This window comes from Aythya fuligula, chromosome Z (genome assembly GCF_009819795.1).
Source record: "Aythya fuligula isolate bAytFul2 chromosome Z, bAytFul2.pri, whole genome shotgun sequence".
Taxonomy (NCBI): domain Eukaryota; kingdom Metazoa; phylum Chordata; class Aves; order Anseriformes; family Anatidae; genus Aythya; species Aythya fuligula.
The window spans coordinates 29,453,711-29,597,889 of record NC_045593.1 but is presented as its reverse complement, the minus strand read 5'-3'; the positions used below and the strand labels follow the sequence as shown (position 1 = coordinate 29,597,889).

Genomic DNA, 144,179 nt, shown 5'->3' with positions numbered 1-144,179 from the left:
GATAATTTTATTCTCAGAAAGAGTAGTCAGGAATTGGAATGGGTTGCCCAGAGATATGGTGGAGTCACTGTCCCTGAGGGTGTTTAAGGAAAGGTTGGACGTATGCTTAGGGAGACATGGTTTAGAGGGTGATGTCAGTGGTAGGTGGATGGTTGGACTAGATGATCTTGGAGGTCTTTTCCAACCATAACGATCCTATGATTCTATACTGAAAAGCTTTGGAGAAATTTTATCAGAGAATCATAGAATAACCCAGGTAAGAAAGGACCCACAAGAATCAAATGAGGTTTCAATTTCAATTGACTAGGTAAACTACATTTATATAGAAGCCTAGTCTCCTAATTTATTGTTATCTGATTATATCACACTTACTATATCACACAGACCTGTTATCTATGAACGTTCTAAGATTACTCCTTTATGTACTGTGCAGTATGTTTGTTAGCTTTACTATTACAAAAGCATAAAAGGTTTCAATATCTGTAAGCATCACCTTTTTTCAAAGAGGTATGAGAATAAGGCATGAGAAACAGAAAAAAAAAATCAGAACAGATTTTTAAACAGACACATTCTTATTTAATCCTATAGATTTAAATGTTCCTTGCTTTAAAGACTACACTTTAGAAATAAAATCTGTCTTAGTATATAGGAGGTCACCACTTACCTTTAGATTTTTGTTTCAAAGCTCAGAAGTACTATAATATCCTACACAAGAATCAAAATTCACATGAATGACTATACAAGCACTATGACTTTTAAACATACAGGTATCTGCTTTTTTTAAGCATACAGGTAGCTAAACTTTTTTTTTTTTTTTTTTTCTTTTTTATTTCTGACTTGCGTGTGTCTCTGTTGTGGGTTACTAGTGTGCCAGGTTTCCATACTTAGTCTTGCTTGGGAATGGTTGTGTAAATTTGAAATAAATTTTAGCAGTGTGCTGTGAACACTTCTCATAAATGTGATACTACAAATTTAGAGTTGAAGATTATTATAAATACTTTGAGGATACTTTGAGGATAATTCTAGAATCAATTACAGATGTCCAGAAATGAAAGGAATTTTACTGGATTCGTTTACTGACTGAAGCTAAAACACAATCCGATTTTATGGTTTTACATGGGAGGGTCAGAACTTGCTTCACTACAAATAAACTAATAATCCTGAGAGAAAGAAAACGTGCTGTCAGGACAAAAAAGAGGGCTAGCAAAGGTTAAAGGGCAATTTCCTTTATTTAAATGTGAAAGGAAGGCCAAATAATTTTTGAATTTGACCTAAATAAAGATTTTTCTATTTTTCATTCCAAAAATTGAATAATTTATTCAACCAAAAGTTGCAAAGGCTAAGATCTGCAGCTGTGATTTTATTTTATTTTATTTTATTTTATTTTATTTTATTTTATTTTATTTTATTTTATTTTATTTTACTTTATTTTTACTTGAAACACCATAACTATTCCCCTGTGCTCAGCTCTTCATGTTCTTTAAATTATGCACGTCTGAGTCTTAGCAGAATTGATGGCAGTTTTGTCATGAAGCTCCTCTGCGATGTAAGCCCACTGGGTGTAATGCTAGCAAGCTCACAGATCTCCATGGAAGACTGCAGAGGTCAGGCTCCCTGGTGAAGGCTAGTGCTTAGTTCAACTACTTTGCTTCTCACCATTTTAATATCACATCATGGCCTTTACCCTCAAATACTGGTCTACCATTCACTTTAATACCGTGAAGGAAACGAAAGCATGTCTCTGCTAATTGTTTCATTACTGATTTCACATCTGTGGCCAAACAGTTTCCCACTACAAAAAAAAAAAAAAAAAAAAAAAAAAAAGTAACAGAGGAGTAATTGGAAAAGATCAGATTCAGGCTGCAGGGGAAACAGTAGGAACAAGGTGAAGGATGGGGTTTTGCTTGCACCTTGAAAGCTTTTCTGTTCCTTCTGCTCAGTCAGGACCAGCCCAGACTGACCATGAAGGCTGCAAAATACACCTTCTCATGCCCCCTCCTCACTGCCCTGCCAGGCCTCCACCAGAGTCCCATGCTATGAAAAACTGAAAGATCCATGTGGGTAAATGGTCCTCACCATTTACCTAACTCTGATGTGCTGAGCTTTTGATGGTTGTAGTAAGACCTTTTCTACCTCTCCCCACTTCTCTTCACTCTTTCAGTCATTTCATATCATTTTATCCTCTACTGTCATTGTAGGAGGGAAAAAAAATAAAAATAAAAATAAAAAAAAAAATAAAAATAAAATTTAGGGGAAGAAAATGTCTGATTATATTTCTGTATTGGAAGGGTAATAAAATGACAATATTCCTACTCTTACCTGATTTTGCTTTGTCTACCTTTCTAATCTTTTGGTAGTGATTTGGCTTTTCATATGGGCTAATGGAAGGCTCTTAAGTCCTATGAAAGAAGAGTGGTTCAACAGTAACAACAATAGTAACAGCTTTTGTTCCACTAACACACACAAAAAAAAAAAACAAAAAACAAAAAAACAAACAAAAAAAAAAAAAAACCTGATTCATTTCATGGAAGCTATTTGCATTTGAACTGGTTAGGACTGGGCAGTAGGCTCCAAAGCAGCCTGTCAGGCCATGAGCTGTTCCTTTAAGAATCACAGCTGAAAATGGGTGACATAAATCAAGTGCTGAGGTAACCAGTTAAATCACAGCAAGCCGTAGCAGGACTTCCTCCAACCTATGTTAATGTTGTTTTGTAGCATGTAGAAAACCATTGTAATTTTTTCTGTTCAGAACTATTTTAACTCTCAGTGCTTTCCTAAGACCTACATGAATGCTGTCATTTCATAAAATCATAGAATATCCTGAGCTGGAAGGGGCCTACAAGGATCATTGAGTTCAACTGCTGGCTACACACAGGACTACTTAAAAATTAAACCATAAATCTGAGAGCATTGTCTAAATGTTTCTTGAATTCCAGCAGGTGTGGTGCCATAAACACTTCCCTGTGGAGTTTGTTCCAGTGTCTAACCACACCCTCAGTGAGAAGACTACTCCTAACATCCAACTTGAACCTCCCCTGATGCAACTTCATGTCATTCCCTCAGGTCCTATTACTGTTCACCAGAGAGCAGAGAGCAGTGCCTGCCCCTCTGCTCCCACTCCTTGGGAAACTCTCTAAGAGTTTTACGTCTTTCTTATATTGTGTGCACCCAACACTGCACACAGAACTCAAGGTGAGGCCACACCAGTGCAAAGCAGAGCAGAACAATCATTTCCCCCAGCCATCTAGCAGTGCTGTGCCTCATGCACCCCAGGATATGGCTGGCCCTCCTGGCTGCCAGAGCACACTGCTGGCTGTAAACCAAAACCCCAAAATTCTTCTCCATGGAGCTGCTCTCCAGCCTCTCATCCCCCAGTCTACTTTCATATAGCCAAGGCTGCCCAGTCCCAGGTGCAGAATCCACCACTTGTTCTTGCTAAACTTCATACTGTTGGTGATTACTCAGCCATCAAGTCAGTCAACATGTCTTTGCAAGGCCTCTTTACCCTCAAGGGAGTCAACAGTTCCTCACTCTCTAGATTCTCAATCCCACTGAAAAATAACTGAGAGAGGTCTCGTGATGATATCAGCCAACCCTCTGAGTAACCTGGAATGAATCCCACTGGGTCCCATTGACTTATATATATCCATCTGGAGCAGCAAATCCTGCACAGATTTGGGGTTGGCAGGGGATTTATTGTTACCACAATCACAGTCTTCCAACTCAAGGCTCCAGGGATCTCAGAGCCCATCACTGGTATTGAAGACAGAGGCAAAGAAGTCACTAAATATTTATGCTTTGACTATGCCCCTGTTTGTGAGCTGACTATCTTTAATAAGCAACAGACCAATGTTTCCTCTGGTCCTCCTTTTGCTGTTACCATGTTTTGAAAAGTCCTTTTTATTCTCCCCCCATAGTACATAGTACATAGGCCAGCTTCAACTCTTCTTAAGCTTTGGTCACACAATCAATTTTCCTACAATGGTGAACAGAACCACTGTAGTCCTCCTATGTCACCTGACCTCGCTTCCAGTGGCCATGCACTTTTTTTTTTTTCCCACCTAAGCTCTAGAATAAGATACCTGCCTAGTCAAGCTGACCTTCTGCCCTGCCTCCTTGACTTCTGGCATTTTAGAATTGCCTGTTTCTTTGCTTTTAAGAGGTGGTACTTAAAAATTACCCAGCTCTGATGGACCCCAGTGTTTTCACTGGAGACCTTACTAACTGTTTTAGTTTCCCAGGGAACCTTACTAACTAGTGCCCTGAGCAGTCTGAATTCTGCTCTCTTGATAACCAGGGCTGAAGCTTTGGTGGCAGTTTTCCTCCTATCACCAAAGATTTTAAATTCAACTACTTCGTAGTCACTATAGCCAAGATGGCCACCAATCACCACTTCACCCATGAGACCATCACTGTTTATAAGCAACAGACTTACAATTTTGTTATCTTTCTTCATTTTCTCCCTTAGTACCCATACCAGGAAGTTATCATCAAGGCATTTTAGGAATCTCCTGGACCTGTTTGTACCAGCTGTGTGGTATTCCCAGTGTACATCTGGTGGCTGATCTAGAGGTATCTCTGAGATCCTTATAAAATAAATCATCAGTGTCATCATCCTGGGTGAGTGGTCTATAGCAGACTCCCACAACAACATCTGCTTTATTTGCTTGGCCCTTCATCCTTGCTTGGAGGCTCTCCATTGTCTCATCATTTTTTGCCTCAACACTCAGGCACTGCTAAAGAGAAATGGCTAAATGCTTCTTAAGACTAGATTTTGACCTTTAAAAGATACTTTTTTTTTTTTTTTTTTTTTTTTTTTTTTTTTTAAGTGCACTTATCTTAGGGATAATACTTGTAAAGGTAATTTGTAGTTGTACAATTTGTAGTTGTACAAGCATGGCCTCTTTAAAAATCTTGAAGATTTCTACCAGTCTTTTTTTTGGCAATATTGTTGGTTGAAATCAGCACCAATGGCAGATAGACTTGATGACCTGAAGGTGTTTTCCAACCTAAATGATTTTACGATTCTGTGATTCTATTAAATCCATTATAAGGACAGCATTGTGCAAAAGATCTGAAAAAGCATTTTCTTATCATCAGTTTCTGTCATTCCACTTTTTTTTTTTTTTTTTCCTGTAGTTTGTAAAATGCTGTTACTCCTGTGGAAGTGGAAATATTACTACTAAACTAACATTCTCTTACAGCAGACACCTTTCTTGGATAGTTAATATGTTAAGAAAAACATTATGATATACTGTCATGGCAGTAATGATTTCTTCATACATTAGATTTCCAAAGGTAAGAATAGATATATTGTTCTAGTAGTACCAAGACAAATGAAGTTTAGCTTCTGATGTAGCTTTTCAGGAAGTTTCTTAAACACTCTGCCACTAGTTATTTTCAACTCTCTAGGCTGGCATATACATTTTTGACACTGGCCATTACTAGGCTGAAAGAGACGCTATCATTGTACTTCTCTTGGTGTGTTCTTTACTCTGTCATTTGATGGTGCTGATCAAATTTGATGGTGCTGATACCATGGCAATATTATTTCATCCAATATAAAATAGATATTAATGACATCTTATGTATGTTTCTAGTAGATTTTTTACATGAAACTGCCATCTTGTCAAAATTGAAATTATAATAACTCAAAATGCTTCCTTACAGCCTCCTGCAGTTTCAGCGTTACTTGGTGTTCATTATTACCACTTCCTTAATGTTAATCATTAATATTTGCTAGTTACATACATATAGGTATATATAAAGGCATTTTGGAACACCAGAAAATTAGATGCATTATTTCCACTTTAACTTGCACAGAAAGGTCACAGTATCACAGTATGAGTTTTCAGAGAAAAAAAAAAAAAAAAAAAAAAAAAAAAAAATTCTTTTCAATGCTGTAGCAGCAGCAGAGGCTAAAGAAACTATGTTTGTCCTTGAAGGCGATTTTCCATGGTAAAGCTTCACATGCTATGGAATTTTGGTCCAGAAGGCTTCACAAATTTACATTTATTTTGCTTTGGACTGATCTAAGGAATCCAGTTTTCTCGTATTTGAAAATCCACTCACAGAGGCCACCAGAAGACTTTGAAAATATATGAGTCCCATGGGGAGGCTTCATGAAACTTTTGAGCTGGCTTCCCTGTTCTCCCTTTACTGCCACAACAACTAAAGAATTGAAAAGGACTTGTGTGCTGGGTTGCAGTCACTGTCTGTAGAGGTTTACTCACACAAACATGCCTTAGATAAAAAGAATATTCAGACTACCTGCAGCATTATGCATTCAAAACTTCAGAACATCTTGGCTCTCATGCAGTTCCAGGTGGACTTAGATGATCCAAGATGCTAGAAAAAGCAGCATGCAGCTGCTCGCACATCTACAATGAAGCTGCCCAGCCCTGCAGTAGCACACAGGTACTTTACTTTATCCTTTTCCAATTTTTTTTTTTTTTTTTTTTTTTTTTTTTTTTTTTTATTATTATGATAGCTCTCAAATGCTGCTCAGACTCTGCCTTCATACCACTGTTTTCACTCATGCTTTAGCTGCCATTGTCAACATATTTCCAAAGACGGCATAACTACATGCCAGTAAGGACAGAAGGCCAAGGAGCACTGGATAAAGTCAGTGCCTGGCAGGCTACCTACTGCAATGGCCACGTGCACCTGTGGCAGGCCCCAAGCCATTTCCTCTTGAAGCATAGAAAGAAGCAAGCAAACATTGCAGAACCTCAGACTCTGCCTTTAATTCCTTTCTCTTTTGGGGCAACAATCCCTATACTCTTCTCTTTGTAAAAGGACCAGGACTACAGCGCTTACACACAACTGTGAAGGCTAGTTTTTCCTCCCATCTCATTTAGTTATTTCCTCATCTCTATACTGCTTATGAGATTTCCAGGTCTCACTCCACATCTATATCTTGTCTGTACACATAGAGTCCTTGTCTAATAAAAAAGGTGCCATATTATGTAGTCACTTTTCAGATAGGGTTGTACTTTAATTATTAGTATAAACTGAAATTTTATTTGGTATGCAGTGAAAAGATAATACTTTGAAATTAACTATTGTGCTAAGTAAACTAATAACTTCATAGATTTCCTAAGAATGAAGCATAGAGACTTAATCAAAAGGGCCAACATCAGTGATATTACTTTTTACATTTTGATTAAATCTATTTGAACCCAGACAGGGAAAACACAATATATATTGAGTGACGAATCCAATAGAATAACATTGATTTTTGCATCACATATTAAAATAGAAAATATGGAAAAAATTATTTTCAGCTGAAATTGACTGAAAAGGAATAATCTTGAGATCTCTAAGGGACTCACATGGACACCACTCCAAAGAGAAAGAGAGAGTGAGAGAAGGGAAAAAAATGCAAAGTATTTATAAAGGAAACGTTATTGTATGGGGACTTGTAAAAATAAAAGTTTTTTGTTGTTGAAAACATGATACCTTATATTTATAAGAAAATACATAACAACATTAATATATATACTTACAGTACTTACATTCTAGAATCCCATTATTAAATATTTCCACCTACTACTATTTCCCTCAACTACTGAGAAAGTATACAAATAGGTACACTATATATTTGTCTGAAAGCATTCTCCTGGCTCTGGGGCTGCAGGGTTGCAGACAGAGAAGTACACATAATTATATGTATGTATGTATTCTAAAAGTCAAAGAGACTAATATTTTATGAATATGAATGACAGTAGAATTAGCTCTGATCATTATTCACCTGAAACTTTCTATCCCCCCCACCCAAAAAAAAAAGAAAAAAAAGAGCGAAAGAATATTACATTTCTGAAGTTAAGTTTAGAATTCCAGAAACACCAGGAAAAGACTGCTTTTAAGTAATGCTTTACAAATTTGTGTCATACTTACCAAGTTACAGGAGAATTTAAATATTATAACCATGGTGCAGAACATGTGGATCCAAATTTCTTGTTCTTCTGTTGTCTCAGTGTGATCCTGGAAAAAATCTTAACACTTCATACTTCTGTTCTCCTGTCTTTAAAAACTGTATTTTTTCTCCTTTGGGTGATAAGACTGTATTTGAAGAGACACTGCAGCTGACAGCGACCATCTTGCACCATCTAGATCTTACTGTTCCCCCTACATTTAGCCAAAAATAAAAGACAAAGCATGCTACAGTTACTTGAAGAAAACTTCTAATTTGTTATACATCCACTTATTCACAATTGTTTTGAAATGCATTCATTTAAAACTTACAGGAAATTCTGTAGAAGGGATGCTTAAATGCAGAAGTTAAACCCATGTTTTTCTCAAAAGTAATGGAAATTAAGATTGCGGTTTTATACATATATTGCTCATAATATGGTAAAATATAGACCAAGTTCAGAAGTGCATCAGGTTAAGCACAAGAGATTATGAAAACACCTCAGCTACTGTGAGAGTAGCAGTTAATGCTTAAAAGCAGCACTACGGATGGCCTGAAATGAGAATGAAAGGCCTGAAATGAGAATTAGCAATCACAGAGACGTGTTGGGGTAGCTCATACAACTGGTGTTCTGCAATGGGTGGATGCAGGCTCTCTAGGAGGGACGGGCTGTGAAGGTGAGTTGCCTGCAGGGCATAAGTAGTCCAAGAGGTTTCTGGAGTGCACTGATAATAGCTTCCTGACACAGGTGATCAAGGAGCCATGAAAGGGAGGTGCCTAGCTGTAGCATATACTGACAAACAGGGAACTTGTCAGGGCTGTAAAGGTCAGGGGCAACATGAGCTGTAGAGACCATGGGATGATGGAGTTCAGAAAGGAGGGAGGAGGACAAAAGGTAGGATCACAACCTTGGATCTTAGGAGAGCAGGTTTTGGCCTCTTCAAGGACCAAATTGGAATATTTCTGTGGTATTTCTGGGGTTCATGAGAGCTGGTTTATTTTCAAAGATCACTCCAAGATCAAGAATGGAGTAAAACAAAGCAAAGGTGGCAGGATGCCAGTGTGGATGAACAAGGAGCTCATAACTGGACTCAGAGATAAAAAGAAAGGAAAGAGGGGGTCAAAGCAGGGACAGGGGACCCTGGAGGAATATAAAGACATTGAGCATGCAGGGATGGCATTAGGAAAGCTTCATCTGGTGGGGGGGAAGCAGGGAGGGAACAGGTCCAAAAATAAAGCTTTCTATAGATACATGAATAGGAAAAGGACAGGAAGCAAATGTCCACCGCTTACTGGGTTAGGGATCCAGCAACGAAGGATGTGTGAAAGGCCAAGGTAGTGAATTCCTCCTTCATCTCAGTCTTTACAGGTAAAGCAATCCCAGGTCACTGAGATAGTGGTAAAGTCCAGGGCAAGGAATATTTACTGTTGGTGGAGGAGGATCAGGTTAGAAAACAGATTTAAACAGATTGGATATTCACGCACTCTTAGGACCTGACAGGTTGTACCCACAAGTGCTGAGAGACCTGGTCCATGTCATTGTAAGATCACTCTCAAGTATCTTCTGAACATCTGAGAGATCAAGAGAGATTTCTGAAGACTGGAAAAAGCAAATGTCACCTCTTTCTTCAGGTGGGACCTGAAGAATGATCCAGGGAACTATGGACTGGTCAGCCTTATGTCAATACCAGAGAAGGTGGTGGAGCAAATAATCAAGGAGACCATTTACAGACATATAAAGGAAAGAAGGTGACTAAGAATAGTCTGCATGGATACGTGAAGGGTAAATCACACATAACCAACATGATAACTGTCTATAATGAGATGACTGGTTTGGTGGATGAGGGGAAAATCATGGATGTTGTTCATCTGAACTCCAGCAAGGGTTTTGACACTATCATCTCTAACATCCCCGGACAAACTGATGGACTAGAAGAATGTAGGTGGGTTGAACACTGACTAAAGTGTCTGGCTCAGACAGTAGTGATCACTGGCACAATGTCCAGCTGGTGTATTGTAGTCACTACCACTTTGCCATTGAGATTGATACTGAGTCCTGTACTGTTTTACAACTTCACAGGCTGAGGAAAGCCAATAATCCCAAAAGGATCTGGGAGTCCTGGAGGATGAGTAGACCATAAGCCAGCAATATACCCTTGTAGTATATGCCAACAGCCATCTAGGCTACAACAGAGCGTTGCCAGCTGGTGAAGGGCTGGTGGTGGTGGATATTCTTTCTGCTGTGCTCAGCCATGGTGAAAGACATCTGGAGTACAATGTGCAATCGTTGGCTCACCAGTACGAGAGAGTCATGGTTGCACTGGTGTGAGTCCAGCAAAGGGAGACACAAAGATGAATAACAGACAGGAGCATATGAAGAAAGGCTGACAGCACTGGGAGGCTCTATGCGGGAGAAGAAAAGGCTCAGGGAGATCTTATCATTGCATATAGGTGGCTGATGGGGGGAGTAGAGAAGACAGACACAGATTCTTCTCACAGATGCCTAGTGACAGAAGAAGCAGCACTGAGTACAAATCAAAATACACAAAGTTCCATTTAAGTTTAAGATGAAGTTTTTTCTCTTTTCTTTTCTTTTCTTTTCTTTTCTTTTCTTTTCTTTTCTTTTCTTTTCTTTTCTTTTCTTTTCTTTTCTTTTCTTTTCTCTTCTCTTCTCTTCTCTTCTCTTCTCTTCTCTTCTCTTTTCTTTTCTTTTCTTTTCTTTTCTTTTCTTTTCTTTTCTTTTCTTTTCTTTTCTTTTCTTTTCTTTTCTTTTCTTTTCTTTTCTTTTCTTTTCTTTTCTTTTTTCTTCCCTTCCCTTCCCTTCCCTTCCCTTCCCTTCCCTTCCCTTCCCTTCCCTTCCCTTCCCTTCCCTTCCCTTCCCTTCCCTTCCCTTCCCTTCCCTTCCCTTCCCTTCCCTTCCCTTCCCTTCCCTTCCCTTCCCTTCCCTTCCCTTCCCTTCCCTTCCCTTCCCTTCCCTTCCCCTTTTCCTCTTTTTCTTACCTTTTCCTTTCCTTTTCCTTTCTTTTCCTTTCTCTTTTACTTTCTCTTTTACTTTTCTTTCTTCCTTTTCCTTTTCCTTTTCCTTTTCCTTTTCCTTTTCCTTTTCCTTTTCCCTTTCCCTTTCCCTTTTTCTTTTCCTTTTTCGTTTCAAACACCAGTGTGAGGGTGGTTGAACACTGGCAGAGATTTCCCAGAGAGGCTGTGAATTTTCCAACCATGCAGATATAAACTTTAGCATACATAGCCCTGAGCAACTTGCTGTGGCTATCCCTGCCCCAGGCAAGTGTACTTTCCAGAGGTGCCAGCTAGCCTTGGCATTGCTGTTTTTCTGTCGGTGGAAACTGAGAGCTGGTGGTGGCACAGCACAGTTGCAGGAACAAAAATTTGCCTTGTGCTGCTGCCAGGGTGGTCCCAACAAGGAGGAACAGGACCTGAACTTTCTATTTGGAATACAATATCTCTAAGAACATTACAGTGTACAAGTTTTGTGGGACTTAACTGCTAAATTATTGAACTTAGGGTTTACATTTTTTTTTAATTCATCCAGATTGATACCATGAACTGATAAATGCAGACATGTTCTGTTATTTTTCAGAAAGCAGACTTACAGGATTAGTATCATGAGAAATCTTTTACCAACAATACGTAGTTTATTCATAATCTTATTCATATTAGCTTCAATCATTTTCATCATCATTTCAATCACTTTCAACAATCACTAGTTCAAATGAGGGTTCTTTCTTAAAAGGCATTTCTTCTAAGTGGATAATAAAGTTATATTACAATAAGAAGCCTATAATTAAAACTGCTATCATCATCTGAAAAAAAAAATAAAATCCTATATGAGTAATCAAATATTTTAACTTACTTCTGAGCATATTGTTTCCCCATTACAGAAATTTAATTATTTCAATTAATTCTCAGCATACTGAGTTTAAAGGCCCTCAAATGATTTTATTTATTTATTTATTTATTTTAATATATGTATCTCTTTTACTCTCTTTGGATTTTCTTTACTCTTTCTGTAAGATCTTCATGACTCAAATGTCCACACTTTTTTTTTTTGTTTTTAAACACCGGAGAGACATGTTTCTGATAAATATCTACAGAAGGAAAGGCATATTTCTGATAAATATCTACAGAAGGAAGGAAGGAAGGAAGGAAGGAAGGAAGGAAGGAAGGAAGGAAGGAAGGAAGGAAGGAAGGAAGGAAGGAAGGAAGGAAGGGAGGGAGGGAGGGAGGGAGGGAGGGAAGAAGGGTGGGAAGAAAAAGAAAGAAAGAAAGAAAGAAAGAAAGAAAGAAAGAAAGAAAGAAAGAAAGAAAGAAAGAAAGAAAGAAAGAAAGAAAGAAAGAAAGAAAGAAAGAAAGAAAGAAAGAAAGAAAGAAAGAAAGAAAGAAAGAAAGAAAGAAAGAAAGGAAGGAAGGAAGGAAGGAAGGAAGGAAGGAAGAAGGAAAGAAGGAAGGAAGGAAGGAAGAAAGAAGGAAAGAAGGAAGGAAGGAAGGAAGGAAGGAAGGAAGGAAGGAAGGAAGGAAGGAAGGAAGGAAGGAAGGAAGGAAGAAAGAAAGAAAGAAAGAAAGAAAGAAAGAAAGAAAGAAAGAAAGAAAGAAAGAAAGAAAGAAAGAAGGAAAGAAAGAAGGAAAGAAAGAAGAAAGGAAGGAAGGAAGGAAGGAAGGAAGGAAGGAAGGAAGGAAGGAAGGAAGGAAGGAAGGAAGGAAGGAAGGAAAGAAGGAAAGAAAGAAAGAAAGAAAGAAAAGAAAGAAAATGAAAAAGAGTAATATTTAGTATTTTAAAAATTCTCAATTTTTAAATAAAAAAAAAAACAAACATTTATATTCTTAAGTGAAGTAATACGTTAAATTCTAGGGATATATGTGAACAAACTATTTCAGATTACAACTTACAAATAAGCAAATGTGTTTTTAACTGATTGTAAGTCAGTAAAATTATACAGACTTCTAGAACATGATATTTTGATACAGTAGCACTTGCTGTAGAAGTCTGCAGTCTTCGCTTCATGCACCATGTGCTTTGAGCATACTCAGACAGCACTTGGGAAAACAAACTAACTAAAAAGGGTATAGCCTGAAGAAGGACAAGACCAGATTTTCTTCCTGCCTCTGTCTTCTAATGGCTGTTTATAACATATTTCTTAACCATTCAGTTTTCTCCTTGAGCTTTGGCCTTTGCTTTTCCTGCTTGTGATGGCAGGGGACATGGTGCCCAGACCTGCCCTGTCCTGGCCTGCCCATTGTGCAGCCACCCCACTAGGCTCCTGACCAGTCCCACCAGTGGTCCTGTGTCTGGCAGCCTGGTGAGGGGCCTCTGCATGCCTGGTCCCACTCATATAAGCTCATGTAATGCTCTTGGCAGGGAAAGAAGTCACACACAAATTTGTAAAGCCACTGGAGCCTGTAGGAGATTGTAATGAGAAAAGGTTAAGGAACAGGCTACTAGCAGCACCCACACTTGCCTTGATTATTTGGCTCTTCGAAATATTACTGCTCTTCTTGCCTCCTCTTGCTTAAAAACTACCAGGCCTGAAGGCAAGTCTCCCCTTCCACCTCCTGGGACAGCTGTTTTGGACAGTCACAGCCAGCCTTGCTGAGCACTGCTGCTGGGACATACCTACTGCTGTTTCACAGCCTTGAAGATACCACCAATGGGCACAACCAGTGTCTTCACCTGCTCCCCACCTCCACAAACAAACCCATACCTGGCTTGCTGGGATGCAGCCTGGAGACAGCAAGGAACTGCAAGGTCTCCTGCAACGTATGATGTGCACAAAGCCTGTGGTCTGGTCAAAAAACAGTAGTGCCAGATCTGACCATGGTGAAGGATCATCCTCCAACTGATCAGAGGTATCACAGGACAGTGAAAATGAACTCAAGACCTTCACAGACAGGTAAATGAGACCAGCTGCATGGAAGGGGCCATGCACTTGTGAGTCTTTTGATGTACTTGTAATGCTAGATACTACTGAAACCCAAAAGTATATCACAAGATAGCAACAGTTTGTGAGCTTTAGTATGTAACAGGTTTTGAGTTTGACAGATTTCAGCATATAAATTAAGAAAGGAATGAAAATACACATAAGAGGCTTGAATACATGTTTTCTCTGGCTCATTGCAATGGGGTAAAATAGTGTCATGCAAAACTGAGTATATTTATGCCAAAGCAGTTCACAATGTCCCTGATTGTATACTGTAACTCCCACTGCATTTTTTTTTTCCATAACATTGTATATGTTTCGCCAACTGAATCCATATACAAGGCATTAAATCACAAACACAGGTTGTTGTTTACAAATACCACACTTACTAAAAGACCTTATATTGGTCTTCTCTAGACCAATGTACTGATGAAGCATTTGACTTCAATGAAGAATAGGTTTATATCTGAATGCTGAATAGTGGGCATAAGTTCTTGTGAGTGGGTAGTTGTATTAAATATGTCCCCCATTACATTTATTAATTCATCTGCAGAAATGTAAAAATTATGTGCTCATAAAGTAGGTAATACACTCCTCACAAAGTGTACTGTGTGTTGCATTCTCAATAAATAAATAAATAAATAACCCTATTTCAGCTGTTTTTTTTTTTTTTTTTTTGTGTTGTTTTGGTTTGGTTTTCATCTTCATAGTAGTTACAAAGTCCAGCCACAGTCTAGTAAAGGTAAGGCCTTCTTAATCTAATCCCACACAACACCAGAATGTAGGAAGTGACAATTCCTAACCAGCTCCAGGTGAACAATTAATTACTTTATCCTTTGTCACTGCTGGGGGTGGATTGATTTAATCAAAACTGATCAAAGGGATAATTCCATCCAACCCACAGACTCTACTGCCATGGCCTTTTAGGCCATAGGGAAGAAATTTTAGAGCCTCATGTGAGGCCAGACAGCTGCACACCTTCCTTGATGTCTGTACAAAACACAGTGCTTAGACTAAGGAAGTTCTGGCATTTACAAGGTCATTGACATTAGAAGTCTGGAGCAACATAATTTTAAAATAAATTGTTTAAACAAATACAAACACATTTTCATAAAGAAAAATGGATTTGCAGTAGTTGGTGTAATCTCAGAATTCACCTTGCAACCAAAGAAATCTGTATTTGTTTATTCAAGATATAATTTAGTTTAACATACACTGACTCAATATTTTTACATTTTTTATGTCAGATACTGAGGAATGATGAATACATTGTTTATTGGGTTGTTTTAACTCACAAGATGGGTAAAACTGCAGTAGGGATTTATCTAAATGTCATTAAAAAAAATCATTACTGTTATTTCTGTGTATGATACTGGTCTATTACAAACTTAATGTAACCACACTGTAACAGACTTTAAATACTGATTAACATGTCAGGTTTCTAAACTGACTAAGGATATGACTACAATAGCAAAGTATTTCATTGCAGCAGTGCATTGTTGAGGCAAATCTCTTATTATCCCTACTTAGTATGCTTTCATTTTCTTCATGATGCAGTTTTGGTTCCACACAAATTTTGCTTGCCTTTTCAATGCACCTTTCAAATGCAAACAATCTGGAATGTGCATTCCTGGAGTGCATATGATATATTGCTAATGTGATAAAATATATAAATGCATCTTTGTCAGAACCCATGAATTCCAGAGCAGCATTGCAGTAGTGTCCAAATAACAGAGGGTTTTGGAACCCACAAGGTCAGTGCACCACGGATCCTTCTAGCCAGAGGGGCAGTGTGGCCATCTGCGTTCATCCCAAAGGTCAAACATGCAGTCTGTGCTGGTAGCTGAGTCAGAACAGACAAAGGAGACCCCGTTCCTCAACTATCTAGTACAGTAGTAGAGACTGACACAGACATTAGCGTTCCTGAACAAATGTCAAGGACGCTCCAAGACACTAACTGAAGAAGAAAAAAAAAAAAAAAAAAAAAAAAAAGCAGCATTAAAAAGGACACACTGTACACAAAAATTGCATGCAACCAAGATTATGGTCCAAGCTAACCTCAGAAAACCCCTGGGCTGAAAATAGTCATCGGGTGCCAAAGCTACCAAGTGACAAGCACATATATGTATGTGCTTTTTCCTGCATGCCTTCTACTAACTGGGCCAGGAAGAATACTAGATAAGATTTACTCTTGGTGTACCAGTTCGATTGCTGTTACATACTTCAGTATTTTGTCTTGTCTTTCTACTGTTTCACAAAATATATAGATAGTGTTCTGCACACTATGGTTGAAAGTACTGTCTTACAGTATGTTTCAGATATGCTGCAAATGACAGACTACATCTGAAAAAAAAAACAGTAACAAAAAAAAGAGACTAGGTTGTATGAGATACTAGATGAACTAATTACGACCTTGTACATGTAAGAAATACCCAAGCTCTGTAAGATTATTTTGGAAAGGTCCTGAGGGATGCAAATGTAGTTTTTGTGAAGATCAAAAACTGAAGGTATTAAAATCTATTATCAGAATATAAATATTTCATAGCAGTATCATCTCCTCTATTATAGAATCCTAGAATCATTTAGGTTGGAAAAGACCTCATCAAAGATCATCAAGTCTAACTGTTAATGTAGCACTGCCAAGTGTTAGGGACACTACCACTAAAATACGTCCCTAAGCACCACATCTACACATCTTTTAAATAACTCCAGGGATGGTGACTCAACCGCATTCTTGGGCAGCCTGTTCCAATGCTTCATAACCCTTTCAGTGAACAATTTTTTACTAATATCCAACCTAAGCCTGCCCTGGTACAACTGGAGGCCTTCCTCTTGTTGCCTGGGAGAAGAGAGAGGTCCCCACCTCACTACAACCTCCTTTGAGGTAGTTGTAGAGCACGATAAGGTCTACTCTGAGCCTCCTTTTCTGTAGATTAAATAAATCCAGTTCCCTCAGCCACTCCTCCTAAGACTTCTTCCCTAGACCCTTCACCAGCTTCACTGCCCTTCTTTGGACATGCTCCAGCACCTCGATATCCTTGCTGCAGTGAGGGCCCCAAAACTGAATACAACACTCGAGGTATGGCCTCACCAGAGCAGAGTACAGGGGGACAATCATTTCCCTAGTCCTGCTGACCATGCTATTCCTGATACAAACCAGGATGCTGTTGGTCTTCTTGGCCACCTGGGTACACTGCTGGCCCATATTCAGCCAGCTATTGACCAATACCCCCAGGTCCCACTGGGCAGCTTACCAGCCACTCTTTACCCAGCCTGTAGCGTTGTGTGGGGTTGTAGTGCCCCAAGTGCGGGACCCAGCACTTAGCTTAGCTGAACCTCATACAGTTGGCATTGGTTCATGAGAACAACCTATCCAGACCTCTCAGTAGACCCTTGCTACCTTCAACCAGATCAACACTTTGCCCTATTTGGTGTCATCTGCAAACTTACTGAGGGTGCACTCGATCCCCTCAAACAGATCACTGATAAAGATATTGAAGATAACTGACACCAGTATTCAGCCCTAGGGGACACTACTAGTGACTGGCCTCCAACTGGATTTAACTCCATTCACCACAACTCTTTGGGCTCTGCCACCCAGCGTGTTGTTTTTTTTTGTTTGTTTGTTTGTATTTTTGTCTTAAACCCAGCTAAACATACACCCATCCAAGCCATGAGCAGCCAGCTTCTCCAGGAGAATGCTATGGAAAACAGCGTCAAAAGCTTTACTAGCATTTTTTGTCTAGGTAAACAACATCCACAGATGTTCCCTCATCTACTGAGTTCATCACCTTGTTGTAAAAGATCAGGTTCATTAAGCAGGATGTGCCTTTGATAAATCCATGCTGAATGGGCCTGATCACGTGGTTGTCCTGTATGTGCCATGTGGTGGCACTCAGGATGATGTGCTCCATAACCTTCCCAAGCACAGAAGTCAGACTGACAAGCCTGTAGTCCCCCTAGGTCCTCTTTCCAGCCCTTTTTGTAGATGGACATCACAATTGCTAGCCTCCAGTCAACTAGGACTTCTCTGGATAGCCAGGACAGCTGATAAATGATGGAAAGTGCCTTGGTGAACACTTCTGCCAGCTCCCTCAGTACCCTTGGGTGGATCCCATCTGGTCCCATAGCCTTTAGTGTGTCCAAGGAGGTCTCTAACCATTTCCTCTTGGATTATGGAGGCTTACTCTTCTCTACATAAGTAATTTCACAAAAATTTCTGCGTATGAAACCAAATATTTTTCAGAGGTGTTAATGTTTTTATTTTCATAGCAAAATGTGATGTTTTTCAAAGTGTAGGTGACTTCTGTCTAATCCTGTTTTAGTTCAGTGTTGAAAAACTTGGTTTATTTTGATTGTTACTTGCCCACAAGAGAAGGCATAAATTATTTTGTGGAATACAGAGTACTTTGCATCCAAACATAAAGTATGATACTTCTAATAATAAAACAACTTTGAATGAGTTGACATTTCATATTTCAATTCGGCAGGTTATTTAATATTGTCATTAGTTACAGCAGTTTGTATGAAGTGATCTATATTTCTAGTGATTATGCAGAAATGTGTAATACTGTCAAGTTCGGGGGAAAAAAAAAGCTAATTTCTACAAATATTAAGACATTAAGTGTGAGGTGTTCTTTGATAAAAAAATTAATTCTAAATTTTGAGAGAAAAATCTGTATATATGTATTTGCAATGATTTGACACAAAACTTCAGTTTCTATTAGGCCCTGACTGATCAATGTGGATTTCTCTGCAAATTGATTTCATACATGTAAGGGTCAAAATACTGAAGTGATTCCATAGTTTCCCAGCAACAAAAGAAGCTACTACCCTCCTTCTGCCATAGCAAGTGATTATGTCATTATAGACTGAGGTGTTAGCATAGACTAAAATATTCTGCAAACATATTAACTCAAGGATAGTGATATATATACATGTATATTTTAAATTGTGCCAAAGCCTGAAATAAGTTTGATTTGTTCCTTCATCGAGGACAGAAACATAAAGTTCCATGATTTGAGAATGTAAACCAACAGCCCTGTGCTTTTATCCTTCAACGTTATGACAGGTCACCCTGTTCATCTTGCAAAAGAAATAAGCATGGGAACAACAACTGACAGAACAGAATGGTCAGTAATGTACCAAGATGTAAAATTCTTGAGATCTTTACCATCATGGAGTGGATGAAAAGTTGGTAAACATTATGGAATTAGTCAGATCCTTCTAGCAACATTTTTTTTTTTCCTGGAATTACTTGCTGTCCAATAATCTCATCGGCCCTTTACATTGTTCACATGAAACTTAGATTCAATGGAAACAAATCCTCAAAACTTTCACTGTATTACCAGCTAAACCAAACTGCTAGCATTTGCTGGATAGATAGGGTGAGAGATGTTTATTTAAATTAATATTCCTTCTCATGAACTATTTGAATGCAATGCTATGTTTATTAACTCTTTATGCTTATATCTCAAAGCTACTGTTGCAGGTGAGTGAATGCAAGCTCTATAGTCACCCAGAGATTCACAGAGGCTAAATAAAGATCCTACCGAGCAGTTACTAGTTTGGTAGCTCAGAAAAATTAGGTTCCCCAGTAGGAAGTAGTAGTTTCACTTGTAAAAATGCATTTTATGATGCAAGATTGTTCTGTTATACTTAAAGCTCTGTCAATTCACGATTTTTAAATTTTTTTTTTTACATATTTACAGTTTGTCTAGTAATTTTTTTGTAGATAGTTGTTAAAAATGGTAACAGGGAGCTATACTGATGGTTACATGGAGCCTTGAAAATCACAGTAAATCTATTAATGGCTTGAAAACGCTTGTTTGGTCGAGGGCAATTTGTAGGGAGTTGTGTAATTGAGTAATTGTAGAGTTTGAGACAAGTATGAGGTGCTTATGATAAAAAGGTATGATAAAAAGGTGTCAAAGACTGTCAAAGCATGTATACAAGTCGTAGACAGATGCGGTGATATTGCACAGCGAGTAGGAGCTTGTAAAGAGAGCGCATCCTCGGCTTTCGGCCGATTACAGCCAAGCGCTGCTGGAGACACAGATGGCAGGAGCGATCAAGAGCTGTGCAGTCACTCGAGCCGCAGGCGGGGACGTGCCGGGGCCACAGACCCACGGAGCAGCGGCCGTCAGCTGCGCGGGCACCGCACCCAGCCAAAAACCGCCCAGAGCTCCGCGCCGCCGCCCCCCAAGCACCCACACCCCACGGCAGCGGGGGCACAGGGCGCCGGGAGCCGCGGCCGCCCCGGCCCCACGGGAGGCACAGCCGCCACCGCAGCCCGGCGGGCTCGCACCGCCGCCGGCCCTCCCGCCGTTAAGATGGCGGCAGCCGGACAGCTCCCCCACCGCCGCCGGCTCCTCGCTGCCATTTTTTGGGGGGTGAGGAGGAGGGAGTGGAGGGGGGGAGGGGGGGCGTGGGGAGCGGCCGCCGCCGGGCGTTAACTTCCTGCGCGGCCCGCCGGCGGCAGCCCCCTCAGCCTGCGGCGGGCGCGGCGCGACCCCCGCGGCGGGCAGCGCGCCGGGGCCGGGCTCCTCCTCCCCGCCCGCCGGATGTGGCGTCGGGCGGCCCCGGGCGGCCCCTCGCGGACACGCCCCAGGCCACGGGCCCGCCGCCGCCGCCGCCGCCGTTCCTCGCCCGCCGGCCCTGCGCGTGCCCGCGCGGCGGCGGCGGCGGGAGGCGCGTGCCCGCGCCCAGCCCCGGGGAGGGGAAGGGTGGGGTGGGAGGGGGGGGGTAGGGGGGAAGGGGGGAGGTGCCCCCGCCCGTCCCGGCGCCGTCAGTCAGGGCCGGCCCCGCCTCTTCCGGGCCTCTCCGCCTGGGCCGCCGCCTCCTCCTCCCTCGCTCGCTCTCCCTTTTGTGAGTTATAGCAACCGTTGCCTTGTGAATCAAGCGCCATAGTCACCGTAGTCCTGGCGACTGTTACCCATCAACAACAACCGCTCCTCTCCTGCTCCTCCTCCACCTCCTGCCGCTCCTCACCCCCGTCCTCACCCCCTTCCTCGCCGTCACCCGCAACAACAACAACAACAACCACCGCCACCGCCACCAGCACCGCCGCCACCGCCAGCACCGCCGCCACCGCCACCGCGGCAGCAGCCGCCGCCACCTCCGGCACCGACGACAGCGGGGACGCCGCCGCCGCCGCAGCCCGCCTCAGCCCAGGTGAATATGCCCGGCGGCCGCACGCCGGCCCGCCTGCCCTCCGCGCTGCCTCCCGCAGCCGCTGCCTGCCCCCAGCCGGCCTCGCAGCATCCGGGCCGGGGACGCTCCGCCGGGATCCCCGCCGCTCCCCCGCCGCCTCCCCCGGCACGGCCCGGCCCCGCCGCCCCTGGGTGCGCGGAGCGCGCTGCGGGGAGGGAGGGGAGGAGGGGGGGGGTCGGCGGGGATGGGGTGCCCCTGGGTCGGGGGAGCGGGGAGCGAGGCTCGGGTCGGCGGCACGCTGCGGGGAGCGCCCGGAGCATCGCGGGGATGCGGGGGGGAGGCGAGGCTTCGGACACAATCGAGGTGGTGTAGTTTTAAGTACGCGAAGGAGAAAAAAATAAAAAATCAGCAAAACCCGGGGGAAGGGGGGGGGGGGGAGAAGCGGCCAGGAGCACGCCGAGAGGCAGGGGGTGTTTCTCCTCGCACTTGTAGGGGCCTTGTTCTGGTTCGGGTGGCTGCTGGAGATGCAGATGTTTGTGAACTTCCGACGATGTCTTTTAACGATACTCCTGTGCCTTCAGTCGCTTTCCGTGCTTTCTGGAGCACAGTTTTTTGCCTTTTTCTTTTATTCGTAATTAATGTTGCTTCTTGTTTTAGGGTAAGCAGTATTTTCTTTGTTTTGTGAGGTGTTTTCCCGTTTGTCCAATACCCCCACCCATACAAACATACAGTCACAGTTTTTTTCTTCTGGCTGTCCTTCTGTTAGTCATTATTATTATTATTATAATGATGCTTTTATACTGCTCGTGTCGTATGGAACAGTGCCTTTGTAGATCTAGTTCATTCATAGTGAGTTATGTTCATGTGGAGAGGATCTATTTGATCTTCCTTAAACTCTCCACAATGAAGGAAATCCAAGATATTTCACTGCCACTTCAAGTTTGTGTATGAAGAAGCTGGGGGATAAAAAAAAAAAAAGTCTTTGTGATTTCTCTTATAGCGACTGTATTTCAGGAGGATTCTTGGGGAAGAAGGGAAGAGACACCTTTTAACCTCTTAAGGGGTTGAACTAGAAATTTTGTTATAAATGAGCGTGCTTTTCTTTTTTTTTTTTCCATGCAAAATGCTTGTTCTATTAATAGGTTTTTGTGGTTGCTTATTAACATATAAAGATTTGTTTTGCCATTGTCAGAAAATCATACTTTATACACTTCAAAAATATTTAGGATAAAGTCTATTTTTGGTATCTATTATGGCAATGAAATTCTCTTTTAGCATCTCTATAGCCCATTGCACTCTCTTCCTTAACATGTCAAATCACCTGTCGGTGTGGCAGGCTTTTTTCTTTTTTTGAAGTGATGACTTACTTATTTCCGTATTGCTTTATTTAGTTAAACTGCTAGGAAAAAGCTTAATCAAAACAATGTTCTTGTTTTTAATTAAAACCCCACAACGTAATTGTGTATATACTTTTTCTATTTGTATATCTCTAGAGGAGCCCTTTGTAAAACCCAACGGTTTTTGTCAAAATTTAACAAGAATATGTTGTTTTATCTGGAATTGGAACTGGCAGTGAATGTGACAACAACAATTCTTCCAAGTTGCTATCAACATTTTATGTTGATGTTAATATATCCTGAGGTAAGGTGTACTGGCTCTTTACATATTTGGCCTCCGAGACATTCAAAAGAAAAAAAATAAAGTAGAAAATAAATTGTTTTGGGTGATGACCAAAGGCATCTACATTGTCATCTTTTTATTTTATTCAAGAGGAAACTGTTAAGAGCTAATTTTGTAGACAGTGCTTTGAAATATGACTGAAAGATATTAAGAATATTCAATGTGAGTATCAAGTCAGATAATGTATGTATGGCAGTCGGTAGGTCATAGGACTGTATCAGTTATATGGCACATTTAAATCTTAATGTAGTTGTTATTAGTTTTATCAGGTGGTATATGCGATTCATCGGTTGTGAAATGATTCCTTGCATCTACTGTTGTGGAAAAGTTAAGAGGTCAGTTCTGCACCATGCCTTTGTTGAGAAGCCCTCTTACAATGGGACAGAGGTTCTTACAGCGGTTCAGGATGGACTCCTTTCCTGGGTGTTGAGGTTTGTCCTTGCAGAACGTGCATCCAGATCCCTGGTAGCAATGGAAGCGCACAGGCTATGAGTCAAATTTTGTTTTTCCTCTCAGAGGACACATAAGGAAGTTTTAAAGTCAGATTAAAAGTATATCTATATCTCTCTCTCTATATATATATATATATTTATTTTTTTTTCTAAATCAAAGGCTTTTTTAGTATTATTTAGCTGCATTTGTTTCAGGCTGCAGTTTGAAAAGTAGTAATGCAGCCATTGTCACCTCTTTTAATACTATGGACTTCACTGGGAAAATTATTGACCCTATTCATTTTGGAATGCTTTAGTGGTCATAGATGAGATCTGCATTATGCACTCAGATTCCCTAATGCCCTCAGCTATCAAAATAGTTTTATGTTTGTGATGCTAACCAGTGTTTTGAAAATGAAGTGACCTGTGATTTTTTGTATTCATTCATTTTCATGACTTAGATTTTGTAACTACATCGTTGCTTCAATTGTTTCTGCACATCCTAATGAGTCTTTCTGGATCATATGCTCTGTTGTGTTGTGAGCAAACTTAGACTGTGCTACAGTGGTGGAAGGTTTTCATGATGTAGTGAAAATAAATGAAATGGGAATTAAAGGTACAATGCTGTTAGAGAGTTTAAGGTCTGGGTGCTTTATTTGGTAATTAGGTTTGGCTTTGTTAGCAGTATCCAATTTCTTGTTTCTGCCTGGTACAGGAGTTTGTTAATCACAAAACTGTCTCCAGATATATATGTTACTATTTCTTTTCACTTATTAAACTTCACATTGAGAAGAAAGGCTGTTTGGTCCTCTCTTCTTACTTGAAACTTAACCAAGTATATGAAATGAAATAATCTTTTATCATTGCAGTTCATTTTGGTGTTCTACCTAGTGGTCTGGTCTTCATGTTTTACTTTTCCCTCTTACAAAAGACTTTCTTTTAATATTCCATATTAGTCGCATTTTTACGTGTAGTCTCCGAAAGCTTACCAGCTTCAGATAGTGTCATGTGGAATATGTTCATTTTTTAAAGGTTATTTTTTAAGACAAATGATTCTGAAAATCCTTTTATAAATTGTTTTGAGTTGAAATAACATCTTGTGAATCCATCACAAATGCAAACAGAATGAAAAATAAACTTTCAATGATAATGTAGCATTCTTGTAGATGGAGTTCAGGTCTTAAATCAAGCTTTTTGTCAAATGGGCATATTAGAATACCAAAAGAAGTATCTTTTTAAATTATGAATGAAACTACTTATTTTTTACTCAGAAAGAGGAATGAAAAATTAATGAGTCTTTTGAACCACGTAAGATAATTATTAAGATGATGTTTTACTCTTGTCCACAAGTTTAGCGTTATTTTCATTGTTCTGGTAAAGGTGCTTTTATCTCTTTGTGATTGCAGATATGATGTATACACGTATTTTGGAAATTTAAGGAGCAGCACATACACCGATTTAGCTAAATCTAGTTTGCTAGGGACAGATGGCTGGTTTAAACAGGTGTCACTTTCATTTCTTGTGCATTGTGTTGAGACTTCCAGAGGTTCACAAAAGAGCTGTCTAAAGCAGGTGGTGTTCTCTGCTTTTGTGATTAGCAAAATTTACTTTTGTAGAAAAACTAAATGTGTTTTAATAGTTAACGTATCACAGTTTTAAGCATTCCATATAGCACAATCATATAATATTTTAAACTTACTTTATTATCAAAATTATAGAGGAGATGCAACTATTTGGGTGTGAAATTTCACGTTTTATGACTATGTGGACAGCTGTAGTCCTAATAATTGTCCTGTTTGCAAGACCAAGAACAGAAAAACAGCTTGATACAGCATTTGTTTCACCAAATTACTGATTTTTAACTTTGTTAAATATCACTAAGCATTTTTTAAAATAAAAATGACCTACTATTAAGGACACAGAATTAGTTTCCAACTTTTTTTTTTCCTTGGTACTTCTAGCACAGCTGTGTTTTTTCTTTCTTTTATTTTTTCTTTTATTCTTTAACATTTATAATAACCCTGTTATAAAAGATTGCAACAAGAAAGAATGATACTGAAATTTGACTTTTTTTTTTCCTGACATTTCTTAGGCATGTGATTTTTCTGTTATTGGGGCTCTTCTTTTTTTTAATTTTTTTTAACACTGCATTTTGTATAACAATGACTGGTGTTTATTCAATTATTTTCCTTCTAGTAGATGCACCAGAGGGTGCTATGCTATTTGAAATACAAAAAGAAAAAAAAAAGAAACCCTAACAAATCTTTCAATAAAATACAGTGATAATGTATATGGGGTTTAAATAAATCTTACTTTTCTTTTTTTTTCTACTTTTTTTTTCTATGCATAGTGACATAGCAAACGTATTATTTTGGTAATACTTCGTGAAAAATTATGGAAGAAGTTGACTTTTGTATTCTAGAGTGTGTCTAAATACATGTAGTACACTCAAAATACAATCTGTGTTCACTGAAACTGAACAAATAGTTATATGTAAATTATGTCTGTATAGCATACAACTGAAGCAGTTTTTATTTATTGACGTAGATTATTGCTCATCTGAAAAGTGAGGTGAACTTGCTTGAGAAAAGCATTGTGTAGTGAGGTTTACTGTAGTTATATTTTTCATTTATAAATATATGTAATTTATTTATTTATGGCTGAATTCTTTTATAAAAAATATATTTCTGCATTTTTTATTTTTTTTTGCTGAAATTCTTCCTGGATAACATTGAGGTTAAAGCTTACCTGTTTACTTCTGAAGAAGTAAACAGGAAAGTTAGTTGATCAGGATAGATAGTTTTCTCTGCTGATACTTAATTCTGGGGAAAGCAAAACAAAACAAAAACAAAGAAACAAACAAAAGTAAAAATATATATATATATATGTCTTCTACATATTTATGATGACAACTGTTTTCCATTTCAGAAGTTCCTCTATGAATATGAGACTGACAGATCAGAATTTCATTTTTGTAGTTTAGTAATATCTATTGTTGTTCTGTACACTGCTAGACTAATAAGGTAATGTTGTTGTTGTTCATTTATTTATTTACTATTGTTATTTTTTATGTATGTGGATGCATAGTGGTGTCCAGTTCAACGTAATTTGCCTTTGGAAACATGAAAATCTGCGGTCTGGAAGTTGGGATAATTTACCTTAAATTGGTTGGTTTTGCACACTACTTTTAGTTGCTTTTCTTCTGGCATACCATGGTAAGTTGTTTAGTTTTAGTCCCCTACCTTCAGACTTAGTGCCCCAAAACTGAGAGATGGTGGATGGAATATATTGCAAGTTGAATTTAATAAAGGATTTATGATTTATAATATAAATTTTAATAAGGATTGAAGGTTTAAATTCTAGCAAGTCAAAGTTGCTCTGTAATTCCCAACATATTTCTAACATTACTTTCCTGTTGCAATTCTTACATGGCATTCATAACAATTCTATGTGAATATCAAAGATTCTATATTAATCACAAGTTTGATCTAATGTACTTGTAATATTTTGTGACTTATGACTTGATTGATTAGCTAGAGGAAGAAAGTATCTGGCAGTATTTTGAAAGGTCGTTTCATCCTCCCATGAACCCAATACATTGAGAACAGCTCATCTTTTTTGATCTTTGGGTAAACACGTAAGGCAACCATTGTGTAATGTATGTAGACTATATAATGATGTAGCACTATTTCTTTAGTTCTTTCATGTTCTTCTTAGTGAAGTCTTATTTTAAATAAGTTTGTAATCTCTTTAAGGCGAGAACAATGTGTTTAGATTTCTTTTTTTTTTTTTTTTTCACACTTTGGATCCTGCCACTACAAATAATAAATAACCGGGAGCCACATTTATTGTTCATCTGCTAAATAAATGATTTCTATCTTCTGTTTTATTACTTCATAACAACTACTCTAGCTGTGTTTTCTCTTACATACCTCCTCGAGTACATTTTGTAAACAGTTGAACTTAGGATACTTAAGTCCCTGATGCAACATTGCAAAGCAGAAATAAAAATGAGCAAATCCCTAAAAAAGCACAGGATGTCCCTTTGCAGATGCTGTTGAGTCAGTTTGTTCTATTTCAGTTAAGGTCTACTATTTTCTTTTTTGATTACCTCTTTTTGTACATTAACTATACTTTCCTTACAAAGGATGGAAAAATGAAATAGAATTCTGAGCCAGAACAATTTACACTATAGCTATTAAGGTTACAGATAGCCCTACAAAATCATAAAAAACAGCTAAAATTTAAAAACACATTTTTATCCCATATGAGCTAGTTCATATCTGCTGAATTTTCAGGTGTTGAATTGTATATAGTGTCTGAGGTACATTTGGTCTCTTTTTGCTAATGTGCCTGTATTTTGGGGGAGAAGGTAGGAGAGTTGATCTTCAGTCACAATTTTAAGTCACAGAGTCACATTTTTAAGTTACTTTGACAATGACATTGGATGTTCATAGGCCATACGAAAGTTTTTTTTGCTAGTGGTTAGATGATCAGGATTGTGAATTTAAGCTAATTCTCCTTGGTGTAGCCTGCTGAACATTATCTGTAAAGCATCTAGAACAGTTAGTATTTGTCTTGGTAGACTATCTAAACAAAACAATACACTGTTGCCTGAGCTTTATCTTCCTCATCTCCAGGTGCTAACAGCTGAGAGTACAGACTGAAAGTGCAAGTGTTAGAAGAGTTGAAGTACAAAAAGTAGCTATCTACTAGGGAGGGATAAGTCTACAGGCAGGTGAAAGCAGAAATAACAATATAATTGCCGTTACTGTGGAAAGAGTTCGGAATGTCAGGATTTCTGTCTTATGTCAAAATGTCTCAAATCTGAAGATTGTATTTAACTGCTGGAAGAAAAAAAAAAAAAGTTTTCTGTGTTCTTAGTGTTGTGTTTTTTTTTTTTTTTTTCCCCTTTCCCTCCTCTTTTCCCTCTTCTCTAATAACATCTGTGCTGTATTCTTATATCTTTGTAGTTCTGTAGCTTGACATAAGCAGGGGAGACAATTGCTTTACAAACCTACTGAAGGAAGAATGTTTCCTCCTCTATGTTCTTGTTGATTAAATGTACAATGTAGAAGAAACATGAAGAAGCATGTGTGGCTGTACACTAAGGATTGCCAAACCATAATTTTAGTTAATTTTTTTCATACTGTATTTATTATTGCTATTCAGCATTCTTTGCAGTAAAGATGTAAAGAAGAAAGGAATTTACTTGCTTAAATTAAAAACCAGTGTTTGTTTTTCAGGTAGTTTTCTTAGGAAAACGGTTGTTCTATAATAACCACATTTAAACTAAATTTACTTAAAATTCCTGACTAAAAATCTGAAATAATTTAGTGGTTGGATCATACATGTTTTTGTGTCAAGTTGTAGAAAATTAATCAGTGTTTAACTAATTATATATATGTATACATAGTCTATCACACCTGTTTATAACATGAATAAATGTTTTATGAAATATATTTAAATTACACCTGTAGGAAGGTCTGACTATATTTAAAGTTATATTAGCCTTAGCTAGTGAGGAACAGTTGAACTACCTGCGTAGTAGCTGTTTTCTCAAATTAACTGTAAGCCATAAGATGAAGATAACATGTTTGTTTATGGAGCAAGTGGTAGCTAAGGCCATGCCAACATGCAGATTTCTGTTTAGCATTTAGTTCACTATTTTATGTGGTCCATTCTATTCAACCACTTCATCTGAGTGGCAAGTTGCCAAATAATTGATAAATAATTCTTCTATATTTGTTTTATTATTTTACATGGGATTTAGTAAATGGAAAAGTGTGGAATACAGTACATGTTTTTGCTTCCTCGGAGTTCCTTCTGTTTCACAGTAATAGCAATTACCCTAACTTTTAGAAGGATTTTTCTTCTGACTTTCTGAAAGGCTTTGAAAACTTTTCTGTGAGCTATACCATTGATTCTCTTGTTTCAGGGAGTAAAACATGCTCAGCTTTACAGTGGAGGTATGCAGCACAGAAACCTGGCTCTGTTTTGTTATTTTCTGGAAATTCTTTTATGGTCAGATTTGTATCTTGAGGTGAGGCAAGTGAGAATGTGCTAGGATGAAGGCACGGCTCTTTGTGGCATTGTCTCTTTTCAGCTTATCGGGTACCTTCTGACTGAAGGTTGTCCTGAGTTACACCGTTTTTCTCCCAACTGCTCTTTACAGTAAGAACAGTAGTCCTGACAGAGTATGTCTGGGAACAATAATGAGCAGGTAGGTTTGTAGAGATTTTGGTGCACTGCATCTATTGTTATATGAGATGAGAGAGGTTTATCACTTCAGGCTGGTTTGCAAAAAGAATTCACAAGTTTTTGTGACTGAAGTATGCTTCATGATACAAAATTAAGTCAAAACGAGGAAAGATTTTTTAAGGTTTAGAATCAGAGTTAGTCCTACAAAGCAATAGTATAATTTATCATACACGTAGTGATTCTGATTTATGGAATGGGGCTTCCGGTATTTTAAACATTGTGGGATTCATTATTATTGCTTGTTCAGTTGCAACAGTTTGGTGTGCTTTTTAATATTACTGTCTCAAATAATCCAGATGGTCAGTAGCCAAACAGAATGAATTTATAAACTTGAGTTTGCGTAGTCTGGAATACTCAGAATCCAGTTGCCACATCATATCAATAGTTGTTTGGGGAAATGGATTATTACGATTTGAATTTCAGATACTCAATTTACCTTTTCTAATACTGATATGAACCACTGTGTCTAGTTTCATACTTCCAAGAAGGCATGAAGGTGCTCAGTATCTTCACCACTTGCCTTCATTTTAGTACAATATCTCTGTGGTGTCCTGATTGATTTCCAAAGGAACTGACATTTCTTGTCTTATGGGAACCGCTATCCACAGAATCATGACTTCAGTGCAGCAACCAACTTTCACAACCTTAGGAAGGTTGCTGTTCATATCTCCATGAGTCACAAGGTGTTTATCACAAACACGTTTCAGGTAACTGAGATGAAGGGGAGCTTTGATATTTGTTTGCATGTGAAAGACTGCCTTTTGAGGGTTTCCACTGCTTAATTTCAAGATGGTTTTTAGGTTATATGGCTGGGACCCGGAACAACACAGTGCTGTAAATCCTGGCATCTCTTACTGGCTTAAGTCCTCAGTATTGTAAAAAACAAACAGTACAAGTTCTCGTGTCAGTATGTTTGTGTTGCTGGTTACATGGCATGCTCAGAGGATCCACAGAGATGATGAAGGGACTTGAGCATTTCTCTTTTGAGAGAAATGGGGGTCTCTTCAACTTGCAGAAGGCTAAGGGAGGATCTTCTCAATTTATATAAATACCCAAAGGGAGGGTACAATGAGGACAAAGACAGGCTCTTCTCAGAAGACAGAACAGGAGACAGTGGGCACAAATCTGAGCATCAGGTAGCTCTTCTTCACTGTGTGGGTAACTGAGCAATGGCACAGTTTGAACCCAGGGCACTGAGCACAGCTTGCCCTGAGCGGTTGCTATCTAGGCATGGTCCTGGGCAAGCAGTTCTAGGTGGCCCTGCTTGAGCTGTGGGTTGGACCAGATGGCCTCCAGAGATCATTTCCAGCCCCAGCCATTCTGATTCTGGGATGGATACAGGCTGGGGAGCAGCTTTGTGGAGAAGGGCAATAAGCTGAACATAAGCCAGAAGTGCACCTGGCAGTAGAGAAGGTTGACAGTATCTCTTGGGCTATAGGCACAGGGATACAGTGGGAAAACTGAGGGGAGTGATTTTCCTGCCCCATTCAGCAATTATTAGGCAACACCTACATCCATTCCATGAGCAGTTTTGCCATCATCTTTCCAGCAATACAGGACATACAGTAAACTGGAGTAAGTTCAGAGGAGGGCTGCAGAGACAGGAGTGCACACATGCCTATGAGGGACACTGGAGGACTTGGGATTGTTCAGTTTGGAGAAGAAAAGGTTTCAGTGGACCTAACAGCAGCCTTACCTAATACCTGCAAGGAGGTCTTCAAGATGTAGCCAGGCTTTTCATAACAGTGCACAGTGGGAGGATGAGAGCCAATGTTCATAAGTTGAATCAAGCAGTTTACACTGGAGAAAAGGAAAATATTTTTCCCTGTGAGGATAGTCCAGCAGTGCAGCTGGGACCAAGAGAGGTTTTGCTTTCTCTGTCCTTGGAGATCTTCAGGCTCTGACTGGATAAAGCCTTGAGGAGCTGGTCTCTGACCCCATGCCTGTTTTGGGAAGGAGGTTGGATTTAGGACCTGAGGTCCCTGGTGGCTTGAACTACACTGTGTTTTTGCTTGTGATTCCTCTTATAAAGCAGAAATTCCTAGCCTGTAATCTAGATTGTCTTCTTTTCTTGTTGGACAGTTCAGTTTTGTAGGACTTCAGTTGAATTGTCACCTCTGGAGGGAAAAGAGGAGGAATGGTGTCGTAGGGATAAAAGCACAAAATAGTAGTTTTGAGATGTATCACAAAGACATAGATTGGATGCACAAAAGAGTGTCTCCCAACAGCTCAGAACTATTGTGTTCCTTTTTCCTTCAGTGTGTTATTATGGTTATGTTACTTTGGCTCTGACGCTTTATTCTCTGGACTTTACAGACTTAAGACTAGACATAGATTGGATTCTGTGCACTTATTTATAAAACGCTTTTCAATAAAAAGCCTTGTAGAGGCAAAAATAATAGCAGTAGAAAAAAAATGCAGTAAGAGGGAAACAAATTTATTACGATTCTTCGAGACAAAATGACTATAAGCAAAGGGATTTAAAAAGCAAGAAGAGGAAAGACCTGGACTAAACACCTGGCAAAGCCAAATCCCAATTGTTAATTTGTGTTTGCTTTTATTTGTATTTGTTTGTTAAGGTCTTAATTTGCTGTTCTTAACTCTTGTTGTGGTAAAAGACAGAAATGAAGAAAAAAGAAAACCAAGTTTTCTTGGTTAAAAAAAAAAAAAGGTTTAAATTCAATTCATAACTGAAAGTATTAAATTGAAATTTAAAATTCTTATTTGAAAGTATTTAACGTTAAAAAAGACTCAAAGACACTATTTTAATAATTTTGGATGAAACTTCAACTCCAGTTCAAAGGTTATTGATGAAGCAGTCTATATTTGACTAGCTGCTGGGTGATCTGTAAATGATACATAAAAAGTATAAGAGTTCTTTGTGATGAGGAAATCTAAAATATTTGGCTACAACTTGCCTCTGTTCATGTTAATTTTGGTAAGAACTGGTCTGTTTCGATAAAGGATGTGGGAAGTGAGGATGACAATTTCTGAGTGTCTGAAAAGAGATGTCTGTTTAGAAAAAAAAAGTTAGCTTTATCATATAGCTGCAAATATAAATAGCAGTGATGATGGAGGTGAAGATCAGTGATCTGAAGAAGCATGTGTCAGTATCTACTATTGGTGAACTCAGAAAAATATTTTCTGAGTCAACAGTCCTATTGATTGAAGTGGTTCTGACTATATTGTTTTGGCTGGGGTTGAGCACTGTGGGACATACAGATGCCAAAGTCCATAGCAGTATTAATGTATCACTCACGTTCAGGACTGCTTGAGGGATATGCAAAGAAGTATTGTACGTATTGCTAACCGTGATAAATACAGCTGTGATAGTCAAGACAGCATTAGAAACTGATTCCATTATTTAAATGCTGATGTTTCATTTTTGAATAAAATTGAATAATTAAGGCATAAACAAGAAAATACATGATTCAGAACCTGCATTTTGATTGTGTTCATAAGTTGTTAAATTTACTTCTCTCAAATTTGAGAATTTCACTTGAAACGGTTACAAGATTTCTGTAAGGTGTTCACAGTGCATTTTTTCTTGGAAAATACCTCTTTTTTCCATGTGAACTAAGTAACTGAATGTACTGTGAAACTTGAAATGACCTAAAGGATCTAACACCATATATTCATTGTATTCAGTGTTGTTGATGTATGTCGTATTTTAGATTTTGATGTTGCCACATTATAAACAGAATAGGTAAGGGTACCTATTTAATAGGGTTATTTTACTGTTATTTGGCAATTCTGAAAAACAAAGGAGACATTTGTATATACAGTATATACACATACGCACACATATATGTGTATTGCATAGCTTTACATCCTTTTCAAATCACTCTCTGTAATCATCATGTATGCTTTCAATGCGTATGTCATTGAATATTCTTTATATATCGGTTGTTTTCTGGCATATATTGTATGTGTGCACAAGTATGGAGCAGAAATTTTATTAAGCAATTATAAAAGTCTATCAACATTACCTTTAATTAAACCCTCTTTTGAAAGTAATGGCACTTACATTACCTAAACATTAGGCTCAAGCTTTTTGACAGATTAATTGAAAATTTTTGTTAGGAATGTTCTTTGATTTTATAAGCCAGAAAAACAAACAAACCATGCTTTGGATCTAGCTGTTCTGAGATTCTGTATATTCCATTTGTACTGTGTATATATAGAACTCTCATAAATGTAGGGATTTGCTAACTACTCACAATCACATAGTGCTATCTCAGTTCATCTTTTTTTTTTTTTTTTTAATTATTTCTTGTAATTAATGGATTTCTCTCTCTCTCTTTCTCTCTCTCTTTTTTTTTTTTTTTTTTTTTCCCAATTCTGTCTGCTGGTATGTTGTTCAGTATTCATCACTTTATTTGGCCTTTAGGCTGTCCTTTCTTCTTGTTCTGTCTCAGTTCTATTTCAGTGGTTTTGTTTTTGGAGATGAAAAGCCATGCAAGATAATTTCCAGTATAAAATACATCAACTAGATATGCCTACTTGAAGTAAGCCAAGTATTTGTTTTCAATACTTTTTAGTTTCAGCATTTCTGTTACAAGAACCATTGTGTTTTTTCACAATGTTTTATTTCCACATGCTTTATTGAATCAGTCTTAAATGGGAGCCTAGAGAACTGTTTCTCCAAGAAGTGCAGTGTTAAGTAAGGATTTAATAATTTTAGAATATTGTTTACAAATATACGCCTACAAACTAAAAACAAACAAGTTTAAGTGTTTGTTTTTAAGTCACACATGGAACAAAAATAAAAAATATTGGTATCTGCCCAAGAAATGCAAGCTGAAACTTGTTCAAATCACTGTCTTCTAAGGTGCTGACTACTGTCAGGTTATAAAAGCAGAGTGGAATGCATTGTCTGGGAATGTCTTTTAGTGAAAGCTGGACAGAAAGCCATGTGGGAGGTTCTGTTAGGTTTTGTGTGGTGCTTTTTGGATTATTTGGTTTAAGGAGTTTTTTAGTTCATTTTGTGTTTATGAATTTGTGTATGTTTTTACATTCAAAAAGTTTTTCATTTCATAAAGTACAGAGACACTAGAATTGATTTTTATTTTTTGAAACGATTATGTTAATAACTTTATTATTGTTTTATTTTTTTAAGCATTTATGGCAATAACACAGTTTTGTGAATAAATATATGGTTGTGAAAGATAAGATGTTAAGAGAAAGTTACATGAGAAAGCAAACAGGGTTAAAACAAGTATCTTAAATGTTGTTGTCCAGTGTGATACTGAATGTCAGACATGTTTGGTAATATGATTTTTTTTGTCATCACGTACAGCATAATACAGTTCTTATGCTTTCCACGTAGAATTTCTGTTGCTGGATTTACTCTTAACTTGAATATATCTTCAAAAAAGAAAGAACATGATAAACATAGTGATAATACTGTGATAATAATAGTGATAATAACCTCTTACACCTATACTCAGGTGGCAGAAGACTGGAATACTTCTATCATCAGTTAACATCTATCTCCATTTTCTTTTTCATAATCTTTTACCACTGCAGAATGATACTGCTTGATTTCCTTTTGAGATAACTTTATTACAAAAATATAATTTAATTTTACAATTACTGTGCTTTCAATATATGGGTGCAAAACAATAGATTTTTAAGGAAATACAATTCAGATGATTCAAGGGAGAAGGTAAAGGATATCTGGAACATAAAGCAGTATTTTAAAATAGCCAAAACGTACCAAATTTTGACATTTCTCTGTGAATACTTGTTTGAAAATCACAGGAAAAAATAATAATGGGATATTTTCTTCATATATATACTTAAATATTGTTCATTTTTATTTTCTCCTTTTTTTTAACTTAGCAAATTAAAGTAGGTATCAGTCTTTAAATCTTCCTTCATGTCAACATTTTCACTTCTTTTGCAATTTATGACTTAATCTTTGCTGCCTTAGTGTATTATTGCTTTTAGTGATGTTTGTTTATATATATATACATATGTGTGTTTGTGTGTGTGTGTGTGTGTGTATTGCCACTGTGATTCTATTTGTAATATTTTTGGTACTTGTTTTCAGTTATAAAGCTCCTCAGTTCAGTACCCATTGTTTTTTTCCTGTTCCAGATTGTAAGCCTGGCTTGTATGTGGTTTAATATTTAACAGTTTACCTGAGATAGTGGAGTGTGACAAAGCTGCTAAGCATCACACATGGGGCATTGCTGACATAGATCCAGCTGGGTGGTGGGTTAGCCTGCAACAGCTAGTGATCTTCACCTTCAGGGACTACACAGTGCGGCCTTTGCTAGCAGCCACTCTTCCACCTTCTTTACTAGTTTCAGGTGCCAGGGTCTTTTGCCTGCTTCTTGTCAGTGTATACAAATTCAACACTTAAAAAATACATTTTGAAAATACATTCTGAGGAAGATTCGTTTGGCCAATTTTCTATCACTGCAAAAAGCATACATGTATATTGTACTGTTTAGCAACCTGAGAATAGGTAAATCTCTCCCACCCCTGGGAAAAAAATTCATTGAGGAGTGGAAGGCTCCAAAGATCTTAAAATTCTTTTTGTTGTTGTTATTAATTGCTTTGAACTTATAAAAGTGTGCTCAGGTGACACCTGCTAAGATTTCTGCAAAACCCGTTAATATTTACTTGCTATTTTAGTGGCATCACAGTGTTAAGCTTCCATGACTGGTGGACCTGGCTGAAGAGCTGCTGCTATTTGTAGCGGTAAGATTGTCAGAATATGTCTTGGAAAAAAAAATAATTCACAGTCCTCCATCACAAAAGGAGGCCAAATTTGGGGGGGAAGGGGGGAGTCCAGGTCCTCCCAAGATATCATCAGTTATTATTCTGTTTACAACCATGATTTTCTTCACTCTTTTCCACACTTAGTTGTTTCTTGGTCAAACTTCAGACCAGAAATATTTAAATATTTCAGGCAGTCCAACCATATTGATCAGCTTCAAAGTATTGTCTTGCTGTCTCGGTTCAGGAAAAACTGAGCATTAAGGTTTGAAGCGTTCAGACTGGGTAGTTCTGTTTCAGTCTGGAGCTCTTTTCCAATAGTATGAGAAGTTGTGTTTGCTTAGAGATCCAGGTTTCTGCTACCTGGTTGTTTTGGATTCTCTCAGCCCCTTGTATTTATATACATATCCATTGTCCTTTATATGTGATAAATTCATATCTATATTCTCAGGTTTGAGTGCATTTTCCATGCACAGAAGGTTTAGAAAGTTTTTTTTGGGGAAAATTTACAATCACCATTTTCATTTATTTCCTAAGGAGTGTATTATTTTTGTAATGTTATTGTTAGGTTGGTAATTTAGATGCTAACTTTCATTAATATAATGATGAATTCAAGTTTTCAGTGGAATTATAACATACTACATTTCTTTTTGGTATTTATCTATTATAAAATACACAGGTCTTATTGCAGGCCAGACATTTATGTTTGGAGATGACAAAAGGATACTATCTCCTTTCATATAATTCATAGTATTAATGAAAAAAAGAAACGCTTTGTAATTTAAATTTTGCTATTTTTTTAAAAAACAAAGGTGTAAGGAGCTGTAAAAATAGTATTTTTGTATGTTCACCTGGATACGTAGATAGAGGAAAGGACGCACTTTTTATTTCACTGCAGTTAGTTCTTGTAGCACTTGGTTGTATGTACTCTTAGGTCTGTTATTTCAGAATATGAAATTTTTAGCTCTTGTGATGTTGAAAATCTAATAATTTGCAAATGATGTGATTGAACACAATAATGTGGTTTTAATAAATGAAGATACTAAGAATGTAGTAGATTTCATTAAGAGTTATAAACAATTAAATGGAACATATTTTACTTTAAAACAAACAAGATATAGTTATTGTAAAGTTTTTATACTTCTGATCTCTATGATCAATGTATTCTCTACATCAGGGTTGATTAAACTTGTGTTCAGTTTGTCTGCTTTCTATTCTTGTATACGGTGCTCTGATTTTGCAATCATTCTCTGGACGTATGGACAGCCTTTAAAAGTTTTTTTGCTTCTTTCTAACTGTTAGGCAGGAAAAGTAAAAGTTTCAGAAAGGGGAGAACTATTAATTTACACACATTATTTCCATCTATCTTCCCTGCTTTTCTCTACTAGCTTTTGATTGCTTCTTTTCTCAGCTAATAGCTGGTCCTTTACATATCCTTTCCACTTCTTTTGCTGATTAGTCTCTTAAGTGCTCCAATTACTCATCCTTCTTTTGTTCCTTTCCTTGTCTACTACTTGTCCTTCATGGTTTTTCTGTATTAGCTGTGGATGCGCTGGAGATACAGGAACAACAATTTCTCAGTCGTTGACCTTAGGGCTAAACACCTTAATAAATTTGTTGGAGAGCAGTTTTGGAAAAAATCTTAGTCATCTCCATCTTGCTGTGTGTTTGCTGATGTGAGGCTATGATGTCAGTAGTCTGTATGAAGAAGATGATGGTGTGAGCAATTCATGCATTACTAACCAACATCTCCAGAGAAATTTAGCAGTCAGTTAAAAGCTTGATTTTAACAGTTTCTAGTAATGAAGTCTTACGGCTGTGCCGCATTTATGTTACTTTTGAAATTTGTGCATTTACAAAACCTTGGTATCAAATTGGCCAGGTTTTCAGTATCATAAAATGTTTATATTTAAATACAGTCAAAAAACCTTTTTTTTCTGTACCTTACTCTCAGAATCGAGGAGAATTTAATCTTCTAAAACTGCCTATTACTGCCTGTAAGGGTTAGAGAAATTCATGTATTTTAAAGATACAATTAAATAAAAACACTTAAAATGGAAAAGCTTCAATAATACGAAGTATGGTTGGCAATATCTATGCCACTTAGTTTGGATAGATGTACAAATAGATTATACACTGTGAGTATAGGCATGTGTACGTTTGTATATATATGTTTTCAATACTGTGTATGTGTATGCAGAGAGGCAGTGTGTATGCATGTATCTTGTGCTTGCTTATAGCGTATGCAGAAACAAATCTACTCCACTAGCACTAAATGATTTCACATTTAGAAAGTATGAGAGAGAATTAATTAGTGGGGAATACTTCTGCAGGACTCCTAGCTCCACGTGCTCTTTCTGAAGGCTGAAACAGCTCTTCTGAGCACTTTAGACGGTTCATGGACTCGATGACCTTGAGGTCTCTTCCAACCTAGAAATTCTGTGATTCTGTGTGATTCATTTCTTCTTTCCCCACTTGCAGTGGTACCCGCAGAACATCAGTTTATTTTCATTACATTTTATTTATTTATTTATTTAGTTATTTTAATTCTGAACAGAATATATACTGGAGCAGTTCTGTGTGCATTTTCTCTGGTGTAATTGTGGTAGTGAATTATATCCTAAGAATTGGAGCTGTAGAGTTACAGGAGACAACATTAACTTCTTAAATCAGCTCAGTAATGTGGAACTGTCTCCTAGAGCTAATTTGCTACCTGCCAAGGGAACATACAGTTCCTTGAATAGCCACTCGTACAGGTGAGAGATCTTCCTAAGATGGAGGTAGAGGTTAAGGCATTAGGCCCACTCAGGCCAGGTTCTACGTGAACTTCTTTTCATGGGTTTTTAATGAAGACAACAACAGTGTCTCACCAACTTTAACAAATCTAGTCCTTATCCTGTTCTATGTAAACAAACTGTGGTGTCTGCAAGCTTCATTTTTTTCAGTGACATTGAAGGGAATATCGTATGATGCTTACGAGGGGTCATTTGTGGAGAAAATGGTAGATGGATGAAGTTTTGGATCTCTGTTCTCATTTTTAAAGTGCTTCCTGTCTCTACTACATCCTTCTGCAACACAAAGACACTTAGCAAGCTGTAACAAAATGATGACTGTATAACTTAATTCAGACAATCAATATTTAGATTTTAATTACAAACCAGTAGGTACTTTTACAGCATTGCATGTTTTGTTTTGTTTTTTTTAGCTGCATCTCTGTTGATGTTTTCCAAGCTGCCTGCTGTCTTTGAGATCACAGCCACTTGGGTCACCTAATATTGCAGTGATCTTTTCATTATAAAAATACTAAAAGTAAAGTGGCAGTGATCTAATACAGTAAGACTTTCAGTTTAAGTTTTTGGCTGTGTAACTTCTTCAAGCACTGCTCCCACACAGCTCCGTACCATGGGGTCCATCCATCCCCCAGGAGCAAACTGCTGCAGCACGGGTCCCCCACGGGTGGGCGGCAGCTCCCCCCAGACCCCCTGCTCCTGCGTGGGCTCCTCTCCATGGGCTGCAGCTCCGGCCCGGGGCCTGCTCCTGCGGGGACTCTCCGTGGGCCGCAGCTTCCTCCAAGCCACATCCACCTGCTCCACGTGGGATCCTCCATGGGCTGCCATGCATTTCCAATAACTTTTGAAACATTACATTTCTTCCTTTGTAGTCTTAAAGTGATGTGTTTTTGTTTGATTTTTTGTTTCCTGGTATGGCCATATTCAAAAGAGGGATAGACGTTTCAGAAAAGCAGATGTCAACAAGATAATTTATTTTCAAAGGTAAGCCAAAATGTAAACTTCCACTGAAGAAAAGACAGTTACTACTCAGTTTATACTCACAGCAGCCTGCTGAGTTGGTCTGCAAACATTCACACCCTGTGCTAGTGTGCTGTCGTATGGATGCATTAAAGCACAAATCTGGAGAAAACATGGCTTTCTTAATTCTGTTACTGCAGAACAATTTGTTCTTTGGTGCAGGCTGGAACAGCCTCAGATTATTAGAAAGAGTAGAGAATACTTACATGTCATTTCTTAGCTGTTCTCCAGCAGATATGCAAAAATGATGTTGAAAGAACTCAATCTGCAGAGATGAATCTAGATGTCTGTTTTGTCTTGCAGCATCTGTATACGTGACAATGACACAGAAGAGCTGTTTGACAGTGATGTCTCAGATACAACTTGCAGGCCAGTTGGTTGGACATGTTCTAATATGGAGAATAAATACTAGGCATTATTTGGAATTTTTGAATTATTATTGTTATTGTAAGTTCCACTTTATGGAACTATGAAACTTAATGTGTTGTTCTGTTGAAGTTCGTTGCAAATTGTCTGCATAGACCACATTGTGCAACTCCGTTGTACTAGCAGCTGAAACTAACTTTGAGGGGGTTAGGTACTTGTGGAAGGTAGCCTTCCTGCTTAAACTGATGAATGAGAGGAAATACTGTTGTTTACTTTGCAGTAAGCGTGCAGGAGAAATCAGATATATTGCTTTTGTGTAATTTTTCTGGTTTTGTGTTTGTTTATATTGTTAGAGTCTGTCATTGTAACTTTTTTTTTTTTTTTTAAGGATATGCTTGGAGTTGGGGGTTGACTGAGAAGAGTGTTAATCTATTTAAACAAACTGTGTGGAACCATAGGAGGAGGCCTGCGGGGTTTTTAACGCTTCTTAGCCTGAAAGCACTGCATAACCCTTTTAGGTTGCATAGCAACAGACTCCTAGCAACAATAATAGATTGAATTTCCAATAGTGACCAGGCCGGATGTAATAATAAAGCAAGAGTACAAACAGTTGTCATGGTTTTCTTTTCATAATAAACTATTCTGAATTTCGGGAGTTTCTGTTTCTCACAGCAAACCTTTTTGCAAAATGAAGGTACTTTTGAAAAGTTCTGGTGTTAACAAAGCTTCTTAGAGACAGTGATTTTGAAGTAATAGTTTGAAACCTAGGAGAAAACAAAGAAACACTGAATGGATTATCAAGTGCTCACTTTTAAATGGCTTGTAAATCCTGACATTTTTTTATATAAATTGATCTGTACAGGAACTTCACGGAAATCCCTAGCTATGCAAGTAGATATATGTTACGGAAGGAATAGAACGAGTCACTCTCGAACTGGTGCACTTGGAAAGAGACTTCCCTTATGGAGGTTACTCTGCAACTCCCTACTATTTGGATTCTCAGTGTGTATCTTTGGAGCATGTGGTATCAGCTACCACTGGAGAGTGGTTGCTAGTCATAGTCAGGCTTTTCTGAACTTAAGTGTTTGCTCTGTTATCTTTTCTTGATTCAGCTAGCAGGTATTATGCAACAGTGCATCTACTTTGTTTTTTTGGAGGCAAGTTGTTAAAAATAAAAATCCATATTGTGAAGGTCTGTGATTCTTACAAAGCAAATAAAATAGGTTCCTTTAAATCATTAGAAATCTAACATTATTTTTAAAAGTTTGGAAATGTTTTGTGAAGATTATGTAAAATGGGGTAGTGAATAAAACTGAATAAAAGGGAGTAGTTGCCAGATAAATTAATTTTATGTCATACTAGTCTTCCAGCATGTCATGTTTTCAAGACTTGTGATGCATGAAAGAGAAATACGTGGGCAAGCTGGTGATCAGGGATGAAAGAAATTTTCTTGCAGAATAGTAATACATATATTACTGTACAATTATATCTAAATTTAAATGTTTTGGCCTGAGTTGAAAATTGAAACACTGATTGCTAAGGTAAATACACTGTACTCTAGATAAACACTCTTCTTCAATTCCCTGTCTGTTTTTTTGGAGTGGTTAAAGTCTTGTCATGGTAAAGGACAATTACGTCAACTGGAAGCCCAAGTTAGTTATTTGGAACCTCTTACATTCCATTAAAATGGAACCATTGTCTTCTGAAAAACTGAAAGCAGTTCTAAGGGTGTAAAATATCTGCAGTTGCTCACAAAAGTGGCAACAGTCAAGTGGCTACATAGAATAGAACAGAAAATTACAAAATATAAACAACTTGATGTTACTGAGTAGACTTGGGATTTTTACTGGTGTCTACTCTTTCTGTAGATTGAGATGTAGATCAACAGTATTTTTCCTTTTCTTACAAATATATATAGAATACAGAAAAAAAAAAAAACGAAAATCACGCTTTTTTTAAATGGACCTCTTAGATCTGACTATGTGATTAGTGTATCCTCCAACATAACTGTTCATGTCATGATGTTTTCTTTTGACATCATTTAACACTGGAATCCTCATGAGATAATATTCATCTGGTGAACTGCAGTTATGGGAGTTCTATTAATTTAGATATGAGTCAAGCACTAGTTTGAACAACATTCTGAATTACTATGGGGTTCCTAATTTAGAAAATCAATTTATTTAAACTCCACAGTTTTAAAATATAATCTGTGGATTGATAACTTGCTGTGTGTATTTCAGAGGTACTTATATGGCAAAGTAACTATTGCTCCTGCAGCTGGAGAGCCATGAGACTTTGGAAGATTTAAAAAAAAAAAAAAAAAAAAAAAGGTTTATAGTTTAAAAAAGGTTAAAGTGTGATAGTAAAATTATAGCTAATAAGTAGAGAGCAGAAATTTAAAAATAAAAACAAAACAGAAACATACCTTCTGCAGTATTCATATTCTTAGACAGTACCTTATATAGGTGTTCTTACTAAAAGTTATTTAGTAAAGTAGTGAAATTTTGAAGGAGTCAAAGAGTCTGAAGCATTTTTATTTTCTAATATAAGGAGCACAATCCGATATTCACTATGGTGAACATGAATTCCCAGATCATGTAGATTACTTTCAAAATTTCATAAAGTTTCTGTAAGGATGCAGTTTAGTTTCCAGAACTCCAGTTGTTATCTTTGTTCTGCTACTCCCATCTATTCTCCCAAGTAGCTAGAATACTATATATTTTATTGATGTTTATTTCTAGACTAGACGGTGTTTCATAGAATCAGCTGAATTTCCATGAAGTTACAAATTCAATGCAATGAATTTCCATGTGTTATGTCTTCATATCACTTACTTATTCCTGATTTTTTTTAATTACTACTGTTGATGAACAACTTAATTTCCAGAATTTCCTATTTCATGTAAGTGTATTTTATTCTCATTTTGATTAGTGTCAAAACACTTTTGCTGAAGATGAAAGTATTATGTATCTTTTTAATGTCTGAATGTTGAAAAGCATGGCATAAAACATTAAGCCAGATACTAATTCTGAAAAAAAAAAAGTCCGTGAAAGCAAAACTAACAAATAACAAATACAAACAATAAAGTTTATGTAGTTTACATAGCGCTAGTGAAATGTTTTGTAAAATTACTGCATGTTTTAAAGTATAGTTTATTTTATGTGTAAAGAATGAGTTTCCCATAGTTAATGTTTTCGAAGTCAAAACCAACATTGGCATTAAATGTACTTGTTTTGTGAATGACTACAGAATGTAATTAATTTTCTGGGAACCAGCTGCTATTTATGTGCCACTAGAGCATGTATAGTATTATTCTTCAATGAATTTACCCATATACAATTTTCACTGTGGGATCATATACTATATTTATGGCACAATTATCTGCCAAGGAGAGTGAAGAACATAAATGAGCTGTTTTTCTGCTTAATTAAATACTTAAGACCCAACTTAATGAGCCTAAATCACATAAACATAGCACTTAATGAGATATAAGTACAGAACGCTATTAGAGTATTGAAGCTATATTTGTGTATGTCAGTATCTCTCTTAGTGATGTGCCCTTGAAGATTTGGAAGTTAGAGTGGCTTGTGTGGAAAAGGTAGGTGTAAGAGGCTTCTGTGATTCATCCCTGCATTTATCTAGATAGGACAAAAGTATACAAAAATTATCTTTATTGATGGCCTTTTGAAGAGATGGATGGAATTTCAAGTTGGTAGATGTATGTCCGTTAGTTCAAAAATGATAAATAATGTTACAGGAAATGGACAAATCACAGAATGACAGAGTTGTAGGGGTTGGAAGGGACCTCAAGAGATCATCAAATCCAACCCCACTGCCAAAGCAGGTTCCCTAGAGCAGGTTGCCCAGGTAGGCGTCCATATGGGCCTTGAATATCTCCAGAGAAGGAAACTCCACAACCACCCTGAGCAGCCTGTTCCAGTGCTCTGTCACCCAAATATGCATATATACAGACATACATAAACACACACAACAAGTATCAGTTTGCTGAGGACCTGGGACCTGTCCAGAAAGGAGGTAGGATTTTCAGAATGCACATTTGTGCAACTAAAAAAATAAATTATTTGTGAATCTACTTTATTTTTACTTTTTAAACTATAAAGAAAAAAGTGCATAAAGAATGCAGAAATGTGTGCATGCACATTAATTCGAGTTCTCTGGAAAACAGTCTCCTTAATATTTCTAGCTTCTCAATTGCTAAGAAGTGATGACGTTTCAAAGATTAATGGAGACAAAATTTTCTGTTGGGTTATGATACTCTTTTTTTTTTTTTTAAATACTCTTTAAAAAAAAAAATACTCTTTTTTTTAAAAAAAAAAAAAAAAAAAGTATTATGTTGGTTACTTAACATGTATTTACCATACCAACCTTAGAAGGGGAAATGGTATGTAACTCTTACACTGTCTGAAGGGAAAATCTTGATTACATAAACAACCTCACATGTCATTGTGTGCCCATGATTTAAGCACCTAGAGTATAAGTAACAACACTTTTTCAGGTTATAAGTAGGGGCAGTAAATTATTTTTGTAAGACACTGGAAGTGTGTCTTTCTTGCTCCATGCTAACTCAAAATAGTTGGATACCATTAATGGAAGAAGCATTTATTTCATTGAGACCTCAGATCCTCTAACATGGTTTGGCTGTAGTAGCCATAATTTTTTCATTTCCATTAATCTGGGATCATCATTGCATCAAGGCATCTGATTTCCTCTGGGATGGCACAGTTTACAGAATCTAGGGCATGATGTATGTGAAAGAAGTGATCTTTTCCCTGTTTTACTAATATGCAATTTCCTTGTTTCGTTTGTATGACAGGGTAGAGGCTTATAGATGAGAGTAAGGAGTTAGGTATTACCAGTAGTCTTAAAATGCAGCAAGGCATACCTATCAGCTTTGTGAGTTAAATTTCCACCATGTTAAGGAGAGAATAACATGAAAATCTAAGGGAGGAATGGTAATGTCTGTATCCGTAGCAGTCAGACGAGCAGAAGACTTAAGAAACAAACTTTAATTTAAAGATCTTACAGGGGCAGGAAACATCTTAAATTATTTCCAAACATTATACCCAAGTAGAAATTAGGGAAGGGGAGGAATAACCATTCAAACATGTAAGCGATGATCAACATGTATCCAAAAGTTGTAGGCTTTTTTTTGACCACCTGCTGGGGAAACCTATGTTCAACTGTCAATAATCGTTGTAAAATTCAATTGTGAATGGTATTCTTTACAGATATATAAACTTATTTTGAAAATAGCATTAGGTATATATATTGTATTGTAAGCCACGAGTAAATAAATACATTCATCACCATGCTTGTTTTGGGTATCAAAAATTGTGTGATCTAATGTGCAGTGCCTGATTGGATGTACTAAGTTTCCTGGTGTGCATTACAGCTAAAGGAAGTTGTGGTTTCTGTCGTATGAACAGTCCTTGATTTGGCCTTTGACAGTGTAAATCTAAAGTAAACAAGAACAGCTGCTATAAACTAGTAATTGCTATCTTAATCCATTTTCTTGACTTTTTGTGCTGAGGAAGATTATCTGTGCGTGTGTTCCTGTGATTGTTATTTCCTGCTCTCCACTTACTTGTCATTTTGGTTACTTCTTACGGTGCTGCCCATTGAGCTACTATATGATCTACTGTTCATATAAAATAAATGCATTTATGTACAGTGAAATAAATTAGTGTTGTAGGTTCAGACAAACGTCAGTCCTTTTAAACAGCAGCTGCTTCCTAAGACTATATGGCTGAGTTATCATTATCAAAACTTAACATGTCAGTCGTGACATGCATTTGAGTTTGGGTCTTTTTCCAAATTAAAACACTGTTTTGGTTTTCTTTGTTATTGGTGATTTCAATATCTGAAATGAAACAATTATAATGTTGAAAAGATGTCTTATACCAAGTAATAATGCCCTAAATGTTTAGTATTTGTATCCCAAATTGTACTGTTAGTCACTTGTTCCTTCATACTACAGTTCTTTCTTGTACTTGTCAGTTTAATTCTGTTTCTTTTCTTCAGCATGTGAGATGAATGTGTCATGGATAAAATGAATTGTTTAGATTGAAGTGGATAAAGTGAGTTATATAAGCAAAGTATCATTCTCATTGTAGCTGTATAAACATTTGTGATGTCACAATCCTACATACGCCACAGTGAGTTGGATCACAAGGGTAAAACAGGCCATTTTAAGGAATAAGTTCGCTTAAACAATCTCTTCAAGGATTGTTTAAATATTGAAATTTGTGGAAAGGAGAAGAGGGAATGAAATGTGAGACAGAAACTGAGGATAAATTTTGTGGGTACAATTTGAGGCAGGAGATCTGGTGGCAAAAGACATGGAAAAGGCCCAGGTACTCAGTGCATTCTTCATCTTGGTCTGTATTGGTAAGATGTGGGCTCAGGAGTCCCAGATTCCTGGGACCAGTTAGGAAGCCTGTAGCAAGGAAGACTTACCCTTGGTGGAAGAGAATCAGGTTATGTGTGTTTCATGATGTCTCTGAAGTGTGTGCTGATGCTGCAATAAGGCAATTAAGAACCATCAAAAGAGACTCCCTCAAAGCAATGTTAAAAGGATTAGAAGCACAGGTGATGTTCTCTGTCTTTGTGGTCAGAGGAAGGGGTTCAGGAAGGAGAAGATGAACTGAACAAGTGAATGCACGGCCAGTGCCATAGTTGAGGTTTTGATTTCTATGACGGATATACTTTTGGAAAGCTCTGTCTGTTGGGAGCTGTTGGGATTCACCTGACCACATTTTTGCCAAATAGCTGGCCAGACATATAAGGAGTGAAAGTGAAAGGGATGGAGTTTTGAGCATCAGATGATTCAGAAGCTGCTGATGTATTAGGAACCAACAGGAAAACACCTGTGAAATGCCTCAGAGGAGTTACGGCTTGTTCCTCCAAAAAGGTAACACTGTCAATTGCACAGCTGAAGCGCCTCCATACAAATGCACATACCATGTATAACAGGAGGAGTTGGAACTCATTGTGCAGCCAGAAAGCTATGATCTAAACACTGTCACTGAAACTTAATGGAATTAATCACATGACTAGAGCAAACATCACCTTTGTTCAAGGGAAAGACCTAAGGAGCTAGAAGTTGGGCAGCCTCACGTCAATCAATGAGAAGGTGATGGAGCAAGTAATCCTGGAAACAATTGCCAAACTGTATGGAGGAAGGTCACTGGGATGTAATCATGCCTGACCAACCTGATGTTCTTCTAAAATAGGATTGCTAACTTGGTGGATTAGCAGAGAGCACAGTACTCTTTATTATTATTACTATTATTTTATAATAATAAAGTACACAGTGCTTTTATTATCATTATTATTATTTTATTTTTATTTTAGCAAGGCTTTTGACACTGTCCTATAACATCCTCGTAAAGAAGCTGATGAATCATGGGTTATATGAACACTGAGCTAAACTGCAAACTGACTGAACTGCCAGGTTTATGGTATTATGATCAGTGGCACAAAATCCATTTTGAAGCCAGTCAACAGAAGTGTGCCACAGGGACTGATCCTGGGTCCAATTGTTTTGAATATCTTCATTAATAACCTAGAGATGTTGGGACAGAGCACGCCCTTAGGAATTCTGTGAGTGATAACAAAATTAGGAGGAGTGTTTTGTAGACAAGATGGATGAGTTGCCATTTAGATTAACTTCGACAGGCTGGAGAAATGGGCCAACAGGAAATCTCAAGGTTCAACAAAAGGAAATACTGAAGTCTGACATTTGTGGAGAAGTAACCCCATGCAGCAGTACTTGCCGGGGACTGGCCAGCTGGAAAACAGCTTGGCTAGAAAGGACCTGGGTTCCTGGTGGGCAATGAAGGAGAATGGGAGAATGAAGAACCACCCACTGTAAAGGATTAGGTCTGAGGCCATCTAAGGAACCTAAAGGTGCACAAGTCCATAGGAGAACATATGGAATGTATCCATGGGTCCTGGGGTCCATGAAGGAGGATCATTTCCAGATCCTTCTGGAAACTATGCTAAGGTACATGGAGAACAGAGAGGTGATTGTTGACAGCCAGCATGGCTTCATTAAGGCAGATTGTGCCTGACAAATCTGGTGGCCTTTTATGATGGGGTTACAGCATTCTTGATAAGGGAAGAGCAACAGATGTCATCCACCTGGACTTGCGCAAAGCATTTGACACTGTCCTGCGTGACAACCTTGTCTCCAAATTGGAGAGACATTGAAGGAAGGGTTACTCGGTGGATAAGGAATTGGCTGGATGGCCGCATTCAGAGTTGTGGTGAATGTCTTGATGTCTAGGTGGAGACCAGTGACAAATGGTATTCTTCAAGGGTCAGTATTGGGACTGGCACTATTTAACATCTTTGTTGGTGATGTGGATAGTGAGATAGAGTGCACCCTCAACAAGTTTGCTAATGGCACCAAGCTGTGTGGTGCAGTTGACATTCTGGAGAGAAGAGATGTCATTCAGAGGCATTGTAGGAATTTCTACATTTTATTTTCTCTGAAAGTGTGCTACAGGTACTCTGTATTTTGTGAGACAGTACTGATCACTGGACCTGCAAAATAGGTAGGACTTCTTGATGCTCTATTAAAGCAAGATAATATTTTTTTCCTTTACTTTGCTAAGTGGGGAATAGAAGAACTTTTCTTTTTTTTTCTTAGAACCCTCTTGAGTTTTCTAAGAAAGTTTTTTGAAGACAAGAGGCATGTTAATATTCTTATGAAGAAACACCTTGTAATAATAAGACTATGGTATGTTCACTGAAATTTGTGTTGAAATCTTTGTTGCCTTCATCAGTACAGTCACCACTAGCAAAGTCAGTGTTGAGTTACTTGGGCCAGAGAGACTTTGTGCCTTAAATTCATTCCAAACCAGACTGTTCATCAGCAGTAGAATGTCTTATCAGCTTTTTGTATTTTCATACTTGTCAGAATCTTTTAGTGATGTAACATTATTAATTGTTTTTACTACTAATACTTTTTTGTTTATAGCTGTGACTTCTTCATTGGAGACAGCCTTGTGTGATAATGTGAAGATAATACATTTTTTTAGACATAAGACATTCAGATGCTTTTCAAGACAGATGTAATGAATAAAAAAAAAAGAGTTGAAGGGAATACATATTGCCCTTCAAAGTTTATCGGGAGGGTTTTCTGAATGTTTTAGGCTGGGTTGAATGTTTTAATGCTGTGGTTCCAGAAGCCTTGGAGGCCTTTTAGAAATCTAATAGTCTAGTAGATATGTAGATCTGCTCTTAATGTTCAGTCTTTTGTTCATAAACATGACAAAATTCTGAAACAGATTTCGTCTTTGAATTTCCATTGATTCAGTTTAAACTGAGACTTCATATTGAGCTCTTTTGAGTAGGAGCACATTTGAAACTTCTGTAAAATACATAGTATTGTTTGAAGCAAAAAGCTACTTATTTTACTTTAATTTGTTCTTGGAGGTATGTTGTCTATATCATTCTGCTTCTGTAAGTCTTGAAATATTAAATTATAGTTGGCAGAAGGACCAAAGGGACACCTGTGCATGAGGTTGTAAATGAGGACATTTCTAGCAACCAAAAGGCATGATTTACCCACCAGTTGCATAGAAGACAGCACTACATTTGGAATATTAGCTTTCTGAGATGTACCTGTAATTTAGCTGTTCCATTTCTATGATTTCCATATGTTGCCACATATTCCTGGTTTGTAGGTGTATTGTATTCTTCCTTTTGTATATTAAGGAAAATGAGAATTTCTAGTCAATTTAATTGTGTGTTCCAAATGATTCTTAAATAAGTCAGTGTCAGCATAAGTCCACACTTTTTGTTCAGCTGCTTCCTGACAGTAAGTTTGAGCATACTTGTTTTGTTGCAGTCCAGACTTACTTAGTGCCTGGACAATTGAACAGTATACCACATCCCATTACGAGTTGGAAGGTAAGGGGCACTTACAAGAAATCTTGCTGTGATGTGAACATTATGGAGGTGGGAGAAGGCCAGGCCAAATACACAGAGAGAAATGATGAATTCTTCAACTCATTGAATTGGGTGCTAACATTTCAAATCAAGAGACGGGAAAGTTGGGTAGAATGGATGGAGTCCATGGATACATGACTGAGATCCTTACATTGCTGATTGAGATAAAAGGCATTTCATACCATCAGACTTATCATCTCAGTCTGACTGAGAGCGTCAGTCTCCAAGTGTCATCTCTTTATAATCATGGAAGTGTCTTTGAGATGCAAGGTCTGCTGGATCCTCACAGTATCCGCATGTCTAGATGAGGGAAATGTTTCTTGGCGCATAAACTGGCAAGACTGATTGAGAGAGCTTTAAGCTATAAACTAGGATCACTTGGGGAGGTGGAATACTAGTGGGAACACTGAAGTTAAGCAAGGGATTTCAGTGGCACCATCTGAGGATGGCTAGACTAATGGGAGCATCAACAACATTCCAGGGAGCACTGAGGATTCAGGGGCCTGAAATGCTTGTATATCAGTGTGCTCAGTATGAGGAACAAGTGAGATGAACTGAAAGCTTTGGACCTTTCCCCAAGTTATGATATCATTACTATTAGAGAGACTGGGTGAAACAAGTCCCACATCTGGAGAGCTGGGATGGATGGCTATTGGCTGTTAAGGAAGTGTATGCAGAGGGTTTAGGGGTCCATGAAAGCTGGTTACTTTTTAAGAACCACCTTTCAAAGGCCCAGGAACAGGCAACCCCATTGTGTTCCAAGTCAAGCAAGTAGGGAAGACTAGCTTGGCTGAACAGGGATCTCTTCCGGAAGCAGGGCAGAAAAAGGAAAAATACGGTCTCTGGAAACGAAGTCAGGCTTCACAAAGAGATTTACAAGCTGCAATTCACATTCTGCAGAGAGAAAACAAGATAAGCCGAAACTCAACTTGAGCTGACATAAGTCATTGATAAGTCATTGTGGTGTCAGACAACAAAAAAAGCCATTTTAAGTACATCAACAGCAAAAGGAGGTCTAAGGAGAACATTGGACTGACTCTTGATGCAGATGGTCACCAAACAAGTTATGATAAGGAAAAAGCAGAGGAATGTAATGCCTTTTTTGCCTCAGTTTTGAATAGTAATGATGGATCTTGGGCTGCCTAGTCCTCAGAGCTGGAGGAGCATGATCTGAGGAGCAGTGAGCAGTGATTTGCCATTTGTGATTTGCCACCTAAATTGCAAGGAATAAATTGTATCAGGTGAATATTCATAAAGCCATTGGGCCTGACAGGAATCACCCTAGAGTACTGAAGGAGTTAGAAGAGGGTATAGCTGGACACCTCTCCAGTAATTACCAAAGGTCCTGGGAGTCTGGGGAGGTCCCTGCTGACTGGAAACTAGCCAGTGTTATTCTGATTTATAAGAACAGCATGAGAGAAGACCCAGGAAACTGAATGTGTTAGTCAAGCCTCAGTACCTGCAAAGCCGTTTAAAGAACAAAGCTATTATCAGACACAGTCAACTTGGGTTCATGAAGGGAGAGTCTTCCCTTAGTAGTTTGATCTCCTCCTATGGTAAGTGCACCCGCTTCGTGCATGAAGGGAAGGTGGGGGATGTAGTCTTTCTGGATGTTAGTAAGGCCATTGATGCTGTCCCGCACAGTATTCTTCTGGACAAATATTCCAACTGTGAGATGAACAGGTTCGTACTATGCTGGGTGGTGAACTTGCTTGAAGGTAGAGTTGAAGGTTGTAGTGAATGGGGCTACATCTTGCTGGTGGCTGGTAACCAGTGTTGTTGCCCAGGGCACAGTCCTAGGGCCAGTCCTGTTTCTCTCAGTGATCTGGATGTAGGAATTGAATATCTCCTTAGCAAGTTTGCTGATGTTACTAACTTGGTAGGTGCTGCTGACTCCCTGTAGGCCTGCAGAGAGAGATCAAGAGAGACTGGTGCACTGGACAGTCATCAGCGGCATCAAATTCAACGGGGGTAAATGCCAGATTCTGCACCTGGGATGGAGTAATGCTGGACACACAGGACCAGTGGCTGTGTAGCAGCTCAGCAGAAAGGATCTGGGGGTGCTGGTTGACACCAGGCTCAACAGGCCTTCCAGGCCCTGGAAGTCAAGAGGGCAAAACACATTTTGGGGTGCATTAGACAAAGCATAGTCAGCTGGTCAAAAGAGGTGATACTCCTGCTATATTTAGCACTGGTGCGCCCTCTCTTAGAATATTATGTGCAGTTCCGGGATCAACATTTACAAAAAGGATATTGAGATACTCAAACATGTTCAGAGGAGAGCAACAAAGCAGTCGAAAGGGCTGGAAGGCATGTCCTTTAAGGAAAGGCTGAGGACATCTGGGATATCTAGTCTGAAGAAGAGGCTAAGAGGTGGCCTCATTGCTCTCTGAAACTTCCTGAGGAGGGGAAGTGGAGAGGGAGGTGCTGGCCTCTGCTCCCTGGTCCCTGATGACAGGATATGTGGGAATAGCAGAGCTGCAAAGGGAGGTTCAGACTGGACATTAGGGGAAAAAATTATTTACTCTGAGGGTGTTCAAACACTGAAACGGGTTTCCTAGCAAGGTGTTTGATGCCCTGTGCCTGTCAGTGTTCAATGCCTTCAATAATACACTTTAACTTTTAGTGAGCCCTGAAGTGATCAGGCCAGTTGGACTAGATGATCTTTGTAGGTTGCTCCCTTCTCCACTCCCTTCTCCTCTCCACAATTTTTCTTATTTCAAAATGGCCTTCGTAATGTTGAGAACTTAAATATGTTTTTTTATAAATGATAACATACTCTCCAAAAGTCCTGCCTAAGTGGTTGATTTTATGTTTATAAAATCCAACAACTGCAGTTGGTTAACACACTGACTCGAGGTTTATTCTGTACCTTCAGATCAGTTCATAAAACATGCAGTGTGCAGATGGGAATATGTATTTTATATTTTAACTGTACTTTTGTTGAACGCCGTTGTTTGTATATACTTATCACAGAAGCATAATTGCTTTTTGTATATTCTCATTAGAAAAAAATAGATATCTATCTATAGTGTTCACTTTTGCTTAGGATCAGGTTTGCTGTTCTGGCACCACACAGGCTAAAGAGAGAGATATACTGGTAATCTTGACTTTTTCTATTTTCTTTTCCTCATGCTGTTACAACATTTACTTATTCAACTATTCACTTATCAAAGTTTTAGAAAATTGAAGTTTGTTCTGAATGTAACATGATATGATTTAGTCAGTGTTTTCAAAGCTGGTTTGCTATTTGGTTTCAGTTTATTGAAACTGTTTCATGACAGTTTATCCACTGCAAATATAAGCAAGTAAACAAAGCTATAGCTCTGTAATAGGTTGCTTTTCTCTTAAAGTTCTTTATGAACTTTAGTCAGTTAAATAATCTTAATCAGTTTTAAAATCTATTGAGCTAAGTCTGATTAAATGCCAGAGTCAAAGGAGAGCACAGTGGTCGTCTAGATAGAAGGTGTGTAGTACAATTCCTTGCATTTTGTTTGTGTTGTTTTAATGGGAAAAAAATAAATCACTGAACTTTTCAACATACTTGAGGCTTTGTCACTAGATGTCTTACTAAGTGATCTGCTGCTCAGCACTGAGCTTATTCCTCTTGCCAATTTGATTTAAAATGGATATCTAAGTGTTACACATTATATAATTGCTATCAGTGTCTTGTACCCATCTGGGGCTATTTGAGTTTAAATGACAAGGTACTTGGGAATTGATTTACCAGTCCTGAACATTAGCCAGAGCATATTTCAATAGGAAATGTCTGTCAAGACTCAATTGTTCCAGTCAGCAGTGCCAGTCCTAGAAATCTGAGAATAGTCTACTTCATGTGCTATATGCTGTTTGTTTGTTTGTTTGTTTGTTTTAATATATCTCAGTAGATCAGAGATTTCAGTGTATTTCTTCAGACTTGTGTGTGAGAGAAGTACGGCTTCTCCTGGAGACAGAAGTACAGCTGTCTCCATTTCAGAGAAGACTGGAACTCAGGCAGGCTAAGTGACATACTCAAAGTCCTGAAAGAAAAATGTGGGAAGGCTGAATATGGAATTTAAAGATCCCAACTCTTCAGCAAGGATTGTTACTGAATGAACTCTCCTGAACTTTCTATCCCAGAGGCAACATAGGAAATTGAATGTGTTAAATTTACTGGATAAATTTTTAATTCCCTTTCTATCCTTAAGTTAGTGAAATACATAAACTTGTATGTTCCATTAGATGATACCTATTGTGTATATTGTGTTATTGTGTATATTATTGGAGTCTAGAGCTGAAAAGAAGAGACTCTCTTCTGATGTTAGGTTAGAATTCAACGCTTGGAGATGAATATCATCTCTTCTGTATTACCTACTAGAGGGTTGAGTTCTAAACTTTCTGGAATGTGAATTTCCAGAAAGATATGAGAAAAGCAAATGGGTTAATAGACCAATTGCATTCTAGGTAAATTGGTTAAAATAATCAAAATCTTTGTTATTGAGTTAGGTCTTTATTTTTATTATGCTGCATGGTGCATCCCTTCTGTAATGATCCTGTAGTTTTCTAAATCAGCAGTTCTATTGGAACAAGAAGCAAGTAACCACAGCTAGTCCATTGACTGGAACTTCCAGGATTATCTACAGTTTAGCTACGTTCTTAGCGTATTTAGGTCTCTAAAATCATGTGCTCATACATAACTTTCAAAATCTAACATTATTAGATCTTTAAAATTTATCTTCGTCCTTGATCCTCATGCAGTGTAGGAAGAGCTAAATCTATTCCTTGTCTTCAGTGATACTATTGCTGGAATTGACTTAGCAACATCTTCGTTAGTTGAATTGTCAGAAATAAGTTCCAAATGCATAGCCACTGTGGTGGAACATGCACTGTAGTTTTAATTGATGTCTAGATAACAATTTAACAGTGTGATCAAAAGCATTTGAAATGATATGTGGATATGAAAAAGCATGACAGTATGTTTTTTTTAAATTAATCTTCAAACATATTTCATTAAGATCAGGTATATCATGTTTTTAAATAATTTCTGCATGCTGCCACAAAATAGAATTAAAATAAAATAGACCATCCAGATTAAATAAACATCTGTCATGTGGCTTCAAGTTCTGTTTTGGGTAATGGTCTGTCCATATCAGTATTCATTAGAAGATGAGAAAGGAATGAGATATTCAATAGACTTTGTACAGACTGCACCTGAAATTGTAGACTGCTACATGTATGAAGTATTCATAACAGATGGTAGTAATAGAAACAAGGAGTTTCTAACTTCTTACAACCACATGAGTATAGGGGAGTCTATTATCAAGTGCAATCTCTTCATTAGCCTATTATATTTTTCTGCAGTTGATTTTTATGGTTTGAGGGAGCATAAAGATTTTTGAGCTTTTATACCATGATAGTTTAGAGATGACTGAGTAACTGCTTTGCTTCCTATGTGCTGCTTCTATACTTACATCACTGAGATACTATGAGGATAGTGATGATGTGCAATTGATTTAGTTAGGAAATGTTAAGTTTTATGTTAACATTTATTTTTTTTCTGCTTTGCTTGAAAACAATTAGACCCCAGTCCTGATTCTTTTTGGGCTGAACGGAAAACCAGTACTAGAATTACAAGTAAAACTAAAACTACATAACATTCATTGTTTTGTAATGAAGATTTATCAGAAACCTTAGAATTTAGGAGTGAGTGCTTATTACTGTAAAGGTAACACAGAGTGTACTTCTGAAAACTGCTGTACTTACTAAACAACATGTCTAGATGTCTACACTATGTAGGAAGAATTCTTAAATTGTGCGGTTACTGCATTACGATATACAACCTAACTGCTTTTTCTCACATGGATAAATTGGTACTTCCTTCCTTTTTTATCCCTAACTATCTTTTTTGTCAGCCTACTAGATGAAATGATACTAAAACTAGATGTTTTTTCTGCAAGTATCATTCATGATTAAAAAAAAAAAAAAAAAACACTTCCTTGTCTCTATTCTGCCACCCTGTGGACCCATTTATTTTACTTCTAGAATGAGTTCTTACTCTGTTTTTTGATAAAGAATATTTATTTATTTATTTATTTTTCATTTGTTTGTTTTTCTTACATGGATTGTTCTGCAATTATTTTCTACTTACTGTTTTTTAAAACTGAAATATAACAAACCTTCTCCTAGCACTTTAAATCACAGATAAGCTTTTATAGAAGGCTGGTGAGTCTAAATTCTTTTACTGACCTCATCTCCTACACTCTGGTGTCTGAATTTCTATAAGCAGATCAGCAAGAGGAAAAGATACAATCTGTAATTAGTGTTCTTATAATATACACATCAAAATAGTGGAGTGTATGTAGTTCAGTTCATTTGGCCCGTTGTTACAAGAAGTACATTGAGGCCCTGGAGCATGTCCAGAGAAGGGCTACAAAGCTGGCAAAGAGCCTGGAGCACAAGTCCTGTGAGCAGTGGCTGAGGGCACTGGGGTTGTTTAGTCTGGAGAAGGCTCAGGGGAGACCTTCTTGCTCTCTACAGCTACCTGAAAGGAAGGTGTGGGGAGATGGGGGTCAGCCTCTTCTCACAGGTAACTGGTGATAGGACTAGAGGGAATGGCCTCAAGTTGTGCCAGGGGAGGTTTAGGTTGGAAATGAGACATTTATTCTCAGAAAGAGCAGTCAGGCACTGAAATGGCTTGCCCTGGGAGGTTGTGGAGTCACCATCCCTTGGGGTTTTTAAGGAAAGGTTGTGTGTAGCACTTAGGGACATGGTTTGGTGCATCATATTGGTAGCAGGGGGATGGTTGGACCAGATGATCTTGGAGGTCTTTTCCAACCTTGATGATTCTATGATTTATTACAATAACCTTTAAAATGTTATTTTAACTTCTTTTAGAACAAACCAAGCAGAAATCTTTGAATGAGATATGTCTAGATTTTTTTATTTTTTTTATTTTTATTTAGTTGTGTAACGTAGAAATGAATTTGAATGTCTAACTGGAAGTATTCTGTAGTCATAAAATTCTTGGATAAGAAAGAACACTTAAAATTTGCTTGTGCTATTTGCCTTCATTTCACCCACTGTGGAATTAAACATTTTAGTCTGTATTCCTCTTACTGAGTGTTTCAGCAAGAATTAATCCAGTGAGTTTAAAGTATGTATGTAAATTTAGAAGGCAAAAAAGCTGGAAAAAGTATTTCTTGTTCTGGAATCGAGACTTTGTCCTGTGAAAGCATTAAAGTTTCATTTCATTTTATGCTCTAGAGAGACTCTAGACTCTTGCATTTGCATTTAATACAAGGTAACCTGCTCACTATATACGAATGTAGACTAATCTAAATTATATTTAAAAATAATAAAATTGTTAATTTTAGATCTTCCTGATATTCTTTTTCCTTTGGACACGTCAAGATTTTAATTAACTTTCTCCACTTATGGTGTAATATTCTTCACATATATGAAGTTTAAAAGCTTTGAATTTGATGTCTAAATATGCATGCCAGTAGAATGATAGTTCATTGTAATCCGTGAGGCTTCTAGACTGCATTGCTGATGAGCTGGCTGAAAAAACACGTGGAAGTAAATGATGAATTTTGGTGAATCTGTGTCAAGCAAAACACCTTTAGTGAATATTCCTTGTAATGAGTGCTAGAAAGGTTCGCTTTATAACTGGAATTCAGGAACTTTGCTGTATTTTTCATTCCTCTGTGTGATGTAAATCTCCATCTGAAATGAAGGCATCAATGGCAATTGAAAGAATTAAAAAACAAAAACAAAACAAAATTTAGCTAATTTCATGTGAAATACCATCAAATTAAGAATGGAAGTTTAAAAATAGCAGATCGATTGACAAATTGGTCCATTCATTTGTAGTACTCTACTTAGATAATATTCTATATTGACAATTAACTGAATATGACAGGGTCTTGAAAATGGAAGATTCTTGTTGGGGAAGAAGTTTTGTACAGGGAATCAATGACTGATTGTGGAAGCATACACAAAGGAAGTTGAAGACAGTTGGGCAGACTTGATATACAGCATAGAGAATTGAGAAGGAATATTTTGATAAATTATGTGCTATAGATGACAATAGGAAAGAAATGGGGAATGGTATCAAAACATTCCAGATAGGAAGAGTGGAAAAGAATATGATTACTGTTATATTATAGACGGATTCTTATAAAATACAGTCATGTTCAGTTTTTGACAAAAACGTAGGAAAAATAAATAAGGTTTCCCTAAAGCTCCAGATGTGTCAGTTTCAGCCAGTTAGAAAAATAAGTTCAGCCAGTTAGAAAAATAAGAACAGAACGTATGCTTTTGTCATCCATCCATTTCCTCATCCCCTCTCTCCATTTTTTTCTTATACTTGGCTGAAGAGAAGAGATTGCGATAGAAGGAGACAGTAAAGAACCAAGTCTTAAAAGGTCACATCTTATGTGAGTGACTTAAAACTTTATAAAAGAAACCTTCTACGTATAATTCATAGTTTTACAAGACTTCAAGATTCTCTCTGAAGTTTGAATTTAAACGTGTTAATATTTATATTTTCTGTGAGATTCACAGCCTTTAAATATTGAGCAGTGCGACATGAAGTATAATTTTTCAACAATTTTTTGTGACTTTAGATTATGCTCTTGTATACATAGAGTTTCTTCACAATTGTCAAAATTCTAGATAAAATAGTGAAATAATGAGTAATTCTCACTGAATGTCACATTCATCTTTAAAATAATATAGGGAATTGTTTTTGAAAAATTAAATCCTTAGAGTTCTTATGTATCATGCTTTTGTTCACTTTTCTATGTACACTTATTGTTTTATAATAAAATCTTGCTTTTCAGAAAGGGGGAAAAAATGGAATTTAAATGTGACAAATATTTTAGCTTGTCCAAGGCTAATGTTGATTTAAATAGGTCTAGGTCTTCATGGCTGACAGCTGCAGGTAATTAGCTTTTTCTTCCTTAACAAAGAAAGCAAATGGAGCTGCAAGACATTCATTGCCTTTTCTGTCATCATAATAATAATGTATGTATTTAAATTCTGCAGTTTCTTAAATTGATTTAGTGCTAAGCTGCCTACATTACATATAATGGGAGTGACAAGTAAAAGCTGCAAAGCATATTTGTATTGCAAGAGAAGGAATGATTGACAGCTACTTTCCTCTTTACAAGAAAAAGCCATGTTGGAGAACCTAAAAAATTGTCCTAAATGTATAATCCTTAACACTTCAGAACTTAATTTTGAAAAGTGATTACCACTTCAGTTGCTTTTAGTATGGATACAACAATGACTAAAATATTTTTTTCAAAAAGGAGTTCTTGTTCAAAATTTGTGAGCATCACCAGCAATGGAAATTAAAGAAAAGAGGTTCTGTATTTTACATTCTGAAATACATTTCAACCCAATTTGAAATAAACCAATTAACTTCATAATTAATCCAAATGTGTACCCTGGAAGGCAACGGGATATAAAGTAGTATATCAACGACATTCCATTTTGATAGGAAATAATTCAAGATACGTAGTTTTATTTTGTGAAAGATGGTTCTGATTTACATTAACATGTTTTTATAAATTGTATGCATATCTCTAATGTGTGTCAGTTCTATTTGATAAGGAAAGAAGATCCAGAAACAAGCATGTTAATCTGGAGACTTAGTCTGTTCTGTTTTGTCCAGAACAAGCTATTTGTACCTGAGTACCCAAAGCCATTTAGGACCATACTTACTCTTAGCTAATCCTTAAATCTTTCAAGTATTAATTTAATTACTTTTCTCAAAAGTGTGGTTTTTTTTTTTTTAAGTTTGTCAATATACTTAACATAAATTCATATTCTGATTTAGCCTCTCACTTAAGTTATTGAATTTGAAACAAAATTATTAGTATTTAAGAGACACCAGTCTTGTCTCACCATTTTTTCTTCTTTCAATGCTTATTCCATGGTTGGTTTTTTCCCCTATTTATATTGAGGAAATGATGCACAAAATTGACAATAGCTTAGTCAACAAAGAATAAACAAGACTGAATTGAAGGCTAAAATTGTTTATCATAGATCAGTCAACAAAAATTATTTTGGAACTCGACTATCAGTGTCTTTCTTAATCTATCAATTTATTTCCCAAAGGTTAATCCTTATCATTGTTAGACAATGCAAGAAAGCAAAGCTTAAAACTCATTCAAAAACCAGATCAATCTTATCGTGACATTCAACTAGCATCTATAAGCCATTCGTACCAGTTTTGTACGAATGGATGTACTTGCTGAAGGTGCACTCTATACCAGTCATTAATGGTCATTAATGAAGACATGAAACACATCCCAGTTATCAGTCCTTGCAGGTACTCAGCTAGTGATTGACCTCCAGCTCGACCTTCTGGCTCTAAAGGACAGCTCTCTTCTACAGTTAAAATTTACTCAGAACTCTTCTTTAGAAAGATGCATACCCTTAATGTATTACTTTTTAAACAACTTAGCTAGTCTTTTGCAACAAAGTTTCTGAATTACAACTCAAAATTTCCTTTTACCATCTCCAGTAATGTGGTTGTCTAAAGTGGCACAGAGGTGCTAACACATTCCAGTTCTTAATCTGTCATGCTCATGATCCAAACGAGTTTTTTTTATCCATGCAACATGATTAGTGAAGTAGATTTACAATATGCATTGCTTTTTAACAAATGCTTTATTTATTTATTTATTTATTTATTTATTTTTCTGTAATGATGGTTATGCTTCTGTGTTCCTGATCACATGATGATAATTTCAAGTGTTGCACCAAAGTAGCTTTATTTCCTTTTGGGGTGGGAAGAGAGGGAAGGGTCCTAAGTCTTCTGATTTTGTTGTTATTGCATGAGATTTACATTATCCAAAACAATTTCCTAATGAGGTTAGATGCAATCATGTAATTAACTTACACTTCCCTTGCTTAGGTTCTCATCAGTAGTAGTAGTTTCCCTTTTTGTTTTATTTATTTATTAGCTATTTTTCACAGAATCACAGAATTTCTAGGTTAGAAGAGACCTTTAGATCATCGAGTCCAACCTCCGAATTAAAAATTGGGTATGGAGATTACTTAAATCTTTTCCAGCATTCTTCTTTGTTATTTTGAAGCTCTCACTACATCATGTTAGAGTGAATTGCAAACTCAGGTGGAGTCTAAGCTTTACTAGTAGTGAGAGAACATGTTTGAAACTCGGTGGTTCTATCAAACCATCTTTTAAGATATTTTATATTTTATTGTGCTTTTGTTCTTCTTCTACTAGCTGTAAGAATCTGAGTAAAATTAACTTCATGTTGTCTAGTGTAAAAGGCATACTGTAGATGATAAAGTTGTTCCTTGCCTGTTTCACTAGGTTTGGACCTGCAGCCATCTTTGAGCTGGCTCTGCTAATGTAATGCTCCAAATAATGTAGAGCTAATCATAAACTAATACACAACAAAAGTTTTTAGTGACTTCATTATCGTAATAATACAGTAATAATAATCTTCATATAAAAGCTAGACTATAATTCTCAATAATTGTGATGATAAACTGTTAATACACTGTGACTTTGTTGTATATTAACTCCTGAATGAATTTTTCTTTGACGTTTATTACAGGATGTGATAACAGTAACTATTTAATTTATGATGACTAGCTAAAGGAAGTATACCTCTATTTACCCGAGGTCAGATTCTGCGTTTGCATTTTGTTTACTGCTTGTGTACTTCCTGTTCAAATCATTCAGCTTATTAGTTTTTATTTATTTTCTTGCTAAGTAAAACTCAGAAACTTGAGTCTTGCTAAAACAGAAAACAACAAAAACAGCATGACTGCTTTGTAACCTGTGCAATTAATTTAATAGTAATTTAATGCAAGTCGATAGATTTTTTTTTTTTTTTTTTTAAGTGATTGTCATTTCAAAAGCAATTTTTTCAGTATCAAGTGACCATAGGAAGTTCTTTGGAGAAGACAGACTGAAATTCTTACCAAACATTAATACACTGTCTAAAACTTTTCATAATGGTTTATCTCAGCCTGCTTCATTGCCTCTTATAGCCACCATTTTGTCACTGCTGACTCCCCAACTTGGTACAGAGCATCCAGGGACCACTGGAGCTCTTGCAGCTCTTGATGCTTTACCCAATGCAGAGCAGAACAGGACATGCTGTATGGCTAGCACCATGCACCATTCTGAAAACCGGTGAAAGGACCAGGCCACTGGCAAGGCGGGGAGCAGCACAAGGCCAGGGCTCAGCCTGCACCAGGCACGGCAGCACCCCGGCCTCATCTGCATCGCCTCCGCTTGCCCCAAAGCCCCTCACCCAGGGCTCACACCGGCCATTCCCCACCACTCGTAACCCTGTGGAGCCACCATTTTGTCAGTGCTGGCTCCTCAAAGCAGAGCGGAGCAGGAGACCCCCTCCCACCACAGGCGCGGGGCCTCGCTAGGCTTTGCCCCCTCCAACATTGCATGGCAGGAGGCTGTCCCATCTGGCATCCTCATAGTGTGCTTTATACAAGTATTGTTTATTGCATAAATATATGTTGACTATACATACAGTATAAAGATACATCAAATTAATCTTTCTCCTTGAAAGTGCACATAGAAAATGTGCAACACTGTTCATTGTAAGGACTAATAAAATTAAATAAAGTTTAAGGGTGCATATTAAATTCACTTAAATGTATAAGTTAAATTCTAAGATAAAGTATGGCTGGGGGCCCCATTCCGCAAGTCAAATGAGGAAGTCCTGGCATGTCTGGGGTAGTGGGAGAGACAAGAGGACAGAGGGGATTGTGATGAGGTTGGAGGGGTACAACCAAGTGAGAGCATCCACAGGGCCTATGGACCTGTCCCAGGAGTTGGTCTGTTGGGAGCCCCGTGCATCTTGGGCCATGTGCAAAGAAGAGCCCAGTCCCGGACTAAGAAGCCCCGCTGCTGGCACCAGACTGCCTGCCAGGATGGCCATGCACTACTGCTGATGCAGCTGTGGGGCTTTGCGCGGTGCTGCAAGACACAGGCTTTGCTGTCTCTAGAAGTGGAAATCCAGAACAAAATGCCAACTTTACAAGAATGTGTTAAGGGATGGGGAGGGGGAGGGAAGATGGTAAGGAAAAGCCCTGGTGGGAATCCCTAACAAGACCACGCAAAGCAGAAGAACCATCTGATGGGCTCATGAATCAGGAACTCTTCTTCCAGGTAAGTTTCAGAGAGAAAGGGCAAGTCCTGATGGGAGCTTCCTTTGCCCAATGCTTAGGGGGAATCTTACAGCTTCTTCTTATACCATGATGTGGTACAGGCTTGTGTTACATGTGTTTTCCTTATCCGTAGGTCGATGTCCTTATAGAACGTTTTAAAAAGCTCCAGCTGGCCATCTGAGGAGGCAGAAGAAGGAAGTGTTCCTACCTTGGCCTACATCAGTGGTAGAACAGAGAGTGGACAGTGGCTTTCAAGGAAGTGAAAAAATAACCTGGAACAGTTTGACCAGTGACTCACATGCATCATAACCTGTTAATAAAGTCTCTCTGTTAATGAATTAAACCATGGCCAAGTGTTCAGTTTCTTACATGTTTGTAGTAATGGCATGTCAGCAGAAATATCAGTATTACTTATCTTTTCAAACTCTTAGTTACTGTGTTCCTGGAGCAGTGGGAAGCTTTGGGGACATAAATCCTGTTTTATCCAACTGTTGATATGAAGCAAAACCAAATGGCTATTTGGCTTGTTAACTAGAATGCCTGCAGATTACACAAGTTTCCATGAAAACACTTTAAAAGAAACAAGGTGGTTGTGAAGAGGTGCATGCTCAATATCAACAGATCTGGTGGATGTACTGTAGCTTTTGAAACACGACAGCAGTATTTATTACAGCTTAAGTACCATGACAGACATATTATCCAAGCATGTCTCTGCTACTGGTCTAAAGGGCAAAATAGGTTCTGATATAACCAGGGCTTTTAAAGCAATTTTTATCAGGTGTTGCACATGCCAGTAATTACGGAAAGGATTTTTACAGCAGCCTTTAAAGAAGCTGTTACGGCAGTGTAATACTCACCGTCTGCTTACAGTAATGACTTAAAAGCCTTCACTACAGAGCATTTTAATAGGATGCTTAAAACTGAGCAGTGGAGATACTTTGGTGTGCAACACTTTTCATTCTATTGATACATTATCAGAGTTTATAAGGGGCTATAACCATAGTATCTACAGACCTATTAGTGCAAGGCCTGTGGATATGATCTGTTTAAACTCTGTGAGGGTTTGGAAAATCAAATCCTGGGACTCACTTAAAGAATATGCACCTTTGCTTGAAAAGGGAGAGCATATCACAGTGTTTATAACAAATGTGTTTTGAGAAAGGTTACCAGCAGATGTTCATGGATGGAATTTTCTTAGTAGCTGAAACTGGGGGAACACGTACTTACTCACCTGTGCATAATAAGTTATGATCCTAAAACCATTGAGGGAACATTTTATCCTGAAGAACTTTAAAAGTGAATCTCAGTGAGGGAAAAATCTATGAAATCATTGCTGTGAAAGTAAAAAGAAAGAAACAGCAGCCCAAGTCCGGGACATGTAGTGACTGGAGTTCAAACTGGGGGAAAATAAGGATGGCAGGTGTCAGGTTCCACCGTGTGCTACCCAGCAACACCAGCACCAGACTTTTCCCCCAGAATATCATCTGGAACATCGCCATAGACTTGGTGAGCATCTTAGAGCTATCTGTTAAGTAGCAGGTGAGGCTGACAAATACAATAACTGCACAGTAAGAATGACAGCAGTGAAGGCGTAACCTTTTGAAATAGCCAGGTAAGAAATGGGGTAACAGAAGGCTGTATGTTTTGCAGAAAGCCTCTTATTATGATTCTTTCACTAGAGCTTCAGCCATGAACTCTCCAGCTGTAGTCCTGGCCTATGATCCTGTTGTAAGGAAAACAAAGTGTAAAATTACCTTTATTTATTGTAATGATTCTCATAAATGTATCGTGTAAATAAAGCTTAGAATCCATCTGTAAGGCTGTGTGTGTGTTATTTAAGTATCCCACCACATACTTATTTTTAAGTGGGCAATGTAGACAGCAAAGTTTAAAATTTCATGATAACTGATGTATGACAGTGAATATTACAGGGTGAGTTGCTGGGGTTTTAGGTAGCTTTCTCCTGACATTGGTTTGTGTGTTGCTTCTCATTCTCATCATTCAACTTTAATTGTTCCAAGAGAGCGTGGTCTGCTGCATTACCTGTGACAAATGATGGGACATTTGCCACAGCCATGGCTTCAGGAAAAACATTCCAATCTTTAGGTATTCTGCATGTTAAAGAGGCATGCATCTCAAGGGCATCTCAGACGAAACTGGGCAAGCTGTCCCCTTGATGAAATCCTTGTGTAATAAATCTTCCCTGTTTTCCCAAGAAGAAATATGTCTATGTTCCTTAGCTTTTGTAGCAGTACTTGTACATTCCTATGTTATGGATTCATATTATCCAACACTTCCTGAACAACAGGGTCAGGGGCCTCAGGAGTTTCAGGTGGCTTTTCCACTTCTGTCTTGTTCTGTTCTAGAAAAGTGAGTTATTTTCCCCCTTTTCTGATTTATCTGTTCTGTGTTCTCCAAGTGTTTTTGCAGAGCAGCTGTATACATTTTAGCTTTTTTATATGGTGCTGTCTGTGTTTTTGAGAATGTCTTTCATTTCATCATCCAGTGCCTTCCCCAGATACTGGTGGCACCCTAACTTTATTAGATACATCTTAATTTGATCAGAACAAGTAGCCCATCAAAGTGTTGACATTCTCAAAAATAACTTCAGTTTGTCCAACTGAGAACTGGTTTGTTGCTGAAGGTATAGAGGCTAATAAAATCATAGTAGTATACCTTTATTGAGGTCTGCTTTGTAATGAAGACATACAGCATTTGTCTTGCTGCAAGAAGTGCACCTCTGATTATCAGCAGTATCACCAGTGTGGTCCTGGCTAAGAACTCTGTGAGAATCCCATCTGATTTCATCATAGCAGTCCTCTCATGCTCCCACATAAATCTGATGCTGATGTCAGTACACTTCAGGTGGTCCATCTTTTGCTGTGACATGCCATAAAAATGCCCAAAGGTGATCCCTGTCAGAAGGTTCTGGTCATTTTCGTAGAAGCATTTGACACAGCCATGGAAGAAAAAAAAAAAAAAGCTATTCAAAGCTGTTGGCACCCTGTCAATGACTGCATAACAATACAAGTAGGCACCTACTTTATATTCACTGCTTTGCAGTATGTGATTGATTTGAATGTTTTCCTTTTCAGCCATGTACATAAGACATTGATTTTAGGGAGCTGCATATCTTTTTCCACCAATGATCGCCTTCTGGAGGGAGAAATGCCACCATGTTATGTTTAAGAAACATAAACTAGTAAGGAGAGGTGAATACAGTATGCCGAGAGGAGTCTACACAGAGGTGAACATTAATCTCTTCACCTTCCTTTTTCTCATAGAATGCACATATTGCTTGAAGTCATCACCACAGTTTTGTTGTTGTGTATTCTACAAGCATACCTAAAAGGCTTTGCATCCTGTTGGCTACAGTAATAGCATCCTTTTTGCAAGTCAAAAATCTTTTGATTAGCTGTGTACCATGCCAAGAACTGCTATTTCTCTTCAAAACATGATGCTGTCAACCCCATAATATTCAAGTTGGAAGAGGGGCTATGTAATTTTGTTTTTAAGCACTGCTGAAAAAAAGGAGGAAATAACATTTGCAGCACTTAATTTCCAAAGCTTGGGGACCACTACTGAGTTTAACAGGCAAAAATTTAGAGAGTCTATGAACTGTATGTATTCAAGCTGTTTATCTCTATGCACATGTTTACCACTTCGGGGGTACCACTTTGTCAGGTTTTTTTCTTTAGAAGCTGGCTAATAATTAAGTAGCCATCATAGCCTTTGCAATTAGATGCTAGCAAAATGTAGTCCTTAAACTTTATGTCTATAAACAATAAAGTAAATACCACAGAACATATTTCCCTTTCAATCTCCTGTTCTCCTTCAGTTTGCTTTTCCGTCCCTTCCTCTTTATCCCAGGGTGCATCTGGTGCTAACTTCAGAGTCAAAATGTAATCTGGGACATGTGTCCTGGTTTCCTGCATGCATTTCATATCATAAAAAATTACAGCCCTGTACTTCTGGATCATGAGCATGAAGTCCTGGTTTATGTTACAGAGCTCTTCATAGCATATTCTACACTTTAAGGCCAGTGGTTACATTTATGATGCTTCCCATAGAAAAACTCAATTTGCTTTTTAATACCTGGGGCCTTGTACTTCTGTAAACATTCCCCAGTCCTGCAAGGCATTTGTCAGCATGGTTAGCTTATCTTCATACCTGTATTAACTGCACAGTCATCTATAATACTGTCCTGGTTTCAGTTAGAACAGAATTAATTTTCTTCCTAGTAGCTGGTGGAATGCTGAAACCAGGACAAATACTTACAAGTGTGTATGGGATTATGAAGTATAGAATAATGATCACAAAAGTTTCTTACCCGAAATAGCTTCTTGATGTCCCTTACACCATAATTATATTCATCCTTTAAAGCAGAGAACAGATGTATGGAAATATGAGGCTGTTGTTTGGCTTTTAAGTTGTACAACCTTTTTTCTTCTCAAATAGGAGAATAATGCTATAAATATATATATATTATAATATGTAACAGATCCTCAAACAAGGGAATCTTAGCATCATCTTCATGTGCACAGACCACCCTGTTTGTTCTGTAGCTTCTGCAGCACTTCACACTTCTGCATGTCAGACCAGTAAGTGCTTTGAGACTTCCAGCAAAAAAGATTAATGTCACCATTACTCTGATAGGTTAAATAGTGCAGCTGTTTGCCTGTAATTTTAGAATGGGGGATTGTATTGTGTACCCCACTCCTAATGGCTTTTATAATAATGATAGCCAAGTAGAAAGTCTCATAGAAACACAGCTTTTACTATTTGAGTGCTAACACAGTCTAAAATTCTTTGTGCTTAATATTGCTTAAATTAATAGTGTGAAAATAAAGGCTTCAGCTTGCTGACAACATGAAGACAGCACTGAGCATAATCACAGTGTTCAAACGAATAACATAAATGGTCAGAAATTTTCTCTGGACCCCAGACAAATGTTTCATAAATACCTGATCTCATATAACAAATCTTTATTCTTCTGCAGATCTCCAAGCCCCAAACATCTGGATCAGCCATGCTCACTGCTGCATGTGGCTTCCATGAATCACTCTGCTACCCTGTCCTCCTCCTGTGCTACATTTCAGGGTGAGGAGAAAGCTGGATTTCTAGACACCCTGTTGAGGTTTGAGAGAGCAACTTGAGTGATGCTCTTCCTGCAGACATCCTCTCATACTCACTCAACTTTTGCGGTCACAAACTCTTGCTCTGCAGTGGGTTGCAGTAACTAGAAAGGACTTTGCAGGTTACAACCCTGTGACCTAGCATGAGATATCCTCCTACTGCTTGACTAAGTTCAGAAATGTAGTTTGCACCTATGGGACATTTTAGTTTCCACAGCTCCTTGCTGATAAACACGTAAGAGTGCTGCAAAATTAATTCAGTTCTCCTAATCAATAGTCTTCTTTTAACAGACCAGCTCATATATTTACCCATCTTGCCTATCGCTCTACTGCACCTGAAAGTAGTCTTTGTGCTTCAGCTCTGCAACACCTCCTTGCACTTTCTTAAGTAGCTGTTGTTTTTCAAGAGCATAGTTCTGCAGGCTGCTTTTAAAATGTAATGGAAAATGTGTCCTGTATTCACAGTAAATGTGGTTTAAAAAGGCAGCCATCATCTTCTTACATGTATATGCAATTAAGGATAAGGAAACATAGAGCACCTCATCATGGTATAAGAAGGAGGTGTAAGATTCCCCCAAAGCACTGGGCAAAGGGAGCTCCCATCAGGACTTGCCCTTTCTCTCTGAAACTTACCTGGAAGAAGAGTTCCTGATTCATGAGCCCATCAGATGATTCTTCTGCTTTGCGTGGTCTTGTTAGGGATTCCCACCAGGGCTTTTCCTTACCATCTCCCTTCCCCCTTCCCTCCTTCAACACATTCTTGTAAAGTTGGCATTTTGTTCTGGATTTCCACTTTTGTGAACAGCAAAGCCTGTGTCTTGCAGCACTGTGCAAAGCCCCACAGCTACATCAGCAGTAGTGCTGCCATCCTGGCAGGCAGTTTGGTACCAGCAGCAGGGCTTCTTAGTCCGGGACTGGGCTCTTCTTTGCACATGGCCCAAGATGCACGGGGCTCCCAACAGACCAACTCCTGGGACAGGTCCATAGGCCCTGTGGATGCTCTCACTTGGTTGTACCCCTCCAACCTCATCACAATCCCCTCTGTTCTCTTGCCTTTTCCACCACCCCAGTTAAGCCTGTCCCACCACGTTCTGGAGTTTTTGTTTTGGAACTGATCACAGACCCCCAAGGGGGAAATGAGTGGCTGGCTTCTCCTGCCCATGGGAACCATGCATGTGGTAGTCAGCCTGAAGGTGCAGGATGTTTGCTTTTTCAAAGGTAGTTCATTGCACGCTTTGCCACTGTGAGCCAAATGGCTGTCATTACAATAAGTAATTTCACTCATAAAATGTGTCTATTTGTAAACCTAGTTTAATTTTCTTATCTTTCTTGTATATTTCTCATTCAGAAATGAGAAATAAAAGTGATACAGTGTATGAAGTTTGCAAAGTGTACTGGACCTCAACAGGTTGCTGTGCTACAAGTGTGAGCATTGTTGCATGTGTTGAATTTGTTCTTTACAACTCATTATAAAAGGTGCAGAGTTACATTGTATAGGGTGACATTTATAGTCACTCTCCTGTGAACAATACTCCTTAGTGAACAATAGCTTTTATGGAATAGGTTATGTTGTACGGATCTAACTATTCTCTTTTGAGCATGGAATAAAATTACACACACACACCCCTCCAGTTTAGTGTGTTCACTTACAGAGCACCAAGTGTGAGACACATTACTTCTGTCCACACATAGGATACCAAGTGTGGGGCAAATAATGCTTCTTTGTGTTACACTAGCTTTCATTAAGTTACTAGCAATGTCCACATACACTCAGTTCAGAACAGCTAGCATAGTGTGTCTGTATCATCCTAATATTGAAGGTGCTTCCACATCATTATTAATATTCTGGAGAATGCAGAATAGGAATCTCTGTCATATAGTTCTTTTGGTATTGTAAGGTTTGCCACTTACATTTTTTACTAATAACTGTTTACAGCATACTTGCTGAATAAAATTTCATGGCTGCAGTTTATGGAACTCCGTTATCTATACCGGTTGAATTTTCTTCATTCTCTTTTTGATGTTTTTTCTTTTCTTTCTGATGAAAACACCCAGCTTATTGAAACTGCATTTTTCCCTAGATAGTCTTCATTTCAAGACAGCTGATACTGGAAATATTTCTTAAATTCAGGAGGGATTCTGTGGTACATACACATTTGCATGTCAGCAGTTTAAATGTGGAAGTGTTCCCATAGCACAGGAAGAGCCCAGGTTATGTGGAGGCTATATCAATGTTCAATTTAATTCATTGTTCTGAATGTAGAGAGGAGTCAGTTCAGAGTATCTGCATTATTTTAGTATTTGTTTAAAGTTAGTAGAAGGCAACTTACAAAATAACTTCATAAATTTGTTTTAGCTTACACGGTGGTACCTCAATACATGTATAACTGTTCCTGTTTATTTTTCCTGTCTAGTAGTTCAGGAACATATTTTTAATATTTCATTATGTATATTAATACATATAACTTTGTATTCTTTGTTAGCATTTTCACATTCTGTGTAACAGCTGGTGTTATTAACGATACACAGAATCATAGAGTGGCTCAGGCTGGAAGGGACCTTAAAGGTCACCTAGCTCCACCCCCCCGCCACCCACTAGATTAGGTTGTCCAAGGCCAACCTGGCATTAAACACCTCCAGGCATGGGGCATGGGTTTATATTTTAAAGCAAAATTTTGGCAAAGCCTAAGAAAAAGACCTTAAATTTGCTATATAAACCTTGGCCTGAAGACTGCAGGCACCTTATTTCACCTTAATGTGCCATAGGTGATAATTACATTGTAATTCCTTTGCATGCACCATCTGTAAATGTAGACCATGTAAATACCGATTCTTTTCGTGTTGTATCTCAGAAGTAGCCATGTTTCTGATATGAAGAGGGAAAATATAAAATGGATTTTTTTTTTTTTTTTTCCACAATGCAAAATTACTCTATTTCTAAGGTTTGAGTTAGGTAGGTGTAATGTGCAAGTAGTGTTCCCTAAGGTAGAGAACTTTTCTTCAGGAACTTGAGACTTTTGGGAAGGTAGAGAGAAAGGTGGGATAGGAAGGAAGAAAAAAGCACTGATTCTGCTAAACATGACAAAACTCTAATAAGGATGTTCCTATGACTTCATTGTTTCTAGAAAATGCATAGCATCTGTCTTTGTAAGTAGTTTAAAAGTTAGGAAGAACATTTCATTGTTTTTTGATAGTCTTTTCTTGTAGTGTGTAATAAAGCATGCAGCTCATCCTGGTGTTCTTGATTTGTGTAATTTGCACTTCAGAAAGAAATTTTGTTTTGCCTGAAGTGTTTAAATACAGTAATTGAAAAAGTAGTAAATATGACTGGCTTCTGTAGTGGTTAATAAGCAGCCCTAACATTTCAAATGTGAATAAACTGTTTAGACTTGGCTTATTTGTAAACATACTCGTTATGGATCTACAATGGGTACAGCAGTACTCAGAGCATGAATCTGTCCATTTTTTAAACTCCCCCAAGTATGGTCACTGAGCTTGTGTAATATATATGGCATCAGTTGAACTACATTTCTTTCTCTTGCCTTTCCAAAATAATTGATGTAATTTTGTCATTATCCGAATTCACCAAAAATGAAGAATCACTTGGGAACATACTAGACTTTGACATTTTAACTGACTGTATTTTAATTGTGGTGGCACAGTTCAGGGGTTTTGTTTATTGCTTTGTTTCTTTGTTATTTCTTGGAATTAAAAAGGGATTTCTGTTTGCTTGATATTATTGTAATACAGGGAACTGTTTAGTTTTTGACTTCGAAAATTACAACTAAGGAAATCTGGAGCAGAAAGCTATTAAGTATTTGGTACATGGAGCGTATTGTATGCTTTGGAATAACACAATGGAACATGGCATAGCAATGTTGAAAACAACAACAACAAAACAAACTCTTAAGTCAAAAATAAATATTTCTGCTTGGTACTTTGTTCTAGTCTGTATTAGAAACTTAAATTATAATCTAGAGAAATAAAGCAGATGAAAATCATTGCTTTTCACCAAAAATTTTAAACAAACAAACAAACAAAAGGACTATTCTTCTGGGCATGATCTTGTCACTATTCTATTTATGAATTGATCTCAGATACAAAAATGTAAATATAATAGCTGAATTGGTCTATATACTGTGAAAAGTAACACCTCAACAAACTTGTTTAAAACACATATCTGATTATGTAGTGTCTGACATTTAGGTGAGTATTCTTTTGCAGTCAAGAAATTCCCCATACAGTGGTTGAGATTTTGCATGCTTTTGTTGAATCTTGGCAGAAGTGCCTGTAATACCTATCTGTATATCCTAAATAAGTGAGTAGCTGTGACAATTTGTGGCTTTCAGCTGTGTTAAAATTGTCCTCCTAAAGTTACAAAATAAACTACATATTGATTTGTGTTGCAGATGATGTAAGAATTGCTCTCTATTTCTAGGAAAGGAAAGTAGCTTGCTCTCTGAAATAAGGGCAGAATTGGAGATTTGGTATATTAACTCTATAGGAATAAAAGTGATTTTTGTACTGAAAGTCTGTACATGCTGTTTTATACAGTGCAAGTTCCAAATGTCATCAGTGTATTTGCTCTTTCTGTGTGAACAGAATCAGCATAGCATAATTCGTGTAATTTTTGTTATGTAAAGAAGACTCAAGGGATGAAGCCATTTTATAGAATAAAAGCTGTGCGAAAAAATGCAGTAGGAATCAGACAGGTGTTGTTTTCACCAAGGACAGCAGGCCTGCTACGGTAATGCTGCAAGGTTTTCTGCAGTGAGTGCACAAATAATTCCCTATCTGTGTTAGCTGGAGGCAGGAAGATACCATGATATATTCCAAACAAGGTAAATGAGCAATGTAGTAGTGAACTTCATTATTAATGAGGCAAAGTTACATGAAGCATACTGAGTAAGTTATTTCATACACCCTACCAGCTGTTCTTGAACTAGCTCTTATTATTTCCATCTGTATGGTGGTGGAGAAATTTGAGATATCTGTTTTCCTCTAAGAGCTTTCTTTTCATTTTTCATTTGTGAAGATGATGTACAGATCCAAACTGTCCTTCTTTCTTCTTCTAGTTTATTGTTAGTATTCTTACCTTAAAGACTTGTAGCTTTGTCTTCTAAACTTTTTGTTCAAACCTAAGCTTCCAGTCTACTCATATTAGTTTTATATCCCATTATTCTTTTGGGTATCACACACCACACTGCAGCAAATGCAGAGAAACTGCTTTCACTCTTACCGTCCAGTAGAATCTGGAGCCAAACCGTCAGTAACCTCTCCATAGTTTGAGTTTGAGTGTGTTCTCTCCTTAACTGATCGTGCCCGCTGCGGCAGCCAGTTAGTATGGTTTTTCACTTCCTGCATACGGACCCCTTAAATGTAAGTGAAGCTATTTAGAGGAAACTTAAATGTTCCAGATTTTCTGATAGATTATCTCCCTTTTGATGCCTAGAAAATAGCAAAATAGCGATAACTAGACATCGTAATAGCTGGTTAAACTGAAAATAGGTTAATGTACCTGCTGATCACTACCAATTTTCTAGTTTTTACCCCCTCAATGTTAGATGAGTCAAGAACAGATAAATGAGATGTGGAAAGAATGTTGTTAGGATTTTTTAGGTTGGCATACCTTTTTCAATGAAAGTCTAAGTTGTTTTAGACTTACATTATTAGATCACTGATGTATTTGAGAACTAGAGTCACTCCAGCATAAACATCATCTTTAGTATTTAGAAGATGTCCCACTGAAAAACAAGCAAACAAAAAACCACAGTACAATACCAAAATGAAGGTCTCTTCCTCATAGTTTTGTTAATTAGTAACTTTGAATTTTGGCTCCCTGGCTATCTATGACAATGGTTAATACAGTTTTTAACCTGTGTTTGAGGAACACTTCCTATTCTATCATATCAAGAAATCCTTGAGGGACACTTGAAGAAATAAGGAATATTTTTATGCAATTCATTTTCTTTGGAGTGGACTATACATTTTGAAAATTCCTATTGGTATTTCTTTTTCCTTGGAATCCTAATATTATAAGATTTATGGAAGGAGGGAAAATTGACTGGAGTGCCATGTAACTTTTAAAAGTCTTGCAGTCAGTTTTGAAAGGGTAGGAAACAAGAACATGCAAGCATTTCTCCAATGAGTACTATTTGCTACAAATGACATCAGGAAATTGCTACTTTTTATGACTGAGCGTGTGGGGAGTCTGTCTCAGAGAAACTCTGGTAACCAGAAAATAATATTGTTTACCACTAAAAATACTTTGGTGTACCTTTTCTGAAGTTATAAAGGTATGTCATGACATTTAGGAGGGAAATAATTTACCTGTGCGTCTTCTCTTCAGGAGATTGTGCAGTTAGTTCAGAGATGGACAGTTAACCAGAGAAATTGAAGGAAAAAATATAACCCTAGAATGACTAACAGTACTGGTAAAGGCTGAGATGGTCTAAGTGCTCTTTAAGCAGACTAATTCTGTAAGCTGGCACATCTCCAACCTGATAATAGCCTACAGAGTACTGGAGGTTCTGAAAGACTACACAGCTTTAAATAACATCCTTTTTGATGTGATTATTTTATATTACTCAACATTGCTGTTTACTTCAAAATTAAATGCAATAAAAATGTATTTTACCGCTTTTTCTCTTATTTCTACTACTAGATTATAGTCCTTATTTATGTTATAGAAATTACAGTCACAGAATAACAGAATAATATGGGCTGGATGGGGCCTCTGGAGTTTATCTAATCTATCCCATGCTCAAAACCAGGCTAAGTAGACCAGGTTGCTTAGTGCATGTCCAGTTCAGTTTTGAATACTTCCAGGAATGGGGTTTCCAAACTTATATCACCTTTTCCATTATTTGACTACTCTTGTAGTAAAATTGTTTTTTCCTTGTATCTATTTAAAATTTTCTGTGTTCCAACTTCTGTTTGTTGCCTCTCATCCTGTCCCTGTGCATCTCTGGTAGTTTTCTAGCTCTGTTACCTCTACACGCTCCCATTGTGAAGGAGATGGATAGTGATAAGATTTCTCTGTAGACTTCTCAAGTCTGAATAAATCCTGTTTGGTCAACCTTTCTTCCCACATCAGATTCCCCTGCCCTCTGACTACCCTTGTGACTCTCAGCTGGACTTAATTGCATCATTTTTCTTTTTGTAGTAGGGAGTCCTAAACTGGACAGACCATTCCAGAAGTGGTCTCAAGTGTAGAACAGATGCACCTGATGGCTACACCCTTCCTAATACAGTCAAGGTTACTGTTGGTCTTCTTTGCTTTCCATTTTCTTTATGGAGTAATGATTGTGTCTGAAAATGTAGTACTATGAAAACTGAAGAGAAAGCTTAATCAGAAAAATTTCCATGTATCAGTGTTTCACTTAAACAAATTAATATCATGCATAATTACAATTAGCACCAAAAAAAAAAAAAAAAAAAAAAAAAGATACAAGAAACTTTTTTATGATCTTATCTATAACCAGCACATAAAGTGCTAAGATTTGTACCTTTTAAATTTTTCAGAAATAAATTAGTCTATGTTCCACTGTCAGTCCATTAAACCATTCAGTCCTTAAAAATCCTCTTTGAAACATAAAACAAAACTCCCTAAGTATCTGCAGAGATATATGTGCTACTACAGCAAATGCTGTCAAGCCAGGAACAATCATAAGTGGAAGGGAGAAGGATGCTCTCTGCAGATCTATAAAGTAGATTACAGCATAAAAACATACAAACCTCCCGGTAAGTAAGATGTCCTAAAACATCAGTTTGTGTTGGTTTAAGACACAGAATTATTCAAAATACTACTTTTTAAAAATTCCTCTAGTATAGGTTTCATGTTTTGGGATTCCAGACTCTGTGAGTTATTTGGTCAACCGTTTACACCAGAAAGTTGTGGTTTTATTGAAACAGTTAAAAATGCTTTTCAGTTGTGGCAATTCAAAGGTCACATCTACGTGATGTACTTCATACAGCGGTGAGCAAGCTATGTAGGTGTTCTGTGCTGACTGCAGCTTCATGGCTGAGTTAATTACTCTGCTGTCAAGGAAGAGTTCGCATACCCTGCCAGACTGTTCCAGGTAATTCATGTCTGAGTGTGATCAGTAAAGGAAAGGAGCTTTGCACTGAAGTAATTCCGTTCACAAAACTTTGGCTTATTCTGTACCACACTGAAGATTGTTCAAGTCATAGGTGTACAGTCCCATAAACATAATGGTTATTGTTGGCTCTGATATCCACAGTCATTCATAGGTTTTAGTCTCTGAGGTCAAGATGGCCAAGCTTCTGGACTCTTGGACAAGGAAACATAGAGCAAAAGTGAGACTTTTTTCTCTTTTCCAGCTTTCACGAGATGTCATTGGCACTTGAACACCTCTTTGAGGGTCAAGACCAGTCTGGCCCAAAGGCACTATTTATCCTCAGGTGTCACTACATAGATATTGATCTGTTCTGTCTTCTTCAGAAGATCATTACATATTTACAAACTGCTTTCCAGTTTTGTTTCCTGTCAGATAGTTGCAGACTATTCCAAGGAAGCAAATAAGACAAAATACTACATTTCCTATTCTAAATCAAACAGTCTAATCAGAAGTCTGGGTGTAAGTCAAACAAGATATTTTCATTTTTCTGTTTTAGAGGCAACAGTTTTGTGGTATGTGTGTGGGCCAGAATAAAAGTGTATGTTTCACAAGTGGGACTCCACACTACAGAAGAAAGCACCGGTGAAAGATATATCTAGTCCCTTCGTTTTCAACAGGAGAAGGTAATCACTAAGTCATCTGCTGTTCTGCAAGACATACATCCTTCTCTCACAAAATGGAAGAAACTGATGAGATTTTATCCAGTCCATTCAACCTGGAATAGTTTAAATGATTACATAGAATTATCACTGTAGCAAGCCTACAAATATTGAAATATAGAGAGGATTTGGGTTAATTTGCTCATTTGTTTTAATCCAAATGGCCCTGCGCAATCTGTTCTAGGTGTCCATGCTTGAGTAGGGGGTTGGACCAGATGGCCTCCAGAGGTCCATTCCAACTTCAACCATTCTGTGAAAATATAACAGGAAGCATCACAACAAAACATTTGTAACATGGAGTTAACACACAGAGAACAGAAACTACTTCCTGTAAAAATTGCTCATTCTGTTAAGTAGCTTCTCCAATGACTATAATGCTTTCCCTGTTTCATTTTATATTTTGATCTATTGAGTGATGAAAACAAGTGTCATTTCCGTTTTCATACCAGATTTTCTCCCTTTCTTTCATTAGTATCAGGTTTACATAAACTCTCTTTGGACAAAAGTATTGCAGCATGTTAGAAAAAAATAACCCAACTCACCTCTGAAGTGAAATATGAATCTACTTCCAGTATCATATCATCAATACAGAAGTGAGAGGAATGATCTTTTACAGGTGGTGCTCTGCTTTCACTTTCTTCCTCAGAAAACATTGTTAGGCAAAATATCTTAAGTGGTGATTGTCAATGCTTGAAGTATTAGATTATATCCACCCTCCACCCCTCCCTGGCCCAGGACAGAATATCATAAAACTACTTTTTGTTAATCTCAACAAAAACATTGCATTTTTTTAACCAGAGCAGTGGTAAAAGAGATGGTTGGTGGAGTTGCCAGCAGTTACCACTTGCATTGGTCTCTTTTATTGTGTGCATTTCCATACTTCCTCTTGCTGTTACTCTGCTATTATAGGGTTGTACTACTGGAAGTTATATGTGAATCCAAAGAATCAGATTATATACTTTATTCAGTGCCATTCAGACCACTACTCTACCCATATATCCATGAAAAGCTGAGAAGAGTAATGAAATGCACGTTGCTAACTGAAATATTTAGGAACCAGTCTTTATATCTTCAGTGTTTAGCTGCTTACCTTGGTATCCCTAAGAACCAGGGAAAAGGCAAATGATCAAATAATGTTTAGTAAGAAATTGGTGTTCTGACATGAAAATACATTAGTATCTTAAAATTACTTACAATATTCCTTTTTTTCCCCCACTGTGAATAGCATGTATAAAATGCCTTCTGCTTTACTGCTAATACAAATAACTGCTTCCCTGTAATTCATTCAATATCTCTTGTTTGAAGGCAGTTATTCATAAAATTTATGTTTGCACAAATATTAAAAAAGAATTCTTATCTGAAACTCTAGGGTATTATTAAGACTTGTTTCAATTTATGCTGTTGTTCAGGAACCAAGCATTCTGCATTACATGTTGAAATTAGATGTTCTAAGAAGCTTTCCTTTATTGTGAAACACATTATGTGGCTAGAAATTCTTAATGAGTATATTGGTGTTTCAACATTATAAATACATAAGATCTGAAGATTAGCTTTTTATTCTCACCATTAAAAGCTTGTCATTATTGTGTATGATTACAAGATTTTGTTCACTTTACCTTCTGGGATGTTTTATTTAGCCTTCTGGAGGAGAAAAAAAAATTTCCTGCTGCACTTGAAAGTAAATAACAGGCTTTTATTTTCTGCATTAAATTAAAACCTGCTATATCATTTTGTGTAGGCAATAATGCATATGCAGCTGAACAAAACTTGGTGTACTCTAATAGCTTTAAAAAAAGTCAATTAGTTCAGAGTGAAACAGTCCAGTAAGAAAATAAACAGTAATCGTTAATATGACACATTTTAACAATCTTATTTGATAACTAATTGATCAAGTTAGATAGTTTTCAACTATTTAGCCTTGATATTTCAAGTCTAGAAGACAGAAGGATTCCAATTGTGAATTTCAGTGTATTAAAAAGTCTCTGGGGAACTTAACAGACAACATGAAATTTTACAGAATATGCAGGAAAAGGGTAATTTTCAGCATAGTAGCTTTGCCTGAGTACTGCTAGACTGAAGAAATACTAATCTTGTCACGTTCAGCAGCTGGGCTTGGGCAATATCTTTTTCCCACTTGGAGGGGTTAATTAGCCTTCTTTCAGAATGTGCCCTATTTGCTTTACATTCACATGATACAGCAAGCACTGGCTATACAAAGCAAAACCATTAACAGGTGGGTGTGTCCAACTGCTTAATTAGCCAGAATAAAAAGGATCTTTGTCAAACATGCATCTGTTGCTTGTGATACACCTGACTCCCATTAGGCAAGGATGGTGTCTTTTTGCTGTAATACATGTATACAGTACTGCACTTATAAGTAGCATCAGTGAGAAATGGAGAGACTCCATTAGATTATCAAAATGTGTTCATATAATATCGATGCAATGTAAAAGAATTACACTGACTGCCTCACAAACATGTAGTTACAAAAACTAATAGTGAATAGGAAGTTGATAAAAGTTTACTTTCAAACATATTATATGGCATCTGCAAAGGATAGTCAATCATGTATAACGTTGTATGGTAAGGAATTGCGTTTGGGATGAAGACTTAGAGCAGAATGATGAAAAAAATACTATTGAATAAGTCAGTATTCAATCATTTGGTTATTTCTGCATAGGGAAAACAAACAGCAAAGTTTATGTTCCCCAGCCATGCTGCAGCCATCCTCATTTACTTAGTGATAAATCAGTCTATAGAGCTACCAATTAGCCTGTCAGATTATTAAGAAAAATGTAACTATGATTCTGAGCTACATGAGCACATTAAATTGAATACTTAAATATGGGTCTGTCACCAAATGGACAGTGTAAAGATGAAATGGGCTCGGTCACCAAGCCACTTTGTTCTGAAACGTAGGTGCAGTTTACCAAGTTACACAGCTTCCCTGTCCTGTGGATGAAATGACGAGGCCTGAAGTTTGGCAGGTCACTGTCGTAGTGCCAGCTGTGTCATAGGTAGTCCTAGGACAGGCCACGGGGTCCTCTGGGGTGTCTGCAGTTCTTGGGGATTCTGTCCCACGTGCCCCTGGATCCACTCTCCTATGTCGCTGTAAGGTCTCGTGTGACTTTGTACACTCACCTGTAGGACTGGGCAGAGTACCTGATTCTCGACTACCCCTGTTTAGCATCCCTCAGTGCCTGTCAGCAGACTGTCAGTAGTACCTGTGGTCTGCCCATCTCAAGGCTTTTCCACAGTGACTGGCGGCTGACTTACAAGCAGGGTATCCTCTCTTCTTGTGAGAAAGCTGATTCCTTTTTCTAAAAGGGCTGGCACTAATGGCAGTCAGGCACACTCCATGACAACTGCCACAAGGACAGGAAGACGTTAGGTTCCTCTCTCAGATTAGAGAACCTCCCTCTGACTTCACTTCATCTGGAATTGCAGATGTAATTAATGATCAAGTACAGTGTGAGATGTGACACAGCAATTAACAGTGTCGGAACGGCTTCTTACCAGTCACAACTGTATTTGACTACAGCAGCACTCCTCCTCCCTTTCGGTGACTGACATGTTTGTACACTGTAACCAGGAAACCACATGAAGTCAAGTGAAGCTAAAGGGTGCTACGAAATAATGCCTTTTAATTCTTTTGGACTCTCCACTTTTGCTTCCTGCTGGACATGCAGTGCCTTGTATGAGTGTTTGTTGGAACTGGTGGCTTAAAATAACCCTATTAACTGAGCCACGAAACAGACTGGAAGTGCATTTATATAGCAGAGAAATGCTTTAGGAAGTTACTTAGCATTAAGCTTTTGATTTCCACTAATCTGTCAGCCTACCAGTGTTTTTGCCCGGGTAACATGTAAGAGTGAACTCCAGCTGGCTCAGATGAGCTGTTTCTCTTTTTACTTCACATCTGAAGGATTTTATCAAGTTGAAGGCAATGGGCTGAGACAAAAGTTCATATGATTTATGAGTTAAGGGCTGAGCATCATCACTAACTGAGTAGACATATCCACAGGGTTGTTTTGATACTTTTGGAAAATTTTACATTCTTAATTGGCTGAAAAGTAGCTTTTACCAGGCAGCACTGTGTCTGCACTACACATTTTTATCTTCTCTTCATTTTCTGTATTTATGAAGGATCCATAATGTGTAAAAAATTGCCTAATGATTTTTATATATGATTATGTAAAACAGGAAACTGTTTCTTCTAAATATTTTCAATTTAAAAAAATAGTTAATAGTGACTTTGCTTTTTAAGTAGTAAGAATACTTCTTTATCAAAATCGCTTGACTTCAGAAAGTGAAAGATCATCTGTAAATGAATCTGAGATGATCAGAAATTAGATCTGTAAATGAATTAAATGCAAATCGAAGTTCACAGTTTCCTGTAATAGCCAGTTTCATTGCATTCTCCTTTAAGAATGTAGATCTTATTACAGCCTAGGTTCTTTCTTGTTAGCAGTGACTTGGTGCTGACCAAGAGATGAGTAAAAATTGAATTGCGCAAATTTAGAAAATGGTTATAGTGTTTAAAAGATAGTGTTAGAATTTAGTATAAAACTAAAGTATTCCTTTTATCAGTATTCCATTAGGTATGTTGCCATTATTATGTCATGTGTTATGTTTTCGATAACCCCCAAAAGCACTTGCTATCCCAGTGTGCTGTGTCTCTTCACAACGTATGATAATCAGTGCTATGATTACTATTTCCATTTATAAGTTTATGCATATGTATATAAAAAATAAATTCCCATTTTGCCTTTCTTTGCAGAAAATAGTTTTCCAAACCTTTGACTCAGAGCTTATTTAAGATCATACATTTACATTGTGGAGGAGTTTGGGCTAATATCTAAGGTCTTTTATGGCACAATGTTAAGTTAACTTACCTGAAGAAACTTCAAAAATGATTGCATATTGGAAAGTAAATAAAATTTTCTTTCAGGACTTTACTACTGGAAGATGAATGCTCTTGTTAATATTCGACTTAAGGGCAAAACTATTGGTTTTCAGCTAGGATAGACTGATATGTAAAATGTAGCACTGTTCTCTGAGATAAATAACTTTATTTTGGATTTTGTACTGCATTTTCTTTAGATACAAATAAAAGTATGAAATTTACTGTTTCACAGTAAGTGTATCTATCCTGAGGACATCCATTTATAATTGGGAATTTAAATCCTAATTTAATTAGGACTTTTAATATTTCAGTCATAGTCTGTGAAGTTTAGTTTTTCTTTTCTTTCTATATCCTAATTTTTGTCAGGCAGGCTGGAAAGAGGTATAGGGTTCAGTTGTCATAGTAACTTCGAGCTTATTGATCAATCTTGAACAAGTTTGATCAACAATTTTTCAGCCTTTCTGAATATTGGAAAAGCAGTTAAATCTGTTATGCACTATAGGCATGGCTCAGTGAAGTTTAAGCCAATAATGTTCCCAGCTGGCAAACTCCTGCCTGTCTTCTGTCCCTATCCCAAATTTATATGCCTGTTTCCTGCTCTGCATGGACTACATTTGAATGCACAGTCAGTTAGAGGGAGGGGCTGCAAAAACCTGGCTTTAAATCAGCTTAAACTGCTCTGGAACCCAGCCTTGAAAGGAAGGTCTGTTATTGCAGCTGGTTCAGTAGTCAAGCAAGGAGAATATTGAATTTTCTGAGGAGCTTCCAAGGTTTATTTGTGCAATAATGAATTCCTCCTACTATGAAATAGTATGCCCCTGAATAGATACATTTTTGATTATGGTTTTGTTTCAGTAAATATTGTAGCTTGTTTTTTTGGGGGGAGAGACTTCTTTGTCTGGCGGAGGTTAAAGTGTACTTTTTTTCCTGCCAGCCATCTGTGTCTGGTTGGTTAAGCTAAAAAATTACTTGGTTAGGGCATTGTAAGTATTAGTAGATCTGTAGATTATTCAAAGAAACCTAGATAGTAACGCTACTCGTTTTTGGTGATATTGGTACTTGGGTTGCCAAAATATTTTGTAGCTAAAATAGATTAATACGGATTAAGAAAGGCTTTTAGATAGTGATTAGTTTAGAGATTACTATTTCATATTTGTTTACTGTAATTCTTCACAGAAATATACAGCCTTCTGTTTTGAAGGTACCAGGTGAAGAAGAAACTGCCTCATCTGGTTATTATTTTCACTGGTTAATAACCCACTGCATAAAAGATACTGATTAAAAAACAAAACAAAACAGTCTTCTTCCTGGCTTTCAAATACTGTTGATTTGTTTTCCAGTCAATTGTATTGCTATATCTTCTGTGCAAAATTGAGGAACCCTATAGTTCCCAGTATATATTTTCTGTGAGAACAAATGGCATTCTCAGTTGTCTTTCTGATAAAGTTTTCGTTGTAAAGCATTTTCCTTGTCTCACAAATCATTTCACTATATTGTATCCAGTTTTCTGTTGTTCCCTTTAAAATGTCAGTGTCACAATTTTAGCTGCTTTTCTACTGCATATGTACTTTATGGTTTTAGTGGTAATATTTCTTCTCAGATTACAACTACAATGGTTGCTTTAATGCTTTCTGCTGAAGGATATTTGAGTTGCTTTTTCACTGTGACTCGTTAAATGCTTTTCAGAGACTGCTTTCCAGATTACAGCCCTTCATTTTGCGAAGTGTTCTAAGCTTAACTTTAAACTTTGTATAGAGTTTTTAGTATAATTCAGTAAGAAAGAAAATAAAAAGTTTTCGATGACCGGTTAAAAGCTTAGAGAAGACTTTACTTGCTGCTGATTTTTCTGAGTTATTCCTAAAGTAACAAAATGAGATATCTCTGCATATGTAAATAAAAGATATTTTAAATATAAGTATTAAAAAAGTAAGATGGAAAGCATTTGCACTAACTCATGCTAGCAGGGGAAAATTTGCCTTTTAGCTAATACCAAGATTGGTATTAGCAGATTTTGATATCCAATTAGGCTAAGTGACAAAACCACCAAATTAGGGTGCCAAAATAAGTGTCAAAATGAAAAATAAAAAATAAATAAATGCACTAACCTTTTAATTTTACTTCTTAATTTTATTCAGAGACCACGATGCAGACATCAGAGACTGGGTCGGATACAGGTTCAACTGTGACTTTACAGACATCTGTGGCTAGCCAGGCAGCTGTGCCCACGCAGGTAGTACAGCAAGTACCAGTTCAGCAACAGGTAGGTGGTGTTAGTTTTGGGAAGAGATAAAAAAATCCTGAGGGATAGTTCTTCACAATGTAGTAAAGAACTTGATTTTGTATGGGGCTGCTGAATTAACTGTTTTGCTCAGCTTTAATGATTTTATTTTGCTGGAACTAATGTAGCCACGTAGAAAAGCAATCTGTTTTCAAGGTCTGTTCCTTGAACTAGAGTATCTTGACAAGCACCAGCATACGTGATTCTAATAGTATGTTATTATGTACTTTATCTAATAGCTCATATACATTTAATTTGTATCTCTGAATATTACATTTATTCCTTTGAATCATGAATAATGAGTATATTTATGATATTGCTGGCTGTATCATTTTCCCTTTAGTTTTGAGTTCCAATTAAGTGAAATATAAATGTTGCAATGTAAAGTGATTAATCTGTAGCCTTGATTCACTGCAGATCTTTACACAATGTCATGAAAGTATTTGTGATATGACCATATGTAATTCATAATGTACATTTGCCAGGAACGTAAGAAGACTTGTAGCAGCCAGCACAATTTACACCTCTGTTACATGAGATTGTCACTCACTTATGTAGCACCCACAAGCTTTGTGAGTGGTGACTGAAGGAAAAAAGAAAAAGTCGTGAAGTTGAAAACAGGGACTGGACGTGAAAGCAGTAACAACTGTCTAAGATTTTTCCTGTTTATACAGAAATTAGCTGTCTGTGTGACAAGTACTCTAGGTGACAACTGATGTTGGTTTTCATCAACTGATGAAAAAAACTGACTTCAAAAATCATTAATTTGAAAATCGTTAATTTGAGAATTGGATATAACTTATTACATAGTGTAGTCAGTCTCTGTCAATGAACAGAGTTCATTGTTCCCTAAATTATTTTTTTGGCATTTTATCAAGTTTAATTCCAGGTGGTATGTTTTTTCCAGGTGGTATGTGCTTTTGTAACATTTTTCTACACACTCCTACATTTTTCTAACATTTTCTACCTGATGTACAAGATACATTTCAAATGCCTTTCAGTACTATAGCTACTGCTTGTACGTTCATGTATCTTTTAGGATGCAAGCTTGTTTTTAAACCAAAAATATTTCAAAGCATTAAATCTGGACTTAAAAATGTTATTTAAGTCTTTGTCTGTGTGTATTTGCTCAGAATTCACCGTTAGTGAATCAACGGTTGTCTGAAGTATTTTCCTGAGTTCAAACTATTGTACAGCTCTCTCCTAACTTGATGTTGATTAGAATAGAGGTTCTTTAATAGTGTGCTAAGTTTTAATTGATGCTTCAGTGATGCTTCAACTCAGAAAACCTCTGTAGGAGATTCTGTCTGGCTAATTATTTTTTAAGCACTGTAAAGTACAGGACTTTTTTTTCTTTATGAAATATGATCTGGATAACTTGACGAGTTTTTATGTTCTCATATGATGACAGATATTTGTTGGATGTAGCTTATGTGATTTATTCTTTGTTATTGCTGTATTTCAGCTTTTCAGATAAAATACAACAATTTGGTAGTGCTACACAGTTGTTTATTTAAGCAAATATGTTATATGGTGGTCTAATTTACATATTGAATTTGATCCATGTGAATACTGATCACTGTGATGGATTGAAGATTGAAAATCATTTAGTGGCATACAGGATACTTTATAGTATTTTAGTTCTAATCATTAAATTGATTAAGTGTAAGGATGGGATCTTCTATGCATTTCTGTTATATTTTTTCATAAGAAAATGGACAATGCATATAGCTTTGGTATTTATAAATTTTTGTTGTGTAAAATTGCTACTTTTCTGAAAACTTGTATCATAGATTTGGCTCTTTATTTTCCTACATAATTAATACATTTATCTCTGTCACCTATTGTTTGTATCTTTTCTGAAGTTATTCCAGTTTATCAATATAATACTCATGTCAAAAGACAGAAGCCAAGGAGTGGATTGTTTTATTGTTTTGGCCTTACTAGGCCTTAATGAGAACTAATTATTATTATCGTTGTTGTGGTGGTGGTGGTATGCAAGTTTGGAAAACTGTCCTTGATCAACTGTTACGTCCTGTTTAGTACTACTGCTTTCTGAGTTTTCGTTGCATTCAATACTCTATCAGTATTTTGGATTATTTTTCCTTATGGTAATATGAGACTATACTTTTCCAATTGCCTCCAACTCTGCCAGTAGGAATCAACATAATGTTTCAGAAAGAAAAGCTAAGTGGATCAACGCAGCCAAGGAAGAGGAGTTTTGCAAAATTTTGCAGGCATTGAATAGGCAATGAGAATGTTAGACCAGTCAATATAGACAGTATTGCAGTGAGTAAAACATGGTATGTGGGAGATACTTACATATGGAGAAAGAAAATAGATTATAGAATTATTGAGAAAACATTAGGAATTTTAAAAGATGTGGATGTGTCGTGGTTTAACCCGACCGGCAGCTAAACACCACGCAGCCGTTCGCTCACCCTCCCCCCTCCCTCTCTGGGACGGGGGAGAGAAATGGAAAGTGAAGCCCGTGAGTTGAGATAAAGACAGTTTAATAAGACAGGAAAAAAAAAATAACAAAAATAATAATAACAATAATAATAATGATGATACAATGGTGATAATATGAAAGTAATAATAGTATGTACAAACAAGTGATGCACAATGCAATTGCTCACCACCCGCTGACCGATGCCCAGCCTAACCCCGAGCAGTCCGGCCCCCTCCCCCCGGCTAGCCACCCCTATATATTGTTTAGCATGACGTCAGATGGTATGGAATACCCCTTTGGCTAGTTTGGGTCACCTGTCCTGGGTCCGTCCCCTCCCAGCTCTTACTGCACCCCCCAGCCTGCCCGTTGGCAGGACAGAGCAAAGGCTGAGATGTCCTTGGCTTAGTATAAGCACTGCTCTGCAACAATTAAAGCATCGGGGTGTTATCAGCACTCTTCTCATTCTAAGCCAAAACACAGCATTCCACCAGCTACTAGGAAGAAAATTAATTCTGTGCTAACTGAAACCAGGACAGGATGTATGGTGAGGAGAAACATAAGAGTGAAGACGTGAGCATGCTATGCCATTGAGAAATGTGATGAAGAATGCAGGTGGGATAGGTACTTTCAGCTGTAAGGTGAGGGGGGAAAAAAAGAATATCAAACATTGAAACAGTCATTGTGTAGAGAAGACTGTAGGTGTGATCTGCCCTGAAGAATTCTCTGCGTATAGGTTGCATTTGCCTAAATATTCGGCATTAGGTATACTCATTAGGAGCACGTCAATTTGCCTAAAGAAAATCAGGAGAAACAAACACTAATTTGATTATGTCATTATTTAGATGGGAGATAGAGGCCTTATTATTTTTGCATGTTCCAAGTTACCAATGTTGAAAGTGTGAGGGAAGGTTTTAGGTGAATGCTATATACAATATTTTTTTTTTTTTTTTTTTTTTTTGTATGGCTTATAAAAGACATACTTGATAATAATGCCAGCGGTATCCACAAAATATGTGAATATTCACATTCATTTTATAGTCTTATATGAATATAATTTACAAAAATAATAGGGTATTTCTTGAATTTAGCAAATTCTAAGTTACTATAATATGCATTTGTGTATGTACAGCAGTTTGGTGTAAGCTGAATCTTTTCTATTTTTATGTTTATAGTAATTTATTAACACTTCTTACTGAATAAGACCATTTTAGATTAATTTTTAATTAATATTAAAGCTGTGTATAATATTTCATTTTTTCCTTTGAGATCTTTATTTTCGACATTTGCTTTGCTGTTTGTACACCATACTTAAATGACATCTCATGCCTGTATGAATTCGAGGTTATTTTCATGGTATCAGTGTTTTCATTGCCCACAAAATGTATGCTATATCTTTCCAAATTAACTTTTTTTTTTGCGCAGAAGAAGAACCAACTGGATTAGTGAAAGGGTGTAAGAAAGCCTTTCTCTTACAGCTGTGTTGTATTATGGCATCCTGTCTTTTCAGCAAACAACAAAAGAGTACCCCCTGATACTTTCAACTAAACAAATCCCTCATTTGCATATAGCTAGTATATATGTGGCTTTCATAAAACTCTGCTGTGGTACTTCAAAACAGAAAGGAAAAAAAAAAACACAGATACCATTAATGAAAACCTAGGATTCCCTTCTGATAAACATTGCAATGGTGGTAGTTATTTATATGCAGCACAGCAACTGTCACTCTTGAGATGGAATGGAGGGGAATGGTGAGAGGACAAACATACACATGTGTAAGCAAAAAGCAACAAGGGTAAGACCAAAATGTTGGGAGTATAATTAAACTGTCTTAATAGCCTGAGGAATTTCTCAGGCTTCCTCAGATAGGGGGATTTTTCAGTAATCTATCATTGTTTTTTCAACAAGTGCCCTAACACAGAGCAGAAAGTTTCTGAAGATTAAAAATTATCTGCATTTAGTAGTTTATGTTATGCAAAGTAGAAAGATTGGAGAAATAAAACTAAAAATAATCATATAATCTGTTTTACAAAGGTATATCAATGCATCAGAAGTTGAACAAAGCAATTCTTGTAGTCAAAAAACAACACAGCCATCACCTTTAGAAAGAATTGTATCATTAAAATGAAGATGCAGAATTCTGGTAATCAAAATTAGTCTCAATGCAAAATCATGCCTGGCATATGAAAAACATAATCACGAGCTGACATTAAGCATTATATAAATATGAATGTGCTTAGAATATTACAGCATATGCTATTTATATATTGCTTGCCAAAAGTAATCCATACTAATGAAAGTAGAAACATTATTTTTATATACGAGGACAGAAGATGCATATACAACTATTTTGCATAGGCATCATGTGTTCACTTTTAAATGTGGTTTAAAAATCCTTATATGTTTTACTGTATTTTTCTACTCTTTGATTACTAGTGCTTTGAACATCAGCAAATTTCAAATCAGAATTTTCTCTTAAATTTTGCTTTTATGCTTAAAAGTATTTTCTGTATTTCCATGTGCTTTTATTCGATTTCCTTTGTTGACAAACTCTCATAGATACAATATGACTTAGTCCCTCATTTGCTCCTTTGAGGTAGTATCATTAACAATATAATTTTTTTTTTTTTTTTTTTTCTTTAACTAGTGATTATAATTACACATGTATATCAAAATAAGTTTTCATTCTCCTCTTGTTCTCCTGGAACATTTCAGCTGCTTACTTTTAATCCTGTTCCAGTTATTTCAGGATAGAATCACTGAAGCAAGAGGAATGAATGATCTTCTGTTTGACCCTATTTAACTCATTATTTCCTATGCCAGCCAGTTAATTTTCTGTTTTCTGGCCAGACAATAACAATTCCCATGACTGGTTCACCAGTCAACCCCACAAACATAAAATTTTTGAACTTGAGTACTGTTGCTTTGTAATAAATGTTTCATTGTATTTTCTGTTTTCAGCCTTAATCATTTAATTAAATTATTGGGAAGCTTTTTGTGTGTGTGTTGTCTGTTTTTTTGTTTCTTTGTTTTTATGCAAGTAGTCTATTTTGGTTTAGGTATCTGTTCAATGTTCTCTCAGTGATCTTCAATTTCTATTCTGCCCCAAAGCTAATGAACGTATCTAATGCAATTCCGTAACTAGTTTAATAAAATGTGCAAGGAAAATGATAAATAGAAGACAAAACGATTTTTACAATTTGCATAAAAATTGATTTTTTTTCCTGTGGTATTTTGTTTCTTCATAGCTAAATTCTTCTCAGATAATGGTGTGCTCATGGAGAGTACAGGTATGCACTTGATTTCTTCCTGTCCCTGAAGATTAAACAAAAAAATCCACAGGCACTTAAACTAATATAACTCTAATGAAAACATTTTTCCCCAAATGAAGTAAAATAGGAAATAAAAGTAGAATTTAAGTTATTACATGCCAAAGAGTCTCAGCATGGCAGAATTTTCAAATGCAAGGCTACTCTAAAGGTCACTTGTTTGATATTCCTTGGCAGGAAGAATATTTAAAAGCCTTGAGGTAGAGAAAGTCAGAGGTATGTACAGTGCAATATGGTGTAGTCACTAAAGATTTCAGCACCAGAATCAATTTAACTTTAGCAGTACTGAGTTTTGGAGAACCTGAAGCAAAGTAACTCTTTTTTATAATCTGGCTTTATTGAGCTTCATTATTAAAATTTAAAAGAAAAATACTTTGATCTACAAATGAAGATTAGATGTTCTTATTAGCCCTGCACTTTAACCATTCTTAAATGCCAATTTAAAAAATGTTGTTTTATTTGCATAAAGTTATATTTCTGGCAGTACTGCATATTAGGCCCATAGATAATATATGTAAAAATTGGTGAAAATTTGAAACTATTCAATGAAAACTTTCTTTTAAACTTTTTTTTTTTCCCCTGTGGAAAACGAAACAAGTGTTTTGTCATTCCAAATCAGAAATTAAATATGTTTTGAAATTTTTCAGTTCCCTGTCTGAGCTTTGATACAGGCTATACCATTTCCTTCCTGCAGTCTCCTCTCAGATCCATGTTACAGGTGTTGCACTGTGCTGAATCCACAGTTTATGAAATGGTAGCAGCCTGCATCCAAGAGTATTATATTCTTATAAGAAGACCATAATAGCTTGTACAGAATGGGAACGTGACCTGCATTTACTGGCAGGAAGTTTTTAACCTTGCATTTATATGTATAGTAAGTTCCAGTTTAACCATTTGGAGGTTTTAGGAAAAAAATCAATTCTCTTTATTAATAAAACACAATGTTTGTTTTTTTGTTTGTTTGTTTGTTTTTTAATATAAATAGGGAGTAAGCCATATTCACTGCATGTGAGCAGGGAATAAAGGGATTTTTCAGAGAGGTTGGACAGAAGTATGTTGATAATTGCATCATTTCCCCAGTGTTTCCACTGGTGTACTGCTGGGACAGAAAATGGAACTGATCTGTTACATGGCAGGTGACAAATTACTGGTTTTAAGAACAAAGTCTGTTTTAAAGATGTTTTCTCTCTGTATAGGTTAAGTAGATCAGTTAAGTGCTCTGCTCAACAGTGACTCTTCCTTTCCCACTGATTACAGGTCATCATAGATTTAGAGTCACCCGAGGAGAAGAAATACTTTTAGAGTCAATACTTTTAGAGTCATATAAACACTTTATCTTAATAATTAGAATAATAATTAGAAATATCTTTATAGTCTTTATTTTTTTTTTTGAAGTCTTTATTATTTTTTTGGAAGTGGGTAAATCATATTTCAGGAATTTGTGCCAATTTAGATAATGACTTACGTAGCAAGTCAGAAAAATGTGCCTTTTAATAGATAGTTCAACCATCATATTGTATCACACCATTGCTATCATACTAGTAAAGCTGGATTCAAAACACTGTTGCATTTGTTTTCAGAATTTTAATTTTAGTATCAACCTAAGAAAAGTTTTCTGTGCAAAAGCTAGGTTTTCCTTTCACAGTCCGAGGCAATACTATAAAAGACTAGGAGAATTGTGTTTATTTAAATAAACCTTTAGAATATAATGGAGTGAAGGTATGACAATGAAGATATTCTCAAAGAGCTCTTAGAGATGATCCATCAAATGTAAGAGGTGCAGTTTGATCTGGGATTATGTTGTTTGCTGTTCTTAGGAACATCTGGATCAAGCTAAAGCTGCCTCATAACAAAGTATCCAAGAAAAATATCAGTCATTCACATGTAGTTTATATTAAATCTATTGAATAAATATGTGCATTGTCACTTTCTTGATTCAGTTCTAGGGTAATATTGTGCTAGTCTAAGAAGTCTCTAAAACATTTTGCTTCTTTTAGCTTTAGGACTGCTGAAATATGGCTTCTTTGGACAATAACGTGTAAAATACGGGTTTCTTTATCTCTGTTGCAGAAGAAAAAAAAAAAAAAAAGACTGGACAGGAAATTTTCATGACCTTGAACTGCTACACATAGTATATGAGTCAAAGGAATTGTCTTGTGGCTAGTGATACACTCTTGCAAGGCAGGCATACATTCTCAGCCATATAGATGAAAATGCCATAGTGCTTCTTGTTTAACTCATTGGCATTATAAAAAGTTTTTCTTGGAGCATCTTATAGCTGCTGATATTCTGGAAAGAGGGTGACACACTGGGGTTCTTGATCTGTAATTGTACCTTTGGGTTAAAAACATTACTAGAAAAAAAAACTTAAACCACTTTAGTTTAACCCCAGTTGAACAAGAACTAAATAATTTTGTTGCAAACCTTTATTTCTAAATTTATTGTAGCACATTTAAGCTGTGTGTTACAGTACATTAAGAAGTATATTAAGGCTTCTGTTATTCATGGTTAAAATGAAATAAGAAAAGGCATACATATAGACAGAGGATACTTAGTAAATGTAATTCTTCAGTCTTTTTATGACAGCATCCCAATTTTAGGGTGTTCTTGTTTTCAGGTGCAGCAAGTGCAGACTGTGCAACAAGTACAGCATGTCTACCCAGCCCAGGTTCAGTATGTGGAAGGAAGTGACACAGTCTACACTAATGGAGCTATGTAAGTTGGCAAATGATCAGAATTTGTTTATTAAAATGTGAAGTTAAATGTGTATTTTCAGTAAGATTCTACCAACAACTGTTGGAAGAAAAAAAAAGGTTGAATCAAAATCTTTACTATTGTCATTTAAAATAGTTTTTGTATGAAAAGCTAAATTCACTGTTTATAAAGGTATAATTGTTGTGTGAAAAGAATCGTTGTGATTGTTTTAGTTGGACTTAAATGAAGTTACATGTGTACAGCATAGCGCTCTTTGAAGAAGTACCTTTTAGGTTTATGAGTAAGTTCTATTCATAGGAAGTGCTGTGTAACTTTGTGGTAGTGTTATCTTCTCATAGGCCTTCAGTCTTCCTTGCTGCAATCGTAGTGGAAAATCCATAAAAAGCTTCAATGGCTGCAGTTATTATTCAGAGAAAGTAATAATGTAATCCATTCCATTGTTTAATAAAATGATTTAGAAAAAAAAAATCCAAAAGAATGAGGAGAGGTAGAGGAAAGAGAGTAATGCTTTCTTCTTTTGCTGCTTCTCTAGCCTCTTTTGTGGCTATTATCGTGCATTTCCTGCTTTTCCCTGAATGTGCTTTTTCAACATCACATTCCTTTCTTCAACACACAAGTTTAGAAACATAGAATGATAATCTAGGTTTGGTGGGACCTCTGGAGGTTATCTAGTCTAATCGGTGGTTTGGAGCAGGGCCAGCTCTGAAGTTAGCTTAAAATAAGATCATGTTGCTTGGATAGGAGCTTCCCTACCTGTCTTTTTCACTTACCTGCCTTTTTCTATTTTTGGTATGTTACTGGATTGAGGAGGAAACAAAGATCATTTAGGAAGCTTATTTACTGTTTTTAGTATATGTTGATGCTAATCCAGAAATGATTCAAAAGAGCAATGTAATTTGATTCAGAGACTTCTGATGTTAACACTAGCAGCCTGCTTTGGTCAATCACTACTGTTATATACTATCTTGTCTGCTTTTTTTTCACTTGTAAATCCTAAACAATGTTTTAAATATACATTAGACTTTCCAGTTATTAAGAAAGAGTGTTGACTGTTATCTAGTTTAAGCTATCACAACTGAAAGTCACTCATACGATTGTTAAACTGTAAGCATTTAGGTTTTCCATTTTCTGTGAAGAAAGCTACTTTTCTTGGAGCTAATTTGTTTGGCTTACATTGTTCTTGAAAATTGAAGGCATTTTAACTGAGGACATTCAGCTGTTGAGATAAAGGAAAACATCCTGATTTTCCTACATGTTAATTAGCTGTTCTTTAAAAAGTTCTAGCACTTCAACACTTTCAGCTGGAAACTTAAATCTGAGCAGTGGCATTAGGAATGTGTGTTTTGCTGCAGTTTAAACTTTTTCTGAGTTTCTAGATTTTATTTATTTTTTAATAAAAATGTTTTATTCTGTTGAGATGTTAAATTATTGAATGCTATAATAAAACTGTCAAACAGTACAAGTAATAGCAGTAAGTGAAAGACAAAAAAATCTATGCTAAAATCTGGACTAGGGTCAATTAGGCACTGGCTGTTAATTTTAGATAGAGTACTGGTGGAAGGGATTGAGAATGTGGTATCCACATTCTAGAAGACAGAAGGCAGAAAATTATGACAAATCTAACAAAAATCCAGGATGAGTGGGTGGCTGGGGGAAAAAAAAAAGTGTTAAAAAGGTGTGAATGGATAAATAGCCCTGAAAAACTGTTTCATGCAGGAGACTGCACATTTTTATTTATGTTGCTCTAGTTTTGCTGATATAGCTGCTCACAGTTTCTTCTCTAGACATTTTACTTCTCTAGACATTGCTTACAGTTTAACAACTGTGACTTCAAAAATAGGTAGAAGGAGGAGCTTGCTGGTACAATGTAGCTTGTACTGCTTTAGTGACTAAATGATTTTTATGTGATCAGTATGTTTCCAAAAGTGTAACTGTTTGTTTTCTATGAAACTAAAATAAACATATTTCAACACTAGCAAGCTTTGAATAAGCTAAGATATCATGTGGAAAATTTTTCTAGAGAAAAGTTGATGAATATTTCCTCTCTCCTAGGTGATAAAGGGTAATTTGAGAACTAATTATAAATATTATAAGATGGGCCCTGTAATATTATATACTTATATATATAAGTATATAATATATATTATATATACTATTATAATATAATATATATATTATATACTTATATACTGAACATCATTGTTTCAATAAGCGTCTATAAGTATATTACTCTCAGGGGACAAAGAAAATATGTCCCTTTATACAAGTTTTTAAAAAGAATGAATCCACCACATTATTGTTCCTTTTTAGACACGAGAGTTCAAGACTTCTACTAGATTTAGTTACGGATTTGAAGTATTCCATGGTCACTAGCTTCTCCCAGATGTACCACAAAAAGTTTGTTCTCACATGAGCTGTCGGCACATGCATTTTTGGCAGTGCATGATATCTATATGCTTACAGTGTTTGGAGAAAAAAAAAATGTTACTGACTGCTTAGTATGAACTTTTGAGTGTCCATGTTTTTATTTTATTGTGTTTCTATATCTGAATACCTTTGTTAGTTTCTGTAGAATCAGTCAATAGGAAATAAAAAATCTCACTAATGAATAAGAGCATTCTTCTTATTAAGCGAGCCTAATCCAGATTGTCTCTCACACAGAAGAAGACTTTGCCAGTGATATGATTTCTGGTCCAAAATTTTTAGGAACTTTAACCTAGAGATTTTGGCTTCTTCCATGGAGGATAGGGCCGGTCTGTGAGTCTGTGTTTGTATTCAGAAGTTTTAAAGACTGTCTCTTGAGAAATTCATTTTCCCTTATACTCTTATTCTGCAGATTAAGAATGGAAAAATGTTGTTGATATGAATTAAAGTTACTGAGCATACGTACTATATGTTGAAATGCCATTCATTTGCCAGAAATGGGACCCTGGGTTGCTGTTAGCTAGCTTCCTTCAGAGCATAAAGAATTCTTCTTCTATTTGCTGTTTTTAACATAAGTTATGTGATTTATATAAAATAAAATAAAAAATCGTATCTGTTTCTCCTCTTCTTGTTTTGCCACTAGATTTGCTTATTGAGAGCTATATCAATGTGGAATTGACATTTGAAAGTTTTTGGAAGTGAATCAAAAGCTCACTACATCCCTAAACAAAGCTGGCATAGACTGTGTTGAGTTCTGCTGTGATAGAAAACACAGGGGCCAGCCTTTCTTTTGCTAAAAATATTTAGGCAAGTGTTCAGATTGCAGTTCATCCTTTTCTATCCATCATACTGAAATCTGTGAAAGACAAGCCTCTTGGATCCTGAAAAATTGATAGAAGTGTATTAGATCCAATTTATCTCCTTACTCCTACTCTAGAATTTGTCAATTTAACTTTCAGAAAATAGAGTTTTGTTTGTAAATGATGTGATTGAGTAGAGTGATCCCTACTTCGTCTTTTTGGTTATTTTCATATGATTATTTATTTGATTTATTCTATGACTATGTTAAATCGGAGTCTTAATTCTAACTCAAAATATACACAGCATATACTGCATAATCTATCAAATCATAGTTCTGCCTTAGCAGTGGAATAAGAAGCCTGCAACGCATAGTGAAGGATTAAGACATTAATTCATTATACAGGGATTACTGAAGTAAAAAGTTACAGTATGTCTGGTGAATGAGTTGTTCTTCATTTCGAAATAAAGAACATGTGCGCTAACATTGATTTAAGCCCATATATGATAGCAACAAAGAATGCGCTTTGAATATCTAGGAGAAAATAGTTACTGATTCTTTTGATTCTAATTATAGGAAGCTTGTTGGCTTTCACAGTCTGTCAGGTGCAACTGTAGTATTCATATAACACAGTTCTTCCTACGCATTTTATATCATGATTTGTCTACACTTAAACACTATTTGGTTTTATTATAATTGTGGGCATAATGATGATACAAGGGGTGTAACCTGCAGCTTGTCACATACTTTGTTTAAAATATGAGAATATTTGAATGATGTTATCTACCTTTGTGTCTTGTTAATAACACTTTTGCTTGTCAAGCATGTCACTCTATCTTAAAGCAAAAATGCATTGTTGTGATGTGCAGGTTACCTGGAGTTTTAAAATAGATAGGGAAAGTATATTGTCATTGCACATAGATTAAGAAGCCAGGTGAGGCCCTTTTTCTAGGCATGAACTTTTTTCCTACTCAAACTGTAATATTTACTAATGTATGCAATCTAATTAATTAATCCAAAACCAGACTTTTTTTTTTTTCTGATAATTCTGGTGTGGCAAAGAAGGATTTAATTGCTGGGATTGTCTAAGAATTGATAATGCTGTTGAATCCAAATTGAATTGGTCATTCTTCACCAATTTGTTGTACTACAACAGTTGTAGACTATGGGTGAAACCAAGAATTTACTATTACTCTAATTGAAGTATAACTGTCTGATCAGAGAATTATGACTGCAGTTAAAATTACTATCTTCCTAAGTATCTTTCTTGTACTTGCTAGTCTCTTTTTTTCTCTGGTGTTACACTTAACCTTCCACTACCACCGTGTATACGATGGCCAATGACTTTCATCTAAGAAAGGGTTAGAGCCAGTTATCACCACCACAGTTGCTATGCCTGGAAAAGTATAATGGATCCACTTGCAGCTATTTTATGTATTTTCTAGCAGGATATACGCCTCATTCATTCTTCTGTGATTTCCATTTCTATCTTGTATCTTAATTTACTAGGTATTATCAATGAAGGTCACCTATTCATTGTTATGGAACAAGTTCTCTGGTTACAAATGTATTACACATGTAGGTTTTAAACTTTGATTTTGGCAATTTAACTTGATTGATGAAAAGAAACAATGATTTACAGTTTAATTAGTTCTTCTATCTCTGGCTGTCTTTAGACCAATTGAGAAAGCTTTTGTGGAAGACTTCACTGGGATTTGATCTGTTATTAAAATGCCTTGAATCAGTATTCTGATTACAGGAGTAGATTTCTTTCTGGGGAGTAAGGAGACATAACCTCCAGATACACTCTCCAGAGGCTGCAGTAATGCACTGGATGCAATGAGGCCTTCTGTTCATGTAAGAATCATGGAGTAATAGAATCATCAAGGTTGGAAAAGACCTCCAAGATCATCTAGTACAACCATCCCCTTACCACCATTATTACACACTAAACCATGTCCCTGAGTACTACATACAGTCTTTCCTTAACAACCCCAGGGACGGTGACTCCACCACCTCCCTGGGTAACCTGTTCCATGCCTAACCACTCTTTCTGAGAAGAAATGTCTCCTCATTCCCAGCCTGAACCTCCCCTGGCACAACTTGAGGCCATTCCCTCTAGTCCTATCACTAGTTATCTGCGAGAAGAGGCAGACCCCCATCTCCCCACACCTTCCTTTCAGGTAGTTGTAGAGAGCAAGAAGGTCTCCCCTGAGCCTTCTCTTCTCCAGACTAAACAACCCCAATGCCCTCAGCTGCTGCTCACAGGACTTGTGTTCCAGGCCCTTCACCAGCTTCGTAGCTCTTCTCTGGACACGCTCCAGGGCCTCGATGTCCTTCTTGTAGTGAGGGGCCCAGAGCTGAACACAGTACCTGAGGATGGCCTCACCAGAGCTGAGTATGGGGGGTGATCAGCTCCCTAGTCTTGCTGGTTATACCTGGTATATACCTATATTCCTGGAACAAGTCAGGATGCTGTTGGCCTTCTTGGCCACCTGGGCACACTGCTGGCTCATGTTCAGGTGAGCATCAGTCAGCACCCCCAGATCCTTTTTCTCTGCACAGCTTTCCAGCCACTCTGTCCCAAGCCTGTAGCGCTGCATGGGGTTATTGTGGCCAAAGTGCAGGACCTGGCACTTAGCCATGTTGAACCTCATCCCACTGGCCCCTGCCCATTGATTCATCTTGTCCAGGTCCCTCTGCAGAAGCCTTCCTACCCTCTGGCAGATGGACACTTCCCCTCAACTTGGTGTCATCTGCAAACTTACTGAGGGTGCACTCAATTCCTTCAACCAAATCATCAATAAAGATATTAAAGATGGGCCCCAACACCGATCCCTGGGGAACAACACCGGTGACCCGGTCACCAGCTGGATTTCACTCTGTTCACCACCACTCTCTGGGCCTGGCTGTCCAGCCAGTTTTTAACCCAGCAAAGAGTGTGCCTGTCCAAGCCATGGGCTGCCAGCTTCTCCAGGAGAATACTGTGGGAGACCATGTCAAAGGCCTTGCTAAAGTCTAGGTAGCAGGCTCAGCAGGCTTTTCCTCATCCACCAGGTGGGTCATCCAGTCATAGAAGTAGATGAGGTTGGTCAGGCAGGACTTGCCCTTCATGAACCCATGCTGACTGGGTCTGATCCACCAATTGTTTTGCACATGCACATTAGATGACTGATTCTGTTCTTAGTAGTTTCCATGAAATTCACAATTAGCTTCAGGACCACAGTAATATGCTAAAATGTTAAAAAAATTTCAGAATATTGTTCGGATGGGAAATTGACTTTCTTGGCTTTCATGCGCAGAGGTTTTCTTCCATATTGTAATACCACAACATTGATCATAAGTATTAGCTCCTCTGTTTTTAGATAATAATAGCATGTTTATATTGGTACACTGCTGAAATATTTGAAATGTTAATTCTCATCTACTGATTATTATATTAATATCCCAGTAAATAATACCATAGTTAATTAAGTATCATTAACTATGATTTCACTAGAGTTCATTACAGAGATGACAGCAAAAAATACTTAGATGCCTGTCTGCTAAGCTATGTAAGCAATCCATAAGAAAACCCATTTGAGTATTTTTGGTGTTATTACTAGATCAACAAGATGATTATTACACTACTTGTTTGCTTACAATATAGAATTACAGAAAAATAAAACATTTGACACTGAGTCGTTGTACAGCCACTGTGAAGGACTGCTAATATTTCAAGTTATACAGTATGAAGGTATATATCTTTAGCTAAAAGACAATGTGTATTCTATCCGATACTTGCTATTTCTTCATCGGTGCCTGTAATTGATGACAAGAAGTCAATTCCTAATTCCTTATTTTGCAAGTCACTAAAGTTACTGGAATATAATTTAAAATTAAAACCTAATTTAATACAATCACAAACTGTACTTGAGTTAACTTGTCTGGAGTTCTAAACAGTTCATGAAATAGGAAATTATTCTGGTTTGTGGGTGTTTGTTTTGTTTTGTTTTGTTTTTGTTTGTTTGTTTGTTTGTTTGTACTAACATGTAGAGTGATGGAAAAATCCTTCACCAAAGCAAACATTTCCAAGCCATAAATAAAACAGGCATAATTCAGTAGGTGATACTTTCTAGGCAAATGTAAATATGGTAAAGGTGAGTCTGTCACATCAGCTATTTGTTCAAAGAAAAGTTCATGTAAATACTGAGACATGATGGGGTGGCAGGAGCACAGATTTGTAGTAGTAAATAGATCAGAGTTTTGACATATACATAGAACCGAATAATAGATGCAGCTGGGAATAAATGATTTCCCATGTGTGCATGTGCTCTCTGACAACTAAGGGAGAGTGATAGTAAGATTTACTCATTCTCCAACATTGTCTTATTTATCTCCTTTATTCAAAGTGTCAGTGTCTTTGAAGAGACCGAAGTGTCTCTAAAAGCTAAGCTTAGTAGTATTATTGTCAATGTCTGTAATAAAATTGAGGACATTGCACTTAATTGGCAATGTCAGTGCAAGGGCTTACTGAATTTAGAAATTACTGCTTTCTGTTTTCATTTGCCAGAAGTATACTTTTATTAACAACTTTATAACACAACTCCACGTGTTTTGTTTCTAGCATTAAGTTTTTATTGGAAATCATTGTAAAATGTTTGTAAGCAATAAAGTATAATAGATGGTACCTCAACCTATAGTACTTCACAATCCTAGTCCAACTCATGCTGGTCTCATTAATTTCCAATGTGGGATCTGAACATTGGACACATGTTCAGATTCTTGAATCTAGATGGAATTCATGCAATGTCTCTAACTTTGTGTGGCATGCTCTTGGTGTAAATATTGTCTAGTTTGCACAACTTCTGGAAGTTCTTCAAGTGTTTTAGTAATTGTGATGAACTTTCTAATATTTCGTTCTAATAAACACTGAATTTCATAATTTTTCAGTGGATTTAGATTCTGTTTACTACCTTGTATCTCAAGCCCCAGTATATCACCAAGGTATTCTCATAAAGATCCAAAAGACTTCAGTTACATTGAGCTAATCTAATCCCTAGAGGATCTTTACATGCAACTGTTGAAGAAAATAAGGCATAGGAGGCTTGTGACAACCTTTGTAACAAGAAAGAAATTACTATATGATTTATGTCAGATGATTTGAGAACATATCGCATGTTTGTACTACAAGTGCTGTGGAGAGGTAGGATAACTCCCTTATTTCAAATTGCCCTTTGTGTGTGTTTAAAGGATATAACATTGTATTTTTCTCTTTGCATAATTTCATGGTGAGAGTTTGTATTATTGTATGCACTGAAATTAAAATCTTTGAGTCACTGCTTTCCAAAACATCATCTTACCCAGTTGGTATGGGATATGCTTTTTTGTTTGCAACTCAATTAGTTTGTATTTTGGTTAAGCTAAAAAGCTCTTTGGTAAATTGCAATTATTATTGCATGTAATAATAACACTTGTACCTGACTTTTAATTACCCTTTTGATTGTTGCTGAAGGTTTGCTAATCATCTCCAATAATAATGTGTTTTTAAAGAATCAGCTGTAAGCATGGTTGTTAGAACAAAGACAAGTGTGTTTATCTTGGGATCTGACCTGTTGATCTACCCCAAAGGTTGCACTTGATCCAGTGATAAGGAGCAGTTATAAGCAGATGTAGGTGTTGTGATACAATCAGTCCTTACTTAGAGACTATGTATGATATACATACCTGAAAAAGGTAAAAGGAAACAAGCATTTCCTTTTCCCTCTCCATCTACAGGAAGATTGTGACTTTTTTTTTGGTGAAACATTGGGTATTCTCTAGCATTTGCATTGCTCCAAAGAACTGCTTCTTGAAACTTCTGCAAGTAACATATGTGACATCTTGCTTACATCCTTCGGACGATCTATTTCCTCTAGCCATAACTATTTTTACTGACAGCAGTGGCTTTGCATTTCATTCATTTTCTTACTTTGCATTTCATTCCTTTTCTTACTGTGCTGTAGTAGAGTATTTCTTTGGGGATGGGAGTGGGGAGAGAGTGGATTTACAGTGCTCACTCCTTTCACAAACATTAGGGTGAAATGTTTTTCACCCTGAGCTTCCGCCATTCCTAAATGCTGCATATCACTGTTCATAATCTAAATAGTGTGACTCTAAGGCACATGCAACATCAACTCTGCTAGCAGTTACCTTGTTCATCACAAGGTAAGCAATATCACAATAATACCTTGGCTTGATTAAACAGGTGAATCAGTACCTGCATGGTTGCTGAACACATACATAGGCTATTGCAATGCAAACATGAACTGATGTTAGATTTCCAAAAGAAATATTAAAAAATTAACTGCCCACATGAGCATTGTCTCTAAAAAAACTGTTTATGTTTGTTTTCAGTAGACTGCAAGGCATTTATTTTAGGTTAACTTCAAGTTTCATGCAGCTGATAAAAAAGCTTTTGAAATACTCCATTGTTAACTAACTAAATAAACTAATTAACTAACTAAATCTCCATTGTTAACCAACTAATTAATTAATCTTGTGTAAGTTTCCATAATTAAAAAAACAGAACAACAAACAGTAAATTTTCATTACCTTTTCTATATTGTGGTAAGAAACTAATTCTTACTTAGTTAACTGAAAAAAAAAAAAATACATCTAATTCTTGGACAAGTGTATTAATCACCTTCTGTCTGTATAAAAGAGTGAATACTGCTTCCTGCTTTTCTTGTACTCTTGGATAAAAGCAGCTGAATTTTTTTGCTGAACTTGTTCATTGCATGTTTTCATATAATTTTGTAGTCCATATGATTATAATAAACAAATTGGAGACTTATGAAGAGATTGGGCACCTCTCATCTTTTTTTTTTTTTTGAATCATACTACTGTTAAAACGTAATTACTTGGAAAGACTGCATCTTAGCATAAGCAAATACAAGTTAATGGGAAACTCGGAAATTCTAAATAGTATTGTAAGTTGATTACAAGCAATACTACAGAATTTTATGTTTAAGCTAGAAAATTAATGGTTAAGTAAACTTAGTTTAAGTTTTTTACCTTTTGACTTTTCTGTTGTCATGCTTGCCAAGGTACCAGGAGTTGGACTTGATGATTCTTATGGGTACCTTCCAACTCAGGATGTGCTATGATTCTATGATTCTGTACAAATCTTAGCAGTTGGGAAAAAAAGATAAAATTTTCAGGCAGACTTTTCCAGAATAAGGAGTTTGGCTTTGAACCAATGAGTGCTACAGAATTAACAATTTTCAGATATAGAGATGATCCAACTGTACACAGAAGCAAGTACATATTCAATAACTATAAATAGATTATATAGATTATATAGATTATAATAGATTATAATGATTCAAGATGAGTGGTTAAATATGTGAAACATATGATAAAAGGTTGCAGTAGCTGAATAGTTTTTTTGTGGTAAACTGGTTAATGAGGCATATGTTTCATAGTTAGAAGTGATTTAAAAATTTTACTACTGCACACCTTTAACTTTGTGACCTTTTTACACCTTCTGGTTTGGTTTTATTTCTTAAATGCAGTTTTTCATCTTAATATGGGTTCATGTAAAATTTTAAATTTACCCTGTAAAAATAACTGCACGCTCTAAAATACCAGTGAGCTCAGAATTTCAAGCTTCAACATAGGACTATGAAAAATTTAAAATTCATAGTTAACATAAGATGCCCGAATGTTGGATTTTCTTGGCTGACATTTGTATGATGTGTTCACAATTTTGCAACATGCACAGTATGAAAAGTGTGTAAGATTACTAAAATTCAAAATCTTACGGTAGAATTAAATAAAAAAAAAAAGAATGGAGCTTGATAAATTGCTTTACAGTTTATTAATAATTGTATGAGCTCTTTCTGTTTCCTCAATTTTGGTCATACTTCCCTTCTCTGCTCCTCTTCAGGTAAGACTAACAAACTTGTCCATAAGATTTGTTGAATACTTGGTTTAATGTTGTCACTGAATTAGTTATTTAGTTCTTCGACGTGATGAAATGTTATTCTCTAAGGAGGCAGGGATTTTTTGCCCACCATATTTAATTTGGTTATATCTATTGCACACACATTTCTACAAATACAACATTTCCCTCAGCTAAATGAACAATACAAATAATTTCTTTTCCTTTTGTTTTCTTTTCTTGAAGCCGATCTACAACTTATCCATACACAGAAACCCAGATGTACAGCCAAAACACTGGGGGAAATTATTTTGATACTCAAGGAAGTTCTGCACAGGTGACAACAGTGGTCTCCTCTCATAGCATGGTGGGCACTGGAGGGATTCAGATGGGTGTCACAGGAGGACAACTCATTAGCAGCTCAGGAGGGACCTATCTGATTGGCAATTCAATGGAAAATTCTGGTCATTCAGTGACTCATACAACGCGGACTTCCCCAGCTACAGTAAGTATTTCAGACTGATGTGAAATCTCTGGGACTAGTTTCTTAGTCACTAAGATGTTCTTTCAGGCTGATATAATGTTTGTGATAGAAGATACAGCAATATTATGCTAGCAGAGTAAGTACTATACAGTACTTTCTTTGTAATATAAGAAATAAATACATGTATAAACAAGATACAGGAGTGAAACCTAAACACAGAGACCTTTCCCTTGATGGGTTGCAAATATTTACATCTTCAAGGTTAAATTTTTTCATGCAAGTAATACATGTGAAAACTTTGGGAATGCTCACAAAGTAGTATGTCTGAGATGAATATTGTAGGGGAATTCAACCAGCCCCACTTAACACTTTTTTTTTTTTTAAAAAAAAGGAAAAGCAATCTTGTTGATTATAATTATGTTAAAATATGTAAATATTATGTAAATGTAATATAATGTAACTTATAAGTAACTTCCCTGCATTTGTAGTTTTGTTTGTTTGTTTGTTTCTCAATATTAGTGTATGTCTGGTAGCTTATTTCAAAATATTTGCATTTGTTTGTTCAGAATACTACTTTGTTTTTACTCATCCATGGCATTTCCTAAACGTGTGTTGTGGAAAAAAAGCTCATTGTGGAAGTGTCTTACAATGCTATGGGAAGGTGCACGCTGTTATAATTGTGATAGATACTATTGTGGACACTTAAACATAGACACAGACCTTTTCCTTAAGAGCTTTCTCAGTTAGTCCTTATTCCTATTAAGAAAATGGCCATCAGGAATACTTTTACCTAATTCCTTCAGGGTATTTTGATGTGGTTGCAGAGATTTGGAAGTAATGGGGAACAGAACTGGGAGATACAGAGTAAGAAGATTTGAATAATGTCCCAATGGAGATAACACATGATTAATAATACTGATTTATCAGTAGTTTAATGGACTATGAAATGAAGGGACTTTATTTTTAAGAACTACTGTAACAAGTAAAAATCTAATATTCTTATTTTTATTTTATCCAAGTTTTATTTGGAATAATGATGAACATTTACTACAGCATTGGGTAATTTATATGATCCAATAAAGTATCTTAAGTTTAATTCCTAGCAGTTGGTATAGATAAATACACAGGTTTTGTACAGTCTGTAAACTTAGTATTTCATATAAACTTTGAGAATGCTTTAACTGTGTAGTATTATTTTCTGAGAGTAAAATTTATGAAGACTCATAATGAGTGAAGAGCATACTTATCAATAATGTAGCAAGAGCCTTCAGCTGGCAACAGATAATTTTGTATTTATTTTCTGTGACTAAATGAAAAACAGTGTTTTCGAACACTTGCCTGCACTTTACATGATTTTAATAGAAAAAAGTATTTCTGAATAGAGCAACATTCCTGTTTCAGATTTATTTAATTTAATCAATACTTTTTTTTTTTCTTTTAAAATGTTCATTTGGCTTATTTGAAAGATATGTCATGCAACTTTCTACATGGCTTTATGATTACCAAGCATAGGTAGAACAAGAATATCTTTCTGTAGTCAGAAGTAAGGAAGTGGGTCTCTAGACCGAGTAAAATTGGAAAAGTGGTGTTACTTTAAATATGTAAATACTGGTGATATTCCAAAGTATCTGTAGTTGATTTAAATTTTTGCACATTTGAATACAAATATTGCCTCTTTTAGAAATCATGCTAGTCTTCTCCTTCAAGTAAGTTCAAACAAGAATAGGTGCAGTTTTGTGGTTTACATATCACATTGCAAGTTTAGTTTTCTATTGTGACAACAGAATAAAGACATGAAATGTTTATCTGAATGTGAAATCAAGTGAGGTATAAATGTGTCCAGTAAACACAAATGAAGAGTAGTAAACTTAATTTTACGTTGGACATGCTAGAATCACTTGAATGATATCAAAACTCTGTTCTTCATTTTAAAGACTAAAAACTGGATTTTGTTGCTGAATTGAAGTCAGATTTGCCAAATTTAACAAAATCTGATGTTCGTTCTATCAACAACACTTTGTCTTCATGTATCAAAAATCAGCCTCTTTTAGTTGCTCTAAATAACCTTTACAGATCAATATTAATTATTCTGTTAAGAATATTAAAAATGCCCATATTTAAATCACAATGATTTAATTGTATTTTTTACACTAAAACAATATCTTCTGTTTTCTTTTTAAGGTACTGTTTATTTTGTATACTATAGTTCTGTAAGTAAGATGTAGTGGATTTCTTTCTAATTAAGTGGGACACTTTAGATTTTATCATTTTAGGCTCTTCATATGTATTGTTCAGCTGAAGTATTGAAGAGTCAGCTGAAACATTAAAGGTTCGACTAAAACTGTAAAGTTAAAACACAAAATCTGTTTAAATTTTACTAGAAGACTTAATTAAACTATGCAAAATAGAGCAATGTAATGTTTTATCTGGATTATACCTTAGAGACCTAGAGCTCGTTTCACTTGTGATCCTCATTTGATCTTCATCATCATCATATTTTTCATTCTTGCATAGAAAAGATATTGGAGAAATCAAAATAACATGTATGCAAACTGATTTGCTATTATAAATTTCAGCAAATATTTCCAAACATTGAATAAATTTGAAGAATAGAAAAAGGATATAGCAATGAATGAGAAGTTACTTATTGCCACATGTAAACAAACCAAACATTGTTTATTTTTGCCATAGTTTTGTTTACATACAAAATCCTTTTTGTACACTACTACATATACATTATTTCTTTTATGCAGTATTCAATAAAATAGACTCATAGATTTTTTTTTAGTTTAAGTCTGTCTTCACTTTATTTTGTTGTGGCTGAGTTCAGTTTGGGGTTTAATAAAGGGTGAATATTTGTTCATAACTTGATTCATATTAATTTCTCTAAAGCATTTATACAAGAAAGATCTCCTGCACAAGCTATAAGAGGTGATAACAGTGTTTTTATAGCCAAAATATTAAGATTTGTGCACTTTCTTAACTGTTACAGCATAAATACTGTAGTTGCTTATGTTAGAGTTCATAAAGACAATTTTTTTTAGCATTTTCTTCTGTCATCTCACTTCCATTGATTTCATTGTTTCTTCCCATGATATCCTGTGCTCACCTATTAAATTATTTCTCCACTTATTATAAATGTATGTATATTTTTAATACAGTATAGAGGCGTTCCGATCCTAAGACCTATATCAAATATTAGGGAGATAAACAGCTTTGTAAATTGACCATTTTGATGTCAGTATATGTGGATAGGTCAAAAATAGATTGTGAATGCATTGAACAAGAAGTGATTCACCCTAGCTGGTTGACCATTTGAAATGAGTTTACATGTTTCAATTTGTTTGAAAGGTCTTGGCTAATTGGTAGTTATCCTTAAAGACAGGGCAGCTAGAGTTAAAAGTCTAACTTGAAAATTGAATTGCTATATTAATAATGAAACTTAAATCACCTACAAGTGTCTAAGAGCTAATCTTGTGATAAAATACATATATATATGTATATATGTATATATATAAAATGATCGGATCAGCAAATGTCATAATACTATGAGTTTAAAAAAATACAGTTTTTAATAGTAAAGGTGTTGCTATGCTTGTCAGCCAGTGGGAGGCTTTCCTCCTCCCCCCCTCAACTTTAGTCTTTTGTTGTTTTTTTTTTTTTTTTTCTAACAACCTTTAGGATTGTGCTGCAGATACAGTTGCCATTCATCAGTCATCACCAACTATAGGAAGTCTCCACTGATGCTGTTTCAGAAATGTAGACACTTTCAGTGCAGATCTAAATATGCATTAAAATAAAACCAAAATTAATATGGACATGTATCACCACAAATTATTATTTCTGGTAGCAGTAGAGTATGCTCCTATCCTTAAATAAGGGATGATACCTATCCAAAACGTGTCATGTAATTAATGAAAGAGAATAATAGATGATGTAAGGAAGCCTAGTGTAGACATCATATCCTGATTATAATAGCTCTACTGAAATTATATTATTGTTTTAAGAAAAAAAGCAATAAATGTTAAAATGTTTCATCTAGGCTGAAGCAGTTATCATTTGGAAAATAGTTGGAGATTAGGTTTTATTCATTAATCTCTTTCCCAGTAGAGGAACACTTTCCATGTCCATTCTTCAATTTTTCTGATAATTTGTGGCAGAATTGTTATTCATCTGTCTGTCTTAACAAAAAACAAACTATTTCTGATAAAATAGAAGATGCGTAGATTTTTATGCTGCGAAGGAATATTAGATCGTCTGGTCTGATCTGTTACATTGGCAAGATACTTCCTTATGTCTTCTTCAACTGAGCACATTAACATGCCTTTTTTGGAAAAGAAAAAACATCCATTTTCAGATAGAAAACAAATAATATTTTTTTTCTTTTAAATGAGTCATAACAATGGTTAATCACTACCATTGATTAAAAAAAAATAAAAAAATAAAAAATATGTAGTGTGAATTAACTAAGATAATAATTGGAGGATCTGTGGATCCTGTGCTTTTATAAACCCCCTGCTTTAGTTTCTCCTTCAGAACTCTGGAGCATCATGGCTTCTCCTCTATTCAGAACAGTAGATAGTTTTCAATGTTGCATCATGGCCATAATAATTTTTCTTGTTCTGCCCATGTGAGTCCCTTGCTGCAATGTATGTCTTCAGTTGACGCTGTGCCCGTTCCACAAGATAAGGAATACGGGGAAAAGGGAGAATGACCCAACTAAGGTCAGACATACCTACCCTGTCCTGCATCTCACTTCTTCACCTTCCTATTCTCCTTGTTCCTCTTCTGAATTAAGTCTGGCTTACGCTTCCATTTGTTGGCTTTGGCTTCAACTTTTGTTTGTTGGCTTTTGGTCTGTTTTCTAAGTAAAAAGCCTTGTAGCAAGTTTTTCTCATAGTTTATTTCCACTTTTGGTAATCAAATATTTATTCTGGTATTTTTATAAAAAAAATGAAGATGGAGTATTCTTGGAAACAAGATTTATTCCAGTGTAGCATTCCAATTATTGATAAAAGTCATTGCATGACACACAATGATTTTGTGATACTGAGATATTCAAAATGGGTGTGTCAGAATCCATGAGAAAATTTTCCATTATTTCCTTTTATTTGAAAATGCACTAGCTGGATGCAAGATGACATTCCACTAATATTCTTTTAACAGTCATTACCAGTGGTGTGAAGGTATCACCTTTCTGGAGAACTGGATCTTTCTGATTCTGACTAAATACCTTTTTTTGTTCTAAAACAACCAATCTCCCTCTCTGCCTTGACATACATGCTTTCAGGTTTGGTTTTAACAATAATCAGAACTCAGCTTTCCTTTTGGCTTTTCACTTTTGATTTTCTTATTTGAGTAACTCCTAAAAATGTGTATGACTTTTCCATGTTTTTCAGAGTTAAGTAGAATGTGCATTCTCTGAAGTTCTCACCTAAGCCTGATTTTTATTTTTTTTTCTGGAAAGTATTTGTATCATATATTGGAGATATTACCAGAGAGAAAACCAGTTTAGAATCTATTTGAAGCTGCAGATAATAGTTATTACACATAGAAAGAACTGGATGACCCTAGAGAGAGAGAGTGGAATTGGTCTCATTGTTTGAGAACCACCATCATGGAAGAGAAACATGGAAAACAGTTTTTCAGTTGTAAATTCAGGAAGGAGAAAGTCATCTGACCTAAACATTTTGGATTTTTATCAACCTATGGCTGTTACACATACTTTTCCAGTTTAATCGCAAAATGTCAGGCTTTAAACTTCATCTGATTGTCTTCAATCTATATGTCTTCACTTCCTCAGAACAGATTTGTGCTAATTAGCTGAATCATGAAAAAGTACTGCTTCTTCTGTCGTTGGTTCTTAGGAGAGCAGGTGGTTTTTTTTGCTTGTTTGTTTGTTTGTGGGTGTTTTCTTTTCTTTTCTTTTTTCTTTTTTTTTTTTTTTTTTTTAAGTGGATTTGGGATAGTTATTTGCTATGTCTATTTTATACACATCTGAAATTATAATGCATATTATGTTTATCTAGTAATAAGTTAATGAACACTAATGCATAAACTAACAAGAAGAGTTAATAACTTCCAAATCAGTCATTCACATAATGACTGAACATTGCAGGTTTATGGATGCATGTACTGGGATCAGACTATTGTATTTGTTAACACCAGGGAAATACCCTTAATCAATAATAGCTGTGTCAGAATATAAGGTAATATTTTAGATGGCAAACAAAGTAAACTGAGGGTGAAGTCCAAAATGATAGTTTTCATGGCTACCATGCTTTAATTTAGTTCACCCTCAATATTTATGTTACTGTAAAAGCTGATTATCATGCAATATTTAGCATAGTTCAGTAGAATTTGCAGTGATAATGATAGTGTACATTTCAGTTATCAGTCAGAACATTTTAATAAAAAATATTTTGGTCTTTTTAAGAGAAAAGTAGAAGAAATGTATGACTGATCAAAATAAATGAATATACACTCAAATAAATGAATGTAATTTTTTTTTTGTCTTTTAGCATTTTAGATACAAATAATGTTAGTTTTGCGTGGAACCTCTCAGTGCATATTGCTAGAAATGCAAGGATATCAGTCTTCTATGTATGCAGTACATAATGTAAATGTTAAAATTATTTTCATATTCTTTCTGCGAAATATCGTAATTTAAAAAAAACCTACATTACGTATGTAATTGATGTCCGTATGTGCTTATGTGCTGTTTTGAATAGAAATTAAATTACAAATAAATTAGTGTCTGAAAAATCTGTCTTCAGATTAAACTTATTTTATGCTAAAAACGTTGAAGAGGTGAGTGTTTAGCTTACTTAGGAAGAAGGTTTCTGTTATTAAAGAGAGAGAGATCTTTACAAAATTTAACAAACTTAACTTTACAGAAATTTAGACTAGAAATAATGAACAAAATAATTGGTAGTAAGGACAATTTCTGTTGAGAAGGTTGTGATGATTACTCAGTTTAAATACAAATCTGATATCTTTCTGTGCTTGAGTTAAGTAACATGGGTTAGTGTTGGCCAACAATGGTGAGTTTGCATTATGCAGAAAAAGTGGACTAGATGATCCTAACAAAGTGAAAATCTTGTTTTAAAATCTGTGGATTTGTAAACATAGATTTATTGTCCTCAATGGTACTAATGGTGAAAGCTACTTTAAAAAGAAACCCAAGCCACAACATTCCCCCAAATGACAACAAAGAAAGTTCTTCTTTATTTGGCTAATTGCATAGTGCCACAAACCATTGAAGAAATATGGCAGTGAGGAATCAATGTGATATGCAATGCCTCTTTATAAGTGTAATTTTTACTACTTTTTAACATATTGGTTCTCTAAATAAATGGGACACGTTGCAACAACAAAATGAGAGTAATGCAGTGGAACGAGCAGTACAAAGAAATGAGAAAGAGGACATGTAACTTTAGTGTTGTAGTATTGCTGCAGACTAAGCACTGTTGAACAAATAACCTGTGTTTCAGAATTAGGATTTTTATGTGTATGCATTTTTTGTTGTTTGGTGGTAGAAGGGAAATTCTACAGCTGTATTATATAGTGAGTTGATCTTACCACGATGATGTGCTAAACTTGTATTTATCATATTGCATGCTTTTAAAATTTGAACATTTCTATGTGATTGAGTACTTTAACCTCCTAGTATTCTCCATTGAAACAAGAATAAATCAGAATATTAAATTATTTCCTTGCCAGAGTATATTTTCTTACACAATAATAACATATTCTCAAGGCACTTCTATAAAAGTTTTATATATTTAATATTAAGTAGTTATAGGAAAGAAACAATAAATGATTTCTTATAATTAGTACAATAAAAATATTGGTCAGTCATTCTCTTAAGAAGAAGGGAGAAGCTAATTTTATATGTACAGTAAATTGGAATATCAAAGTATTTTTCAGTTTCTGGTATATGGAGAATTAATTAATCTTATACTGATATGACTAAAATCTTTGGATAGTACTGTGATTTTTGAAGTAGGATAGGAAGGGCTCATGAAAAAAGTACAGGGAGAATGACAAGTGGTTTTAAAAATATAGGTGGCATTTTCGTTGCTTTTGTTTTGGCCATTTAATGTAGCTATTTAATTATATGCCTTTTATTGCACATCCTATTGTCTCTGTCATTTTCGATGTTGGTTTTGCTCGGTTAAATTACAGTTAGGTTCCAATTTTATTCTTTAATGCTGTTGTTATGGAACATCAAAAGATCCGCTGATATTCAAAGAGAAAAGAAGAGGAATGGATGTGAGAGTGTTTATACATTTGCATTTGGAGAATAACTACTGTATATTTAATTAGCGGTGTGATGTTCTTTTCCCTTTAAAAGACAAAATTATTGTGAACAAAGCTTTTTTTCCAAAGGCTAGATCCTGTAGTCTGTGTGACTCCTGAGTTTCCATTTGCTTTGACAGCTGGGAATATTCAAAATGTGCTGCTGCAGTAGTCAGTTACAGTGATATCCTGTCCCATTGAAGCTAATGACAGAAAACCAGTTGAATTACTTGGGGTTGATGAGATGTGCTTGTTATTGCAAAAAGTACAAGTTTTGTTTCAAATTCAGTTGATTTTTTTCAAGCTGTACACTGTTCTTTCTGATTTGGAAGGAAAAACATATGGAAACCTTTCTTAAAATTCTGCTTAGGTTTTGTTTGGTTTTGTTTTGTTTTGTTTTATTAGTGATATCTTTGTTCAGTCAGTCATTGTTGCTTTATTGTTGTTGTTTTGTTTTGCTTTTTTTTTTTTTTTTTTTAATATGTTTCAAATAATTTCCTGAGCAAGAAGGAAAGTAAAATGGGTTTAGTCTGTGATCCTATGATACATATGCAAACAACATGCCTTTTTGACCTCATTGGGGAAGTTTGCGTTCAATGGGACCCTGGAATGAGGCCTTTTAGAATGTATGTCCTAGCCAGGAAAAAAAGGAGGCATTTCTGTTAGTCTGTAAGCAACCTGTCAAAACTTCTCTGATCAGGCTTTTTTACTATCTTGTCTTGAGTCCTTTTTTTAATGACATCTATTATCAGATTGAAATGGCGATTGAGACACTGCAAAAGTCTGATGGTCTGTCCACTCACAGAAGCTCTCTTCTCAACAGCCATGTAAGTTGTCTCTTCTTCACATACACTCTCTCTTGCTTGTTCTGCATGCTTAGCCTGCCTCTAAATGTTTTATTTTATTACTACTTTGCAGTCTTAATCTTCCCATTTTATTTGCTTGTAACCTTATACTACATCTCCCATGGCTTTATTTTGTCAGGTTAAATGTCTTTGTGGTATATAGCACTGTATTATCTGTTTTGAAGGCTCTAAACCTGCATTAACACAAATTAACAAATTTGTTTTGCAGATTATAGTGTAAAAGTCAAGGTAATGTTCAAATGATCCTTCATTAGCTAGCTTTTCAAGAAAGTTGCCTACCAAGAACAATCTGTGTGCTCTGCATTAATTTGGGGGCATGTGAAGGATGAAGAGGCAAACAACATGACTAAATATCTTTTGATTATTTTTAGATTTTTCTTCATTTATTCTAACTAGACAATTTACCATGAAATGATTTAGGAATTCCAAAGATCCATATCATGACATGGAAAAAAAAATGAAAGCAGTGTGTTAGACTGAAGTACACTTAACTGTCTTTCTCTTTATTCATACTTTGAAAATCTTAACAGTTAAGAATTTTCCACATAGGAAGCTAGAAGATATATGTGTAAAAAAAAACAAATATAGTGATAAAACCATTAAATGTAACTTTGACATGAAAGGAAAAAGGACCGAAGTTAGTTTAAAACTTGGTGTATAAAAATAATATTACTTTGTTAGTTCCTAGTCTTTCTTGAAATGCTTTTTTTCTGTCAGTATTTTTATTTTTGTATTTGATATTTTTTCCATGTTGATTGGTTCATATTCATCTTGCCTCTTTTCTTACTTCTCAGCCTAACTTATGTAGGTTATTCAAATTTTTTTATTGCTTTACTGTAGAAATTTAAATTTGGTCTGTGGTCTTAATTTAAAAATGTGGTTATAGAGCCTGTCACTCAAAAATCAAATTAAAAATGTACATGTAAGTAGGATTTAGTTCAGGATATTTTTTTTAATGGGTCTGGTAATTTTGTAATGAAAGCTAGAATTGTTTTGTTGCTTTGTGCTTAAGTTTTTGTGTGTTTTTGTTCTTGTTTAATTGGTTGGCTGGTTGGGTTTTTTAGTTTGTTTAGAAAATGACAAAAGTTAATGAGGAAAATCATACTACACAGTTATGAAACAGAAGGACTTTTAGATTTTAATCTTCTAGATTTTACTTCTTTTGTAAACATCTTTGATTTTATAATAGAATTGCTTTGAAGATAGGACAACCAAAAATATTAAAATTATTTAAATATCATTGTTAAGAGACCATAACATTTTTTGCCAAAATCTCAGAAGGTTGTGTTAGCACTTGAATTTATCCACTAGCTGATAAGTTTATGTTTAATCCCATTACAAAGTCCAGAATTTGTTACAAAACTGAGACTAATTATAAAATAAGGTCCTGTAAACCCTTCCCCTCTACTGTAATCCACTAGTTCCCAGTTTTCTGGAGTATTTACTATTTAATATCACTATTAATTTTATGTGCATCCAACTGTTACAGAAGTGTCATCATGCTATTCCTTTCTTGACTCAAGTTTTTTTCAAAATTATTCTGATGGGAATGTTATCTTTGATTCCGTGGAGTGGAAAAAAACAACAGCCCCTGTATGTATTTTTTTGGCAGTCAAATTTTCCTTAGCCTCAGTCATTTTAAAATAAGTTAATACAATCTAGATGAGACTTATTTGCCACTTTACCTATTTTAAAGCAATGCTTATTGTCTTTAAACTCAAGTAAAGGCAATATGGAGGGAATTTAAGTACAGGTTTGATGTTTGTGTCTTTAAGCTCTTCTTAATTTTGTCATCTACTGCTGGTTGGCATTTATTAAAAGAAATGGCTTTAATAGGTTTTAAAATAGAATTCTAAATTGTACATTTAATTAGTAGTAACTTTCACTTTGCAGGTGATGTATTAATTTGTGGGAAATACAAAGTCTTTGGGTTTTCACGTTGTGATATCTGTATTATTTTTTTCTGGGATTTTTTGACTGAATTAATGTGTGCTTACTGTAGGGAATTTGTCATTTCCTCTTCTTTTCTCTCCTGATTTATTTCTGCATGAGTCTGACTTATTAAATTAATTGGTAGTTTAATGTTTTATGAATGTTACAGCTCAATCAGAGTCAGAATCAATTTAGCAGGTCTGACTGTAAATATTTCATACTTTTACCAATTTTACCCATACAGTATGGTCAACACGATGAATTAAAAAACTAGAATTCAAACCTGAAAAGTTCAGTTTTAGAATTATGTTTCTTCTTGTGAAGAAAAAAAAATAAATCTTAAAAGCTACTTAGCAGCAAATTTATAATATTTGTAAACAATTCTCTTTTTAAAATCATATATTAACTGCACTTTTCCTTCCAGGTTATAATCTAATAAATGATTCCAAACCTTTGCTACTGAAGTAACTCCTGGAGCAAAAATTCTTACATTGTACATATCTTTGTGTGGGAGCTGGGGGGTAGGAGTAGGAGGTGTTTGTTTTTGTTCTTGTTTTTGTGTTGGTGGTGGTGGTTTTGGCAGCCAAGATACAGTTGAATAACATATGTTAGAAAATGATATTGTTAATGAAGTGCACTTAAAGTGAATCCTAATAGGTTATAAGCCATCTGGAAGAAAATGTCTTTAATACTACATAGAGAACTCAGTTGGAAAGAAATATGCATATTTTTTTGTCCAACAATTTTTTCCCTTTGGGGAAAACCAAAGTAAAATAAAATAAGAGTACTTCACATTTCTTATCTGTTCTGATTTAATTATGGATTTAATAATATATGACGTGTTATATAATACATATTTATAATTAATATATATTTAAATTAATATAAATGTACTCATAGATTTAAAACAAAGATTAAACGCAAAGTTAAAATATAATTACCATTGTTTCTAAGCTCAGATAGGCTTATGTCAGGTCATTAGTAAAATTAACAGCTCAATACACATTGAGGCAAGAGTTTATTTTAACAATTACTTTTTTTCTTCAGTTTTAATATTTTGGTTTAAATAGTTAGGAAAAAAAAGGGAAATAAAATCCAAACAGAAAACAAAATTTTCAAATCATTCAAGGTAAATCTAAAGAAGGATTCCAGAGAACTGAAACCATAGCAAGTACTGGGGAAAGAAGGGGAAAATATTAATATGCCAGAAAACTGAAACAGTGAAACTTAAGAATGTCTTCAACCTCTTTCAACCTATTTCTAATTTCCTTTCTTGTTGTCCTTTATCGTTACATCAAGATGTATTTAATTGTCATTTTTAACTTGTTTTTTTTTTTTTTTTTTAAATCTATTTTGCACATTATTGGCAGCTAGAGGTGTTTTATGTTTGTTTGCTGTCTGTAAAGTCCAGTGATGTTAAAGTCTTTTCTTTCATGTTGCCAAAATTACCCACCATTGTTATAAGAAAATATTCATATTTTTCCAAGAACCTCACTCTGTTCCTCCTGGAAGTGAAAGTTAAGCAGACTACAACTGAGGAGTATTGTACCCCTTACTACTTTCAATGTTATTATCTAAATTGCTCTTTGGTTTATATGCAATAGCATTTTTCTTTTTGAATCCAAGAGCAAAAAAAATATATAAATCCTATTCAGTTAAGTATTCTAAAGTCTTTTTATTAGCAGGGAAAGAAAAACACTTTTTCTAATGCATCAGCTAACTATTGTTAATCCAAGGAGTTTATTTGTGCAATTTATGTGAATTACATTCTTGATGATTGTATTTCTGTGAAGTATTAACAGTTTGTCTCCAAACCATAGTTGCTGTGTGGTACTGAACCAAAAGTATTTTACGAAATAGACATTTACTTGAGATCACAAGTGCAATGAGTTACACTATTTCTTGGTAATTCTGGAGATCCTAAAGGATTGTGATGTAGCTAGCAGTTCTGGGATCCCTGTATAGAAATGAAGTTATTATTCAATAGACTTGAAGAGTGACTTCAAAACTGTCATAAGTTAATGTTGTATGATTAAGATAATAATAAAGTAGTAATAATAAAGTTTTAGTGAATTAATAATGAATTTACCTTTTTTTTTTTCCCACCTGTTTTATATGTCATATAGCTTCAGTGGCTTTTGGACAATTACGAAACTGCAGAAGGAGTGAGCCTCCCAAGAAGTACCCTTTACAACCATTACTTACGACATTGTCAGGAGCACAAGTTGGATCCAGTCAATGCTGCCTCCTTTGGAAAACTCATACGGTCAATCTTCATGGGATTACGGACACGAAGACTTGGAACTAGGTTTGTGTTAATGGAATTCTGAACTATAATAGAAAATGCAAGCAATAACTGTGAGTAACAAACTTGTCTGCTATTCAAGAAACAAACAAAGAGTTTAAACATTACAGTGGTTTTCAGTATGTCAGGTCTGTCTCTTAATTTCAAACAGTTTTATGATTTCCAGATGTTATTTTTACTTTTCCTGATTTTGATGGTTAATATATTTACATTTTTATATTTACACTGCATGTTCTTATAAGCATAAATAAAATAGAGTCTGTGTTTGGAAATTACTCAGGATTGTGTTTCTTCATGACTTCGAGAAGTTGCATTTTGTTGTTGTTGTTGTTTGTGTTAGTTTTGTGGTTTTTAATTTATTTTTTTTTAATTATGATTATTTCTCTTAAGTGTAAAATTCTGGGTAATATTTGAGAGAGTGAACTAATTGCCCAAAGGTTGTAAAATGACATCTATGAAAAAAAAACAGGTATGAAAGGGGAGTCAGGCCTAATTTGTGGATATAATATTCCAGTCAATGTAAACTGTAAAGTAATGTGATGTATACGCATAAAAATGTTCTTACAGTGCTTGTTCTCTCATAAAGGGGCAACTCCAAATACCATTACTATGGGATTCGTGTCAAGCCAGACTCTCCTCTTAATCGACTACAAGAGGACATGCAATATATGGCTATGAGACAACAGCCCATGCAGCAGAAACAGAGGTAAAGTGTGAAATGAAGATGAATACTTATTAATAGTTCTAGTTCATAAAGCCTTATGTTCTCTTACATCGAAAATTCGAATGAGAATTCTGTTCACTTCCTGTCTTTGAATCATAGAATCATAAAATGGTTTGGGTTGGAACAGATTTTAAAGATCATCTAATTCCAAACCCCCTGACATTGGCAGAGACACATTCCACTAGACCAGGTGGAAGCCCCATTGAACCTGGTCATAAATACTTCCTCCACGGCTTCTATGGGCAATAGAAAAACAGAAGTTCGCTGTTATGCAACTGCAGATACACACTGAAGTCACACATCAGTCAACATAAAAAAATATTGACCTGGAAATCATTATAAACCCGCAAAAATTAATAATAAAAAGTGAGATGTGATACAACCAGACTCTTTTAAACTATCTTGAGATCTTTTACCACAATCTGATGAAAAGCATTAAAACCTTGAATTTTAAATGTTATTGTTTTTAATATGATACAACTTTATATATAAGCTGTTTATAACTGAGCTCGTGGTTAAGTTCAGTTTGACATTTATTTCTTTTCCCTGCGAAGGACAAAGATGACCATAACAGTTTGCCTGTAAGTGATTTAGGTATTTTCTCTTAGCATCTATTTTTACTGGGGATCTTCTGAAATCTCTGAAGTATTTGAAAGCAGTGGCACTTTTCTGGGAAGACTGAAGGAGATTTTTATTTTAATTTTTTTCACAAATGTCAAAATGACAGCAGAGGCCTATGCTTTTGGTGAAAGAATGTGCAGATATGCATATAGAAAAACCTGTATTGAACAGACATTTTTAGGGGGGGAAATGGAAGTCAGTACACTTCTTTGAAATTACTTTTTCGTTGAATGATGTCACTAGCCTCCCGTATTACACTAAAGTGAAATATCTAAGATGCCTGAGAAATATATCTAAGAAAAGCATGTTTTATCCATTTAAGCGCATTCACTTACAGGTTTCATTCACTCATGCTCAAAATCAAATGCATGCCCCAAGATATATGCCACAGTTACCTAACCAGAATTGTTTGTGTGGGACATGGAAGATAAAGGATGCCAGTTAACAAATCATCACCACCTCTTTTGTGTTCTTAATTCACAATGACAGAGTGATTTTGAAATTGTATTATATGACTCTTGGGAGTGGACACAATTTTTCCTTACTATTTGCCTTAATGTTTTGCTTACTACCATATATCTTGCATAGTTCTCTTGTTTTCCTTAGCTAGGGATGTTTGGCAGCGTTTTCTTAACTCTTTTAACTTTTCTTAACTTTTTAGGTCAGTTTGGCCTATGAATGAAGTCATACATCTGGCACTGCGTAGCGTTTTGTGCTTATCTTTCCTTCAACCCGTGTTTCATATGTGCGCATGCATGCTCCCTTTCATATTCAGTTCATACCACACTTAAGCTTTGTTGCGATAATATGTAAAGATGTTGATTAAGGATGGAAAGTACAAGGCAGTGAGTAAGACAGTACATTTTGGAAAGTACAAGGCAGTACTTTTTCTGTTTAGTCATACCAATTCGTCCATCTCTATCACCTCTTAATTGGATAAACACTTTTAGTCCTTTCTTGCAAAAAATGCAGACTGAATATATGCTACCAACCATTTTCCTTCGTTCCTGCTCTTAATCTGAGGGTCATGAACCTTTTCCATTTGTGTAACTTGGCTATTCCAAAGTACTCCTGTATGGTCATGTTCAGTTTGTCCTGGGCTTGAATTCGTGGTCTGAGATTTATCAGACATAAATTTCAGATGCAAGGTAATGCTCTTGGTTGCTTAGTCTTGGTTGTGATCAGTGTTAGCTGTGGGAGTACTCTTTCTCTGTTCCAGTAAGAGGAAAAAAACAGTAACTACCAATCACAGATGTTAACAGTCATATCTTCCAGCTGAGACAGTGGTTTGGAGACAACAACCATAGATCAAGAGACTTAAAGCACCTATGAATTGGAGTGAAGAATTGCAGTTAATGACTAGTCTTGGCTGGAAGATAATAGCTAACACCCTGCCTTACAGCTGAACCTGCTGTATGGCTCAGACTTGCAAGGGAAGGCCTGGCTTGCCTCTGCCATCAGACATTTTTCAGGGTAGGAATAAACAGGATATTTAAATGGTTATATTATCCATCAGTTCTGGGTCAAATGCAGGCTAACAAATGGTAAATGGACACCAAGAAAACAGGAAGATTATTAGGAAGAGATGAAGTAATATCCAACCCAAATATTTTGCCGGGTATACTTGTACAATTTTATGTCTGACACTAAACACTTGCAACTTTAAAGTATAGTCTTATTATGATCTCTTTCCCATAAGCTGTCCTTTCCAGACAGTTGTATCAGAGACTCACTCCCTACAGTCAAGTTCCATTTTTTTATTTTTTTATTTTTTATTTTTTTCTCTCTTAGCTCATAATGAGCAGAAACTTGTAGCTTAGGAGGAGGTGAGTTATCTTTATGCTTTACTCTCAGCAAATAGTTATAGACACACTTACCTGTTCCTTACGGCATTCTTCATGTTTCCATTTTTATTTCCATGAGTAAACCTCCAGCTTTCCAGGTTAATTTCAGATATATATCTCAGTACTTCCATACACAAGTTGTAGTTCCTTTTATTTATGGGAGCTCCACAGTCAGCTAAGATATTTTTTAATATATACAATAAATATATTGTTTTATACTGCATATTGTAACATTAAGCTAACACATTTATTAGTGTTCTAATCAGAACACATCAATCACTGCTTTCTATAGATGCTGTTTACCCTACATATTTATTTTATGTAGAAAATAATCTGTATTTTGGTACTGTTCTCTTGCGTGTTTTCTTGTGTTCCCCAAATATACTGTTTAGTCAAACATTACTTTTAAACCAAGCTATCTTGAGTCCAAAGCAACAATTATTTATTAATCTTTTAAAAGAGGGTTTGGATTTATGAACAGCAGAGAAACTACATGTTATAGCATTTTTGTATTTGAAGATACAGATCAATGCATCACTGCCCCAAAATACCAGTATCTGTAAACTCATCTACAATTTCCTTGAGACAGTATTCTAAAATGATTAATAATAGAACTTACATGATACACTACTAAACTAATTCCAAATGGAATACTTCAGAAAACACCCACAGCCTTTCTCTTGATCAAGGACATACCTTTTGTATATAGTATGGTTGGGGGCTGAGCTGACTGTGGCTTAAGGAATTAGAAAGGTCTGCTTCACCTTCTAGATTATGTTTATCTCAGCAACCAAGAAGGACTTTTTTTAAAAAGTGCACACGTTGAATTTGCATTTTTTTAAATTCTGTGCAGTTCTACCTTATTTGATTTCAGACAACCATGCTTTAATTAAAATACTGCCTGCATATTTTTGAGGGTTTATAATGTTTCACAACAGTGTACTTGGAAGTGTTGTTATTTCCTTTATACTAGAATGCAACTGGTATAAACTTGATCTCAATACCAAAAACTTCTAATATTCCTCAGTTATTTCTTTGTTACCTGCAACTTCTTATGCAATAAATATTTAAAGTATTTGGCTTTCTTTGATTTTTCTATAGTTAACTCTAGTAAGTGTTGCCTTTTGTATTAAAAACTGTTTGAAATATCTTGTTTTCTGCTAGTTTTAAAAGTTTATTTTTTCCCCCTGCTGACATTAATGGGAACATTTTATTTGTACACAATACTAAAATGCTTTACCATACTTTGCACACTGTTATCCATAAGGTCACCACTTTGTTACATACTTGGGTGACAGTGAAATCCTAGTGATAAATCACAATAATAGATTTAAAATGAGAAATGCAAGCATATTCTTAGAGCTTAGTTCTGTTTGTTTCTACAACGCCTACATATTTTGAGCAAGCTAGAAGGATAGAAATTTTTGTTATTAACAAAAAAAGAGAAAGAATATTATAAATTGCATAACAGCATGAGTTGAATTTTTCAGAAATATATTAGATTCTAATACTTAGAGGAAAATCCAAATACTGGCAACAAGGCAACAGTGCAAGCAAACAACAAATCTGCTGAAAACTTAACTGAAAAAGCTGCTGGTTTGTGTCTGTCTTATGACTTAATCAGTCCATTTTGGCTCCTATTTATTTATTTACTTTATTAATTTATTTTTGTTTTGGTTTGCTTCTTGTCCTGCAGATTTTTCTTGTCCTGTATGTGCACTTCACATCAAGCAGACATTTTCTTATTCTTCCCCTTTCTGCCTTATTAATGAATATTAATTGTTTGCTGTACAATAATTTTAGGCAGTATTTATTGATCTGTTCTGTAGTGGGAGAAGAATTTTCTGTTAATAACCTTTCTTCAGAGTTCGACGGTGGAAGTCGATGGAGATGTATTCTAAATTAGGTGCCTAGTGAGACCAGTATATCATTCTGCATCACTTTTGAATTCCATGTTCTGATGTCAGATGTTCAGATTTTTGAGGGATTTCCATAGCTTTTCACAAATTGAGAAAATCTCTGATATTAACTAAAAACTTTGCTAAATTTTGCTATGTTTATGTTAACCTATATAAAATTAAAATTATGTCCTTTCTGGGTCAAATATCTTAAAAAGTTTTAATATTCATGTAAAATCAGGTATTATTTTCAACTCCGGGTCTCCTGGCACGTTGTAGTTTAAAAGAAAGGAAAAGGATGAAAGATTAAATAAGTTATAGGTTAGTAGGGGGCTAGAATAGGAAAACAAAGCTGAAAGTCTAGATTTTTTTTTTTTCATAATAATTTTACTAGCTAAGAAATTCTAACCATTTTTTTCAATGCATCAAAAAAGATAGAATTTAACTAATGGTTTGTGGAGAGCCTTTTCTCATCTAAACTGACGAAGTTCCATCTGTACATAAACAATAGCAGATCTAAAAATCTTAACTACTGTTTGTGTATGTTTCATCTGATGCTCCTGTGCTCCTGCAAAGAATATTTTCTTTTTTTTTCATTCCTTGGTTTAAGTGATTTTCTAATGAAAATGGTTAATTCCTGTTACAAGTCCCCTGTCATAGTGCCAGAATTAGGATTTTTGCCTTGCGTATGTTCAGTAAAGCACAGCAGATTAAGAAGGTGGGTAATCCTGATTCTTAGCACCAAAGGATTAAGTTGGCTTTTTTACTTTTAATTAAAGGTGGTTTTTTGTTTTGTTTTGTTTTGTTTTCATAACTGAAAAACTCTTAAAGGAGTGTCATTTTTAGTTCAAAATATTTTGAATCATGTTTCAAAAGCTGAAGGGTCTGTAAAATGATAAATTTTAAAGAAAGTATTGGAACTGTCATAGAGGTTTTGAAATACAAATATTTATAGAAGTTGGTCTGCCTGGTATTTGCAATTACAATACATAATGAGAGAGAAGTTAAGAATTCTTCCTAGATGAATGGCCTGGATTACAGGGAGATTTACCATCTGAGTTTAGTGCTACCATGATACCATAAATGAAATTTTAGTCTTTTTAAAGTCAATTAAAGCTTCCTTTCTGTCTTCAGTAGGCTCAGGATTTTACACTGGATGATTACAGAATGTGAAACTTAATATAAATGTCCTAGAGATAGGATAGGTATGGGTGTCTCTCTCTCTCGTTTTTTTTTTTTTTTTTTTTTTTCCCCAAGCATTTGACATTCCTGAAGTTATAAAACTTCTTATTAATCAGACCAAGAGTCTTTCTCTTTGAAAAGGGTACTTTCTCTGTATTTTCTTATTGTATAGTTAAATTCCTTTCAAGAATGTCTAGAATACTGAATGGATGCTTTTCATGGGAACTTGCTTTTAAAGTAGTCTTAGTAGTTACACAGTGCATTGCTATTGTATGTTTACCAGGAACAAAATGAAAGTTCCCAAATGATTAAACTGCTTCTCAAAGTAGTGCATCTAGTATGGAATTTATTTTCACTTTTCTGAAGTTAGCATGGAGTTGAACAGTCTGCACAGCAATTCAAGCTTGAGTGGTAGTTAAAACACATCCTGTTCAGCTTTGGGGTTTCACTTATTTCCTTCTCTGCTGGCTACAATTCTGTTTTGAAGTGCAAAGTATGCAACATGGTACCATTAAGAACTGGGACAGAGTAAATTCTTATTTTTTAATGCAAGTCACAGGCAGGATCTTATGCCTACCAGAATGATGTCTTACAACACTTGACCATCCAATCTAACATTCCCATTTTAATAATTGTGATTTTTATCCTTTATAAAAGATTCTGATATATGACTAATGGAGGATTTAGTTTTCCAAGTAGCTTTCTCAGGCCTTCTGTGTTTATAAGATATGTTTGTTGCATTTCAAGATCTTTCAGTTTTGTCCTCAGATAGTAATGCTGTTTTTCTTAAGGTAACAAGAACTTTGTTTTATAATACTTAATTCCTTGGAAGATGTGCCATTTGGAAAGGGAAATATTTCATTTATTTTGGTGTAAATGAGCTGGTCTTACAGGCATGCTGTTCCTAAGCGGCATTGAAGAATAAATTGGTATTAGTGCTGTAATATCACTTGCATGAATTCTGTTATGCATTGGTAATGTTCTAGGTTCCCTTAGTAATCTGTTTCTTCTGTTATTTACAAAGTAAATAAACTTTGATACATTATTTTATTACTTTTCCTCAAAATTTTATTTTGAGATGGAGAAATCAGAATGAACATAGACTGTATGAGCTCATTTATGAAGACGTGAACAAAAGGGTTAATTTCAAACTTGATACTTTTGTAGGTATAAGCCTATGCAGAAAGTGGATGGAGTTGCAGATGGCTTCACAGGAAGTGGTCAACAGACAGGCACGTCTGTTGAACAAACTGTAATTGCCCAAAGTCAACATCATCAACAGTTTTTAGGTATGAAAGCATGTTTTATTCTGCTGTATAAATAAGATGGCCTCCACTGCAGATATCAAGTCACATAAGTACAGGAATTATTTCTAAAGTTATAATGTCCTCTTTACAATTTTTACTGACAACAGCAGAAAAAGGTACTTAAACTACATAACATGTTTTCTGTTGTGAGCTTTATGTAACATTTAATGTGCATCATGTAAGTATAAAAGGAAAAATATGCACATTCTGTGTTTGTGTGGTATATTTAATATTGTATAAATCACAATACAGTTGCTGTGCAGTTATATGTAGACGTGTACTGAAATTCCTGTGATAACAATTGTTCCTTGCATGGTCGTTAAAGTGCATTTTGATGATTAATAATATGTGTATGTGTGTGGGGGGTATATTACAGTTATAGTTTAACCACCCTCTTTTGAAAGTGTACTTCAGTGTTTTAAGTGGAAAGAGAAACAGTTGCAACTAGAACCTCAGGGTTCATGTTTAAAACTCTGCAAATTGTGCATTCATTGATCCAGTTAAGCATTTAAATTTCTCAGTAATGAAAACAAATAGTAACTTAGAAATTTGTTTATGTAAAAAGACTGTCTATGTTATTGCAGATTGTTGTGCACTTAAGTGGTTAGGATTTTCAAGCACTGAATCAGTTGGCCTAGTATTGTTATTATGGAAATCATTGAGTACACAAGGATGCTGTTAAAATACTTTGAATTGCCCTTTCCAGATGTGTTTTAGTGCAGCAGTTTTCCCTCAGATCAGCTTTTCTCTTGGAAATATTTGTGACAAATACAGAAATCACACATTTCAAACAAAAGATACATTACTGAGTCTACTAAGACACTTCATGCCTGACTATGTAGAAATTACAACAGTCGTACAAGACAAAAGCTATTCAACAATTAATCTTTTATACATTGACATAAATATTTTTCTTCATCCTGTAACATCCTGAGCATGTTTGGTTTAACTTTTTCTATTTAGGTGTAGTATGTACTTTACCTGGCTTTTATATCTTTAAGAATCATTCTTTTTTTCTTTTTTTTTTTTTTCTTTTTTTTTTTTTTTTAAATGCTGTCTGAATTTCTTTACAATATTAACATAAAACAAGTATGAAAGAATTTTCACTTTGAGCATTATGGCCTTTTGACATTTATTTCTTTGTATCATCTTTAATTTTTTCCTGATCATACTGTAATAGGCACTGTTCACAATAGTATTCTCTCATTATGTTGTCATGGAAACAGATGCATCTCGAGTACTTCCAGAGTTTGGAGAAGTTGAAATATCTTCTCTACCAGATGGTACTACCTTTGAGGACATCAAATCACTGCAGAGTCTTTATCGAGAGCACTGTGAGGTATCTCCTATATATATATTCTTGAATGGGGCTTTGGTCAAGTGGGACATGTCCCTGCCCATGGCAGGGTTGTTGGAACTAGATGATCTTTAAGGACCCTTCCAACCCTAACCACTATATGATTCTGTATGATTCTATGATTGTTTGGAAGGTCCCCTTCACACGGAATAATATATAAATGAAATTTTCTGGAGAATGAAAAGTAGTTGTATTTGATTTCAAAATTTTAGAGAAACTAAACTTCACACTGTACATGAAGATCTTTGCCTTAGTAGGAAAACGTAAAAAAAAAAAAAAAGTTATTTATTTACATTTAAAAACAACACTTTTTTCACATTAAAGAAACATTGAGAAGTTTAAAACACATTTCATATTGAATAAAAATATGTATTTTAAAATTATTTCAAATGTGTTTTCAAACCTATCTGAATGAATAAAATAGCAGGTTTCCTTTATGTTTGCGTGAACAATCTTTTGGGCTTGAATTCCTGTGATGCGTTTATGTAGGCTGCATTCATTTCTGGAGGCTTCCTTGCATGTGCACTTGGTCTTACTGTCAGTGCACAACAGCTTATACTACTGGATAATACATGGATATCAAAGGTATTAAAACATTTATTACTTCAGAAATGTAAAGTTTGCACATGCTCCACTACGTTTTGAAGGAAAAAAAGCCATACCTTTAGTTGAAGTTGGGATTAGTGAGAAGCTGGGTAGAAGACAAACAGTATTTGCATTTTATTTTCTCAGGCAATACTGGATGTGGTAGTAAATCTTCAGTTCAGCCTGATAGAAAAATTGTGGCAAACTTTCTGGCGCTATTCTCCCTCTACTCCACCTGATGGCACTACCATTAATGAACCAAGGTCAGAAGATATTTTGTCTTTGTTTACTGCTTAATGGAAGTGTAAAATAATAATAATAATATAAAACGTTATTGGCTTTACCTTCAGAGTAGTAATCTTCCTTCATATACTGTTTTTTCAAATTAAATGTACGTTTTCTTTCACTTTCATTAAAGCTGTTTTTATGGCAGATTGCAGATCTGAAATACTTTTGTTTTCCATTTTTAATTCTGGTTAGCCAACTACAGTAAAGGTGTGTTTTCACAGTATCTTTTCCAGTTCTTTTAAGACAAAACGATCATTCATACCTCTGCATAATTTATGGGCTAGAGCAGTCCTATGAAAGCATTTTTCTAATCTAGTTTCATGTGACACAAGGTCTAAAGTTCTGTTCACTGTAGTTGAGCCATCTATAACTTTATTAAATAATAATTTTAACACCAGTTGTTGTTTTTTATCTTCTGCAAATGCATTTTCATTTATTCATTTGCTGCATTTGTTCACTCCAGCAATTTGAGTGAAATAGAAAGTCGACTTCCAAAAGCAAAGCTGATTACTCTGTGCAAAAATGAGTCTATTCTGAAATGGATGTGTAACTGTGATCATGTGATGTACCAGGCTTTGGTGGAGATTCTCATTCCTGACGTCCTTAGACCTATTCCTAGTAAGTTGAAAACAAAATATTTCATAAGGATTTTTGTGCGTGTATATATGTAGTGGTGGTTGTCCTGTGGCTTGCGGGGAAGTTTTAGAAATGATTTTCTGGGTTAGAGAACTACTGCGTATCATTTATCCCTAATTCTATTGGTTAGGAGACTGGATGCATGCCTTTATATTTTAAAAGTAACTAAGGATCTTAGAACAGTTGGAAGATCTAGTTCTCAAGATCAAGGTTCCCATGAAAGGTGCTTAGACACACTGTGACCCTGAGACAATGTGAACTGTCCATCAGTCTTTCCACTAAATTCAGTAGCTTTTAGTTTAAGCATTACAAATTAATGTCTGAAGAAAATGTATGTGAGCTTTGTGATTTCATTTTTGGACATTTAGTCTTTTGCTCCTTATCAGTCGCTGCTGAAATCAACTTTAATGGCTGTTAAGGCAATGAAGAATTAGCTCTGAATTTTTTAGTCCAATTTATTATTCTGACCCAGTATTTTTTCTCTCTTATATCCTGCAAGAAAGAGTCAGTAACAGTCTGACCATTTAACCATTATAAGGAGTGCATCTTTCTGTTGAAAGCTAATTTTACTAGAATCCATCATTGCTCCGGCAATGTATTTTTATGGCTATTTTTGGTAGAAAAAAAGAGAAGTTAACTCATTTATAAAACCTTTATTATTATCTCATGTGTATTGTGTTAAATATTAAAACAAAATCATGTTAGTAATACAGTATAATCCTTTTAAGTCCTAAGTGTTATATCCTTTCCATGAAACAACCAAGTCACTTTACAAAATTGGATTAATATGTTTTTAAAAACTAGGACCTCAAGTAGCTTTGCAGATAATAAAGTTATTTTTTTCATGCTGTAAACACCCAGTGACAAGCAGTTCATCAGAAGATGTGCACGTACTGCATGAGAAGTTTTATAGACTTTATGCATGTCAGTAAAACTAAACAAGATTTCAGTAAATTAAGTATGATACAAAAGAATTTGAATCATCAGTAACTCACATGGTAAAAAGAGCATTTCTAAAAGACAAGCATTCATTTCTTAGTCTACCAGGAAGTATTCAGCCATATAAACAGAATCCAGTGAATCTATACTTGGACAGTTTCTTCTCACATGTAACTAAAATCATTTGAAAGAAAATGTAGTTTTCTATTTATTTTACTTGTCTTTTTTTTTTTTTTTTTTTTTTTTAAGCTGCATTCATTCTCTATTAGCCTTTAGAAAGATGTAGTTTTTATTTTTGTCTCCTTTTCAGCTGTTTGAGTAAATGCAGTGATGTCAACAAGCTAGTGGTAGGTAATAGAAAATTAGTTTTTTAGTACTCAGGAGATAGGGTTTTCTTTTTTTCCAGGTGCAGTTCCTTACATTAAAATGTTTGAAAAAACAAAAGTTATCTTTTGAGTACTGCTGATCATTCAAGAGCTTCAATATCTCTCAAAATCTCTGTCACCCACTCAGCAGTTCTGTGGATGCTGTAGTGAAGGAAAAAAATACACACAGATTTCACACCTGTTTGAATAATCTAACCTTCTATCACTAAAACACACTTTCATGTTTTGCTTATTGATGATATCCTTAAATACTGCATGTTGGATTTTGTTCTTTAAAACTGAAGTGAATGGCACCATGATAGTATTTCTGGCTATACTGAGCTTGTTTGAGGAAACTGCAGTATTTGAATAATAGGATTTTTTCCAGTCTTTCTTCTAGAAGAGGTACTTAGATGAAATGGAAAGCTGAATGTTTGTTATGGATATTTTCAGTGGACAAGAAACAAATGCTGTGATTATTGATGTTCTTGTATAAGAATGCCCAAAACAATACTGCTTGGTCATCAACTTCTTGAAAGATTAGATGTGGAAGTCAGAACTGATTATTAAACCAAAACTAAAATCGTTATTGCATAATCTATATCTGAATGAGGCATTTTGAACCTAGATTGGATTTGTCTTTTGAAAGTAAAAGCAGCAGATCTGCATATTGGCTATATAAGTGCTGAGGATGCAAACCATTTCAAAACAGGTACATTTATTTCTTTTCATTCCGTTTTTATTCTTTAATGTACAGGTGCCTTGACCCAAGCCATTCGCAATTTTGCAAAAAGCCTTGAAGGTTGGCTTTCAAATGCCATGAACAATATTCCACAGAGGATGATACAAACCAAGGTAGACAAAATTATTGCAGCGTTATTCTTGCAATGGCAAACCCAGTGGGCAGTATTATCTAAAAGAAATAGCATTTTAACTTTAATGCTAAATTTCACATTCAGCACTGTGTCAAATGGGAGAATAAACAACTTAAGTTTTATAAAAGAATTAAAGGGAAGGAATTCCTTAAATTCCTTAAAAGGAATTTGATGTTACATTAACATAATTCACATTTCAGGGATCATTAATATGGAATATTAAAATTAAAGTAAATAATTAAAGAATTGATCTGCAGATAGAGAGTACAATATTTAAAAAGAAACGGATTTTTTCATAGGTTGCCGCTGTAAGTGCCTTTGCCCAGACTCTGCGAAGATACACATCTCTTAATCACCTGGCTCAAGCAGCTCGTGCTGTTCTTCAAAATACTTCTCAAATCAACCAGATGCTCAATGATCTTAATCGTGTTGATTTTGCCAATGTTCAGGTAAATTTTAGCTTTAAATAACAGGCTATGAAAAAACAATGTCTTATTTCCTCCAAGATTTTGAACTTTCATGTTAGTTGTCGTTGTTCTATTAAGAAAGTGAAGTGATAATGTTTTGCTCATTCATATATGCACTGATTTATTTCAAATATGCCAGGTCACACTTTAGGAAAGCGGAACTGAGAGAGCTGGGCCTGTTCAGCTTGGAGAAGAGAAGATGGAGAGGGGATCTTCCCAATGTGTACAAATATTTGAAGGCAGGTTGTAAAGAGGATGGGGCCGGACTTTTTTTAGTGGTGCCCAGTGACAGGACAAGAGATAAAAGGCACAAACTGAAACACAAGGAAGTTCCAGCTTAATATAGAGGGGCACTTCTTTACCGTAAGGGCGACAGAGCACTGGAACAGGTTGCCCAGGGAGGTTGTGGAGTTTCCTTCTTTGGAGATACTCAAAACCTGCCTGGATGCCATCCTGCACAATGTGCTGTAGGTGATCCTGCTTTGCAGGGGGGTTAGACAAGATGAGCCCCAAAGGTCCCTTGCTACCTCAACCATTCTGTGATTCTGTGAAAGTGAAAACTTAAAAGCATTGTCTGTTTACATTTACTGTCTTCAAGTGCTTGTATTCTTCCAAATTCTTTGCAAATGTGTCACACGTACATTCTTAGAATGGGTATCATGAATGATGTCTTAGTAATAGCTTAAATGATACTTCACGATTACATCAAAGATAGTAGAGCAGTGTTTGAATGTCTCTAAAAGTAATTAAATGCACAGCATTGTTTTTAGCAGAGACTGTTTCATTAATTCAAAGACAATTCCATTAGTATGCTTCATCTAAGTGTCTGTGCTGAAGTGCACAAGATCTCCAGAGCAGCTGATTAGATTAGTACTGGTTTCCAGTTAGCTATAAAGTGTAAGTTCATAATTTCATTGCACCTTCAGAAAAGGTTTCCCAAATATTTCTGCTCCTGTGAGGAAAAGGTTGTTTGTTTGTTTGTTTGTTTTCCTTTTGCCCAGCAAAGTGAAATATTCCAGGTTACTAGTAGTCCTATGTTTGAATTTTTTCTTTGTGAATAGATATTATTACGTACTCTTAATAAAAAACAGTTTACTAGCAACATTTCTATTATTTTTGGTTTTGACATACGCTTTTTAATGAATAATGTTTAACATATGTACTTACACTATACAACAATATATAAATATAAACTATAAATGGTAGTATTAGAATAGTTCAGTTGGAAGAGACCTAAAAAGAGCATTCTGTCAAAATAACAATAGAATATCATAGAATAAGAGAGTTCAGTAGAGTTCAGTAGAAAGGTACCTACAAAGATCATCCAGTCCAGCTGCATGACCACTTCAGGGCTAACCAAAAGTTAAAGCGTATTCCCAGGGGCATTGTCCAAATGCCTCTCAAGCACTGACAGGACGGAGCTCTGAGGACTAGGTAGCCCAAGATCCATCATTAATATTCAAAACTGAGGCAAAAGAGGCATTACATTCCTCTGCCTTTTCCTTATCATAACTTGTTTGGTGACCATCTGCATCAAGAGTCAGTCCAATATTCTCCTTAGATCTCCTTTTGTTGTTGATGAACTTAAAATGCCTTTTGTGTTGTCCAACATCACACTGACTTAACTTCAGCTCAAGTCGAGCTTCAGCTTATCTTGTTTTCTCTCTGCAGATGTGAATTGCAGCTCGTAAATCTCTGTGAAGCCTGACTGTTTCCAGAGATCATACCGTTTTCTGCCCTACTTCCAGGAGAGTTCCCTGTTCAGCCAAGCTAGTCTTCCCCACTTGCTTGACTTGTGACACAATGGGGCCTTTAAAAGGTGGTTCTTAAAAAGTAACCAGCTCTTGTGGATCCCTAAATGCATGCCCAAGATCCTATATATGGGTCCCATGTATGCACGCCTGCTGGGTTGTGAACTCAGTGGTATTTCAGAGACGTGGTGGGTTGGTTACTGGCATGTTAGGATGGAAGGATGGAGGCTCTTTAGGAAGGACAGGCAGGGAAGGTGAGAAGAGGGCATTGCCCTCTATGTCAATGAGCAGTCGGAGTGCATGGAGCTCTGCCTGGGGATGGATGAGGAGCTGACAGAGAGCTTACGGGTCAGGATTACAGGGAGAGCAGGGGCAGGGGACATTATAGTGGGAGTGTTTTATAGGCCACCTGATCAGGAAGACCAAGCAGATGAGGCCCTCTATAGACAGAAATAAGCAGCCTCACATTCACAAACCTTGGTTCTCAGTGGGGATTTTAACTGCTCCAATATCTGTTGGAGGGACAGCAACAGATATTGGAGCAGTTAGTAGGCAGTCGTTCCTGGAATCCATTGATGACAGCTTCCTTCTTCAAATGTTAGAGGAGCCAACAAGGAGAGGTGCAGTGCTGGATCTTATTCTCACCAAGGATGATCTGGTGGGGAATGTAAAACTCAAGGGCTGCCTTGGCTCCAGTAATCCATGAAATGGTGCAGTTTTAAATTCAGAGGGCAGCAAGGAGGAAGCACGGCAAGCTTGTTATCATAGACTTTGATAGAGCAGACTTTGCCCACTTTGGTGTTTTGCTTGTTAGAGTACCATGGGACAGAGCCCTGGAGGGAAGAGGAGCCCATGAAAGCTGGTTAATATTCAAGGATCACCTCCTCCAAACTTAGGAGCGATGCATCCCAACAAAGAGGAAGTCAGGCAGAAACACCAGGAGGCCTGGATGGATGAACAAGGAGTTCCAGACCAAACTTTAATAGAAAAAGAATGCCTGGAGAGAGTGGACGCAAATACAGATAGTCTGAGAGGGATACAGAAATACTGTCCAAGCAGCCAGGTATCAGGTTAGGAAAGCCAAAGCTCTTTTAGAAATAATTAAAACAGGGACATCAAGGGCAACAAGAAGGAGTTTCATATATACCTCAGAGATAAAAGGAAGGTGAGGAAAACTGTGGGCCCTTTCCTGAAGGAAATGGGAAACCTGGTCACTCAGAATATGGAGAAGGCTGAGGTATTTGATGACTTTTTTGCTTGAGGCTTCATTCACAAGAACTCCAGACACAAAGCCCAGGTCACAGAAGGGAAAGGCAGAGACTGGAAGAATGATCAATCACCCAGTGTAGGAGAAAATCAGGTTTGCGACCATTTAAAGAAACTCCAGATGCACAAGACCATGGGACCTGTAGGATACATCTGTGGGTCTTAAGGGAACTGGCAGATGTAGTTGCTAAGCCACTTTCCATCTTATTTAAGAATTCATGGCAATCCAGTGAAGTTCCCACTGACTAGAAGAGGGGAAACATAACCTCCATTTTTAAAATGGGAAAAAAAAAAAAAGAAGACCTGGAAAACTACAGGCCAGTCAGCCTTACCTTTGTGCCTGGCAAGATCATGGAGCAGATGCTCCTGGGAACTGTGCTAAGGCACATGGAAAATAAGGAGGTGATTGTTGACAGCCAACATGGCTTCACTAAGGGCCAGTCATCACTGACAAATCTAGTAGCTTTCTATGATGTGGTTACAAAATTGGTGGATAGGGGAAGAGCAGCTGACATCATCTACCTGAACTTGTGCAAAGCATTTTACACTGTCCTGCATGATATCCTTGTTTTGAAACTGAAGAGACATGGATTTGATGGATGGAACATTGGGTGGGTAAGGAATTGGCAGGATGTCTGCATACAAAGTGTTGCAGCCAACAGCTCAAGATCCAGGTAGAGATCAGTAATGAGTGGTGTTCCTCATGGGTCAGTACTGGGACCAGAACTATTTAACATCTTTATCAGTGACATGGACTTGGAGATTGAGTGCCTTCTCTTGTCAATGACAACAAACTGTGTGGTGCAGTTGACATGCTACAGGGAAGACATGCCATCCAGAGGGACCTTGATGGGCTTAAGAAGTGGGCCTGTGCGATCCTCATGAGGTTCAACAAGGCCAAGAGCAAGGTCCTGCATCTGGGCCAGGGTAATCCCAAGCACAAATTACAGGCTGGGCAGAGAATGAATTGAAAGCAGCCCTTATGAGAAGCACCTGGGGGTGTTGGTTGATGAGAGGCTCGACATGAGCCATGAATACATGCGTTAAGACCAAAATGCCAACTGTTATCCTGGGTTGCATGAAAAGAAACGTGGTCACCATGTGGAGGGAGGTGATTCTCCCCCACTACTCTGTTCTCATGAGACCCCACCTGAAATGCTCTGTTTAGCTCTGGGGCCCCCAGCACAAGAAGAACATGGAAGTATTAGAATGAGTCCAGAGGAGGGCCATGAGGATGATCAGGGTGGTAGGGCACCTCTCCTGTGAAAACACGCTGAGGGAGCCATGGTTGCTCAGCCTAGAGAAAAGAAGGGGAGACCTTATAGTGGCCTTCCAATACATACAGGGGGCCTACAGGAAAGCTGGAGAGGGACACTTTATCGTGGAGTGTAGTGGTAGGACAAAGAGTAATGGCTTTAAACCAAAAGAGACAGATTTAGATTAGATATAAGGAAGAAATTCTTTCCCCTGAGAGTGATGAGGCACTCGCACAGGTTGCTGAGAGAAGCTGTGGATGTCCCATTCCTGGAAGTGTTCAAGGCCAGGCTGGATGGGGCTTTGAGCAACCTGGTCTAGTTGTGTGTCCCTGCCCATGGCAGGGTTGTTGGAACTAGATGATCTTTAAGGTCCCTTCCAACTCAAGCCATTCTATGTTTCTATGATTCGGAACCCTCTAAAGCAGATTTCCAGGAGACACCACTAGCTCCCTAAGTAGCTCATAAAATAAGTAGCTCTAAGTTTGCTTTCTTAAAATCCAGGATGGCAATTCTGCTGACCTTTTTTCTCACTACACCAAAACTTTTGAAGTTCACTGTTCCATGATCATTGCTGCCAATACAGTCACGTATTGTCACACCTCCTACAAGGCAGTGATACCATAACTTGGGAAGGGACCAAAGCTTCCAGTTTGTCCAATTTATTCCTCAGTGTCCATTTCTAAATGAGCATTTCAGATGTGCCTTTGAACCCTCCAGTGCATCCCTTGACTTGAGTCCAGTGATCCTAGTGATCGATCCTATTTTAAAAGCTTTCTCAATCGGTATAGCCAGGTTATGAGCCAAGAATCATTTCCCTCATTGAGACAGTGGATCTTGTCAGGCCCCAGCAAATCTTGTGTCTCAAAGACTCCTCTGTGATTATAAAACCCACAGTTCTGGTTAGGGCACCAGTCTTGGAGCCAGGCACTGATGACCTGGGCTCATCTGTTTCTTTTCATGTCTCTCATTACTGGGAGGATTGAGGAAAACATTGCCTGTGCTCCTGAGTCCTTTTGTGATTTTCCAAGGGCCTTTAAATCTCTTGTGATCGACTTCAGACTTCTTGTTACAGCATCATTGATATCTACATGCAAGAGTTGGTGTGGGTAGTGTACTTGACCAAAAATGCAATATATTAATTATGGTAATAACAGTAACATAGACACAGTCTGTGAATTTTGAGGTGTTAACTTGGCACGATTGCTATAGTTTAAGAGCATGGCTTCAGTGAGTCTCCATTTGTTATGTCTTAGTTTCTGAAGTGTTCTGTTAGCCTCATTTAAACTTGATAACACTGACTAAATTAAATTGTTCATTATTGCCTTCAGGGTACGTTTCTCCATTTGCTTGCAGTTTACTTTATACTTTAGGTAATGTGTAACCTATTGCTGCCTATAGTCAGCAAACAAAGCAATCCTTGTTTATATACAAAGCATTCTTTTATGAGACAATATAACTGAAATTGTCTTTAGGCTTAACTTTGTCATAACTAAAGGAACCTAGCACTTGATTTCTTTTTATTTTTTTTTCAATTTTAAATTATTATTATTTTTATTTTAATGGGAGTTTATTACATGAAACTCCAATTTAACTATTCTTTCTGATTGGCATGCCTGCAGTCCCAGCAAAAACTGGCAATTCCCAAATATTTCAGTAATAAAATTATGAACGAGGAAAGTGAGAGATGTCTTTTTTTGAAGATTAACGCAGAAAACTACAACATACTTGATGTTTGCTTTTACATGTTGTATTTTCCCCACCCACTGTCTTTCAACAAAACTGTGACATATATAAAAATAAAAACTATGAGTTTGTGTCATAAGCATTTTTTGTCCTTTTAATCCACTGAATTGCTTAACCTTTAAGAATGAATTTCATTCTCTGCTTTGGTTTATGTATTGTTAATTCAAGAGTTGCCATTTGCTATAACAGGAGCAGGCTTCCTGGGTGTGCCAGTGTGATGACAACATGGTTCAGAGGCTAGAAACAGATTTCAAAATGACTCTTCAACAGCAAAGCACTCTGGAGCAGTGGGCTGCCTGGCTTGATAATGTAATGATGCAAGCACTGAAACCATATGAAGGAAGACCCAGCTTTCCTAAAGCAGCACGGCAATTTCTGTTAAAGTGGTCTTTCTACAGGTAGTATTTATTAGAAATCTAAAACATTTTAAGTATTCTCTTATTTGCTGAATTGTTGACAGATGTAACATCCTACTGACTCACTAAGTCATGAAAAAATTATTAAAATATATATATATATATTGTTCACATCAAATTCAGGGACACTTGTAACTTGGCAGGAACTTAAGTGATATTCTTTTAAAGTCCATGTGAAAAAGAATGCAGGTAGAATTTTGTTATGAGTTAGAAAGATCGTGTGAAATCTTTAGGTTGAATAACTATACAATTATTAGGTCACTATTTTTAATATTATTCATTGAAACACTGGTATCTATGTTTATTAGGTAAGGAAGACAAAATTTTTTTTTAATGTATGGAGAGCTCATTAAGACAAGCGTTCTGTGTTAGTTGCTTATTGAAACAGTGTGGTGGTTTTACCCAGCTGTGAAGCTGAGCTAAAGCACAACTGCTCTCTCACTCACACACCTCAAAGGGAAATGGGAGAAAATACGATGAAAAGGGCTCAGGGGTTGACATAAGGACAGGGAGATCACTCAGCAAGTATTGTCACAGGCAAAACATACATGTACTCAGTATAAGGAGATCAAGAAAATTTATTGTCTATTACTAACAAGATAGAGCACTGAGAAAAAGAAAAACAAAAAACATCTTCCCCCCATCCACCCTCTCCCACTTCCTCCCCCTGAGCAGCACAGGGGAATGTGGCCTGCGGTCAGCAGCTTTGTCTCTGCCACTCCTTTACAGTCACCATCTGCCCCTGCTCTAGTATAGGTTCCCTCCCATGCCATTCTTCCCAGCCTGATCCTGCATGGGTTTCCCACAGGCAGCAGCTCTCCAAGCACTGCTCCCACATGGCTCCATCTCAAGGGTCCATCCATCCATCCCCCAGGAGCAAACTGCTCCAGCACAGGTCCCCCACAGGTGGGCGGCAGCTCCCCCCAGACCCCTTGGTCCTGCGTGGGCTCCTCTCCACGGGCTGCAGCTCTGGCCCGGGGCCTGCTCCTGCGGGGGCTCTCCATGGGCCGCAGCCTCCTCCAGGCCACATCCACCTGCTCCACTGGGGGCTCCTCCACCCATGGGGGGGCTGCAGCGTGGAGATCTGCTCCATGTGGGACCCATGGGCTGCAGGGGGACAGCCTGCTCTCCACAGGCTCCAGGGGAACTGCTGCTGCCTGCCTAGAGCACCTCCTGCCCTCCTGCTGCACTCACCTGGGGGCTACAAGGCTGCATCTCACTCGTCACTCTCCCAGCTGCTGTTGTACAGCAGTTTTTTTTTTTCCTTTCCTAAATCTGCACCTCCCAGAGGTGCAATCAACATCACTTATTGGCTCAGCTCTGGCCAGCAGTGGGTCCCTTTTGAACTGGCTCTTAACTCACATGGGGCAGCTTCTGGATTCTTCTTACAGAGGCCACCCCTGCAGCCCTCCTGCTACAAAACCCTTGCTGTATAAACTCACTACGAACAGTTAGCAGAATAAACCTAGTAACCTAGTTCTTTGAAAATGACTGTCAGCTAGTTGCTGAGGATATCAATATCATATATATTTTTTTTCATTTTTTTTCTTTCTGTTTTTGAATTTCAAAGTCTTAAAATTCTGACAATTAAAACCTTTGTACTGGGGCGGTGTGCTCAACATACATTATTTAAGTGTTAGCTTGTTTAAAGTGAAACAGTTTTCATACACTTTTGTTTCTTTTTTTGTGTGTGTGTTCTTAACAATTTTATTCCTTCAGGTTAGATTTTACGCATAGTTAAGTATTGGTAGTTACGCATATATGAAAACAAAGAAAATGGAAACCAAAACAATCCAGTTATTTCTTAATATAATGTGGTATCCAACAATACCTTCAGCAAAAGGAGAGAAGCAAATACTTTTTCCTGGACATTTCTTTCTGAAGACACCATAAATCAGACATTTGTGGATGATGTTGCTTTTAGGAATGTTGGTTTTGAGGTGAAATGTGTGTATGGATAACTTAAAATGACTATAACATATAACAGAAATGTATCTTTTTCTATTTTTGAATAGCTCAATGGTGATTCGAGATTTAACCTTGCGCAGTGCTGCTAGCTTTGGCTCTTTTCATCTGATCCGCTTGCTTTATGATGAATACATGTTTTACTTAGTAGAACATCGTGTTGCTCAGGCAACAGGAGAGACACCTATTGCAGTTATGGGAGAGGTAAGAACATGTAAGAGACTATACTGATGGATTTAGTGATGAATTTGAGTATGTATCTTTGCAAATTTTCTAAATATTTATGTGGAGCTGCAGAAAGTTCTGCAGTGTAAGAATAGATTGGGTTATTAGTACATCTACTAATTTGTTGATTTTCAGAGTTCTAAAATCACACTGAATTCTAACATCCAAATCTTTGCTAACAAGCTTACTCCTTTACAAACCTGCACACAGATTCATGTGCCTAAGTTTGGGCACAGTTTGAGAAATGTTTTTCAACATAAAATATTTTTTCAGTTTTTGACAACTGAATGTGTGAAAAATAAAAAGCAAAACCAAACCCTGTTGCTTACATGGATCTGTTTACAAGTATTTACACACATTTTAAATTTCAACACAAATGATAACACAAGTGAGCTGACTACCCCCACTGACCTGAGAAGGGTGTCTCACTTGCAGAAATTTGGTCTGTATGGTACTGTTCACATTCATGTCACCAGTGCCAGCATGCTTAGAGGTCTGTGACACAGCTGATTTTCGTATCTGTGTTTCAAAGATTATAAGCTTTAAAAAACACAAAAGTCTCAGTTGAGAACCAGTGTTTGAGAACCAGTGGCATCTGCAAGGCAAAGTTTATCTCATCCCTCTGTGCTCCAGTACTTCATCTATCTAACCTTTTGAGTGAGATGTTTGATTTTTCAAAATAAATTTATATTAAAAGTGCTGGAAAATTGATATATTTAAAAATATACTCAATGCTTAATGAGATAGCTTTGTTACATTTTTAAATTTGGGAGTCATTGTATAATATTGATTACTGATTACTTCCAAGATATTTTGTGTGTGGATGTAACATCAGGTGTCATTCTTCCTTCAAGATACACAAATAGTATCACTCCATACTATAAACAGATATACTTTCAAGAGAAACTGGAGATTTCTTACTTCATTTGTCAAATAATTTCAAACCACATGGCATAAGGTTTCAGAAAAAATAAATTATAAAATTTCTGCTTAGTGACCCACCAATATTATATTTGCTTAATCTCTGCCTTATATTTGCAAAAAGATACTACAGAACTATATTGTTTACACATCCTTTTCTTCTTAATAGATATCATATATTTGTACATACATTTTTGGTGTAGTGTAGAGTCTTAAAAAAAAGTTATGCAAATTGAAGATGGATATATTACTGGGAAATAAGTAACCTAGAACTTCTGGAGGTGAAACAGGCAAGACAGAAGTTGTGAATTCTCATTAAGTATATGCTTTTTACTGTTTTCCTATGATTGAAATAAAACAAGGAAGTCTAAGACTGTAGTCTGACAAACACTGGTGTTACAGCTAAGAAAAACATTCTCTTTTTCCACCTGTCCCCTTCTCCCATCTTTGGACACAGGTATTGGCAAAAGTACTTTGGAGTGCTGTAGTTAACTGCAGCCAAATAAAAATGACCTCATGTTTAAAGGTTTTTCTCTTAGGTGAGTTTTGTTATACATTTCTGTTGCGTGGTTGTGTGAACACTTAATGAACACAGCCAAAATATCATAATGATAGGTATGATGATGTGAAAGAATGGCTACTGGAGTTTATTCTACTAGCATTCCTTAAATTACTGTCTTACCTTACTGTACTTCTGAAAAAGACTGGTATCATTAATTATTGTTAGAAATTTATTATTTATCTGAATAACATACTCTTTTCATTTGTGATTGATTCATGACATTTTGCTTTGCCAATCTCATTAAAGAGTAGGTTAGAAGATTCAGGGAAAGAAAAAAAAAAGGAAGTTTGTGCGTCTAGCTTGTGAGCAACTTCTTTGAAAAGGTATCTTTTTGATATAAGTGAACAGTTAACAGATTCTAAACCTTTTCTCAGCAGTGGCCTTCATCTACCTTGTAAATCTGCAATGCTGTAACTGCTTTTTTTTGTAACTTCATTTTTATTCTAGCTTCTCTGGGAAATTTTAAAAACAGCTTTTGGATAAAATATTAACAATTCAAAATGGATATATGTATATTTTCTGACCTTATACAACACAGAAGTAATTCAGTTCAGGTGATAAAGGCCATGATGAAGGTATCTTAAAAAAGAATTATATTATCACCCATTTTAATTTAAGAGGGCTTACTTAGTGACAGTTATCTTAGAAAGTATGAGCCCAGGATGGAATCAAAAATGAATCGATGTGTAATGGATGTGGCTACAGTCAATACTATGTGTTCATATGCTAGCCTCAAACCAGTATGGACCTGCTCCTTCACAGGTGCTCTAAGTTTATATTTGCATAAGATGGTGTCTATTTTTTTTTACCGTTTATTTTGCAGTTTGGTGATTTAAATGCTGTGTCCCCTGGAAATATGGATAAAGGTAAGCATTTTAATCTGTCCAGTAATTCTGTATAGAGTCTCTGAGCAAAGTAGCTTCTTGGATTTTAAAAATACATATACATAAATACATATACATACTATGATTTTAAAATGCGTGTATATGTATTGTGGATACATTAATATATGGATACTGCATCATATAATGACTACAATATTTTAGTTATGTTTCCTAATCAGAATTTATTTTAAAGATGTTTACTATTTACACAAGAAACATTCCAATTTTTAACCCAGCATTTAGTTGTTTCTGGTAGGACAGAGAAGGGGAACAGCCATGGGAGGAAAGCCAAGAGTATGCTCATGTATCTTTATTACTGCTAAGTGAAGATGTCAGGATTACATACAGTTGCTAAATAACTTGTCAGTGAAAAAGATAGGAAGAAAAGAGTTTTTTATAAGGTCTTCATGCCATATTTTGACATATATTTTTATACTGACTGGTTGTGTAATTTGATGTCAAGTCATAACCACATTTCACCTCAGTTTCCCTATCTATAAGTAAGAGTAACAACTCTTTTAAAAGTTTATCAAGTTTTATAGATGAGAGGTATTTTGCAATTATGAAGTTAATTAGAGTTTGATTTTGAGGTTGCTAATTGCTCTTTCTTGTTACTATATGAATAGTGTGTAACTGAAGTGATCAGAACTGGGGTAGTCTGTTAATCTATTTTAAATAATCATTAATGTTTTCCATTAAAATTCTAACTCTTCAGTTTATACTCTGTGAGATTGCTAGTCTTCCCTGCATCTTTGTATTTCAAATACTATTTGCAAAACAAAAGTCCTTGTATTACTTTTTTTTTTCCTTTGTGCTACTTTTACGATTGTTTGTTTGTGCAGATGAGGGCAGTGAAGTTGAAAGTGAAATAGATGAAGAGATGGATGAAAATGGAGAGCCACAAGCCAAGAGGGAGAAAACAGAGATAAACCAGGCATTTCAGGTGGGCTGCATGCAGCCTGTGCTTGAGAGTGGAGTACAGCAGAACCTCCTGAACCCAATTCATAACGAGCACATTGTTGCAACTACTCAGACTATCAGACAATGCAGTGCTACTGGAAATACATATACTGCAGTCTAATATGAAACTTTCCCCCCACCATTACATTAGCCCTTTGGGTTTAATATGAAAAAAAATAAAGAGAGAAAAAGTCTGAAGGTTGACTGTTGTCAAATTTTAACTGTGCTGAACATAATTTTATTGGGGTTATTAAATGGAATGGATGTATGTATTTTGCCAGATCTGTTTAAAAAAAAAAAAAAAGAAAGAAAAAAGAAAAAACAACAAAGATTTTTTTGTAAACTGAATCATTTTACATTGGCCACTCAATATGAAGAGTTTTCTTAGAATCAAATGCAAGGAAGATTTTTGCAAAGCTTGATGTTAATGTTTTTGTCCTCTTATAATTAAAGTAACTTAATTTTTTTTCATAGTTTTAAAAATTATGTTAATTTTAATTAAGTCTTTATTATTTCATATAGATGGGTTTTTAATTAGGTGCACTTCTGTAAAATATCAAAAGAAATACTTTATTGTATTTTTACTGGAGGCATACTCATTTGATTGCATATGCATCAAATTTGTCATAAAAGGTGCTTTTCATTAAACAGAACTAGAAGACACTATTTTGATGAAATTGTGATCATTCAGGGGGTATTTTTATGATAATGCTGGAGGATTGGGAAGATCTACTGTTTTCTTTCTGTAAGGAAGAAGTGTTTTCACTGCATTTACAAATGCAGAATGATAGAATTGTAAAAATGTGGTAATGTGTACACTGTAGGCATACCAAATTATCTGATCACCTTGTAAACAATACAAGCTTCCTTTAAAATCGACAGCTCCAGATTTTATTTGTGTGCCAGTTCCTCTGGTTTTGGAGACTACTGATTCTATATTTGGGACCACTGCACAGATGCATTTGGCTGTTGAGTGGTACTGTAGTTGTTAGAAGCTGAAGCTGAAAAACAAGTGACTTTATTATTATTGTTAATTTTTAAGTGTACATGCTACTTAAGCTGAACTGGACATACAGGAAAACATTCCATTTGGATGACTTTCTT

General features: G+C 36.3%; 1 protein-coding gene across 2 annotated transcripts; it reads left to right on the top strand.

The window, feature by feature from the left end:
• The first annotated feature begins 84,396 nt into the window (after window positions 1-84,396).
• RFX3 (regulatory factor X3) lies at window positions 84,397-143,952 on the top strand. Of its 2 annotated transcripts, none has more exons than XM_032206137.1 (16): window positions 84,397-84,513; window positions 92,927-93,024; window positions 104,397-104,655; window positions 113,688-113,762; window positions 117,860-118,041; window positions 118,625-118,744; window positions 125,475-125,596; window positions 126,841-126,953; window positions 127,704-127,819; window positions 128,308-128,462; window positions 130,542-130,639; window positions 130,959-131,108; window positions 137,332-137,540; window positions 139,574-139,727; window positions 142,055-142,097; window positions 142,958-143,952. In XM_032206137.1, exons 1-16 carry the CDS (start codon window positions 84,397-84,399, stop codon window positions 143,194-143,196), a joined length of 2,250 nt encoding a protein of 749 aa, XP_032062028.1. In that variant the 3' UTR covers window positions 143,197-143,952. The 2 variants fall into 2 exon arrangements, with proteins under 2 accessions (XP_032062028.1, XP_032062029.1); XM_032206138.1 differs by lacking the exon at window positions 84,397-84,513 and adding an exon at window positions 90,212-90,270.
• Window positions 143,953-144,179: the final 227 nt, after the last annotated feature.

Excerpts from the sequence above, each read along its gene's own strand:
- RFX3 (XM_032206137.1), top strand. The coding sequence starts at position 84,397 with ATGCAGACATCAGAGACTGGGTCGGATACAGGTTCAACTGTGACTTTA. Across the intron at positions 126,954-127,703 it reads TTTATCGAGAGCACTGTGAG|GCAATACTGGATGTGGTAGT; the intron begins GTATCTCCTATA and ends TTATTTTCTCAG. Across the intron at positions 127,820-128,307 it reads ACTACCATTAATGAACCAAG|CAATTTGAGTGAAATAGAAA; the intron begins GTCAGAAGATAT and ends TGTTCACTCCAG.